The sequence below is a fragment of the Tamandua tetradactyla genome, chromosome 7 (genome assembly GCF_023851605.1).
Source record: "Tamandua tetradactyla isolate mTamTet1 chromosome 7, mTamTet1.pri, whole genome shotgun sequence".
In the NCBI taxonomy this organism is placed as follows: Eukaryota; Metazoa; Chordata; class Mammalia; order Pilosa; family Myrmecophagidae; genus Tamandua; species Tamandua tetradactyla.
This window is the reverse complement of record NC_135333.1, coordinates 101,303,005-101,447,183: the sequence shown is the minus strand read 5'-3', so window position 1 is coordinate 101,447,183 and position 144,179 is coordinate 101,303,005. Positions and strand designations below refer to the sequence as shown.

General features: G+C 38.1%; 1 long non-coding RNA gene across 2 annotated transcripts; it reads left to right on the top strand.

Annotated features, from left to right (window-relative positions):
* The first annotated feature begins 46,267 nt into the window (after window positions 1–46,267).
* On the top strand, window positions 46,268–96,502 carry LOC143689899 (uncharacterized). Of its 2 annotated transcripts, XR_013178960.1 has the most exons (6): window positions 46,268–46,346; window positions 48,144–48,231; window positions 61,342–61,436; window positions 90,664–90,755; window positions 95,347–95,435; window positions 96,372–96,502. It is a non-coding gene; the product is annotated as an uncharacterized LOC143689899 (long non-coding RNA). The 2 variants fall into 2 exon arrangements; XR_013178961.1 differs by lacking the exons at window positions 46,268–46,346; window positions 48,144–48,231 and adding an exon at window positions 61,129–61,227.
* Window positions 96,503–144,179: the final 47,677 nt, after the last annotated feature.

Here is a 144,179-nt window from a genome sequence, read left to right as displayed (position 1 = left end):
TGCTTTTCAGTATCAGTTTTATTTGTTGATGAAAGTTCACAATGTTAATTTTCCTGTGTTATTTTTTAATATTAAAAAAATCGGTGGGCTGAACATTCTAGAGTCTTTGGGAGTATTATGATGTACCCACATTGGCTGGCAGACTGTCCAGGGCAATCTCTAAGAAAAGACAGTAAGCGTTAGGGATTCTTTCAAGTTTTCATTGTAGAGGTTGCCATTATGAAAAGCCCAAAGCTTCCCCTGAGGAAGGTTCAGTAGAAGTTGTTCACTAACTCAGGCTCTCAACCACTCAGAAGACACACACATACTCACACTCACACACATGTCTAAACTTTCTTTTCAAACATGAAAAGCATGCTTTGTGGCTCTTCTATAAAAAATGGACAGTAGCTACACCCTGTTGTTCTAGGAAATAAATTTTTTTTGTGGAAAAAGTCAGAAAGCTAAATGAAGCACATTTTTCTCTGACCCACTAAAAAGCTGTTGGCCAAATATTTTGCTCTCTGCGTCAAGGAACTTGTGGTATTTGTATCAAGGAAATGTACTGATTTGAGTCGTTGCATCCTTACCTGTTCCTCATATATTAGTGGAGAAAAATATTGTACTTAAATCTGTCTAAGGTAAGTATGAAGATATATGTACATGCGCCCTAAAGGCATACATTTCTTTAGGGATGGTAACACATCTTTGTAAAATCTGAAAATTCTGTGCAGTTATGACATCTGTTAGGCCTGGTGAATGATGTTTGAGATCCAGAAGTAGCAGAGGGAGAAAGATACCCAGAGCATGTTGTCTTACCTCACGTGGGAGAGGGGATGCTCCACCGGGTGGGAATGCACTGTCCTCTTCTTCCTGCTCCTAATGCTACTTTTCAAGGTAAAAATAAAAACCTCTTTTTTTGTTTGTTTTGAGCCGATAATCTCAAAAGATTGCAATCACAGGGATTACAGCTCTCCTTTACCTCCTTGTGCACTCTGTTTCATCTATGAAGTTAGGGAGTGGATGGAGAGGAATTAGTGTTCTCCTGTCCTCCACCAAGCTTCTCTCCAGTCATGCCAAAGACAGATTTTGTGTTTGTTTCTTTCTTTCTTTAGATAATAGTAAGACCTTTTATTCTAGGTAGACAGCTTCAGAGACAACGGATTGTTGTCAAAATGCGGAGATCATCCCTGTCCTAATGACCATTTCTCTGCTAGGAGTACATGTTTAAAAACAACAACAACAAACTAAAACACATGAATTACAGTCGAATCTTGAAGACATCATGTTGGGTGAAATAAGCCAGACATTAAAGGATAAATATTGTATGATTTTCATTGATAGGAAGTAGTTAGAAAATGCAACTTTACAGAGTCAGAAACAAGAATGCAGTTGCCAAGGGCGGGGCTGAGGTTAGGGGTGGGGAGTGAATGGTGACTTGGTATGGAGTTTCTGTTTGGACGGATGGAAAAGTTTTGGTCATGGATGGTGATGATGGTGGCATAACTTTGCGAATGTAATTAACACCACTAATTATATGTTTGAAAGTGCTTAAAATGGGAAAGTTTAGGTTGTATTTATGTTCCAGAATAAAAATGTTTTAAAAAGCATAGATCTGTAGAACTCAAACGTGAACTCGAATGTAAACTATGGACTACAGCTAATGATATAATTATAGTAATATTGTTTCATCAATTGTAGCAATTACCATTCTAATGCAAAGTGTTAATAATAGAGGGGAGGTATATTGGAATTCTGAATTTTCTGCATGATTTTACTGTAAACCTACAACTTCTGTAATGAAAAAATACACGAATTAAGCTTTCCTCCTTTTCAGTACTTATAACTTTTTGAGACTAACTGTATTATTTTTGAAGTGATAATATATGCTTATTGTAAAAACTTCAAACAGTAGAGGAAATTAAAAAAGAATAAAGGAAAACTCATTAGATATTTCACCACCCAAAGATAGCCATGTTGATAATTTTATTTCCTTTTTGTCAAGTACATCAAACTGTAATTATTCTTTTTACTTGCTTTCTTGTCTGTCTTATCCACTAGACTGATATTCATGAAAGCAAAGGTGAAATGTCTGTGGTTTGCCTATCTGTCTAATCATACCTCTATACATGTATACACGGAGATAGACAGAGAGCTATAGAATGGAAGATCCAGGGGAATCAATCTTTCAGTATGTTTTGTGTCACTTATATCTTCCAATTGTCTAAAACTAGGGTGGGCAATTAACAGCCATGAGCCAACTCTGTCCAGCAACCTCTTTTATGTAAATGAAGTTTGCTGGAACTGTCACAGCCTTTTATTTATGTATCCCTTGTGGGTGCTTTCAGACTACATTGGCAGAGTTGAGTAGTTGGGGTATAGACTGTATGGCCTGAAAAACTTAAAATACTTCCTAGGTGGACTTTTATAGATAAAGTTTGCTAACCCCTGATATTAGAACAATGCCTGTTAGTAAGTGTTCAGTGAGTTTTTGTTGATGAATGAATTTTATGTGAATTGTATATGCTGAAGATGTTCCTTATTTAAGTTTTACGAATTCTAGTCAATCTATATAGATTTACACAATTATTTTGAGTAGTTGAGTCATATTTTATTTGCATACCATAATATATTTGACTAGTTGCCTTTTATTGTACATTAGGATTCGCTCTTTCTCTCTTTGCTGTTGTAAAAACATGCATCTTTTCCTAAGAGTGCAATTATCTCAGGGTAAATTTACAGAAGTGAGATTTCTGGGTCAAAGGACATTCACATTTTTATATTTTGGCACCTAGAAAGATAGTACTTATTTACACTTTTAACAAAACAATTCCCCATAACCATATTGATACTTTATTAGGATCAGGATTTTTTATCTAGGCAAGACACATACATGGGCAAAAAAACAAAAAACAAAAAATGCAGTTGGCAATTAGACTTCCTCCAAGCTTCTTTTGGTAATAAAACTGACTTGTCCTGCTACAATGATGGTAGATATAAATTGTTTTTACTTGTCAAATTAAAAGCATAGTGGTGCTCTTGATTACATTTACATTTCTCGCTAATTCCCTGAGCTCCAGAACACAGGGGAAAGAATCATTATGATAACGAAGGCAGCTATTTTTAAACAAATGTATGCATATACATTTTGGGAATAGAAATGTTACATTCTTCTTTAGAGAGTGAAAAATGCCTACCTATAATCCATTTGTTCAAGACAAAATTTAATATCTACAATGAAATGTAACTAAAAAAATTTTTTTAAAGGCTCATTTCACCTTTTGCAAAGAATGAGATGGCAATTCAATTTCTGGGCTCTTCGATGGCAGGCTAAAGGTGTGTACTGACAGTGATATATTTGGAAATTACCCTGATTCAGGAGTTCATGCAGACCGGAGCCAGGTTGCCTGCCTTTTGCCACAAAGAGCTTCCTCATTAGTCTTGTTTGGAGATGTATAAAATGCCTCACTATACAGGGAGGTGGAGTGAGGGGTGAGGGGAGAGAAACCATTCTGTCCTCATCAGCTTTTTTGAAAAGCCAGCTGGAAACTGAAATCGAGCTCCATTAGGAGTGTACTGTGAGGGCATGGAGGGCTAGGTTCCTAGAACTGAACACTAAGCTTCTTATGTTTTAAATCTTCTGTCAAGAAGATTACTGACCTTCCCTTTGATGCACTGCAAAAGTTAGCAGGTTGAGTAGTAAAATTTCAGACCTCTTAGTCACAGATGAAACCAGTTATTCAGAAGGAAGAAAAGCTTGCCTGTGTGCTGAACTGAGTGAATGGATAACTTTATTGTGCAGCAAAGGCTGCTCCTTTCCTCCTGTTTAACGATTAAAGCAGTGGATGCAAATAGCAAAATAGCATGTAATGGAATTTAGGTAACTGTGAAGCAGTTGGGGACCGTGAAGAAGTCAAAGGGAACGGAAGCATAATGCCTCGCTGGCTTTGGGCACCCAGCTATGCTGTCCTCCACTGGAACGACTCAGCACAAAATGAAATGGCGGGATGGAAATTAGCTGGTGAAAAAGGTGATGAGGAAATGCCTACAAGGCTCCTCAGGGCAGGAAGTCATGTGGACCAATGTCACAGCTCAGAAGTCCCTGATGGATGCTGGTTCTCTGTTATTTGTGATGTGAAGGCTGAGATGCTTTGTAAGAGAGCTGATAGCTCCCTAGAAAAGTACAAATAATGCACAGAAAGAGTATTTTTCTTGTGCTTGTTCTTTCCAGCCCACTTTCTTAGTCTTACCCTGTAGGTATTTCAATCACTTCAGCTCTTAAGGGAGGAGGAAATGATGATTTAAAAGAAGAAACTGATTATACCTCTGTTGATAACTGAATTCGGGAGGCAATTGTGGCTATCACTGAACAGAGTTCTTTGCAGATCTGGTATCAGAGAGTGTTTCCGTTTCAGTTTTACTTGTGAGCAGATCTGGTATCAGAGAATGTTTCTGTTTCAGTTTTACTTGTGATTTTACATGTAAAACAATGTTAGCAATTGTCTAGAAATTTTAACAATGTAAACACAATGTATTCAGAAACATATCCGACGTGTGCAGCCATATAGGAAACCCAGTTAGCTGGATAATTGGCATCTTTGTTCCAACTTCCTCCTGGTTTCTTTTACAAATTACAGTTGACAGCTAGGGCTTTACCAGAAAAGAAAATCCATGTGATTGCTGATTAGATCACTTAGGAATAGGGAGTATTTATTTGTTAAATGACTTTTAAAGGCTATTTTCTGAGAGACAGCTGCTAAACTGGAACTTTTATGTCAGAGTTATTGACTAGAAGTCTTGGGCTCAGTCCATTAGAAATACGTTAGAATTAAAAACTAATAGATTATTCTTTCAGTGATTAAATAGACGATGGATATAAGGAAATATCCCATTTTAATGAAACACAGGTCCTGGGCAATCATTCAGTTACTTTGTTAACTCCTCAAATAGTTTATCATGGAGAGTATACCTGAAAGTGGCAAAGAGTAAAGTTAATTATTCTCTAGGTGTTTTATTGTGATTGATTTTTTTTTTTTTTTTGGCAACATCTGCCTTTTCAGTTTCCATCTTTTCCGGACTAAAATCGTAGTGACCTTTCTTCAAGCAGAATATTTTTACTTCAGTGCATGCATTTATGCAAGAGAGCAGATTGATAATTATTTCAAAGGAGAATTTTGTTAGTGCCACCAAATACTCCTTTAACTCACCGTGAAGTTAAAGTGAAATTTTCTTTCTGTGCTCGTCAGGCTTTTCACTTTCACCTAAGAATGTTAATCCTATCCTTACCCAACTGTCTATTTATGTTTAAGGACCTTTACACAGTTGAGAGCATAAAATAGTTGTAGTTTAGTTGTTTTTCGAGGAATGCAATGTTAAACTCATTGCATATGGTCTCTCAAAAGTTCAGCTGGGTTCAACAATATTCCTGGAGGATTGTGTGAAGGCTAGACAGCTTTAACAGTTCTCTAGATAAACTAAAATGGTCCTGGATTAAACCGGACTAGCAGAAACCTGTGTACCTCGGCTGATTCATATTGGTCACTCAAGCTTACTTTTTATAGACTTGATCTTGAAGTGACTGTCACTAGAGTGACCAACCAAGCAGGTTTGTCTGGACTATCCTAATTTTGGAACTGACGCTCCCTGATCCTGGGCACACCTGAATGGTTTATCATTCTACCAGTAAGTGCATCAGATACATCCCTGTGAAACTCACCTGTGTATAGAATGTAAAGTGGTGAAGATTCTTATGTGAACCCTCATTGACCTTGTTTTTTTTCCTGAGCAATTGTGTATTTAACAACAATCTCGAGGTGAGGTTGTATAACTGAACAGTTTACTTTTTTTTTTTAACATTGGCAAAAAGAGCCACATTTATGTCCCAGCTAAGGATTCATTTTTGTATTAACCACAGGCCTGACTCCATTTTATGTCCCTACCCTTGCTTTTCTTTATTTTTTATTTCTTTATTCTGTCTCTGCTAATGTAACCTGCCAACTTGATGTATTTGACATATTCATGAAAACTGCCTTTTATCCTTTTCTTGTAAGAGAAGGCATAAAAATGTTGCAGGTTAGATTTCCTAAGAAGCAGACAGTGACAAGTAAATTTGCATGCAGGAAGTTTATTAAGGAGTCCTTGGGATCCGGATCATGGGGTAAGGAAGGAAGCAGGAGGCAGCAGAAGTTGGACTGCCTTGCAGTCATGACATAGCTTCAGCCAACCCCGGGGGAGCTCCGGAGCTGGGATGGCCCTTCAGGTTGTCCTAATTTTAGGAAAGGAGGCCAGTCCCTACACTCCCACTCCCCACTGATGAGTCATGGCAATGGGCTGTCACTAGGTAGAGGTGTATTCTTGGGTGAGAGTCAGTTGAGGGAAAGTTTCAGAAAGGATGAAAGTGAGGGCTGTCAGCCAGCAGCAAGCTCAGCAGTTCTGAGAATTAAGTCTTCGAGCATCATAGCATCCAGCTCTCCACAATGATTCACTTGACTGAATGGTTGTGTGGTGTCATAAAAGGAGCAGACGTTGCTGGGGGTCCCCAAGACCATTCTCAGGTTCTAAGATCACTAAAAGGGTTCACAGAATTCACAAAAGCTGTTATGGTTTTAGTTATGGCTTATTATGGTGAAAGGATACGGATTAAAATCAGCAAAGGAAAAAGGTGTCTAAGGCAGAGTGGAAGAGAAACCAAGCAAGAGCTTCCAGACGTCACTTCTCAGTGCAGTTACACTGGAATGCACTTAATACCCCCAGAAATGGAGTGTGGCAACATGTAGAAAGTATTGCTAATCTGGGAAGCTCACTTGAGCCTCTGTATCCAGGGTTTTTATTGGGGTTAGTTATGTGGGCATGAAATTATTGGATGAGGGACTTTAGCTGCTCCATTGCCAGCCTCCCCAGAAGTCAAACTGATACAGCTTGGGACCAGGGCCTTGGTGAACAGACACAGGCACTCACCATAAATTACATTGTTAGCATAAATTATCTTTCAAAGCCAAGATCCCAGGTAACAAAGACATTTTAAAGGCTGAATATTCTAAGGGCTCAGAGGTTACCTCCCAGAGGGCAGTCAAAGGCCAGTCTTCTCTTTGGAATATTGCAGGTAGATAATTTGAAAGTCCCCCTATTATGGGATTATTTGTTGAGTTTCTTGAGTCTTTAGTATAAGGAATTAGGTAAGGCCAGAAGAGCAGGTATAAACTTGGCTGGGCAGCTTTGATTCTTCCCCAGTGGTAATATGGATTCTTTCCATTTGAGCAATCCAATGGCCTACCTTTTGTCAGCTACTGTGAAAGCAAATGGGCAAAAATAGAAAAACAAGAGATGAACATAAGGATGGTAAAGCAGAATGAAAGAATTTAAAGAAAGTGAGATGAAGCTAAAAATTTAAAAAATAAGGGAACGATCCATAGGGATACATTCTTTTTTGAGATACATTTTTTTCTCTCTCTTTTTTTCAACCTTTTTATTATGTAATATAACATATATACAAAGAAAAGAAATAAAAATGTAATAGTTTTCAAAGCACTCTTCGACAAGTAATTACAGGACAGATCCCAGAGTTTGTCATGGGCTATCATACCATTCTCTCAGATTTTTCCTTCTAGCTGCTCTAGAATATAGGAGGCTAGAAGGAATAAGAATTCTTTTTATCATCTAGGAGGTTTAGAAGGAATAAGTATTTTTTTTATCATCACAATCGAGTTTTTTTCCCTTAGAGATACATTTTTAAATAAAATATTTTTAAAGAGGCCAGATTAAAAAAATTTCAAGGGAAACTAAACCCATGAGGTAAAAACGAAACACAAAACAATAAAATAATGAGTTAAAAATAAAATAGAAGATTAAATTTTAAGTAGGATAAACTAGCTCCATATTCGGAATTCTTTTTAACAGCTACAAATATAATATTGCATTAATGTGTAACCGTAAGAATTATTTTATAATCTAAGGTCAAAGGCATAAAAATTTAAGACCCAAACTTCTCTATTAAATTCAACCCCGTAAAGAAATCTTTTAAATATGTTTTATTAAATAATTAAATAATTCCAAATAGCTTGAAACAAAGAAATGTCTGATCTTTTGAGGATTCATTTAATACCATTTACCTAGAAAAGGGAATGAAGAGAAACCAAATATCCTCAGAGTAACATTATGTTCAATTCACTTAAAAGACTGATGAGAAGGCATTTAGAAAATATCACTCGTCTCCACACCCTTAATCTCTCTCTCTGTCTCACACACATACACCCACACAGAGTCAGAGCAGCAAAAGTTTTAGGTGATGTGCAGATCAGTCACTTCAGATGTTTGTCAAAAGCTCCATATTCTTCGATTTTTCTCCAATCTCCCAAATCAGCATTGCTGAAGCTTTGGCCTGGGACTATGCATTTTTAACATGTCAGGAAATTCTGTTGCTCACTCAAGTTTGAGAACCACTGTTCCAAATGATGGGACTAATAACTGTAGTCTGGGGAGGAGAGAACTCTGGTGGCACCCCATGTCACACAGGACAGTTGAAAGACAGTGAAAGATCTTTAACCCTTGTATTTGAAAAATCAGCTATTTCCAAGCTGAAATTGACATAAGAAAGAGAAAATCATTTAAGCGATGCTTATCAAAATGTGGACAACTCAATAGAAAGAAGGGTTGACATGATAGGTAATAGCATTAAAACTCAAAAGGGTCATGACAAGCTGTGAAATAGGATTGAAATTAAGACATTGAAATGTAACTGGGATACATGTAGATTGCTATATTTAGGTTGACAAAAAAAATCCATTGCACGAGGTCAAGATGGGAGAAAGCAACTTAGTAAGAATTAATAAGTGAGGGCACAGGAGATTTTGTTGAACATGAACATGATAGAAGCCACCAGAGTGCAGAGGCTGCGGGTGAAGCCATGATAGTGGGGCTGGTGTAGGAGAGACACAGACTGGAGTCTCTTCATGTGGGTTAGGGTTGTGCCCCTTCCTGGATGAAATGTTTCAAGGAGAAATATTGATGATCAACAGCTGAAGTGCCCTGGAGAAGAGTATCTCATAATTAGGCTATATGAAGGAAAATGGAGATTTAATGCAGAAAAGGCAGGGTTTTCAAATATTTGAAGGTATCTATTATTTACAACAGGTAACAACTAAAGAGTATATAAGATAATGAGAACTTCAGAACACTAAATGCTGGAGTGTGGAAGGGTTGAACAGAACCAAATAGAGCAAAGAATTCTAAGAGAATGAAGACTGAAGAAAGGAGATTAGATTTAGTACACAGAAAGTTCAGTTGAGTGGTGGATGCGGAAGATTAATTGATTGGAGATGGGAGAGGAAGCAAGCAGTGGGAACATAGAAACTGCGTGTGTAAACAACTGATTCTCGAATTTTGGCAGGGAAGAAAGTGGAAGAAATTGGATGAGTTCCTAGAAAGGACACCACACTTAATTGTAGTTTTTTCTTTTCTTTTCTTTTCTTTTTTTTTTTAAGATAGGGAAGTTGTGTGGGTATTTGATGGCATGACTGGGTCCAAGTTTGCAGATTTATGACTGCTGTCCCAGCGTATCATTAATATAGTGCACCCTTTCACCCTGAGAAGTAGACTGAGATGGACAATCAATCTCATGGTGCCACGGTATTGAAGGCCGAAGCTGAGGCAGTGGAGAGAACATGAGATGGGAGATGAGACTGAACATGCATAATGAAGGAATAAGTCCTGCCAGGTCCTGATTGGGCAGCAATAGACCCTGGGCTGGCCAGGAAGCTGAGCTGGGAGTGTGGCTGGGAGGAGACGCTCTGGCAGGGACTGTGAATCCAGTGGCTGGAGGCCAAGCTCAGAACTCAGCAGGACCCAACAGGGCTCAGGCTGTGACACAGTGATGAAAACTTTTGCATTTTAATAGAGGATTTTCCAGAAACTGCCTTCAGTGCTCCAAAGGATGCAGCCCGTGGACATACTCTGGGCAGCGTCTGCCTGGAGCCTCTAACCAGATCTATATAACAGCTTCAATCTTGGGTGGTTTTCAAAGGTGTGCTGCCAGGAGCTCAGTGAGAGCCTCTGTTCTGCTGGGATTTGTCTCTCCTGAGTGAAGTGGGGAAGAGCAATTGGCAAAAAGTAGAAACCTGTTAAACCAGAGTGAGCAGTCTAAGTCTTAATCTCCAAACCATGATAAACATACCATCAACAGGGGCTGCAGTCATTGGTACTTTTCTGTGAGGCACATTTAATTGGGCTGGTAGATGAGCATGTGCTGCAGAATTCCCACTTACGTAAAGCAGACATAGTGCCCTGGGCTTTTCAAATGCAAGGGAACTCTGTACTGCCAGGCATCCTTTTAACTGTTCTTCTATTAGCCTCTTTGGGGCTGTATTTCTTTCTTTAACATGCAGGAGAGAAGAGGACATTGCAGCCTGGTGATAAAGAGCCTGGCCTTGCAGTTAGAGGTGTCTGATTGGAAGCTCATGTCTGTCATTTACTCACTTGTAATGCATGCAAAGGACGTTGCTATTCAGGAAGAGCTTTTTGCTCTGTACTATTCTTTTGGGTACTGTCCATGCATTTTGTGTGAATCAGTCTTTTTCCTCATGACAAGGCCTTGGATGCATTTGTTAATAAGAACAATAACCACAGCAAATACCACCTTAAAATTGTGTAGCGCAGGGCAACAAACAACCTATCTCAGTGTGGATCATGTGGACCGTGCCTTGTGGTTAACCAGTGTCTTCAAACAAGTATTTGTGTGCACTCACGTGTGCAGAGGTCACTCTAGCAGCCACATTCTTGTGGGGAGGGCAGATGTTATTTCCCCCATTCTTTTGGTAGTACTCACTAGGTTTGTATAATTGTATAATTGCTTTTTTTTGCATCAGCAGGCACTGGGAATCGAACTCGGGTCTCAGGCATGGCAGGCGAGAACTCTGCCTGCTGAGCCACTGTGGCTCGCCTTGTATAATTGCTTTTGAAAAAGAATGTGCATTTAGCGGCTTTCAGGAGACTAGGCAGGATTATACTATAGTTTATAATTGTTAATGCTTTATTTTTTTGAGACAATTGTGTTCAAACTTGGTGGGAAATTTAATCTATGCTACATGTCAGCACTGCAGATTAATTAAAAACTATCAAGTTCTTCAATGTTGGAGTCACTTCTGAGTACTTTTCTTAGGGTTAGAAGTGATGTCAGTACTGACAGCCTTAGAAATACAGCCTCTTCTTCCTCCCTCCCTCCTTCCCTCCCTCCCTCGGCTTCTTTTGTGTGCAACAAAGGTTGGAATGTATAGCTTTTAAAGTATATTTTCAATCTAAAATATTTTTGCTTTCAGCCACGTGTCTTTCCAGCTAGCCTGATTTCTGTTTCTCCACGGGTTTGGTTTGTGGGTCTGGAACTAATTTACATAACTGATTAAAACCAGCCTAGATAGTTTGTGAACCATTTTTTTTTTTGTTAGAAGTTTTTCTCTCCCTCATCTACTAGCAGAGTAATTAAGATCATTTACACTAGCCTGGCTAATAGTTTTCAGATTTGAATTTCAGGAAACTGAAGGCATGAAGCTTTCAGAAACTGAGTCGCTGCATCTGAGTTCTCTCGTCTGTGAAATGATAGCATTAGTGTTCGACTGAAATATGTGAATTGAAATGGACTTTGTTATTCTTGGTTGGTGGCTTTGTAGGCCCAAACCTTAGCCTATCCAATTCTCTTTCAAAGTAATGACTGACTCGATAACAAAGCTCTCTAGGTCCTCTTATGGACATTCCCTTAGTAATGGAGATGGTGGTAGTGATGGCAAATAACTGCGGTTCTTTGGCATTACAGTTTGAGATAATAATGGAAGTGTCGTTTCAAGTTACTCCAGCATTTGTTAAGAAGAAGTAAATGATGCACTCAAAATACAGATTAAGATCACCATAGGTGTTTTTGAGCCATTAGTTACAGGGGCATTTTCACTTTACTTAGGTGCAGAGGTGACCTTGTCACTAACCCCCCCATGGCTGCTGTGTTGTGTCCTGTTGCTATACACACTGCACGTTTTGCATGGGGGCATGGCAGAGCAAACAGCATGGACTCTGGAATCAGCCACACTAGGGTTCAAATCTAGGGTATTTACTTGGAAATTGGTTGCATATTGACCTGCTCTGAGTCTGCTTTTTAAAATGTAAAAATGAAGGTAATGATACCTTCCTCATGGTGGTCGTGAAGATTAAATGTAATAATGCATGGAAGTGCCTGGCACATAAAAATAGGGAACATCTATGGACTGCCTACTGTGTACTGTGTACTGTGTGTGTGTGTGTGTGTGTGTGTGTGTATTACTCCTACTCAACCTGTTAATGTTACATAGTAAGAAGTTGAGCTGGGCTTCCAATCTGGGTCCCCCATCTCCATTATCCTGTTCCCTCCCACGTGGTAGGTACTTGTATTAGATTCCTAGGGCTGCCACAGCAAAACACCACAAGCTGGGTGGTTGAAAAGAACAGAACTTTGTCTCACAGTGTTTCAGAAGTCTGAAATCAAGGTGGTTGATCCTTGCCTGCTTCTTCCAGCCTGTGGTAGCCCCAGGCATTTCTTGGCTGTTGGAAACATAACTTCAATCTCTGCATCTGTCTTCACATGTCCATCTTCCCTTTGTGTCCGTGTGTCTGAGTCTCGTTTCCTCCTCTTATAAGGTCATCAGTCATATTGCATCAGGGCCCACTCTAATTCATTGTGGCCTCATTTTAACTTGAGTACAAGGTTAAGACCCTGTTTGCAAATAAGTCTCCTTCACAGGTGTCAAGGGTTAGGACTTCAACAGGTTTTTTTTTAGGGGGTGGGGGGTGGGGAATGGGGTAAATCCAGCCCATAACTGTACTCAACAATGGTAGTTCTTCTGTCCCTTCCATGGAGGTTTTTGACCTAGGATTTGAAAGAAATAATTTCTTTTTATTAAGTGTGTATATATATAATTTTCAGTTAAATAAAAATATGTAACCATTTATACTGGTGATCTATAAATTCAAGCTAGGGATTCTGGGTCACATAATCCATAGGGCACAGCTCAGAATTGAAGGTCTCGTTACATTGTTAAAATATTGCTTTTCCGCTGTGGAGGACAGTCTGGCGTTTCCTCAGAAAACTGAATATCGAGTCGCCCTATGACCCAGCAATACCACTAGTCGGTATATACTCAGAAGAGCTGAAAGCAGTGACACAAACAGACATTTGCACACTGATGTTCACAGCAACACTATTCACAATTGCCAAAAGATGGAAACATTCCAAGTGCCTAGCAACAGACGAGTGGATAAACAAAATGTGGTATGTACATTTGGTGGAATATATGCAGCAGTAAGATGATATGATATCCTGAAGCATACGATAACATGGATAAAACTTGAGGACATAATACTGCATGAAATAAGCCAGACACGAAAGGATGGAAACTGCTAATATTACCCTGGTAAAGGTAAATTCAGAGTCTTATAATGTAGTATATAGGGGACCCAGAGATACACAGAAGCTAAAGGTAGGTGAATGGTTACCTAATGAGGTTAACTTAAATGTATGGGAATAGGTAGAAATGATGGTAGTTCATTAGTGGGTTTATAAGTAATATTTTCATACTGAAGGTAAATATGATTGAAAGGGGTTGTATAGAGCCAATATCTCACTGAAAATATAAGTACATTTTTGCATGAACCACTTCAAAGATATGAATCTTATACAAAGAGTCAATAATAGAGGGGTATAGGGGGGAAAACTACTATTGTAGTACTGTTGATCAATAATACCACAATAATACTAGGGGTGAATAATTGTGTGTGTGGGGCGGGGAAAGGATAAGAGTTAAGGGAAGGTTGGATTTTGTTTTTGGTGAGGGTGTGTTTGTTATTTTCCTCTCTGGAGCAATGAAAATTATCTAAAATTGAGAGTGATGATGGCAGCATAACTAAGTGAGGATATTGTGAGACATGGATTGTTTATTTTGGACATTATCCATCACACCCAATGGATAGAGAATGCTGAAATGTATGCTGCCTGAGAAGCAGAAAGGCGAACTGTGCTGAATACATATAATGAAATATGGTGTGGCTACAGAAAGGAACGAACTTGTGAGGCATGCAACAAGTTGAATGAACCTTGATGACACTATGTTGTGCAAAATAAGCCAGAAACAAAAGGACAAATATTGTATGGTCACTTATAAGGAAACTGGGAACTAGATTGTAAGTTCTTACAGCAGTCGCATTTATTTCTGAGCTTTAAGTGTTATTTCTAGATTCTGAGATGTTGTGCTTTATGTGTCTAAACTGGTATTTCCTTGGACCTTTGGGTACCCCTGTGGCACCTGAGACTCAGAGCTGGAGTTCTGCAGATCTGAAAGCCAGTACTGCTACATACAACAACTGTTAAAGAAACCAAAAAAGATCAGGTTTCAATTAGAGATAAGAATGTAGCCAATCTGGTTGGGACAAAGGTAAATCAGAATACAGAGTAAGGGATAACAGTATCTGTATTTCAGAACTTCACCTACTAAATGAGACCAAACGCAGAGAGGTTTATTTTGTCTAAAACCTAAATTTTCTGTAGCCCACAGTATAACACAACCTATCTGGATAGTTCATTTAAACAACCCAAACACATGGAGCCCAGAATGGAATGAGGCCTTATAAAACAGCGTTGCTTAATCTAATACCAGGATACATCACTAAGTGTGTTGGGCAGATAATTAAAAAGTATTGGCAAAGTCCTTGAGGGATTAGAGAAATAATATGAAACTATTAAACTCTCCCACTTGGGACACCCCTGATACTCTCTCAAACGAGGGACTCCAAAGTTAATAGGCCAAGCCCTAGATCTTGAGGCTTACTCTTATGAAACTTATTAGTGGAGAAGCTAAGATTAACTATACTTATGCCTAAGAGTCACCTCCAGAGAACCTCTTTTGTTGCTCCAATGTGGCGTCTCTCGCTCTAAGCCTAACTCTGCAAGGAAAATCATTCTCCTCCCCTCTATGTGGGACATGACTCCCAGGGATGAGCCTGGGCCTGGTACTGAGGGATCAACAAGGCTTTCCTGACCAAAAGGGGGAGAAGAAACGTAACACAATAAGGTGTCAGTGGCTAAGAGAGTTCAAATAGAGAGTAGTTGTCACGTCTGGAGCTGTCTTCACCCTTTATTTTGTGATTCTTGACCCTGATATTTGAACAGTACAGGCCATTTTATTTTGTTTCATATCCCTTAAATTTGGCTTGTCTGATGTTTCCTCATTATCAGGTTTGGGTTATACATTTTTGACAGGAAAGCCATAGTAGTAATGTGTCCTTCTCAGTGCACTGTATTAGGATATATTATAGGATATTATATATTATTTTATATAACATATTGACTTGTCCCAATATTGGTGATGCTGGCTTTCATCATTTGATTAAGGTGGTCTCTGCCCCATTTCTCTACTGAAAAGTTACTATTTTTTTCTTTACAATTAAAACATGATTTGTGGGGAAATACTTTTGAGAATTTTCAATATAGCTTCCTCTTAATCAAATGCTCATTGACAAGTTTTAGCATTCACTGATGATTTTCTAACTTACGTTATTCTTTTTATATGTATTAGCTGACATTCTACCATAAGAAAGAGCTTTCCCTTGTCCTCCAATTATTGAATTAATTATTTTTTTAGTATGGGCTAGTGGATTCTTATTTAATACAATGAGCCATAATTCTATCACAATTTTGATGCTTAAATTGTCCCACATTTAGTCAGTGGAAACTTCTTAAGCTAGCTCCCTGTGTCATTTTGGCACAGCCACATCATTCTTTGAGCACTTCTTTACTAATTGGCACCAGATGTCCCAAATTCATCATATGCTTTCTCTGCCCTAACCCTGGAATCAATCTTTTTTACAAGGGGCTTTGGTTTCTTTTAGTCAAAAATGCTACATAGAAACCGAAATCTGGACATTAATTGCTACCAGAGTGCTAGGACCTCTGAGTGTATGCAGCAAATAACTACACACTCACACTAACACACAAACACACATGCATGTGTACTCACACACACATATACATGTATTTCTATCCTGTCTATTCATCTATGTATTAAAGATTAGGAGTTACTCCTGATATATCCAGTTCTAATTCAGCAGTGCAGCATTTATTCTAGCCCTCCCTTTTCCATATTTGCAATGTCCTTCTCCAACAGTGGGAGGCTCTCACTGTCTCATTTGCTCAATCTTAAAGTAAAACCCTTTAAGTCTTTATCAGTATGATTAAGTTCTTCAACTTGCATGATTGATTTAATTAGACTGCTTTGCTCCAAAATGAGGCAACATGAGGGAACGAAAGCAGATAAAAGCAGAGCCACCTTCATCAATGTGCAAATGCTGCCACACATAAGGCCCCATGTTTGGCTTAGTGCTCAACTGTTGCCATTTTGAAGTTCTTAGTGTTCGAACAAGAGGACCCGCTTTCATTTGACACTGGGCAGCCCTGCCAATTGTGGAGCTGATCCTGGGTATGGGACGAAGGTGTTATAAGAATAACAGGTGCCTTGGGCAAAGAAGAAAGAGAATACAAGGCAGCCAAGCCATCTCTGAGGCAGCAATACTTATATATTGTTCTCCAGGGCATTTCATTTATGTGTTGTGCATAGAAAGGCTTTAGTAGTTGAATAAAGTTCAGAACTCTGTGAAAGGAATTTAAATAGGTTTTCTTAGGATGGAACTTCTGAGTCTTTAGAAGTAATGACCAGCATTGTCACTACTCAAAGTGGGGTGTTGTCTGCAGTCTTTCAAAAACTCATTTAATCACGCTGCTGGCCTGTAGGTACTCATGTTTCTTGGATTATAGTTTTGGAGTACAGTAGGTCAAATCGGGGTTATAGTCCCAGATTCCCAGGGTGAGGAGACCTACCCCCAATCAAAGCTTTGGGAAATAGGTTTAGGGATAGTTTAGTAGAGGGAGAAGAAAGGGTCATTTTTCTCTCCTGATAAGCCAAAGACATTCTTAAATGCATGGGTCCCGGTTGGCTTTATCCCCAGCCTAACCCCAAATACCTCCTGAGTCATGTCTTTCTTTCCTTTTTTTCTCTTACGATTGCTTTTCGACTCCCATCTTAGTCAATTTTTATCTCTGGAATAGATTAGAGAATACATGCCTTTAAAATCACATATATTAGTTACAATATGCATGTCTTCTGTGGAAACTTTGGAGGAAAATTCTCTGAGGGATGAAAAAAAGGAAAGGAATTGACCTCTGGACTCTAGATGCACAAAACATTTGTTACTAAATGGCTAAATGCAGTGATCAGAGTCTTTGTCTCTTCCTCTTTGGGGAACCCTGTGAACAGCATGCTCTGCATAGCCCATCACACCAGCCTGCCTGGGAGCTGTAGAAATAGCCCCATAAGTGATCCTATATGACTTTAATGTAACCATCAGCCTTTCTCTATAAATCACCTGGAAAATGAGCATGCACTTAAGGAGCTGGTACCCAGCACACAGGAGACCACTGAGAAGTGTTTTAGTGAAGAGGGGGAGGAGTGCTGAGAGTCTGCACCCGGAGCCATGTGGGAGTTGGCACAATGTGGTGGGTAGATTGCCAAACAATGAGTGTTATGTGCTCATTGTTCGCAGAACATATTTAATTACCAATGATGTTATGGTTTCTACCCATGGTTCTCAATTTTGACTCAATTACACATGAAAATTTTAAAAATAATAAGATAAAAATTACCTTACTTTTCTAAGATTTTGATCCATTGGATATGGGGGGCACCCAATAATCGGAATTTTCAACAAATATTTCCAATGATTCTAATGCAGGAAGTTAAGGAGTAAACATTGAAGAGCTTTTTTGATAGGAAATAGAGTAAATTTCAGGCAAAAGGCACTAAAAGCACATGTCAAAGTCATGGTGTCTGACCTGCAAAGCAGTAGATGTGAATATAATCTGAAAAAAATCTTTGCATTCTCGTTTTTAATTACAGTGTCTGAAAGAATATAGACTAGAATAGAAATATCCCCATTCCCTGAAGTTCTCAGAATCCTGATCAAAATGACAAGATTTAGATTAATCTAGAGCAGCTAATGCTGTCTCAAAGTGTCAGCGGCGGTGGTGGTGCAGACTTTGGATGTGCCCTCCTATGTACATCTGTGAAGTCAAGTTTTTGTGGCTTGTATTTCGGGGATTTTTCACGAAAAAAAAATTGCCAGTAAACTATGATCTGTCCTGCTTCACATTCCAGTTAATGAAGGTTCTTCCATGTATTTCCTGGTGAAATACGGGCTCAAAGTGAAGTCAGAAAAATATCGCCCAAGCTAAAGCTCACAGCAGAGGTGTGCTCTTCTGTTGGATTCGCCTCACATACCGCCTTAGCCCCTGAAGCTGGATTTCATACTTTTTGACTGATAAAATTCATCAGACGTTTTTTCACTATTATAGACCTCAGAAAGGAGATCCAAATGTGTTTTCACAGTAAAAACCAAGGTTTAGGAGTCACTGGCCCAAAACAACAATGCAACAACAAATAACAGAGAACAAGATAAAAAACAATCCACCAAAAAGAAAACTAAACCAGACAAACTCCGATGGCAGCTTCTGGAGCAGCAGACTTCGAAATGGGATGTGGCCACACTTGGTAAGCGCTTACTCACTAGACCACAGAAATAAGATATTAGAACTTTCATTTCTATTTCTATTTATTTTAAACTTTATTTTATATTTTTGGTATGTTTATAAACGGCATGACATGACATTGAACCAAGACCCTACTGTTTGCAAGAGACACCAGTAAGAAAGAAAAAATGCTTGCCAAATTATGTTGTACCATTAATTTTAACAAGCATTCTAATGTCATAAATGCTAATGTGAGAGAGTATATGTATCTTAGAACTGATGAAAACTGATATTTATCAGAAGTACAGGTTATAACTTATAAATAAATAAATATACATATATGAATTGTGTGTTCAATATTTTAATTTGTGGGAAAAGTTGGAGATCAAAAACTTTGGAGAACTTGGATGATATTATGGAAACAGTAAACAAGTTGGGTAGAGAGGAAATGACCTTACTAGTCTGTTTTTTTCTAAACATTACTTTTTATTATGAAAATCTTAAACATACAGCATAGTTGAAAGACAATTAATGAACATTCTGGCATCCTAGATTCAATAATTATAATATTTATTTTATCTGAGAAAATTAACAATTTTATTTAATAATACTGTTTAATGTCTCATTCACATTAAATTTTCTTCACTTGTTTCAAGAATGTCTTTTGTGATTTATAATTAATTTTTTGAATGAGAATCCAATCTAGTTTCAAGTATTGCATTTGGTTCCTAGGTCTCTAATTCTAGGTTAGAACGAGCCCCTTACCGTTGTCGTCATTATTATTATTTTCATAACTCTGACTTTTGAAGCAGCTAGGATGGATGTCTTGTAGAATGTCCCATGGTCTGGACTTATTTAGTCATTTAACTCTTCTCCTGCTTCCCCTGCATTTCCTGTGTATTGGAAGTTAGGCCCACAGGTGTGATTAGGTTCAGTTAAATGTTTTTTTGAGAAGAACCCTTCATGGGTGATGTTATATAGTTCATATTGGCACACAGCAGGAGGCATATCATGTCAGGTTGTCCCACATTTAATGAGTCTGTTTGCTCCCTTGGGTTATCACCCCCTGGTTTCTTGGCTGGGACTGGTACTCTGTATATTACATTTTCCAGACCCCTTAGCCATGTGGTTTCTCAGCTCATAATAATGTCTGCCAAAGAGACCTTAGGGGAGAGCAGAAGGTGGAAACAGAGCAGAAGAGACGTCCTTCCTTTCCCCATCTCCTGCTGGCGTTGTCTGAACAGTGGCCTGGAGCTCCAGCAGGGCAAGTTGGCTCATGGCACCAGGCAGTGACAGCAGCAGCAGCAGTGATTAGCTGCAGTCTCCTTCTAGCTGCTGTTGGTGATTGTGAGTTATTGGACAGAAGCAGCTGCATATAAGCCTGGAGGTGGCTTGGTTCTTCCTGTGTCAAAGAATGAGGGAAAGAAGCAGAGTCCTTTTATCTAATGTCTGACAAGAGTGAATTTCCTGGAGGAATTAGATGGGAAGCTTTGAAATCTTGTACTTTATTAAAAAAAAAAAAAAAAAACTCGGGTGAATTTCTACTTTCTATTTCTCTTGGCTTTGACAAGAAAAGATAATTTAAAAATTGCTTGGCATCTGTGGTAAACTTCATTTTGATGAAAGATTGCACTGGTGTTTTACCATCAGGTGAAAAAAGATGAGTAACATTGAAAGATTAAAGTTTTAAAATAAAATAAAGAGAGAAACATGCTTATATCAGGCTTTTTTTTTTTAATGGAATCTTTTCTCCAGATCCTTAATACAAAAATCTTGTATTATAACTTTTTCTTTTTTTTTGGAAGTGCACGGCCGGGAATCGAACCCAGGCCTTCTGCACGGCAGGCAAGAATTCTATCACTGAATTATTGTTGTACCTCATATTATAGTTTTTAAAGCCATACATTTGAGTTCTAAACTGTGGACTTAAAAGCAGGCTTGGAAAATAATATATACCCATGTACATAAGACATGCCTAATGAGTTTACTGTCAAGACAATTAAAAAGTTATTTTTGAGTTAAATTTCTTTTCCCTCCCCCTAAATTTCCCAGTAAAGTGGATCCTCCTGGAGGAAGCACCATGTTCACTCACACTGTGGCTCTGCCCTCGGGAGATACGTGCTCATTTGTATTTCTCATACGAATGACAGGAGTGAATTTCCTGGAGGTATTGGATGGGAAGCTTTGTCCACAGAGTGATCAAGGATTTATGATTGTGTTTGTCACATCACATTTTTTCATTTGACAGAATTCATCATGCTTTCATTAGCAAATCATCATACTCTGCACTAATAATATGATCAAGGATGGATTATTATCTACCTACAAGCTTTCCTTTACTGTACTAAGCCCTTTAAGTGCATGACCCCATTTTATCCTTCTGCAATTCTTATGCATCATCTCCTCATTTTAGATATGAGGAAATTGATATTTGAGGAAGTGAAGTAGTAGCTTGTTTGGGTCACAGAATTTTGCATGTTGTGAGAGGGGACTCCATCCCAGGCAGTCTGACTCTGAAGCCAACACTCTGCATTGTTAGGAAAAGGAAAGTAATCCCCTCTCATCTCATTATGCCAAATATGAAAGTGGGAGATATTTGTTAATATGGGAGTGAAAGTAAGGAGTGAAAGCAAGTGATGGAAATGGTGGACATAGGAAACGTTTGATTTTATAATTTCCAGTGATTCTTTTATACAACCTTTGTTTCCTGAACCTCAAGTTTTTCCTCTATTCCATATTATGAGAGCACCAGAGAGTTTGCATGCTTGTGTCTAAGTGGATATTCTGTGGGATTCAGGGCTGTGTGATCTACTGCTACTAGCACTGATTTCTACATTGTCCTGTCTCAAAGCTCACCATTGAGAGGCGTGCCCAAGGACACAGGTTCTATTATTTATGACTTGGAGAGGATGGTGAGGCCTCCTAAAAAGAGTTGCTCTTTTTATTGCAAGGTCTTCCATTTAGATCTAACTGAGGATGCTTCTGTGGGAAATATGTTAAGCTTAATAATTAATATTTATTTGTTTAAATTGTTTATAGTCATGCATTAAAAGGCACTGCTAAGTAGAGAAGGATATCAACTTTGTTTAACATTAAGATTTATTTTTCCAAGAAGTTTCAAACATATTGATTAGAATGAGGCTATGGTACTTGACTCATCTTCATACTTTCAAAATCTTCTTGTTTAAAAACGTACCATAAATCCCTACTGAATACCATGTCAGATTCATGCACTCTGCTAGACATTCTAAACTTCCCATGATCTGGTGCTATTCTAGTAATCCAACCTTTTGTTCCCATCATGCCCCCAAAGCCAGTTTGTATTCTAATGGGGCCAGTCTCTTCACTGTTATAATACATTTGGATTTTGCTATCTCCATCCTCATGTTAGTCCCCAACGCCTTCTCTAGGTTTATTCAGAACAAGCCATTCTAGCTCTAATCCCACCTCCTCTTTGCACTCTTCCCTGATAGTATAGTAGTTAAGAATGCAAACTCTGGATTTAGACACACCCGTGTTCAAAATCTGTTTACCTTTTAATTGGCAATTTATTTTACCTTTTAATTTTCATCTGATATGTTTTTGGTAATAAGGTTATGCAGCAATACATGACTAATATTAGTAACTCCTCATGCTGGTTTGAAAGTGTTGTGTACCCTGGAAAAGCCATGTCCTTTAATCCTGATTCAATATTTTAGGGTTAGATTAGATTATCTCCAGGGAGTTGTAACACTCCCAGTTGTGGATGTGACCTTTACATGAGATTATTTCCAGGAAGATGTGGTATGCCCAATTGTGGATGTGAACTTTTGGTTAGGTGGAGATGTGACTTGATTGGTCCTTTAAAAGAGGAAACATTTTGGAGAAAGAGCTGAACAGGTGCAGATGCTTGGAGAATAGTTGCTTCAGAGCTGACAAAGAGAACACGAGACCCAGACATTTAGAGATGCAGGGCCCAGCAGAGTTGTCATGTGCCTTCTCAGGAGATTCTAAGCAAGCCAGAACGCAGAATTGTGCCCCAGAGGAACTAAGTGAAGGCCACAGATGCTAAGGGAGGAACTTCCATAGGAACCAGAGGCTGAAAGCAATGGAGCCCAGGAGCAAAGGACCAGCAGATGCCAGCCACATGCCTTCTCAGCTGACAGAGGTATTCCGGATGGCATCAGTTTTCCTTGAGTGAAGGTAACGTTAAATTGGACATGTTCTCAGCTTGAGAACTATAAACTTGTAACTTATTAAATTCCCATTTTAAAAGCCATTCCATTTCTGGTATATTGCTTTCCAGCAGCTTAACAAACTAATACACTACTATATAAGATTGTTGTGAGAATTAAATGAAATAAAGCATGTAAAGGCTTATATAGTTCCTGGCACATAATAGATACTAGAAAAGTAAAATCTCTGTCCTCTGCCTTCCACCCTCAGTTCTCACTGATCTACCAATGGCTGAACTTCTGTAACATTCACCATTGTTGGAAGAGCCTTTAAGCTTATTTAGTCTTACCTTCCAGCTGGTATTTATATTCCTCCACAAATTTCTGTTTCTTCTAGTCTCTGATTAAATAGCTCCAGTGACATGCCATTCACTCTTGAGGGTCCTACTTTCACAAAAGTTACACCCCCCAGCATCTTCTGCTAATCAGGATTTAGGTAGATGCTCTGAGGCCCACAGGACCAGCAGATCTGGACTCTGATCTTTTGAAACCTTAGTCCTTCTTGATAATATCTGTTGGAGCTCTTTACAGAAAAGTAGAGTTAAATGGCCAACAAGAATATAAACAAATCTTGAGCATCACTGGTCATTAGGAAAATGGTCATTAGGAAAGGGTTAACCAATAAGGCTGAAATTAAAAAGACTGAAAATAGCCCATGTTGGCAAGTATGTGGGGCATCTGGGACTCCATTTCTGATAAGAGTGTAATTTGGTACAACCCCTTGAAAAGACATGTACAAGAATGTTCCTATTTTCATGTTAGTCCAAAACTAGTGGCGTGGGAGAGTACTCACATATGTATCAAAGGAGAATGAGTGAAATAAGCCAGACACCAGAGAGTAAAATAGTCTCTGACCTCATGTATATGAAATTCAACCATCAGCAAAACTGAATCTGTGGTGGTAGAAGTCAGAATGGTGGTTACCTTTGGGGCAGAATTGATTGGGGGAGCCTTCTGGAGTGCTAGAAATTTCTGTATTTTGATCTGTGTGGGAGTTACATGTAAACAAAAATCCACTGAGCTTGCCATTAAGGTATCAAGTATAAAGCGTGTTAGTTATACTTCAATAAAAACTTTTTTATTGTAAGCATCAGCTGGGTGCTAAGCATCTGGATTTTCTATCCAGCAATCCAGAGACTAACAGATTATCATTAAAGGAAGGATACCTAACTCTGCAAAATAAATGAATTCGCTTTTAGTATGCAGGTCTTTAGCTTTCATAAAGTCTCTTGTATGTTTCTAGCTGGCCCATACATATTATCCTTTCTACACCATTAACAAGTCAGACAGCAGGTGCAAAATATTCGTAGAACCCTAAGCTCGGAGCAGGACAAGTACCCACAGCCAGTGAGGGCAGCTCTATCTGTGAGGGGTGTGCTGGTTTGAATCTGTGGTGGACCCCAGAAAAGCCATGTCCTTTAATCTTCATTCGGTACTGCTGGCTGGGAGCTTTTGTATCGTTCCCGTGCAGATGTGACCCACCCGGTTGTGGGTATTAACTTTTGATTAGAGGGAGATGTGACTCCACCCATTCCACGTGGGCCTCGACTGGAATCCTTTAAAAACAGGAAACCTTTTGAAGAGAGTCTCTTTTAGAGCCATGGAAGAGCCACGAGAACTGCGGAGTCCACCATCCTCCGACTTTTGGAGATGAAGAGTAAGAACGCTCCCAGGGGAGTGTCATGAAATAAGAAGCCTGGAGAGAAAGCTAGCAGACTTGGCCATGTTTGCCATGGTCCTTTTCAGTTGAGGGAGAAATCCTGAACTTCACTGGCCTTTCTTGAGTGAAGGTAACCTCTTGTTGGTGTCTTAATTAGGACATTTTTATAGACTTGCTTTGATTGGGACATTTTCATGGCCTTAGAACTGTAAAGTAGCAACTTAATAAATTCCCCTTTTAAAAAGCTGTTCCATTTCTGGTGTGTCGCATTCCAGCAGCTGGCAAACTAGAACAAGGAGTCATACTAAGGGAAGGCAAATCATGACTTGGCTTATCAACATTCTGTTGTTCAGTAATCATCTTGTGGTATATAGGCGTTTTTCTCCCTCTCTGAAAGCATTTGTCATTTTTTGAGAGGGGGTATGATTTTTCCATGAAACTGATTTGACATGAAGCCAAGTTCTGTCTATTTAATCCTCTCATGGGCCTGCCTGACCATCATACTGTTCATTTAAATGTCACCAGAGAGACTGGAGATAATAGGTAAACTCAAATTTCTTTTAAGGCAACTTGGAAAATGTTACCTTGAAGCCTTCTCAGAAACAAATGTAGGTGGAGCAAAAAATGAAACAAAACAAAGAAAATGCTAGGTCAGTTCTCAGGTTAAGACCCCGTATCTTTCTATTCTTGGACATTGTGACTTTTTAAAAATTTTGTTTGCTTGTTTGCTTCTTCAGAGCACAGCCTTCATATGGGAGCCATAACTATCACCCAAAGGGCACATGTGATGGGTAACTGCGACAGAAGCTTCTAGTCCTGCTTGGCCCCCTTAGCAAACACATGAACTGGGATTTGCACGTCTATCCTTGCTGAGAAGGTTTCTGTTTAACAGGGAAATAATTTCCATATCTCGAAGGTAGGAGAAACTCCACCAGGGACTCCTTGAGGATAATATGAAGCTTTGAATTTATTTCCTTGCAATCTTCAATTACTACAACAGTAGTGTCTAATGGATAAAGGGCTTTCTCTCTTTTTAACTGAGAAGGAGGGAGGGCAGACGCCCTCTGGGCTCCTGAGGGATGGAATTCCTCTTCTGGCTGTTACTGTTGGCTTTTGGATGCCCTGATTTACTGCCTGTGTGGATACAGATGCCTCCGGTGCCTGTTGTCACTATTCCATTAGCATGTTTTGCACATTTTATTGCTAAGCAACAATTAACAGTGTGAATCCTGCCTTCTGTGATTTCAATTTGGGTTTCACACATAGAATTTTGCCTTCATCGTTTCAACACAGCAACAGTATTCACTGTTGAGCTAAAGCTGTTTGGGGAGAACCTGAGAGAAAAGATTGAGAAACTAACAGCAGGTTTTCAGCCATTTGAAAGTGGGGCTTTGAAATGCTATTTTTGAAAGAACATTCTCTAATTAGATACCCAATAATATGAAAGTAATATTAAAGATTGGAGACAAACGGAAAGTGATTCAATTTGGCCCTGAGGGGGGAACCAATAACTGTAAAATAATTATGAAAACCCTAAAATAGAGCAAATGAAAATTCCACGGGAAAAAGAAAGTATCTTTTACCAAAAAATTTCCCATGATAATAAAGAAAGGAAATGCATTCTTTCTAACCTCAATACCACATAGAATTCTTTTCATTGAGTTAAAAGTATATTAGAAAAATTTAATGAGCATATGGATCGAGAGAAGAGGTAAGTAAAAGAGTAGAGCAAACAGGGAAAAGTGTCCATTAAGTTCATTATAAATTGGTTCTTTTCTAACCCATTAGAGAAGAAAAATGACCATGTTTCATTTTAAATATCACTTTTATGAAGTGCAGTTTCTGAAAAACTCTAAATTACAAAAATGAAATATCAATTTAAGAATTTGATAAGCCTTAAAAGTATGCTTAGTTTTCATGTACATATTATAAGAATAATGCTAATGAATTCTAATGGGTAAATGCGTTTACCCTCTTCCATTGAAGAGGAAACTGTGGTTAAAGCATTTAAGGAAAATAGGATCTAGATGTTTTACTCTTTCATAAAGAAAAATCTATTTTCTATTCTCTTCCTAGAATCTTGGCAAAAGAATCAGGGTGATCATAAGGGAGAAGAGCCAAATTGAAGAAGGAAAGAATATTAGATTTTTGTACTTTCTTGTAACTCTTGGAAAAGTGCAAAAAAAGGTTTTAACTGGAACAAGGATTTATAGGAGATTAACATTTTGGAGTTAAGAGATATTATTGGTCATGGATGAGCCAAATTCCCTCACTATGTAAGAAACCGTTTGACTAAAAACCTTTGACTAAAAACCTTTAACTTTAATGACAGTTAATTCATGAGCTTTTGGTTCTATTTTGGACAGTGATTGCTTGGACTGTGGCTTTGTTCAACAACATTTGCCTTCCTTTAACTTCACTTCCATTCAGTTCGACAAACTTTTATTTAAGACTGTGCTGGTTTGAAATGATGTATGTACCCTAGAAAAGCCATGTTTTAATCCTATCCCATTTTGTAAAGGCAGCCATTTCTTCTTATCCCTATTCAATACTGTATGTTTGAAACTGTAATCAGCTCATCTCCCTGGAGATGTGATTTAATCAAGGGTGGTTGTTAAGCTGGATTGGGTAATGACATGTCTCCACCCATTCGGGTGGGTCTTGATAAGTTTCTGGAGTCCTATAAAAGAGGAAACATTTTGGAGAATGAGAGAGATTCAGAGAGAGCAGAGCAGAACGACATAGCCACAAGAAGCAGAGTCCACCACCCAGCGACCTTTGGAGATGAAGAAGGAAAATGCCTCCTGGGGAGCTTCATGAAACGGGAAGCCAGGAGAAGCTAGCAGATGATGCCGTGTTAGCCATGTGCCCTTCCAGATGAAAGAGAAACTCTGACTGTGTTTGCTGTGTGCCTTCTCACTTGAGAGAGAGACCCTACACCTCATCTGCCTTCTTGAACCAAGGTATCTTTCTCTGGATGCCTCTGATTGGACATTTCTATAGACTTGTTTTAATTGGGATATTTTCTCAGCCTTAGAACTGTAAAGTAGCAACTCATTTAATTCCCCTATTTAAAAGCTACTCTGTTTCTGGCATATTGCATTCTGGCAGCTGGCAAACTAGAACGAACACTTACTATGTAGTCTCCATGGTGGGTACAAAGATAAAGAGAAGGTTTCTTGTCCTCCAACAGCACATAGTCTTATGGGCAAGATAGCCAAGTAAATGGTAAATTTATATATTGTGTTCAAGTACAGGGATAGAAAATGATACTGAATGCTATGAGGGTACAAGAGACACTTCCTTAACTCATTTTGGACACAAAAGTTAAGAAAGGACTCTTGGAGGTCATGGCATTTGATGGTTCTGGGTTTTTATGTGAAGCTGCAAATAACGATTCCGTTAGTGGATACAGCTGGAGCTATTAACTTACATTACTCTATATGGGTGAGTAGGAGAGGGAAGAGGGTTAAATAGAGACTAGCATGCTTCATTGCATGTCCTCCTGTATACTTAGAATATGTTACAGTGAGAATATATTCCTACTTGATAAAAAAGTACACAAAAGGACTAAAAAAGAAGAGAGAATTTTTTTTTCTTAGAACAGCCCTTCAAATATTTGAAGATGGTATATCCTGCTCCAGATTAAACCCTAACTCCCAGAATGGAAATGCCCTTAGAGTTTTTCTCCGAGGTCCTATCCTCGTTCTCCCTGTCCCGTTCTGGTGCCTCGTCTTTCCCTCAGGTCAGCCTTTAGGTTTTTAAGGCTCTTTTCAGAACTGAATCTGAATCTATTTGTTCTGGACATCAATGGATTAGATTTGATTACTGAAAAAAGTGCAGTGATACAATCAGTTGAATAGAGCTAAATATAAAATTTGCCCCAGGGTAAGATAATTGCCAAAACAGAGAGTTCCCAAAAGTCAGTGGCTTGAAGAATGAGGTTTATTTCTCTCATGTAATAATCTGAGGTGAGCCTTCCGGATCGGCAGGCAGTGCTGTTCCACATGTTTATTCAGGGCTCCAGGTTCCTTCTGGTATACCGGTCTGCTGCCCCCTAAAGCCTAATATTATCTTCTTGGTTCAAGCTGAGTAGCAGCCTTGTGTGGGTTCTAGCCAGAGAGAAAGGAGAAGACAGTGTGGAGAAGGCAGGCCCGTTATGGGCTCAGAAGTGGCACATATCGTTTCAGTTAGGTTCTATTGGCAAGAACTCAGTCACATGGCTGCATCTATCGCAAAGGAAGCTGGGAAAGTGTAGTGTAGTGGGGCAGTCTTATGACTTACTATAGTTCAATTACAGTGGAGGAAGGAAAGGACAGATATTATTAGACAGCTGGCAGTTTCTGCCATATACCTCAACGTTGCATCAGCCTTAAATAAAACCTTTCATTGTGTTTATCAGTTCACATTGAATTTATAGTTGTTAAATATTATAAAGTTTTTTTTGGTCTTGCATTTTTTTGCTATAGTTTATTCCCTCAAAGTTAATATTCACTTAATTTTACATAAAATGATTACAATGGACATAAAATCAATTTACATCACTTCAAAATAGCTCCCAATTCTAATAAAATAAATATTTCTATGTTGTAGTCATTCTGGTGTATGTATTCTTCTTTCTCACTTAACACTCTTTCATGCACACGTTTTCTTCTAATTTTATAGTCCATATAGTTGCTTTTAATGCCATATATTAATACTCCATTGTCTTTATGGCAAAGATCCCAATAGCCCAAGGGCGCCCTGGAGCAGCAGAGCCGCTGGGTCTGCCTTGGCCACGTGGGCTTGGCAGCAGACATCCGGGCGGGAGGCCCACCCCAGTCCTTGTTACCATGTAGGATTCCTGAATCTCTCTGGGGCGTGAGGAATCCTCAGAAATTTCTGCCTGGTCGGAAGATTAGGGTCTCAAAGTCAGAAGTTAAACTGAGTTATAGGAAATAGCCATTTCCTGCACATGTAAGTTTGGTAACAACATTCCTTTCTGTTACGGAGTGTGGTTCGCTTAATCGTTCTTTGGCTGTGTCTAGGCTTTTCTTAGAAACTAACAAAAAAATGGGAGTCCCATTCAAAATTTATATTATCGAAGTTATATAAAGTTTTGTTATTCAGTTTTAGAACTTACAGTCAAACTTTATATTAAATCTGGCAAAACTTACTTTTGTTGTTTGACTCATTATTTCCATCTATTGAAATCATTTTGAAGCTGACTTTGTCATCTGAAAAATTCTCTCTCTCTCTCTCCCAGTTGAGTGTTATCAACAGAAGCGATCAACATTAAATTCATTGAAATTGTTGAAATGTCTGCTGGAAATGTTGAACAGGCTGGAAACAGGGACAGAGATGTGTGTCATGCTACTGCGGACCTCTCTCCAGATTTAACATCCATTAATCATTCCTTTTTCAGTTTTATTCTTCATTCAGTTTTGATTCTACATAACTGAACTCTTATCCAACCTATAGTTTTTTTTCTTGATCATAAAAGTATTATGAATAATGCCATTTATTGCTTTGGTGATAAATATCTGTTTATCTTTCATCTGTTAATATTAAGCAAAGCACGAATGTTTGTTGTACTAGTGGTGAGAATAGGAGGGGTGAAGTGAGTAAACAATGGACCAAAGTAATGACAATATTCTGGGGAGAGGTGATTCATATTCTCACGCACACTCAAATTCATGAAATCAGCCACGTCTGATGTGTTTTGATACTGCCCAATAAACTTTTGCTTTCTATGAGCCCATTAGAAAACTGCTGAAAATGATTTTCTCTGGGAGAGGTAGTGTAGGATTATGGAAGATTTTTTACTTTATATACTATATATTTTTGAAATGTTCGAACGTTATTCTTGAGTTTTGTTTATTCATTCACTTATTTATTAATTAAAAAATATAATGAAGTATTATATGGGCTAGCACTTGTGATGCAATGGTGAGCAAACTCAGATATGATTCATTCCCTCATGAAACTTAGTGTCTAGTTCAAGACAATGTAGCCTAGTGGCTAAGAGTAAGGGTTTTGGAATCAGTTCATTCAAATTCTAATCTGCCACTTAGTTATGTAACCCTGGTCAAGCTTCCCAACCAATCTATGCCTCAGTTTCTTCATATATAATATGGGAGTAATTGTTGAACCTCCTCACTTCCATATTTAACTGTGAGGATTAAAAGGAAAAATATATGTGAAATATTTAACATAGTTTGTGGAACATAGTAATTTATTTTGTATTGGTATTAATGGGGGAGATAGACATCCATTATCTCCTCACACAAATGCACATAAAATGGTTTGTGATCGGTACTGCATGGAGAGGTGCTTGGTACAAGCAAGGGTGCAAGGGACTACAGATGGGAATCTGATCTGCCGGGGAGGAGTTCCTCAAGTGATGACAGAGCTGAGCTAATTATCAGAAAAAGCAATGAAGATGTTAAGAACCCTTCTAAAAAAATCCCTGGAAAAGAAAGGTAGAGAACAAGGCTGGATGCCAGGTAGAATGATTGCCTCTGTCGTAAGAGAAAGCTTCATCATAAGAGAAATGTATATAAATATGGTGAAATTTAATCACGTGTCTTTATTGTAGGCATTTTCAAAAATTTTAATATGCTAATGGAGCTTATGGGGCTTATGAAGCTCCTAAAGGGGAGTTTCTCAAATTTTTTGTTTTTTGCATGGGCAGGAACTGGGAATCAAACCTGGGTGTCCGGCATGGCTGGTGAGAACTGTGCCAGCTGAGCCACCATGGCCCACCCTGTTTCTCAAATTTTAACTCATCAATCCCTTTGGCCATGGAGTGTCATGGACTATCCTGCAGGCCTAGTTATGAGGAGCACACTTTGGGAAATATCCTAATAGGTTCTCAGGCCTGAGTCTCAGAGGCCCATGGTCAAATAGGACTACAAAAGAGAGCAAGTGGAAGGAATGGACAGAAGGGTCGGGGCAGAGAAGACCCGTGCTGAAACTGGAAAAGGCCAGCAGAGGGAGATGTAGAATGCTGAGAAGGCAGTGAGGAATAAGCATCTGGAAGAAAAAGTTGGATCCAGGAAAAAGAGAACCTATGTCTCAACCCTCAGGTGCCTTCAATATAAGTAGATTGCATTGGGAGCCATGGACCACAGTGCCAGCAAGAGGGAAGCTGCATCCTGTTTCTTCCAAGTTTTGGTGATAGTCACAAGCAAGCTCACACCGGAATTATGGGCAGAATAAAGTTTAACCCAGAAAGTCAGCCTGTACCTTTTCTATTACCTTTTCCAGGTTTTCAAAGCTATCAAATCAAGAGTTTTCCTGAGGCTTTTGTGCCGAAAGATTCAAGATTCCCTTTCTTTGAAGATCAGAGCTTTTTGCTCTCTTAATGTTTATGAGTCCCCAGGGATTACTGACACTGATTCCCACATTGCAACTCCTGGTTCCAGAATCTTGTTCTCATTTAGTACTGGCTTGAAGCTGCCTTACAGTAGCCTCAAGTATCTTGGGCTCCAATTTTTACTTTTCTTTCAGTTTTCTACTTCTCTTTTCTGATTATAAAAACTCTCATTGTTTGAAGTTTATGACAGTATAAAAACAGCAACAAAAACCCTGATAATCTTACCAGTACTATTCTGACATATTTCCATTTGGTATTTTTTGCTCTGATTTTATTGTGTCATAAATTGAGGTGATTTGAGAGTACAATTTTGTATCCTGACCCTGCCCCCACCTCCATTTAATGTTATGGCATGTTTTTCCATATCATTAAAAACTCATCAAAAACATAATTTTTAGTAGCTGCCTAGTATGCTAAAGATAGAAGCACTGTAATTTACCCAACTGTTTAATTCCCTCTTAACTCATTTGTTCTTATCTTTCCAACCGGGATGTCCTTTTTGGTGAAGCAGAGGTTATCAAAGACCTGCGTCCTCTTCTTTCTCAGGTCGTATATTACTATTACACAGTCTTTCTCCAGATGTGGGCTTATTTCTCGTGGTTTCATTGATTTATCTGAATATAGTTAACCTTTGTGTTGTCTTAACATTTTTTTCCCTAAGCTTTAGCTCACTGTGCTATTTAACTTCCTGTCCTAATCTTACAGGAGCTATTCTCGTGCCTTTCTTTCTATCTTTGGTACATGACCTTTCAAAACATGAATCCATTAAAGATTTCCCTAACAGCCACTTTAGATGGTTCCAGGTGGTGCTGAGAAATGAACTGCCTTGAACAGTTCTGCCTAACTGGATAAAACTTTCAGCCATTTGCCTTGCTATACTCTTTCATCCATAGAAATGGTAAGCTACTAGACAAATAATCATAAGGAAAGCCTGGATTTGCAAAGCTTGAGTAATTTTGTTCCCTCAAGAATAAAAATATATAAATTTCAACAAAGAGAGGAAACACAATTTTGATGCTCTGCAGCCTTTTTATGTTGCTCTATGTCACGAAAAGCTTACTTGCTCGCTTCTTGAGGTATTTTTGTTAGAGAAAGAATAATCTCGTTTCTGACTGCCCCCAAGTAGAAAGATACAGTTATCACTGTCAATCATCTCAAGAACAAAACCAACCCTAACCATCACCTTAACACATCTAAAGAGCTTGATCATGGGTGAGCGACTTTTCCTTCACTCTTCCTTAGTGGGAAAGACGACAGTCATTTTAAATGCTTAGATATATGAAATGTTTTAAGAAAAACCACAGTAGAGAGCTGAGAAAACAATGTGGGTTATCTAGAATATTCATTTAGTCAACAAATGTTTATTGAGGGCCTATGATGTGACAAAGGCAAGTTCCTGGTGCTCAGGTTACAGAGGTGATCAAAATTCCTGCCCTCTCTGGGTCAACAGCCTAGTGAGGCAACAAAATAAACAAAAAATGTATAACATGTAAGTTGATAAGCACTATAAACAGCAAGGTAAGTGCCATTTAAGATAAGGAAGGTCCTGCCCAAGGAGATGTCATTTAGGAAAGGACCTAATGAATGAAGGGAGGGAGCTGAGCAGATGTCTTAGGAAGGGTGGTCCAGGGAGATGAGCTTGTTGATAAAATATTTTTGATACTTGTCTCTTAGAAATTGTCTTAGTTTCTAGGGCTGCTGTGATAAAGTACCACAAACTGGATGGCTTAAAATAACAGAAATGCCTTGTCTCTCAGTTCTGGAGGCTGAAAGTCCCAAATCAAGATGTCGGCAGGGCTGAGCTTCCTCTGACACTGTGGGGTTCTGGCGGTGGCTTGCTGGCAATTCATGGTATTCTTTGACTGTCACATAACTCAGTCTCTGCCTCTGTCACATGCAGTCTTCTCTCTCTGTCCCTCTGTGTCCAAATTTCCTCTCTATATAAGGATGCCATTCATAACTGGTTTAGGGACCATCCTAACCCAGTTTGGCCTCTTCTTAACTAATATCATCGTCACAGCTATATAAATAGAATATTTGATTACGTTTTGAATGGTCCTAGATCTTTGAGCAAGAATTTTCCCCAAACAACATCCTCCATGAGATTTCCGATAATGTCATGAGCTCCATACACTGTCTTCTGAGGTCTAAAGCCTAGGTGTTTGCAAAGCAAAACAAATTTTAATTTAATTATCCATTTTTTATACAGTGTTAGCTCTGAAGAAAGTTTGTATCCCCCCTCCCGAAACTCTAAACAGGTATTTAACAGCAAAATATGAAACTGTGTTTGTTGAGATGATCCCCCCTAGAAAGCATCCTGTGATAAAGCAGATTAGGAAACACTGTATACTTCATCTATCTTCATCATCGCAGTGCATGGTGGCACAGTAATAGCTCTGAGAAGTCTTTTACTCATGTATTCAATTTGCTTTAATATTTTCCAAACATTGGCTATGGAACCCCTTCCCCCACAGATAAAATAGATTCTTTAATTAGTGTTTGGAATTTCTGCTCTAAAGAGATATAATACTATTACTATTCTGGTTAAATAGAAATGTAACGTCTCTTAAAACATTTTTATTTCTATTTGGCTGCAAAATAGTGATCAGTGATGTTTTAGTTTCCAAGGCTCCTCAAGGCAATACCATGAAATGGGGTAGCTTAAACAGTGGAAATTTATTTACTAATGGGTGTGGCTGGGAAAATGTCCAAAACAAGGCATTATCAAGGTGATGCTTTCTTCTCGAAGAATGGCTGCCGGCGATCCTTGGCTCTAGCATGTGGTAGCATCTGCTGGTCTCTCCCTTCTCTCCTTGGATTCACTGATTTCAGCTTCTTGGTTCAGCTTGCTTTCATGGCTTTCTCTGTATTCATCCCATTTATAAAGGACTACAAATAAGACTAGCTAAAATAACTTCATCAAAAGGTCATGCTTAGGAGGCAGACAGGGCAAGATGGTGGCATACTGAGGTGTGAAATTTAGTTCATTCTCCAAAACAGCTACTAAATAGGAGCAGTATAGAAAAACTGCAGGGGGAACATCAGTGATGGCACACACAGCGTGCAGCAGTCTGGACAAGGTGGAAAGGCTGAGATTCCACACAGAACTCTCATTACACAAAACTGCAGGCACTCTCAGGCTCCAGCACTGCCCAGGAAAGGGTGGAATTAAGCATGTCTGAGAGACAAAGTAACTAGTCAGGTGAAAGGGGTTAATTCCCTAAAGGGTATCTCTTCCCCAAGAAAATGTGGGGGGGAGGGGGCAGCTCAAGTGGAATCCCTCCTTCCGAGAATTCAGGCCCCAGGGGCTGGAAAACAGAAGCAGTCAAAGCCATTCTATTAACTCACCTCTGTCTCAACCATGCCCTGGCAGGGAGAGTTTGCTGAAATTAATGGCACCCCATCACTTTAAGCTGGTGGGAAGCTGTGGGAAGACAAGTGGCACATGCCGAGCAGGACAGGAAAAGCACAGAGTCTAGAGACTTCATAGGAAAGGCTTCAACCTGCTGGATCTCAACCACAGGGAAAACGGATGCTAGCTACTCTTTCCTCCTGAGATGTAGACCTGTCTTGTCTGGGAAAATCTGACTGGGGTCTTTAATATCTGAGAAGACCCTCCTCCTCAAAAAAGAAAAAGAGGCTCCATATAGTCAGGGCAAGAAACAGATAAACAAAAATGGAAAAATTCTGATTAGTTAAACAGAACCTATGCTAGAGAACTAGAATATGTTGAAGTTAATGTCAAAGAACAGACATAGAACAAAGCCATCCAGCAAGAAAACCCTAGAAGAGTGAAAACAGCCTCCAGAATAAACTAAGGAAATCAAATGTCTAGATGCTAGCAAAAAATAACAAGTTATACTGGGAAAATTGAAGATATGGTCCAATCAAAAGAACAAACCAAGACTTGAAATGACATAAAGGAGCTGAAAAAACTAACTCAGGATGTTTGAACAGACATGCAAAATCTCATAAAAAATCAACAAGTTGAGGGAAGATATAAAGAAGACACTGGGCAAAAAAAAAAAAAAAGAACTTGAAAGTTTGAAAAACAAATCACAGAACTTATGGAAATGAAAGGCATAATAGAAGAAATGAAAAAAAAACAATGAAAATCTACAACAATAAATTTGAAGTCAGAAGGAAGGATTAGTGAACAAGTGGACTGGACATCTGAAATCTGATATACAAAAGAAAATATAGGGAAAAGAATGGGAAAATATGAGCAGGGTCTCAGGGAATTGAAGGACAACAAGAAGTACATGAATATACATGTTATGGGTATCCCAGAAGGAGAAGAAAAGAGAAAAGGAAGAAAAAGACTAATGGAGAAAATAACCACAGGGATTTCCCATCTCTTATGAAAGACATAAAATTACTGATCCAAGAAGTGCAATGTACCCCTAGTAGAACAGTTCCAAATAGGCATACTCCAAACACTTACTGATCACACTGTCAAATGTCAAAGACAAAGAGAAAATTTTAAAAGCAGTGAGAGAAAACAACCTATGACAAACAAGGGAAGCCCAATAAAACTATGTATGATTTCTAAGCAGAAACCATGGAGGTAAGAAAGCAGTGGTAATGTATATTTAAGACACTATAGTAGAAGAACTGCCAACTAATAATTCTATGCTCAGCAAACTGTCCTCCAAAAATGAGGGGGAGACTAAAATATTTTCAGACAAACAATCACTGAGAGAATTTGTGACTAAGAGACTGGCTCCACAAGAAATACTAAAGGGAGCATAACAGGCAGATAGGAAAAGGCAGGAGAAAGAGGTCTGAAGAAGAGAGTAGAAATTAAGAATATCAGTAAAGGTAAAAAAAGAGAGAAAAAAATGATATGACATATAAAATCCCAAAGATAAAATGGTTGAAAAAAGGACTGCCTTTATGGTAATAACATTAAATGTTAATGGATTAAACTCCTCAATCAAAAGACATAGATTGGCAGAATGGATTAAAAACTAGGACCCATCTATATGCTGTCTATAGAAGACTTATTTTAGACCCAATGACAAAAATAGGTTGAAAGTGAAAAGTTGGGAAAGATATTTCATGCAAATAACACTCAAGAAAGAGCAGGAGTAGCTATACTAATATCTGACAAATCAGACTTCAAATGAAAAACAATTAAAAGAGACAAAGAAAGACACTATGTATTAAGAAAGGGAAAAATTCCTTTGGAAGGAAGGAAGAAGACATAACAATCATAATTATTTATGCACTGAGCCAGAGTGTTCCAAGATACATGAGGCAAACACTGACAACACTGAAATGAAAAGTAGACACCTCTACCATAATAGGTGGAGACTTCAATTCCCGCTCTCATAAATGGATAGAACATCTAGACAGAGTACAATATAAAAAGTTTAGGAATTAACTGTTCACTTGGAAGAACTAGAGAAAGAACAGCAAACTAACCCCAAGGAAAACAAAGGGAAAGAAATAATGAAGATTAGAGCAGAAATAAATGAAATTGAGCACATAAAAACAACCAAGAAAATCAAGAAAAGCAGAAGTTTGTTCTTTGAGAAAATCAGTGAAATCAATGGTCCTTTAGCTAGGTTGATAGAGAGAGAGAGGGGGGGGGGATGCAAATAAAATCAGAAATGGAAGAGGAGACATAACCACTGACTGTACAGAAATAAAGGAGGTAATGTGAGGATACTATGAACAGTTTATTTATGTTAATAAACTAGACAATGTAGATGAAATGTACAACTTCCTAGAAAGGCATGAACAACTAACATTGACTTAAGAAATAGATGACTTGAATAAACCAATCACAAGTAAAGAGATTGAATCAGTCATTAAGAAGTTCCCCCCAAAGAAAAGTTCAGGATCAGATGACTACCCATGTGAATACTACCAAGAATTCAAGAAAATCATGCTCAACTCTTCAAAAAAATTGAAGAGGATTATTCCTGGTGCCTGCCCATGAAAAAAATATTCAGGAGGAGGGAAAGCTACCTAATTCATTCTTTGAAGCCAACATTACCCTAATACCAAAGCCAGACAAAGATACTACAAGAAAAGAAAATTACAGACCAATCACTTTAATGAATATGGATGCAAAAATCCGCAACAAAATACTTTAAATCAAATCCAGTATCACACTGAGAGAATTATACACCATGACCAAGTGAGATTTATTCTAGGTATGCATGGCTGGTTGAACATAAGAAAATCAATTAATGTAATATACTATATCAACAAATCAAAGTGGAAAAATGACATGATCATCTTGATTGATGCAGAAAAGTCATTTGACAAAATTCAACATCCTTTCTTGATGAAAACACTTCAAAGGATAGGAATAGAAGGGAACTTCCTCAACATGATAAAGCGAATATATGAAAAACCCATAGCTAACATCATCCTCAATGGGGAAAGGCTGAAAGCTTTCCAATTAAGATCAGGAACAAGACAAGGATGTCCAATGTCACCACTGTTATTCAACATTGTGCTGGAAGTTCTAGCCAGGGTAATTAGACAAGAAAAAGAAATAAAACACATCCAAATCGGAAAGAAAGAAGTAAAGTCTCACTGCTTGCAGATGACATTATACTATATGTTAAAAATCCTGAAAATTCTACAGCAAAGCTACTAGGGCAAAAAAAATGAGTATAGTAAAGAGGCAGGGTAAAGATTATCACCCCAAAACAAGTAGTGCTTCTACACACTAGTGATCGGCACTCTGAGGAGGAAATCAAGGAAAATTTCCATTTACAATAGCAACCAAAAGAATCAAATATTTAGGATACATTTAACTAAGGATACAAAAGACCTATACACAGAAAAAGAAAAGAAATTGCTAAAAAAAATCATGGAAGACTTAAGTGGAAGTGCATACTGTGTTCATAAATTAGAAGACTAAATATAGTTAAGATGTCAATCTACCCAAATTGATATATAGATTCAATGCAATACCAATTAAAATCCCCCCAATAGAAAAACCAATAACCAAATTTATTTGGAAGGGCAGGGTGCCCTGAATAACTAAAAATATCTTGAGAAAGAAACATGAAGTGGGGTGGTGGTGGTGGTGTGTGTCTCAAACCACATGACTTTAAAGGCTATTATGAAGTGTCAGAGGTCAAAACAGCATGGTAGTTGCATAAAGATAGATACAATGAATAATGGAATCGAACTGAGTGTTCAGAAATAGACTCTCTCATCTATGGACAACTGATCTTTGATAAGGCAGTCAAGCCAACCCACCTGGGACAGAGCAGCCTCTTCAATAAATGGTATTTGGAGAACTGGATATCCATATGCAAAGGAATGAAAGAAGATCCATATCTTACATCCTACACAAAATTAACTCAAAATGGATCAAAGACCTAGACATTAGAATTAAGACAATAAAACTTCTTGAAGAAAATGTAGGTTAATATCTTATAAATCTTGTGATAGGAGGCCATTTCCTAGACCTTACACCCAAAGCATGAGCAATGAAAACAGAAACAGATAAATGGACTCTCCTCCAAATTAAACACTTTCGTCTATTAAAGAGCCTTGTCAGGTAAGTTAAAAGGCAGCCAGTGGGAAACAATATTTGGAAACCACATATCAGATAAGGGTTTAATATCAAGGATATATAAAGAGATTCTACAACTCAACAACAAAAAGACAGACAATTTAAAAAAAATGGGTAAAAGACATTCAGACTATGAGGAGCTCTGACGGTTTTCTTTTACTTTTCCAAAACGGAGCCTTTTATATTAGTTAGGAAAAAATTCTGCTATGAGTAGCCAAGATATGAAAAATAACGGCTTAAAACAAGATACATGTCTCTTGTGCAAAAAAATTCTAGATGTGGGTGGTCCGGGACCGGGAAGGTGCTTCCATGTTGTCAGAGATCAAGGCTCCTTCTCTTGTTCTGCAGAATGTTGTTTCCATTCTCAAGTTACTTCAAGGTTCTGGTCATATCTGCAATCCAAGCATTAGGAAAGAGTGAATTGGGCGTAAAGGGAGAAAAATGGTGCCCATGCCCAGAAAAATGGTGCTCCCTCCCAGAAAAACTGTACAACATTTCCACTCGTATCCCTTTCACTGGAACATAATCACATGGCAACCTCTAACCCAAAGGAGGGTGTTTATCATGCTGTCCTGGTTGTCTAGGAATGTGTGCAACTAAAATATTATTAGTATTATTTTTTATCAAGGAAGAAGGTATGAATGGGTTTTGGAAAGCAACTGGCAGTCATTGTCACAATTTCATTTTTCTAATTCTGAAAATTATATATGCTTATACTATAAATATTCAGAAAATATAGAAAAGTAAAAAGAGGAAAGTACTCAAAGAGATAGGCTCTCAACATTTTGACATAGTCTTCCAGTCTTTCCTTCTCTCTTTCTTCACCTTACCTTCACAACTTCAACTTTTATAGACCTGCGAGAAAAACTGGATCATATATATAGTTTTTAAAACACACATAACCAAAGCAGGCTACTACTTTATAGTGTTGTTTCTTCACAATTAAAATTTTATATTTGCTCTACTACATCTCTTTCTACCTATCCATCTTTCTACCCACCCATCAATCCATCTTATTTTTTTGAAGTGTTCTGAAAGTGCAGGTATTAATGACTTAAGCCATAAGCACTCCACCATGCACATCATAAACCAGAGTTCAATATTGTTCTTTGGGTTCCTTCTTGAGGTAAAATTTGTATACAGTGAAAAACACAGCTTTTAAATATACCATTCAATGGGTTTTTACTTGCTTTTTATTAAGTGAAGATATTTTTTATTGCAATTAGCATGTGAGATCTTTACATATTAATAGTATGGATAAAAATAATTATTTTAATGATTTGCATATTCATTTAAACTAATACCTTATTGTTGGACATTTTTTTTCGCTCTGCTCGTCATGGTGTGGCGCCTGAAACCCCCCGGGCCCGACGGGATTGTTGGACATTTTTGTTGTCTGTCAGTTTTCAGTATGTTAAACAACATTGTGTTAAACAAGTTTATACATATATTTTAAATATACCTGTGTGGGAGATTGAACTATGTGCCCCAGAAAAAAAATCTTCTTAATCTTAATCCCATTCCTGTGGGTGTGAACCCATTATGGATATAACCTTTCAAAGATGTTAATTTTGTTAAGGCGTGGCCAACTGAATCAGGGATGGGTCTCAATCCTATTATGGTAGGTCTTATAAAGAGAAAGCCATAAGGACGGCCCAAAAGCCGGATGTCAGCTAGAACCTGGAAGAGAAAGGAGAGGACATAGGCATTTGGCAGGAAAGTCAAGGAACCTTAAGGATTCCAGGAGGAAACAAGCTTCTAGCTTCTGAAACTGTGAGACAATAAATTCCTGTTGCTTAAGGTAACCCATTGTGCAGTATTTGTCGTAGCAGCCTGGGAAACTCATTATTTCCTTAGGCTAAATTCCTCAAAGTAGAATTTCTGTTTCAAAGAATATGAAGATGTTAAGAGCAGTTTACCTATTTTGCCAAATTACATTCCAGAATCTTGGTAAAATTGGACTGTCCCACCAGCAGGGTACTTGAGTTGATTACCTCTAACTCTTTTAATCTAGAGCTTTGAGGTCATCCAGAGAATTCCAGACAAGAACCAATCTTATTATTTTTACAAGCCTTCATGCTTGTTAGCAGTTTCTAAAATACTGCGTATTTTCATAGCCAATTTTTATTTTATTTTTTGCTAGACAATTCATATTCTTTCTTCCCTGTCAATATTCTTTATGCTTTAAAACTCAAACTATTGGCAGATGTAGATTTTTTTTTGTTCTTTTTTCTATTGTATAACATAAGAAAGAAAAAAGCAATAGTTTCCAGAGCATTCTTCAACAATGCATTCTTCAACTCTGGACAGATCCCAGAGTTTGTCATGGGCTACCATACCATCCTCTCAGGTTTTTTCTTCTAGCTGCTCCAGAACATTGGAAGCTAGAAGGAATAATTTTTTTTTTATCATCACAATCGACTTTTTCTTTTTTTGTGAAAAATAACATATATACCAAAAAGCAATAAATTCCAAAGCACAGCGTAACGATTAGTTGAACAGATTTCAGTTTGGTATGGGTTACAATTCCATAATTTTAGGTTTTTACTCCTAGCTGCTCTAAGATACTGGAGACTAAAAGAATATCAATTTAATGATTCCGCAATCATATTCGTTTGTTAAACTCTACCTTCTCTGTATAATTCCACCATCACCTTTGATCTTGTTATCCCACTCTTTAAGGATATTTGGGCTATGCCCACTGTAACTTTTTCATGTTGGAAGGTGCTGTCAATAATATGGGGTAGGGAGATGGAACTAACTGATGTTCTGAAGAGGCTGGTTCCTCTAGGTTTCAGGACTCATCTGATGCAAGGACCCATCTGGAGGCTGTAGGGTTCTAGAAAGTTACCCTAGTGCCTTTGTAGAATTTTATATATTTCCCTAGGTGTTCTTTAGGATTGGCTGGAATGGTTTTGGTTGGGGTGCAGATATAGATTTTGACTTACCCTCATGCAAAGTAAAATCTTCACTAAGTATTTGGTTTTTGTTAAATAAAATGCCAGTGAATATTTCAGAGGTTACATATTTGTGTTTCTGTTTGCTAAAGATACTTTTATCTTTAAGTACTAGCTACTGCAAAAAGGCTGTATTTTGTAAAAATTTTACGTCAATTTTTTTTCCCTAAACGTAATAATGGCTTAGATAGAATCCTTTTGTTATTAGAAAACTGGTACTTTTATTTTATGTAAAGAATTTGCTTTACTAGATCTAAAACCCTAAATTGTTTCCACAGTAAAATTATTTTCCTTCCTTTCAAAGTAGCACATTTTTGGAATCGCTCCATGTTTTCTTTATCATAGGCTTAATATTATGCACTCTTACATCAGTGGAGTTAAGATTATCTGGCCCAACAGCTCATTTTAGAGATGAGAAACTGAAACCCAGACCGGGTAACATTTAGTCAGGATAACTCTTATCGATTGTTAAACATGCTCAGGAAGGGGTCAGGAAGACTTTAAAATCTGATCACCTGATGGACTGATTAGCCTCAGAAAATGAGCACTAAAATAAGTTTCATTTGGTTTAATTTCTCAACCTCCCAGAAAAAAGCAGACTCCCCAATACATGGTTTAAACCAACATAAGGGAAAACAACTGGGAAACATTTCTGCTTTAGAATATGGAAGGGAGACAAGAGGATTTTGGTTTGACACATATTAAAAGACAAAAACTATTTTAACTTTTGCTCAGCTATACTTCAAGACTCTAATGAATGGAATACAATGGTTCAGTGATGAACATGAGTCTGCTTTTATGAAACTTATTTACTTGTGGGGTGTGGGAGTTGGGTTCAGGTGTCAACTTGGCCAGGTGAAGATGCCTAGTTCTATTGCTGTGGACATGTACAATGAATGATATTTGATTTAACTGGCTGGAAGCTTAAATGAGAGAGCTCAAGGAAGCGCAGCCCAAGCAGCTCAACATACCTCATCTCAACACTCGCAGCTCAGCCCAGGTCTTTGGAGATGCAGAAAGGAATAACCCCGGGGAAAGTTGTTGGAACCCAGAGGCCTGGAGAGAAAGCCAGCAGAGATTGCCCTGTGCCTTCCCATGTAAGAAAGAACCTCGGTTGAAAGTTAGCTGCCTTTCCTCTGAAGAACTATATGCTTTTAATGAAAAAAAAATCCCCTTTTATTAAAAGCCAATCCATCTCTGATGTGTGGCATTCTGACAGCTAGCAAACTAGAACATGGGGAGATAAACAGCAAATAATCACACGAATACAAGCTAAGATGTGCTCTGAAGGAGAGGAACCCAATTTATAAGAGCTTCCACTCATGAACCAGGTTTGAGGCAGGGGGGCATCAGGAAAGGCCTCCCAAGAAAATGATGAGAGAGCTGAGAGAGAAGAAAGTGCCCATAGAGCTTTGGGACTGGTTACATAATTTGTGCTGCCTAGTGCAAAATGAAAATGTGGAGTCCCTTGTTAAAAATATTAAGAATTTCAAGATGGTGACAGTAGACACTTAAATGACCAAGTGGGGCCCTTTGAAGTGCAGGGCCCTGACAACTGCACAGTTCCCTCATCTCTACCCCCCCATGGAACAGTCCTGTCTAGCATTTTCCTTGTGCCAAGCACTGTTCTAGATGTTTTACATTTATCAACTCATTTAAGTATCACAACAACCCGGAGAGAGAGGTACCATGACTAGCACCGCTTCTTTTTTTTTGATTGTGGGTCACGTTTTTCTGATTGTGTCATTTTAAAAATGTATATGCTGGAGAGACCATAGATAATGCTTGCCCAAAAGAGTGCCACCCCTAATTCTGTCCCAACAGGATGAATGGTAATCTCTTTGGTGTGCTTCAGAATTGAAATGGGTAGGGCTGGGTTGTACTTTAGTTTTAGTTCACCAGTGGATACAAAGTTTAGTGGGCAGGCTCTGGTTTCTGCCTCCACTAGGGCTTGAGATCTAAGCATGCAGGAAACTGTGGAACTTTCCCTCACTTTCCAGCTCTGTTCCCTGCTTTCTGTGCCTCTGGAGGTGTCTTCTGCCCAGCGGCATGTTTCCCAGGGTTCCTCACTGTGCACCTGGTGAAAGGCTGTAGGAGTTATGGGTGGGTGGCAAGGACCCTCTTGAGTTCCTCCTAGTTTCAATGGAAATGCCAGCTCAGTCAGTTTCTCATTATCCTCACTAGGTACCCCTACTCCTAGGGATGAAAGCAGCTGCTTCCTTCTCAGGCTTATCCCTGTCTATTTTGTGACCTTCCTGGAGCCTAATTGAAAGGAGAACTATCTCCTTACTTCTCAATCCTCATTTCTCTACACCCTTGGCCTTACACTTTGTGTTCTAATAAAGGATCTCAGTTGACAGTCTCGTCTCTGGTCCCCTCTTCCCTTCCCAGTTCTAGGTTGGACCCCTCCTCTGTAATCCAAAGACGTCCAGGCAACTTAACACAGTACACAGATATTATTGTCTGTTTCGCTAATGAAACGTAAGCTTCTCAAGGGCAAGGGTGCACCCAGCATAGTTCCCGATACATTTAAAGTAGCTGCTCAATAAATACATGTTAAATGGACTAAGCTGTATATTCTTTAAATTACCCTTTCATCATTCATTCTTTTATAATTATTTAATCAATTCATTCATTATTCATGCATCATAGGGTACCTACTCTCCCAGGAATTAGGGAGAATACCAATATAAAGGGCTCCAGCTACAAAAACACGGTCCCTGCTTTTAAGGACTAGCAGTATGTCTCTCTGTGTGTATGTATGTGTGTGTGCATGTTTTTCTTTTCTATTGACAAAGCTTGGCTGAAACTATTCTAACAGAGGCCTCCCCGCCCCAGAATCTTACCTGCTGCAAATGCCAGAGTAGGCGGGTAGCAGCAAGGTGCCAAGTGCTCAATAAGCTCCAGTGAGTGGATGCCAAAAAAGGTTCCTAGGCTGAGGGGGCCCTTTGGATCATGAATGTTCCCTGTCTAAGCTGCTTATACTTTCTCTTTCCCTAGATAAAAGCAGTATTTCTTAATAAATCATAGACGGGGGTAAAAAGCGTGCCCTTCCAAAACCTCAGCTAGTGATTTCAAAAATCAATTCTGCATATTATGTTTTCGCTTTCTAGGCATGCATCCCTTGTCAGGTGATTTCTCTCCCACTCCCCCACCCCTCACCCCGCATCGTATACAAGTGTTGAAAATGTGCCAGACAAATAACAATAAGCCTCTGCCTGAGGGTCCGCAAAAGCACAAAGCGCAAAGGAGCCCACGCACGGAAAAGAGGGAAAAATGTAAGGGAAAGGAGGGAACAATGTAAACAGGCTATGTGGAGTCGCTGGTTCCTGAGGAGCCTTTAAAATGTATGGATGTTGAGGAAATGGGTCTGGGTGGGCTGGTCTGGGCGAAGGTGCGGCCCTGGGGATGCCAGGTGGGGGTGATGTCGGCAAGAAGACCATAATGGTTGGCGTCAACTTGGGGAGGTGATGAAGGCTAATTAAAGAGCACTTACACTTGGAAAATAGGAAGCAGAAGGCCGCGGTGAGAGCCTGGCTGGGCCAGGCAGGGCGCCAGGGAGGCGGGGGCTGCGGGCTGGTCCGCGGCTGCGCGAGCGCCTGTGCGCACCGGGTCCCGGCTCCCTGCGCTGGCGCGCCCAGGCGGCGGGCGGGGTGGACACGCGGCGACTCTTGAAGCCCGCGCAGGGCCGCGTTCTCACTGATCCTCAACTCATTTCAGATTTTGTTACACCGCAGGGCTCGTTCCGTTGATAAACGAAAGTCCGCCCCTCATTGGGGAGAGGTTGGGATCGCAGTGTTCCAATGTTCAGCCAAGGCTTTTCCATTCACTTTGAAATGAAATAAAAGGTATGACGGGGAAGGGAATATGAAGTGGTCGTGGGGACTCACAAAATTCTAACACCTCAACTCTGAGAGTTTGGTTAAAATACCATCTTTTTTTTAAGAGCCTGAGGTGTGTAGATGCGGGCGTCCCGTTTCCAGTGGCCGCTTAGGGATTTAGTGTGCTGCGTTGTGAACTGCGAGGCAAGGGTGATGCTTTCTTGCTTGGGTACGTTGGAAAACCCTCTCGCTTACTGCTGTGTAATCGGGAGATCTACTTTACAAAATCCTTTCTACAAGGCTTCATTGAGTGGAGCATATTCTTGTTTTTTAGGAATGTACTAGTGAATTTTCAGTTAATCTTTGTCAGACCAAAGTATATGAACATGCATTTATGAACTACCGACTACATTTCTTTAATCAAATTCTGAAGTTAAATATAAGCAACCCTTGATTTTCCATTGGAAAAGCAGTTTGGCTATTCATCATTTTCATGCATGTAACATTGTGTTGGATCTCAGACAAGGGGATTTAACACTGATCTGCCCTCAGAAATCTCATAATATTAAAAATGTTGTAAAGTAGGTACAGAGATGATCATTATAACCATCAAGCAAATACACAACTTCAGAAAGTAAAATTAAACAAATACACAAATTCAGAAAGTAAAGTGTAACTAAACTATGAGCAGACTGTTAATAAGCATATATTTAAATAAACTACCTGAGGGCAGGGGCTTTTGTTCATCACCTTGCCTCCTGAAGCCCTAGTGGAACAGGGCTGGAACAGCGCCTGGAACAGCGCCTGGAACAGTACCTGGCACACAGGGGGTCTTCAATAAGCGTTTGTTGAATAAGTGAATGGAATATGCTTTGGTCTCCAAAGTAGTTATTTAAGATTCAAAACACTTATTTCGATAATGCTGTCATGGCTCAAACTTTTTTTTTATTATTATTTTTAAGAAAAACAGTTTTTATTCACAAACCATACAATCCATCCTAAGCATACAATCAATGGCTCTTGTACAATCACATAGTTATGCATTCACCACTACAGTCAATATGAGAATATTTTCATTTCTTCCTAAAAGATATTCCATACCTCTTTTATCCCCCTTTAACTGTTATTTAGCTTTAGTATAGTGAGTGCCTTCGTTAAAATTAATGAACGAATATAACAATTCAAGCTAGTTTTTGAAAATTACTTTTGTTGGGAATTTCCTTTAAGGCTACTCTCATCCCTTTACAACTATACTTCAATTTTTGGACGAAATCAATATACTCCCAATGAGTGATACCTAGGTTATTTATCAGGCAAGGATCCAAATAACTTTCTGAGTTCAATCTCAAAGGTTGAATTTACCATCTTTGAGGTTATTAAAAGAATGCCATAGGTTCTGAAAGCAGTTCTCCAAGAGGCATGCCAAAAGGTTTGCATTAATAATCCTTCATTGGAAAAAGTATCTAACTGCCTGAGATGAATTTCTTGAACAGAATAGAACACATCTGATTTATTTTTGTGTGTTTGATAAAAAAATCAATTCCATTACTCATGTTTACATTATATTCCTGGAAAAGACTTAAGTGCTTTTGTGTGAGTAAAGAAAGGAATAAAAATTGTTTGTTCTTTACCGCTACTCTTCCAAAGATTTTAAGCTGGCTGAGAATAGGAGTTATTTCTTCCTTATTGATTAAACTTCCATTTTTTAAAATGAGTCTGTTTGCCTCTATTCACTTCAAGGAATCCCAGAATCTTTCATTTCTCCATGTATTATGTTACTATTTTAACAAAATAATACATGATTATTTAAAAAATTCAAATAGCGTAGAACTGCACAGAGTAAAATATTATAGTTCGTTTGGTATAAAGACTTGATTCAACACATAGAAGATTCCTAAATTCTGCTACAGTGAAAATAGAGGATTTTTTCCCAAGAGTTTCTGTTTTGAAATATGCCTTACTTACAAAAAGTTATGTAAAACAAATGTAAAAACTTAATGAATTGTTATTTTTAAATGCCATGTAGGTATTACCTAAATCAACAAGTGAACAATTTCCAGTACCTGGTGCCCATTCCTGATTAAAACCCCTTTGCTTTTCACTGAAGATAACAGGTATGTTTTGTGTGTGTGTGTTGATCACTTCCCTTCCTTGTTTTCTCTGTGCTTTTCCATCTAAGTAGGCATCTGTAAACACCATGGATTAGTTTTGATTATTTTAAAATAAAGTTTGCCATTTTAACCATTTTCTAATGTTTATAACTACATTTTTTGTTTTGGGTTATGAGTGATCTTTTTTTTTTTTTATTGGAGAAGTTGTAGGTTTTCAGAAAGATCATGCAGAAAATACAGAGTCCCCATTTACCTGATCCCATTTTTAACATTTTATATTAGTAAGGTACATTTGTTAGAATTGATGAGAAAATAATAATAATATAATTATGCTATTAACCATAGTCTGTAGTTTGCGTTAGGGTTCACTGTTTGTGTTGTACAGTCCTTTGGTTGTTTTTTGTTTTTAATTTTTGTTTTAGCAACATATATGCCAGCTAAAATGCCTCTTTTAACCACAGTGAGATACATAATCCAGTAGTGTCAGTTACATTCACAGTGTTGTCTTACCATCTATTCCATTTATCTATTCTGCTAATGAAAATTTGGGTTGTTTCTGAATAGTTCCAAATCGTTATAGTTTGGTGAGACTATGAGTAGTGCTGCTGTGAACTTCCTCATATATGCACATAATCCTGTTGGCATATAGGCAGGAGGGGAATTGCTAGGTTGTAGGGTTTGCAAGTTATACTCACAACAATACCACAAGAGCCTTTCTGTTACCTGTCTTTGTCAATAGGGGGTATTTTCAATTTTTAAAGCTTTTGTATTCTGTTGGGTGTATAGTTGTGTCTTATTGACGTGGTTTTAATTTCCCTAATTTTTAATGAGCTTAACTTTGACCACATTTTCATTTATTTAAGGTGAATAACTTGTTCAAGTATCTTGCCCATTTTTCTCTTGGGTTGTCTGTCTGTCTTTCTTTGTTCATAGGGGCTCTGTGTTTTCCTGGAGATAAGATTTTTGTGGTCTCTGTGTTACTAACATCCTCTCTATCCTGTCTTTTAACTTTTGAAATGGCAGGTTTTCCATAGACATAGGTCTTAATTTTAATATGGTCAGACTGATCAGTGCCTATTTAATCTTCTGTGCTTGAGGTCATAAAGATGTTCTCCTATGTTATCTTCTAAAGGAGCTTTTGTTTTCTCCTTCACATTTACTTTCTTTCACATGGAATTGGTTTTTGTGTATGGTGAGGTAGAGGTCAAATTTTTCTTTTTTCCATATCTATATACAATTGTCCAGAACCATTTGTTGAAATCATTTTACTATGACTCTATTGTGCCACTTCTGTCATAAGTCAAATGTTCAGCTATGTGAGAGTCTGTCCATTAATCTTTGTCTATCCTTGTGAGAATAGCGTACTGACTTCAACACTGCGGCTTTATCAAGAGTAATGTTCTAGTTTGCTAGCTGCTGGAATGCAACATACCAGGAATGGAATGGCTTTTAAAAAGGGGAATTTAGTAAGTTGCAAAATTAACAGTTTTTAGGCCATGGAAGTGTCCCAATTAAAGTAACGCTATAGAAATGTCCGATCTAAGGCATCCAGGGAAAGATACCTTGATTCATGAAGTCCCATGAAGTTCAGGGTTTCTCTCTCCAGTCGAAAGGCACATGGTGAACACGGTCATGGTTTCTCTCTCAGCTGGAAGGGTGCATGACGGACATGGCGTCATCTGCTAGCTTCCTCTCCAGCTCCCCAGGAGACATTTTCTTTCTTCATCTCCAGCAGTTGCTGGCTGGTGGACTCTGGTTGGTGGTTCTTCAGCGTTGTCTGTTGTGGCTGTCTTGTGGCCCTGTCATTCTTCTCTGCTCTCTCTGAATCTCTAAAATGTTTTCTATTTTATAGGACTTCAGTCAACTATTCAAAAATCACTGAATAGGTGGAGATATGTTTCCACCTAATCCAGTTTAACAACCACTCCTGATTGATTCACGTCTCCAGGGAGGTGATCTAATTACAGTTTCAAGCATACAGTACTGAATAGGGATTAGAAGCAACAGCTGCCTTTACAAAATGGGATTAGGATTAAAACGTGGCTTTTGTAGGATACATACATCCTTTCAAACTGGCACAAGTGATTAGTTTTGCCATTCAGTAGATTAAGCCCTCCCACTTTGTTCAAGAGTCTTGGCTATTCTCTATTTCCTCTGATCTATATAACCTACTGGTCAAGTCACACAAAGGCAGGCATACACACATATGCACATACATTCAAGTACCTGTTGTAATTGTTTTGGGGGATTGCATTAATCAATTGAAAATTTGGGGAGGATTATCATCTATAAAATCTGAGAATTCCGATCCATGAACATGCCATTTCTTTCCATTTATTTAAATTTTCTAAAATTTCTTTCAAAATATGATTTGCAGTTTTCTGTGTCAAGTTTGTACACATATTGTTTAGATTTATTCTTACATATATGATATTTTTTCTGAGGTATAATTAATACACACTCAACTGCACATATTAAAAGCATACAATTTGATGTTTTAACATATGTATACACTCATGAAACAATCCCCACAATTCAGATAGAGAACATATCCATTACTCCCCAAAGATTCCTTGTGCCCCTTTGTAGTTCATCCCTATCAACTTCCTCCTTCCCTCATCCCATCCCCATATAATCGCTATCTGCTTTTTGTCACTTGGATTAGTTTGCATTGTCTAGAATTTTATACAAATGAATTAATATAGTACATACTGGTTTTTTTGGGGGGGGATCTGGCTTTTTTTACTCAACATGATTATTTTGAGATTTATCTGTATTGTTACATTTATCAATAGTTCATTCATTTTTGTTGTTGAGTAATATTCCATTGTATGTATATACAATAATTTGTTTATCCCTTCACCTGTTGATGGACTTTTGGGTTGTTTCCCAGTGTATGGCTATTATAAGTGAAACCACTATGAACATTTGCCTATAAGTCTTTGTAAGTTTTTATATGCTCTCTTTTTTATTGGGTAGTAACTTAGGAGTGGAATGGCTGTATCAATGGTAGGCATATGTTTAAACTTTTCAGAAGCTGCTACACAGTTTCTAAAAATCATCGTGCCATTTTACATCCCAACCAGCGGTGCATGCCATTTCCTTTACATCTTGCCAAAAATTAGTATTATCAATCTTTTTACATTTAGGTATTCTATTAGATATATGATAGTTTCTCATTGTGATTTTAATTTAGATTTCCATAGTCATTATTTAGGTTGAGGATTTTTTTTTGTATGCCTATTGCAATTTGCATATTTTCTTTGGATAAGTGTCTGCTCATTTTTTATTGGATGGTTCATTATTTTTTATTATTGAGCTTGAGAATTTATTATATATTCTGGAGAAAAGTTCTTTATCAGATTTATGCTTTGCAAATTTTTTGTACCTGTTTTTGGCTTTTCATTTTCATGTTATTGTTTCTCAGAGCAGAAATTTTTTATGTTGATGAAGTCCAATTTATCATTTTATGGATTGTGCTTTGGGTGTCATAGCTAAGAAACCTTTGTTTAACTTAGTCACAAAGATTTTTCTCCTATGTTTGCTTCAAGAAATTTTTTTTTTTTTTACATGGGCAGGCACTGGGAATCGAACCCAGGTCCTTGGGCATGGCAGGCAAGCACTCTTACCTGCTGAGCCACCGTGGCCCGCCCTCAAGAAATGTTTTAGGTTTCACAGGCAATCTGTTTTGAGTTAAATCTTGTAGGGCAAGGTATGGATCCAAGTGATTTTTGTTGTGGTGGTATGGTTGGGGTGGTGGTGGTGTTTGTTCTGGCTTACAGGGATCCAACTATTACAACATAATGTTTTTTAAAGACTACTCTTTCTCTAGTGAATTGCCTTTGTACCTTGGCGGAATACAACTGTACCTTTACACAGCTGTACATTTAAGGGAGCGTCTGTTTCTTATTCTGAATTCTGATCCATTAATCTATTTGCCTATTTTGATGTTGATACCACACTATCTTGATTATTGTAGCTTTAAAATAAGTCCTGAAATCAAGTAGTGTTCTTCCTTTCCAAAGTTATTTTCATTCTTCTAGGTCCTTTGCATTTCTGAGTTTTAGAATCTGTTGGTCAGTTTCTACAAAGGTATGCTGCTGGGATTTTGATTGTGAATGCATTGAATTTATAGATAATTTTGGGGAGAATTAGCATCTATCATTGTCATATTTTTTCTTCCTAACAATGCATTATTTTTGTTTAGTCAATTAGAAAAAAATTCTTATTACTGTTTTTATTGACATACAATTCATATGCTATAAAACTCACCATTTTAAAGTGTACAATTCAGTGGTTTTTAGTATTTTCACAAGATTGTGCACTCATCACCACTATCTAACTTCAGAGAATTTTCAACACCCCCAAAAGAAACCTCATACCTGTTAGTAGTCACCAGTGATCTTTTGAAAATATATGAATGGTGAAAATGTTATATATTTACTAATATAAATGACATTTTCAGTGTTCTTCATTTATGTAAATCCGTATTTCCATCTGGCATCATTTTCCTTCTGTCTGAATCACATTTTAAAGCATTTCTTTCAATGTCAATCTGCTTGAGATAAATTCATCCCCTTATTCTATGTCTGAAAAAGTCTATTTCTTTCATTTTTGAAAGAAGTTTTCACTAAATTTACCATTCCAAGTTGATATATATATATTTTCTTTTGGCATGTAACAGATGCTGCTTCATTTTCTTAAAACTTGCATTGTTTCTAAAAGAAACCCGTGGTCTTCCTTATCTTTGCTCCTTTCTATATACAAGTGCTTTCTCTGCTGGCTTTTTAAAGATGTTCTATCACTGGTTTTAAGCATTTGATTGCTATGTGCTTTGGCATAGTTTCCTTCATGTTTGTTGTACTTGTGTTTCTTTGAGTTTCTTGGATCTGTGGGTTTATAGTTATCATCAAATTTAGAAAATATTTGGCTATTATTTCTTCAAGTTTTTTTTCTCTGCCTTTTCTCTCTCATTTTCTTCTGCGACTCCAGTCATAAGTTTATCAGACTACTTGAAGTCATCCCACAGTACACTGAAGCTCTTTTTTTGTTTTGTTTTGTTTTGTTTTTAATCTTCTTTCTCGCTGTTTCACTTTGGAATGTTTCTGTTGTGATGTGTTCAAGTTGACCATTTTTCTATGACATGCATTTGCAGTTGATCACATCCATTGGATTTTCCGCCCTAAGTTTGACTTGGGTTGTTTGAATAAACTCCCTGTATGTCCTTAACTTTTAAAAAATATGGAACAGAATTATAATAACTGTTTTAAGGTGCTTGTTCACTAACTCTAATTTCTGTATCAGTTCTGAGTTGATTTTGTTAGATTTCTGCCTTTATTATGGGTCATAATTTCTTTCTTCTTTCCATATCTGGTAATATTTGATTGGATGCTAGCTGTAAATTTCACTTTGTTGGGTACTGGATATTGTTGTATTCTTATAAATATTCTTGTGCTTTGTTATAGGATGCAATAACTTACTGGAAACAAGTTGATCCTTTCACACTTTTAAGATTTGGAAGACAGGGCCAGAGCAGCATTTAGCATTTAGTCCAGGACTAATTACTTTCCAACACCAAGGCAAGCCCCTTCTGAGTATCCCACCCAATGCATTGTGCCGCCCTGTGTGTTGTAAGATTTTTCAGCCTGACTATGGGAATAGGCACTATTCCCGGCCCTGTGTTAGTACTGGTACTGTTTCCTCTAAATCTTTTGGATGAGTCTTTCCTCTCATACATATGCTGAACTGTACTCTGCAGATCTCTGCACTTCTCTTTATTCAGCAATCTCCTCTCTTAGATTCTGTCCTGTGAACTCTATGTGCTTTGTTTTCTCTGAACTCTTGTCTCTATCTGTTCAACTCAGAGAGTTTTCTGGGTTCTGCTTGGGCTCTTTCTCTCTCCTCCATGGCCTAGAAACTCTCTCACAGAAGTAAGCTGGGGCACTCATAGGACATTCTTTTCTATTCCCCAGGGGTCACCCTCCTTTGCCAGATGTAAACTTTCTTTTAAGCCCCCTTTTCATATATTTTGTCTATTTTTTGTTGTTGCTGTTATAATTAATCTTTTCATTCCTTTGGATGTCCTATAAACATATTCATATTGTATGTGAAAAATAAAAGCTGATATTTTCCTTTGCAATGATAGATTTTATCTCTTTTTCTTGCCCTATTGCACTGTAGTATCTCCTGTATATTGTTTAATAAAAATGGTTGGAATAGGTATCCTGGTCTCATTTGTATCTTTTTTTTTTAAACTTTTTTTATTAATTAAAAAAAATTAACAAACAAAACATTAAGATATCATTCCATTCTGCATATACAATCAGTAATTCTTAATATCATCACATAGTTGCATATTCATCATTTCTTAGAACATTTGCATCCATTTAGAAAAAGAAATAAAAAGACAACAGAAAAAGAAATAAAACGATAACAGAGAAAAAAAAAGATTATACATACCATACCCCTTACCCCTCGCTTTCATTTACCACTAGCATTTCAAACTAAATTTATTTTAACATTTGTTCCCCCTATTATTTATTTTTATTCTATGTGTTCTACTCTTCTGTTGATATAGTAGCTAAAAGGAGCATCAGAGACAAGGTTTTCACATTCACAGAGTCTCATTGTGAAAGCTATATCATTGTTCAATCATCATCAAGAAACATGGCTACTGGAACACAGCTCTACATTTTCAGGCAGTTCCCTCCAGCCTCTCCGCTACATCTTGAACAACAAGGTGATATCTACTTAATGCCTAAGAATAACCTCCAGGATAACCTCGCAGCTCTGTTTGGAATCTCTCAGCCATTGACACTTTGTCTCATTTTACTCTTCCCCCTTTTGGTCAAGAAGGTTCTCTCTGTCTCTTGATGTTAATTCTCAGCTCATTCTAGGGTTTTTCTCAGTCCCTTGATGCTGAGTCTCAGCTCATTCCAGGATCTCTGTCCCACGTTGCCAGGAAGGTCCACACCCGTGGGAGTCATGTCCCACGCAGAGAGGGGGAGGGTGGTGAGACTGCTTGTCATGTTGGCTGGAGAGAGAGGCCACATCTGAGCAACAAAAGAGGCTCTCTTGGGGGTGACTCTTAGGCCTAAATTTTAAGTAGACTTGACCTATTCTTTGTGGGGTTTAGTTTCATATGAACAAACCCCAAGACTGGGGTCTCAGCCTATAGCTTTAGTTGTCCACACTGCTTGTGAGAATATCAAAAATTCAACTTGGGGAAGTTGAATTTCTCCCCACTCTCACCATTCCCAGAAGGGGGCTTGCAAGTACTTTTCCAGTCACTGATCAAATCACTCTGGGATTCATCGGGGCATCACTCTGGACAAACCAACAAAATCTCATTTCCTACCTGAGATTCCAAGTACTTATGACATTCAATCAAACTATGTACATGAGTTATATTAGGAAATGCTCTAGTCAAAATATAAATTTTCTAACAAATAAACATTTTTTGCTTTAGTCTCACACATAAGGTGACATTTTAAAGTATTAATTATCATCTATTTTCAGCACCCTACAATAATGACATTCCTTTGTTCTTCCTCATGCAAAAAACATTTTTAAAATTTATACATTGTACATTTCACTATTATTATACACTCTAGGCATTCCTAGATTGTACCATCTTGATCTTTACCATCTATCTTTCTTTCTGATTTCATTTATGTCCCCAGCCCTCCTCCCTGTATCATTCTCACATGCAGCTTCATTCAGTGTTTTAACATAATTATATTATAGTTAGGTAGTATTGTGCTGTCCATTTCTGAGTTTTTATATTCAGTCCTGTTGCACAATCTGTATCCCTTCAGCTCCAATTACCCAATATCTCACCCTATTTCTATCTCCTGATGGTCTCTGTTACCAAGAAAATATTCCAAGTTTATTCACTAATGTCAGTTCATATCACTGAGACCATACAGTATTTGTCCTTTTGTTTCTGGCTAATCACACTCAGCATATTGTCCTTAAGGTCCATTCATGTTGTTACATACTTCATAACTTTATTCTGTCTTACAGCTGCATAATATTCCATCTTATGTAAATGTCACAGTTTGTTTAGTCAACTGTCTGTTGATGGACATTTTGGCTGTTTCCATCTCTTGGTAATTGTTAACAATGCTGCTATAAACATTGGTGTGTAAATGTCCATTTGTGTCCTTGCCCTCATGTCCTTTGAGTAGAGACAGCATATAGATGGGTCCTATTTTTTAATCCATTCTGCCAGACTATGTCTTTTGATTGGAGAGTTTAATCCATTAACATTCAGTGTTATTACTGCATGGGTAGTACTTTCTTCTACTATTTTGCCTTCTGGATTTTATATGTCATATCTAACTTTTCTTCTTTTTACCTTTACTCAAAAGTCTTCCTTTCTACACTCTTCTCCACACCTATCTCTTCTGTCTTTGTATCTGTCTCTAGTGTTCCCTTTAGTATTTCTTGCAGAGCTGGTCTCTTGGTCACAAATCTCTCAGTGATTTTTTGTCTGAAAATGTTTTAATTTCTCCCTCATTTTTGAAGGACAATTTTGCTGGATATAGAATTCTTGGTTGGCAGTTTTTCTCTTTTAATAATTTAAATATATCATCCCACTGTCTTCTTGCCTCCATGGTTTCTGCTGAGAGATCTGTGTATAGTCTTATTGGGCTTCCCTTGTATTTGATGGATTGCTTTTCTCTTGCTGCTTTCAAGGTTCTCTCTTTCTCTTTGACCTCTGACATTCTGATTAGCAAATGTCTTGGAGTATGTCTATTGGAATCTATTCTCTTTGGGGCACGCTGCACTTCTTGGATCTGTAATTTTAAGTCTTTCATAAGAGTTGGGAAATTTTCAGTGATAATTTCCTCCATTAGTTTTTCTCCACCTTTTCCCTTCTCTTCTCCTTCTGAGACACCCACAACATGTATATTTGTGTGCTTCATACTGTCTTTCAATTCCCTGAGTCCCTGCCATATTTTTCCTTTTTTTTTCCCTATAGTTTCTGTTTCTTGTCGGATTTCAGATGTTCCATCCTCCAGTTTTGAAATCCTATGTTCTGTCTCTCGAAATCTACCATTGTAGGTTTCCATTGTTTTATTCATCTCTTCTACTGTGTCTTTCATTCCCATAAGTTCTGTGATTTGTTTTTTCAGACTTTCAATTTCTTCTTTTTGTTCTTTCCTTGCCTTCTTTATATCCTCCCTCAATTCATTGATTTGGTTTTTGATGAGGTTTTCCATGTCTGTTCGTATATTCTGAATTAATTGTTTCAGCTCCTGTACATCATTTGAATTGTTGGTTTGTTCCTTTGACTGGGCCATATCTTCAATTTTCCTAGTGTGATTTGTTTTTTTTGCTGGTGTCTAGGCATTTAATTACCTGAATTAGTTTATTCTGGAGATTGCTTTCACTTCTTTTATCTAGGGTTTTCTTGCTGGATGAATTTGTTGTCTATCTGTTCTTTGACATTCCGTTCAGCTTTATCTGGACCTTTAGCTTAAGTTTTGTTTAACAGAGGAGAATTTTTCAGTTCTTGTTTTCTTGTTTCTTGCCCAGCTTGTATGGTGCCTTCCCCCCATCCCACATTTAGGAGTGTCTACTTAGATATTATATACCCCAGCCAGATTTTCCCAGACCAAACTGGCCTCCTGTCAGGAGGAAAGAGTCACCTGCGTTGGTTTTCCCTGAGGGTGAGACCCAGCAGGTTTAAAGACTTTCCTGTGAAGTCTCTGGACTCTGTTTTTCTTATCCTGCCCTGTGTGTGGTGCTTTTCTGACTGCAAGTCCCACCAGCATAGGATGATGTGGTACCTTTAACTTTAGCAGACTCTCCCTGCTGGGGGCATGGTGGAGACAGAGGAGAAGTTGTAGGCTGGTTTTAATGGCTTCAAATTACCAAGCCCTGGTGTCTGAATTCCTTGAGGGAGGGATTCCACCTGAGGTGGGCTTCACCCCTCCCCTGGGGAAGGCACAGGCTCCAGACAAGCCCCCAAAAGAGCTCACTTCTGCCTATGCCTGGGGAAGTTGCAGCCTGAAAAGGCCTGCCGCTGTATCCAGAGGCAGTCAAGCCTTTGTAGATACACAGCCACAAAAACCTCTGTTTCCTTCTTTTTTTTCCCCCCTTTTCTGTCAGTCCTGCCCCCTTGGTGCCGGGGCAAAAATGAGCAACCTCCGCTTTGATCAGGTTCACCTAAGCTGGGGGCCTATTTTTAGTAGTCAGAATTTGTTAATTAGTTCCACAATTGGCGTTTGATTGTGCCCAGTCCCTGCTGCTGGTAAAGTCCTTTCCTTTCCCCTCTGGGAAGTGGCCTGTGGGGGAGGGGCGCTGGCCGCCACAGCTTTGGGAACTCACGGTTCAGTGGGGTGCTTGCAGCCGGTCCAGCTGGTCCAGACTGGGGTACGCTGTGTGTCTGGTCACTGACGTGGCCCCAGGAGCTGTTCTGTATTGTTTTTGGTTATTTAGTAGTTGTTCTGGAGGACGAACTAAAATGTGCACATTGTTAAGCCGCCATCTTGACCCGGAAACTCATTTGTATCTTGAAAGTAATATTTTCAGTACTTTACCATTTAGTATGGTGCATGTTGTTGGCCTTTTTGTAAGTACACTCAATAAGATTAAGAAAATGTCCTTATCTACCAAGTTTGCTAAGAGGTGTTTTTTTTTGTAAATCATGACTAGATGTTGAATATAGTCAAATTCTTTAATGCATCTACTAAGAGGATGAAGTGATATTTCTCCTTTATTATGTTCATGTGGTAAATGATATTGATTGATTTCTAAAAAATGTTATATTCCTTATATTTCTAGGGTAAATACAACTTGGTTGTGTTGCAGTTTTTTTTCCTTTATAAAATGTTTTCGATTTGGTTTAGCTAATACATTACTTGAGATTTTCATTTATGAATGAAATTGGCCTGTCATTTTCCTTTCTCACAAAGTCTGTCAGTTTTTAAAAAAAAATTTAATGTTTAATTTTTATTTTACTTAGTTTATTTTTGGTCAGTTTTGGCAGTATGTTTATTTCATATCCTTTTACTTTCACCCTTACTGTAGCCTTAGATTTTGATATGTCTGGTATATAACATCATTTTCTTTTCAAGTCTGATCATCTTCATCTTTTAATTAGGGAATTGAGTCCATTGATACTGAATGCAATTATTGATATACTTTGGTTAAAAAATACCACCTTATCATGTGCTATCTCTTTGTCCCACTTCTTTGGTATGCCTTTTTCCCTTTTTCCTTGCCTTCCTTTAGATTCATATTCTCTCTTTAGTTTGGAAACTATTTTTATTTTTTTACATATTCTTTTAGTGCTTAATATACTCAGAACATACAAACTGGGATTATAAAAGTCTAATGTAATTGTTTTTACATTTTACTCAGACAACACAAGAAATGTAGGACACCTACTGCATTTAGCTCTCCTGACTTAGAAGCTATTGCTATTATATATTAATGGTGCATATATTTTAAACTGTAGAAGATATCCTTATTGTTTTAGAATAATTGTTTTTATAGCCAATGTTTACTTAGGTTTACGCATCTGTTTATTATTTTTTCCAGTCTGCTATTTGTATTTAAAATTTTTTGTAATTTTTAAATTCTAGAAATGCTAAATTTTGTTGTCATTGAACCTCAACCATTTTGAAAGGCCTTCTAGATTCTGTTTAGGAAAGCCTTTCAACCCCAAGTTTATAAAAATATTTTCTGATTGTTTTACCTGTGTTGTTTTAAATTTGATTTTGAAAGTGTTTATATTCTTAATTCATCCAGATTTGTTGTTCTGTATTATGTGAAACTAAGGATATAACTTAATTTTTTTCCAAGGAGTTAGCCCATTAATTCACCACTACTTGTTGAGTATCAGTCCTTTTCCTGATTTGAAGTACAACTCACTTATATAATAGTTTCCTTTATAGACCTAGATCTGTTTTAGAAATGTTATTTTCCGATGACATATTTTCTTGCAACAATACCCCAAATGTTTTCATTACTGTAATATGCAATAATTCTTCTGGGACTGGAGTGTGATAAAACATCGTCTTATACTCTGTAATCGTAAGTCATTGCAATTGGATAGGAATCTGATGTGTCTTGGTCTTTTAGTCACTAAACATATAAGCTGATAGATCTAAGCAGCATGTTCTCTGGACAAAACTGTGATGGAGGTGAAAAAGCTGGTCTTTTCTCCTTTCTCCTGCACATTATTTCCAGATTACTGGGGTTCCGTGACCTTCATGCAACCCCAAGCCACACAGGGCTCTCCTCCAGGCCTGCTGTCTTGGGACAGTATCTGTTTCTCTGCATTTATTTTTTAACCATCTCCACCAAATTCTATTCTCACCTGATCTACATTGGAAATATGGAGAAAATAATTTATACTAAGGGGCATATGACTAGTAAAGGTTTTACTGTCATCATGGCAAATGTGTGGCATAATACCAATATGTATTCTCCTGCACCTACAGCTACACAGTCACGGTATACTTTTGTGCTAATCCTAGGCTTGACCTCAAAGTCCTCGATACAGCACTTCAGGGAGTCACTTAACACCTCATCAATATTGGCATGTGGATTGGAATTGTATTACTCCCTTAGGATAACACTTTACTTTTTTGAGAGAAAGGGGCATTGAAGAAAGGGACTCATCATGGTGGCACTGAAAGTTGTAGGTGGAAACCTATTGTGTAAGAGCGGCTCTGCCAGGGTCAACCAATCCTGTGCTAAAAATATAATATTGCCTCATGGTGAAGGGTATTGAAGGATAGTCGTTATTAGTAGTGTAACTAGAGAGATTCCGGGCTGAAAACCACAATCCAAATAAAACCCTTCACAATTTCCTGAGGATTTAACTGGATTATACCAGCTTTGTTCTTATTTAGCTTCATTTTAAAGAGATTTTGCAGCAATGTGTATGTCTCACTAAATTTTTCCCATGTCTTTTTACTGTAGACACAACAATGCAAATAAGGTTGAGCTTGGAACACACTGACATTTTTTCTGGAACAGGTGCTCTTTTTCTTTCTTTTGTTTGTTTTTAATGAACTTGGAAAGTTTCTGAGCTTATGAAGGGAAAAAAAATCCAATTCTGCTGTATTGACTTTTTGGTATCACAAATTATAGGTCAACTGAAATTTATGAGCCCAGGCTAGACATGCTTTACGTGTGATCTGAGGTCACCTGTGGGAAATGGACAGCGACAGGAAGCAAATTATAAGGTAAGGAGTAGTATTCTTTAGGTGTTTGTGAGGTGTTTTGTTTTTTTTTGGTCACCAGATTGGTGATTCATGGTTAAGGAAAGAACTTATTAGACTGTGCTTTATGAGAGATTCGTTCCTTATTGCTAATATGAAATAGGCATAATCTAATTTTATCATTAGTGCAGAATAAATGTACTAAGTCTTGAAAAGTATGTTCTACCTGGAAAGGTGGAAAACTTGTTCTTGAAGCTGAATTACTCTGATATTATTTGGGAACATATTCCAGGAACTTGTTATACACCTGCATGGTGCTGTCCACCTCCTTTTGTTTCTTTATTATTTAAAAATAATTTCAATATTATTTCTTTATCAAGGAAATCATGACAGAAAGGCTACTCTGTACTAGCCACAAAGCACAATTAGAGTTATAATAATGGCACATGCTTACTGCACTTTCATTATATGCTAACACTTTGTCAAGGGCTTTGCATGGGTCATTTTATTTAACCCTCAAAATTGACATCTGATGTAGATACTATTATTATCCCAATTTATAGAGAAGCTAAGAATGTTTACTAAGGGCACAATTAGTTGTGGATTTTGGTGCAGTTCTTTACCTGCAACAGCACGTTGATGTCTCTTGTTTTGTAGACTGCTATGCATTTAGCTTAAAAAGTTGTTTAGTTGTAGCAGATTGGGAGACTCGAGGACATAGTAGTAGGGCTCCTTCTGTGCTCTCTTGAGGTATGTTCTTAATCTGGCTGAACCTCAGGATTCCCATCTATAAAATGAGGGCAATAATACCTCTTGTGGTGCTGTGAAGACTAAATCAGATTATTGTGAAGTGCCAGTCCCCAAATAAATTTTGCAACAAAACTTAGTTCCATTGCCTTTTTCTCGAATTCCCTATTTTCAACATGATTATGTGATCTAATTTATATCATATTAAAGTGAAACAGTCCCAGTTGAAGGAAAAGTCGATTAGATGATTCACTTTTCTCTACTACAACTCTGTAGAAGAGGGAACTATTAAAATTGTTCAGGTTCAGCATTTTAAATAAAGCCACCTCTTCGCAGGAGAGACATTAGTATAAGGTATGCTAGGAAAAGGGAACCAAGTATTCAAAAAGCAAATACTCAGGCACAGGGCTATTTTTCTGGGGAGTTATGTTAGGTTTTTTAAGTAATTTGGAATGGAAGGGGCTCTCATATCATTTTCTTCTCTTTCTTACCTTAATCTGTGTATAATTCAGAAGGGTCATATATTGTCCTTTCTGACTCTTGCTGCACTATTAAAGAGAAATTGCTAAGTATGACCCTGTTTGCCAAACTTAAGATAGACAGTATAACAGGAAAAACACCATTTTCTATGCCATAATTGAATTAAAGATGAATTTCCTATTATGTACATTTAACTATTTGTGCTTCTGTTTGAACTCATTTTAAATTGACGGTGGGAAGGTTTTTTAGAAAAATCTAAATTTCCTAGTGCTCCTAGTATTTTTTGAAGCCATCTATTTTGAAACAAATTATTTTATTATAATTAAGCATACCAAGCTGGGTACAGTCTTAAAAACAAACATAGCATGGATTGCAATTTTTGTTTTAACACTACCGAAATTAACAGATTGCTTTATGTATGGCTGTCATGTAGTCTTCTGTGTTTTCCCCCCCTGCAGAGTTGTTATGTATGCATACTCACCAGTTTCATTGTTTGACTCACAAATATCTATCTTTGGTTTCACAGTGTGTGTGTAAGCATCGCTGGGTGGTGCTGACCATCTGTACTTTTCTTCATTTCTTAATAAAGCAATGGCACTGAATGGCCAACAATTAATTGCTTAGCAACATAGGGTGTTCAAGCAAGCTGTTGCTTTTCAGGATCAGGGAAAAGAAAACCTCTCTATTGCTTGGTTGGTCTATGACTGGGACAGGAACTTTGTACCCACAGCTCTTCTTAAAAGCAATGGATGCCAGCAGGTTTATGGCTCTGTCCCTAGAGTTATTACCCCAAGAAATAATATTTCAATTGCAGCTATCTCTGTGAGATAACTCCATAAAGATTCTCTTTTACTTTGTGCTTCGAAACATATACTGCCAGTGTTCCAAATCTCCTTACAACCAATGGTGTCAGTGATATAAATGGCAGAAGGGTAGGCATGGCAGTTATTTTTAAATTGAAATGTTGAGTGATGACAGTGAGGTCTACTGGAAACCAATGCGCAAACGTTTTCCAGTATCTGTATACTGCCAGAAAATAAGAACTTTTTTGATAATCTAGAGTACCTTTAGGTTTGACAGTGATTTTTCCACCCAACGACAGTAATACAATGTCATAGAGTCTTTAAGTCAGCCTGAGGATCTATGAAAGTCTTAACTTAGGCATGCCATACAAATAAGCACTATGTTCTCAAACATATATTGCTCCAGAAGTGCATTCTAAGAAAATGTGGTGCAAACTGACACATTGGCATAAGTCTGGGGAAACAATAAATATAGCAGAATTAAAGCTTTACGCTGTTCACCAGATTGTTTATAATTTTCGTTGACGTTATCTTCAGCAATTAACCTCTGGCACTTCTTAAAAAGATCCAGTATTCTGAATCTTATTTTGGGTGACCTGGAGTTTTAGGTTATTGTCCCAACACATAGAAATACTGCTGTTCTTCTCAGGCTGGTCCAAAGAAGGGCTGATTTTCCCAATTTCTAATGCAGCAGCAGTGATAGCAATATTTAGCACTTACGAGGCTCCACTTCTCAGTTTCAAAGCACTTTACAAATATCAATTAATTGCTTTGAATGGGAAGCTCTGCAGCTGCTGGGGGAAAAAAGGAGCACACAATGATTGGCTCATTATCATTTACAGCTGTTGAAAAATGGTTTTCAAAGAAATAATTACAGATTTTCATATATATTTAAGGAAAAAAGGAGGAGAAAGAAGGCTGCTAAGGGTCTTCTTTAACAAACAACTCTCATCGTTTCATTCTTTCTTGAAAGCAGCAGCTTTATTGCAAACAATTATCATCCCCTGGACAAAAAGACCAAAACGGCTACAATACCCCCTCTCCAGGAAAATGCACGATAGTAAATCCTCTTTCTTGAAAATAATCTCCTTCTCACCGCTTTCCAATTTCTGGGCTGCTTAGAATTTTTGTTTATCAGTAGTAGGACTGCTGCTGGACTTTGTCCAATGCAGGCTTATTTAATGCCTGATCCAGTGTTGGCTTTGTCCAGCTTTAATTATGCATGAAAACAGAACAAGTAGACAATAATTGATAGTACTTCTGGCATTGTTTTCGACAGCGCTTTATCACCACAGGGGGGCCAAAAGAAACTATCCAAATGTCTTGCTGTCACTGGGAAGAAATGCAGGCATCCCTGGCCATAGAAAAATATTTCTTTCTTTCTCTTTTCTTTCTCTCTCTTTTTTCCCTCTCTCTTTTTTCATAATGTGAATCTCCTGCTTGGGCAGATAAGCTGCTAATTCTATTAATTTTCTTATCAAAATCAGCAAGGTAACCAAAGCCTCCAATTTAGTGATTTATTATCCTCTGCAAGCTGTGCAGAGTGAGCCTTTCATATTCTGTAATTGGCACTAGAGGGGAAGAGACTTTCAAGGGAGATGCACTCAGCTAACCGTTTCCATTTCAATTGACTATTGAGCAAACAAATGGAGTGTTCTTTCATTGGCTTAAATCATTTAAAATGATAAAGCTAGCAACTCTGCATTTGAATATGTGCCAGTGGATATCTGTGTGTGAGATACTGACCTCTGAGACATTAAAATATGAGCACAATAACATCTTTCTAAAAGATTTGCTATCAATAAGATATCCAAATGCGATATGTTAATTGACATGCAAAAGGCCAAAATTGATCACATATGAAATCTGACCCTTATTATTACATCACCCCCAAAATTCCTGGAAATAAACATCTTTCCTTTGCACAGTGAGTGCTGGATTCTTTTGTATGGGAAGGGTGGCTGCATATGCAGTGGACCCCAGAATTTAAGTACTGAAATAAAAACCAGTATCAAAAGCAGAAAGATCATTAGTTGGAAAGGAAAGTGGTGAGGATTTGGACGAGGGGTGGGTGAAACTGATTCAGATAAAGATATGGAAAGGAGATTAGATAATTAAAGCAGACCAGGCTTTAGAGGGGAAAAGTAACTATTAGCTGTTTGGTGCCACTTGAGAAGCTCCGAAAGTGTCTTTGTCCCCAATATTACTCTCAGTAAAAGAAAAACTCAATTTGTAGGCATCCCTTTATTTATGACCACAATCTTCCTTTAGAAAGTAAATTTTATATAATTGCTATCAACTGGTTTACTGATTGCAAATAACACTGCATTTATTGTTCTACTAAAATCTAAGAACAAGATGCTAACACCCCTATTTCACAGATAATTCTTGGAGAGGCTTGAGAGGTTAAGTAACTAGTTTGATTTCACTAGTCCTAATTAGTTAATGCCAGTTAAAAAGTGTTCAAACTGGGATTTGAACTCAGAACCATGGGGTACAAAACTCTGTTTTCTAACCTCGATATTCTTCCTCTAGAGTCATATCTCTGGAAGAAATAAAACTCCTGGTTCGTAAATCTTCAGTACAAATCACATCTTGAATTACATCCTATGCAAACCCTTGAATTAATCTTTTAAAAGCTTAAAAGTTTTTAGTACTTAAAACTTCAAAGAAAACTCCTATTAAAAATGGAATAATTTGTTCACATGAAATATAGCTTTGACAGTTTGGAACATCCCTCTGGGATTTTTCTTTTCTTTTTTCCTTATATTTTCTGGGAGGAGCGGGCCAGGAAACTCTTGTCCCCTGTGGGCGGCTCTGCCTGGAGCCTGTGGCGGCAAATGTACTGCAGGAGCGTGGGCGATGATTTAGACATTTGCTTGGGCTTTTAATCTTTTCTCATCTACACGCAGCACCAAAATAAAATCGGAGAAGTATGTACCCTATAAATCTGCTTGTTCTCTCACTCCTCAGAAATATTTCAGAAAGAATTTGACACTTGTAATCAGAACTGGGCTTAGATGCTGTCTCCTTGTGATCCAGAGGTCCTACCCCATCCTTTTCCATTTTAAACAGCATGAAAGTAATAAGGACGTAAAAGTAATAGTGCATGTGCTGGGGCAATGCTGCTGTAGGCAAGAGGTAAATTCCACCAATGTAAGATGAATGTTCACCTGACTTCAGGTGTGAAGTTTACTGAGTGAAGAGAAGGACAAATTGAGAAGGCACATAGTAGGTGTTCTAGATTCTAGGTGGGGAGAAGCCAGTGGATCTCACCTGTGCACAGCAAAAGGCAGATGCATGATGGCAGTGATACAATGCAAATGCCCTTTGAGAATATAGTTGCCGAAGACTTTTGGAGATAATATATGAACAGAAGAGGCCTGATAATATGTAGTAAGATATGGGTCTAAAGAAAGACTATGTGGGACCTTGTTAAGAAAAAAGAGGAAAAGTAAATAACAACTATTCTGGGGATAATAATTCTCTGGGATGCCAGGAGGTGAGCAACATGAGAGTGTAAGAAAGAATACCTGATCTGGTGAAGGGAAATATGGAAAACTGGACTAAAGGAAGGTGGTGGGGGAGACAGGCTGTGTTTATCATAATTGGATAATTCTTACTATTTATGAAACACTACGTACCATGTGCTGTGCTTTGTGCTCTCCATCTGCTATTTCAGAATTATCATCATTTCCATTTTATAGATGAAGTAGTTATTTAGTCCTCATTCCATGCTTCAAATTGTTCTGCAAGAACATAACCATGCGATGAACCTGAGACTTTTTAAATTAGTGGAATATAAGCTATAAAAGCATGTATACTGCAGCTTAAACAGAAAAAGAATCTACCCAGGGAAAAGGGAATTTTGAGAATAGGCAATTCAGGTTTGTTCTGAACCCTGATTATTGGTAGTATAATTTCAGGCAGGTCACAGGAATTCTCTGGTCTTCAGTGTGCGATGGAATAAAATATCTGTTGTTATCTACTCTATCAAAATATTTTGAAAATAAATAAAAATAGGCGTATTAGAGCAAAGCCAAATTATGAAGAAAAGGATTTCATAAGACAAGCTATTTGTCAGTTTATATTTACCATATATATTTTTCAAGGATACGTGATGCTTCATAAAACTAGTTAGGATAAAGGTAGCCCTCTATCTACTGCGTTTGCTTCCAAGTTTCTCTCTGTATCTTCTGTGTACAAAGGTGACTTTGACTTCAAAGGGCAATGAGAATTGGATCTGCTATGAAAATGGGACTAGGAAATATATGGCCTTTCAGGAAAAGGTCATTACATACTGTACAGAAGCTCAACTTTTATTTTGATTAAATACTTTTTTCAGGAGGATTTACTAGCTAATTACTTCCTCAGCTTTGTGGCTTTGTGAGCCTTATGTGATCTATAATGTCTACCAAAGGACTAAGAAGCCTCAAGGTTTGTGTGCTTTTATGTAAAATTATTAATATTAATAATAATTAACCATAAATGGTAACTAGGGTGGGCCAGATGGCCTTGCCTTCTTTCAAAAACTTCTTTATGTTCCTATTTTCAAAAAGGTAGAGATGATAAAGCAAAGCCATAGGTGACATTTTAAATTAAATTATTGATCTTGGAGTCAAGTTTAAATAATTTACTGAACAAGGGGACTGACTGCCTTTACTTGTATCAAATTGGAAGCACTAAATACCATCTGCTTATGTCTCAGGCAAACTTTTTGTCGGCGGTCTTGCTGGGTTTGAGGCTCCTGGTGGCCTCATTTTTAAGACTTCCGTCCATTAATCTTACTAGGTATGATTTGGTTTCACTGGTAATTAGTCTTTTAAGTTGCAACCAGATGGTATGTATAAATTATTAGAAGTTTCCTGCCAGGCACAAGTGTAGATAATTCATAGACCTATGGAACTTTCCTCTGCTCTGTCCCTGGTAAGAAGATACGCAGAAAATGCAGTTGGAAAAACTAAACTTCTTCCCGCTTTCTCTTTATTTTAACAATTGCTAGCTGTTATTTCTGATATATCTGGAAACATAACAGGTTGAGTTCCTTTAAAAATTTTTTTTTTCATTCTTTAGTTAACCCCACTTCTTTTGATTCCTTCTTCTACTCCTCTTCTTTAAATCAGGAGTGCCTCACTCCAGAAACAGTCTTGTCCACAGTGAACTAGTGTTGCCAGGAATATCCTTGCCTTGGCCAGTGGTAGGAGTGGGGGTGGGGGTGGGTGATGGGTAGGAGGGGTGATTAGAATTTTCTCAATGGGAACTTAATGTTGAATATCTGTGTCACCCCACTGCAATCCTAATCTTAGGCATATGAGGTATGGAATATGGGTTAAATGAAAGACATTTAGTCGTGAGGCTTGTACAGACTCTCTTGTCCCCTTTTCTTATTGTTGCACTTTACTAGCAAAACCTTTCTGGCAAAGCTCCTTGGATAAACTTGGTAGCCACCTGCTTTCCCCATGCCCACCGTCCATCAGTAAAGAGAAAACAAAAGAGAGGTTGATTGGACTATAAAGTTATAATTACTATGTAGATATAGTATTGTATATAGATATAGATATGTAATTTATAAATTTATAATTATTTTGTAGACAATGTATACGTTAGACAGAAATCCAAACAGTTCAGCCGACATGGAAAGCAAATTAGCAGCTCCTCTACAAGTTAAACATAGAATTACCAAATGATGAGGCAATTCCACTTCCAGGTATATGTCTCAAAGAAGTGAAAACATGGACTCAAACAGATATCTGAACACAAATGTTCATAGCGGCATTATTCACAATAGCCAAAAGGGGAAGACAATTAAATGACCACCGACAGATGGAATGTTATTTAGACATAAAAAGGAATAGCATTTTGATGCATGCTGCAACATGGGTGAACCATGGCAACATTCTGTTAAGTGAAATGAGCAATAAGCCTAAGGATAAATATTGTATGATTCCACTTATAAGAGGTATCTAGAGTAGGTAAATTCATGGAGACAGAAAGAAGAATGAAGGTTTCTAAGGGCTGGTGGGGTGATGGAGAGTTACTGCTTAATGAATACAGAGATCCTATGATGAAAAAGTTCTGGAAATAGTGGTGAAGGTAATGCAATATTGTGAATGTTTTTTAACGCCATTGGATGCACTCTCAAAAATGGTTAAACTGGTAAATTTTAAGTTGTATGTATTTTATCACAATAAAAAAGGAAATTTATTGGCTTATGTAAGTAGAAAGCTAAAGGGGTGGTCCTGCTTTAGTTATGGCTGGTTTTAGACATCACTCAGTGTCATCAGAGCTCTATCTTTTTCTCCAGCTTGAGGTTCATGATGACAAGATGACATCTAGAAGCCTTAGCTAAGGTTACATTGCCTTTGCATTTTTAATAGTAGTGAAAAGGAAAGAACAGCCTTCCTAATAATGCAAGTGAATGCTTTAGGCTGGACTCTGATTGACCTAGCCTGGCTCACATGCCCCTATCCTTGGACCAGTAACTCAAGTCTCCGTCATATGTTTACCCGTAGGGTCACGGTCCAGGCTGGATCCACTTAAATCTCATGGACTGAGCAGCCTTACAAGAGTAAGAGTGGTGGAGGGGAATATCCACTCAGTGACCAGCTCACACCTGTTCTCAAAACTGCTTGGCACCCTTACTATAATCTTCTTGTGAATTGCATTTCTGCTCTTGAAAACAAACATTTTATACCATCTTCTCTGCTAAAAACCACAGCTCCCCACCCTATCTCATTCCATTTTTTTTCTGATACTCAGTGAAAGATCTTTCCTTTTATTGTACAAAGAAAATAAAAGTCAACAGATGGAAAGCTCCTCCATCAGTTTCCTGCTACCCAACCCATACCTGTACCTGTTTAATTAAACATGATCTTTTTTTTCTTGATAGATGGTTTATTTTTCAGCCTTTAAAAATTTATAATTTGATATGACTTATTTTCGTGTTGTAGATAATGTTCACTTTTGTACCCAATTTTGTATTTGTAATTTTGTAATTTTTTGCTAAAGAGGTCCCTGCAATTACACAAGCTTCTGACCCCACATAAACTGGATATGCCCCTGGATGTGATAGAGGTAGGCACAGCGTACTAGGGGAGTTTGCAGGAAGGCCATGTAACCCAATTTTTTTTTTTTTTATAACGTGGGCAGGCACTGGGAGTCAAACCTGTGTCTCGGGCATGGCAGGCGAGAACTCTGCCACTGAGCCACTATGGCCTGCCCCGTAACCCAGTTTTTGATGGAGGTAGTAGGTGAAAGGGAGTGATTCAAACTTCTCTAAAGAGGGAACAGTTGCACTGAGGTCTGGCGGGGGAGTCGAGTTTCTCCAGATAAATTCCCCAGATTTCAGAAGGGCCTACATAAATCATGTAAAGTCTTTTATTAAAATTCGGGTCCATTTAGTTTACTTCTTCAGGAGGTTTGCTCCCATTCTTATGCATGAGCATCTGGCTGTAGAGTGATGAAGTTTGGTATAAAAAAGGATGGTGGATGTGCAATGATGTGTGTTCCCCCAGGGTCCCAAGGACTGATGCTGAGCCTGCTATAGAGAAGGGTGGTTAGGGCCAGTAGCTGGTGGGCACCCAACCGTGTTTGGTACTCTAGGCAGAGGCAGAACTGTTTCAGAGCTTGGATGACTATCTGCTGGCCTCTGCATGGAACCCAGCTTCATTCTTCATTCAGCCCTGTTGGCATGGATAGTGGCATAGCCTTGATGGTGGGTGGTAGTCTGGAAACTTCTGTTAATGCCTGGGCAGCTGCAGAGGTCTATAAGTGGGATCCAGTGCTAGAGAAAAAGGACAGGTGGCTCTCTAATCTTATGGTGACTTCAGCTGGCAGACTGGTTCATGGGCTCATTCACAAATTCAATAAATATTTACTGACTGCCTACTATGTGCCAGATTCTATTCTAGGCTCTGGGAATACAGCAGTGAACAGAATATCCAAAACCCCAGGCATTCATGGGCATGTGGGAGATAGCTATTGAGAATGCCCAGAAATAACAGAAGCAACTTTATAGCAGGAGGAGGTTGGAGAGGGAGTTGAGGTTATGTTACCACTAAAATACGGGGGCACTAAGACAGTGGATGCTGAGGTTTTCAGTGTATAATTAAGCTTTATGTGAAATTTGCACTGTACTCCCTTATACAACTGTGCTTATTTTCATTTTAAAGTCAAGTTTGCTCCACCATGTTTTTGAGAAAAACTGAGTCCAGAAATATGTGCTGTGTATAGCACGAACTTCTTGGTATACAATCCCCCAGCATGAGCTTTACAGTTAGTTGATGGAAACAATTGAAGGTTTTCAAACAAGGGAACGAGAGGGTCAGATTTGTGTTTACGTAGATCATACCTACTTTACTATGGGGCATGAAGGAGGAGGGCAGGGAGACTCATTAGTAGACTAAGGCAACACTCCAGACTAGGGATGATGAGGAACTGAGCCAGAGCTGGGGATCCTGGAAGGAAGGAGAAGGGATAGATTCAGTAGTAATTACAAAATAAAATTAGTAGAAATCGGAAACTAATTGCCTGGGAGTAGAGGCATCAGATGGAGAAGCTGAAGATGAGTCCTAGGATTTTTAGGGTAGGTGGTGAAGCCCTAGAGATAAAATATAAAGGAGGAGGAATATTTTAGAGCTAAAATGACTTCAGTTTGAGATGTGACGAGTTCGACGTGTCTGTGAATGTCTGATGAAATGCTCGTTAGAAAGTTTGATTTTCTGGTCCATTGAGGGAAATGCTGTGGGTTAGAAATAGATATTGGCAGTTAGTGGCATACAGGTGGTACTTGGAGCAGAGAGAATGGGTGAGCGTGCTGCAGTGGCTTGGGAGATTGAGAAAAGCAGCAGCCCAAGAAAGGTCCACTGTGGCAGATGGGGGCCTTCAAAGGAGACCCTGAGCTCCTCCGCTATTCTCCCATGGACCGAGCACATGTGGAGTTGCCAAGCCTCATTTATTTATTCAAGAAGTATTTATTAAATATCCCCGGATATGTTGCAACATTTTCCACTAATTACATGGTGACTAGTGTCAGATGCCCAGCTGGCTGTATTGTTGAAAACACATGTGATTAACTCCTTGGGGACAAGAAATGGCTCTGCATAAGCTCCCATGCTCCATAGCAGTGAAGCCTAAGACACTGAGCATGAAGTCCGCAAAGCTGCTATGACGAACAGCCAGATGGGGCTGGGGATGAGGGAGAACAGGCCGGCTTGAGGGAACCCCGTGTGTTGGGCACTGGAGGCCGGCTGTGTGGCTTCTGTCACTGAACCGCCAGCGTGGCTGGTGCATTGCTGGCAAGACTTGGCCCTGAGCCCCAGTGCCGGGATCCCTCCTTAAGCCATGAGGCTGGGACTCGCTGGTTTCTTCTCCCAGAGCAGCCTTTGCAATCTGTCAGTGCTGTCTCTGTGCTTGGGAGGAGGTGCGGGAACCATCTGTGGCGGCATGGAAGGGAGAGAAGGATTAATATCTTACTTTTGGAAAATGATGAAGAAGGGAAATAATCTTCATCATTTTAGAAGTAGACCTTAATTCACATACTAGGTAAGAGGATACCTAACCACTGGCAATAGTGATTAATGAAATCCATCAAATAGGTTCAAAGAGATTCTAAGGTTGATAGAATCCTCAAACAGAAAATGTTAAAGGAGCTCAGAAAATTCTAATGGCCTTAGATATAGTGCCTAAACAATTTAAACTAGTCTCAAAGGAATATGGAACATGAGAGAAAAGTTATAGACATTTTCATATTTTAAGGAAGGAATATTTAAGACAGAAATGGCCTTTGAATTTGATTTTCCTTTAAAAAGTTGTGTTGATTTAAATTCTCCCTCCCATTCCTGTTTCCTGCACTGGACCTCTTTTACAAACTTTATAGAGCAAGTGACCAGGTGTTAGCTGGTCATCATATGATCCTCAAATGCTTGTGATATAGGTATTATTATTTCTCTTTACAAATGAGAAAATGGAAGTTCACAGAGGTGATGTATCATGCATTTTTCACAAAGCCCCAGAGTGGCAGACCTGGCTTCTGACCCCACATGGAAGGAAATGACCTCCACATGCCTCTGCTGCAGCACAGGTGCACTTCCTAGTGCCCCCCGCTTCCTGTACTAGAGATACTGAATGGCTTTTTTTTTTTTTTTTGGATTTGGGGGTCATGCCTCTGAATCAACTCTTTCACATCTGTTTCTTTTCTTCAGGACCCTCAGTGACAATTAATAAATAGCTATATTTATTAATTTATTATTAAACAGCAATAATAACTGACACTTGTTGGATGCTTCCTTTCTACTGGACACTATTCTTAGTGCTTTACATGTATTAACTATTGAATTCTCACAAAACCCTATGAGGGAGAAGTACTATTTTAGTTATAAGGAACTTAGGCGGAGAGAGATGACATCTTGTTCTGGGTTGCACAGCGAATGAATGGTAGAACCGGATTAGGATGGCTCTGCCATGTCACGTGAAGTGATATGTGTTGGGGAGGAAATGTGGCAACAAATTCCAGGTCTCTGGATTGGTCTGATGCACCTGGAGTTTTGGACCCTCAAGCAGCATGGGCTTGAGGGAAATCCAAGAAGATCCAGGAAACCTGGGCTCAGCAAGGGTCAAAGCAACATGTGGAATCCACAGTACAACAAATATTTATTAAGCAAAGTCCTTGACCTTAGGTAGGCAAAGATAAATAAGATCCTGTTCCTGATTTAAATGTAAACCATCAGTACACCAGGTGACATGGGAACACAAATTTGGGGCATTTTTTCCCATACTTGACCCCGCTTGGTATGTTTTGGGGAGGGCTTCTTAGTAGAGAGGATGCTTGTAGGGGTGAGGGGGAGGGAAGGGCATTCTAGGCAGAGGGCCTGCCATGTGAAATGGCACAGCGTCAGCCAAGAACAAATAGCAGTTGGACATTAGTGAAGGTGCCCTGCAGGCAGTGGCACAGATGAAGCTGGAGAGGTCAGTGGGGAGCAGGGCATGGGACATCATGCTAAGCATTTGTGGGTGACTGGCATGCTTTTCAGAAGGGTTGTAACAGGACCAGATGGTGGAGAATGGATTTGAGGGCTGTAAGATAGGAAGAAGGGCAACTGGTCAGGAACTCTGATTCCTAGGATGAGCTCTACAGTAGTGCATTGGTTTTAGTGACAGAGGGAAAAATAGGAAATGAAATGTGAAGCTGACAGATCTCAGCAACAGAATCATGTGGGAGCAAGGGAGGGAGGAGGAAGTAAAGCAGGCGGTCAAGGAGGAAGAGCCAAAGCAGTCAGCACATACACTTCAGAGCCAGCTCTCAGGTCAGTTGGGCCCAAGGCGAGAGGTGTGGTCTTGAAGGAACCAGCCCTCCTTGTGGGGGCCTGCACCACCTCCATTTAGCACTTTCCCCTTTCCTCTGCTCCCCTCATCCTTCTGTCACCAGCTGCTGGTACGTGTGACACCTGTTACCTCCTCTACAGCTACATGATATCAGCTGCATTCTCTCTCCATTAGCCAATGGCTGTGACCACCTCTTGGTGTCCTCTGCTGAGTCTCTGCTGCAACCCTTGTGCCTTTGCACCCCCTCGTCGACCACCTCTTAAAAAATTATTAGAGCAGATGTAGGTTTATAGAAAAATCATAGGTTTTCCTATTATTAACACTAATTTGCATTACTGTGGTACCTTTGTTACAATAGAAGAAAGAATGTTACTATAATTATATTAACTATAGTCCCCAGTTTACACTAGAGCCCACTCTTTGTGTTGGTTTTTCAAAAATATTTATTCTGGTAACATTTATTCAACCTAAAATTTCCCATTTTAACCCTTTTCATATATGCCATCCAGTGGTGTTAGTTACATACGCAATGTTGTGCTCCCATGATCACACTCCATTGCCAAGACTTCATCATCGCCCCAAACCGGAACTCGGTGCCAATTAAGCATTAATTCTTCCACTCCTACCCTCACCCCAGCTCCTGGTAACTTGTAGTCTAATTTCTGACTCTATGAATTTGCATATCCCTAATTATTTCACATAAGCAAGATCCTAAATTTATCCTTTGATCATCTTTTTTTCTGGATTGTTTTGTCCCTCTTTTCCTCAGTTATACACTAAGCTATATTGGATTGAGAAGGAGCAGGTTGACCCAGCAGTGTGAATGGTCTTCAGCAGTAGAAGGGAGCTCTTAATAGGATTCTTCAGGGCAAAATTCCTCATCTCCTCCCCAGAAGAGAAGAGATGATTCCTTTGATCAGGAATCCTGGGTCATTGATATGTCACAAGACAGTGTGGTTTGAATGCTCCAGAGTCTTGCCTGCTGCCTCTGCCAGTGGGAGGAGAGAGAGCCTCCAGTTTATAGTTCTTCTCCACTCTTGTTTCTCTTCACCATTAAAGGTCCGCCACCAGAGATGGTGAGTAGGGGGTGGACTTGGTGACTAGGCCTATCAAGGGGTGGGATGGGTAAGATGAGAAAGAGGAGCCCAGTTGGGGACCTTAGGGTAAAATAGGTGGAGGCTTGTTTTTAGCCTTCAGAGAATGTTGGAAGGCAAAACCAGAAGCTGTAAATTGGCGTGCACTTTTATTTAAGCAGACAACTTAAGTTCAGCTTGCTCCCATTGGAAAATAGAGCTTTCCTGACAGCTTACATTGTATTGCTAATTGAATTCCATCATCTGCTTCCCTATTAATGGCAGCTGTAGGTGGAGAGCGCTGGTATTGGGGGATTTCTCCAAGTTGATTGATCTTTGATTTTCTTACTGTCTTGTCCTTTCTTTTTTCACCATTAATACAGGGATGCAAATTATGTGTGGAGCCTAGGCCTCTCCTCACTTTCTGATAGAGATAGAGCATGAAACCATAAATAAGCTTATGAGCTAGCTATGGGTAGCTATTTTTTTTTTTTACTTAATTATAAAAACCTAAAAGTAAATTCTGCTGATTAGTGAGCATCCAGTTTAGAAAGTCCTTTTAGAAGTCATCACTGACATCTTCAAGATGCACAATAATTGTTTGCCATGTTAAGCTTGTTTCACAGATTCCCTATTGCCATACAGAATTTACCTTCCTAAAAGTTATTTCCCCTAATGGAGTCACAATGCATTCTAAGTGAATACACAGTCTTCATCTCACTCTTTTTGTTCTAGTTATAACCATTTAGATGCTTAAAAAATGTGGTCTGGTAATTTTTTTTTTCCTTTTGTTTCTATTTGCAAGACTGAATATGTAAAGTGCTTTGCAAATCTGATGGCAAGGGATTGGCTGGTTTCCATACTCATTTAAAATCACTATTGGTGCCTCTGCTGGAGGGGTTTTCAATTCACCATCTCTAATCTGCCCTCCTGAAAGATTTAGTGGCCAGATGTCCAGGATCAGTGAGGAAGATTTTGCCTGCCAGAGTCAATATCTTTTTCCCTAACATCCTGCTGGTCCAGGGAGTTGAAAATCCTCATTAAAGGTAGCTAGCTGTGGATGATTCTAGTAGTGGTGTTTGCCCACTTCTAGGGTATTAGACTAACCCAGTTAGAATATTGTCAAAACTCTTTCCTACATTTTCATCTTTACTATTTGTTCTTTTTATCAGCTTTCTTTTCTGAAAATATTTTTCTCTTCTTTCATTTCATCTTCAAATTTGCCCATACCTCTTCTCATCTTTGACCTTATTTTCTCCCATCCACTGAGATCATTCTACCATGATTCCATGTACTCTTGCTTCCTCTACTTGCCTGGTCTAATCTTGGGGCCCTGGCCCACCACTATAATTATTGTTGGGGAGCTTGTTAGGATCTCAGGGCTCACTCTAGACCTACTGAATCAGGAGCTGTGGTTTCACAAGCTCCCCAGTTGATCTCCATATACGTCAAAGTCCGAGAAGCTCTGCTCTAATAGTCGACCTTGCTAACGCAATGCTTCTTAGCAACCTGAATGTGTCATTGACGTCCTGGGATAACTGGTGACACTTGTGATTGCAGAATGGACAGCTAAAGGAAAACGTTGCTCAGCTGGTTTGGGACCATGTTCCCAAGGCACCTGGTTCTGTCATGGATAGGTTGGTTTTCTGTTCATTTTCACTGTCTACTCCAAACTGGTACTCCCTTTTGCAGCTCAACCCTCACACGTGCTCCACAAGGAAAGGGAGCCATTGCAGTATAAAGGTACATTTCAAATAGGAGAAAAAAGGGTCACTTTAGAGCAAGAGTCCCCAGAATGAGAGGGAGACAAACAGATATCTCTGTTTCAACTGCATGTATGAAGTGACACATTTCACAAGGCAACCAGCTGTCTGCAGCTCATCTGTTTAAAAGTTATGCCCCATGAGATGGATAAGTGGGCGAGCGAGCACCACCGCTCGGTGCCTCAATGTGACAACCTGATCACAGGAAGCACAGGATTCATAATTGTTTCTTCCAGCTTAACATAACGATTTCATCAGTTAAATATCCACATTTTCATCAACTGTGGAAGTTTGACAGAAATTTAGTATGGCGGTGTTTCTTAAACTTCATCATGAAGTTCACAGGCTTGTGAATATCCTGCAGATATTGGTAAAAGGCAGATTCTGAGTCCTTAGGTCAAAGGTAGGGTCTGAAATTCTGCATTCCGCACAAGCTCCGAGGTGACACTGATGCTGCCCTTTGAATCCCAAGGAACTTCCCTGGTAGCCCTGGCCTATTCCTCCCCAAACAGGAATGTCAGACTGAGTAGCCATCAGCATTTTCAAGTGCAATGACATTTGGGCTACTTTTGCATTTCAAAATGAGTTTAGGAAGTTTCTTAAGATTTAGGAGAATAATTGTAGTGGTGCTTTTTCTTTCTCTAAATTAAACTTCATATCTCTTGCGACCACAGATTCATCTAGAACATAAAGCCAAAATTCATCAGCCTTCAGACCCTTTTGCCTCCAGTCCATCCAGCAAACTGTCACCAGCATAATCTTCCTGAAACGCCGCTTTCACCATGTCACTTCCCTGCTCAAGAATTTACTATCGCTCCCCATTTCCTATTGGATCAAGTCTAAATTCATCTGCCAGGCCTTCAAGGACTCTCATAACTTGGCTTCACTCTATGTATTCAATCTTATTTTTCTCCTCCCCTCAGCTGGAACTCTCCCTGTCACTCAGGCCCGCCTTCCTGCCGTCCCCCTTCCACCAGGCAGCTTTCTGGCCGACTGAATCGTGTTCGGTTTCCATAGAAGTCAAGGGCCCACTGTGACGCTGTCTCTCATTTTTCCACATCACAAGTCACATCTTCCTCAGAATTTCTCTGGCTAAACAATTCAGCGTATAAATGTGACATTGCTTTCTGGGGTGGGTTGAATAGCATCCCCCCCCCCCCAAAATTCATGTCCACCTGGAACCTCAGAATGTGACCTTATTTGGAGATAGGGTCTTTGCCAATGTAACTAAAATGAGATCACACTGGATTACAGTGCATCCTAAATCCAATCACCAGTGTCCTTATAAAAAGAGGAGAGGACACACAGAGATGTGACAAGGGAGGCAGGGATTGGAGTTTATGCTGCCGCAAGCTGAAGGACACCAGTAGCCACCAGAAGCTGGGAGAGGCCAGGATGGATCCTTCCCAACAGCATTAGGAGGGACCCTGGCCCTGCCAACAGCCTGATTTCAAACTTCTAGCCTTCAGGATCATGAGACTATAAATTTCTGTTGTTTTAAGCCACCAAGTTTGTGGCCCTAGGAAAACTAATACTCCTTATATTATCTTTTATTTAATGTAAGCATGTTACATGCCTAGGAAAACTAATACTCCTTATATTATCTTTTGTTTAATGTAAGCATGTTAGTCTTGGCTCATTAACTATACCTTAAGTCTTTAGAGAATAGGGTCTCCTTATGCTCTTCTATTATGCTTTATAGTGTGTTGCATGGGACTAAAACAGGAAGGCAAAATTATCAGTTGCTTTTACTTTTTTAAAATTGAAATATATCACACCTACCATAAAGTGCAAAAATCTTAATGGTACAGCCTGATGACTTTTTTGCAAAGTAAATATATTCCTGGAATCACTACCCTGATTAGAGTCCATTAGCAGAACTGCAGAAGCTTCCCTCGTATCTCCTCCCAGTTAGAACTACAATTCAAGTGCAATTGTCACAAGTTAGTCTTTCCTAATTTTTGAACTTCTATTTAAATATAAACAGAGGCCTTTTTCCATCAACAATTGCTGTAAGTCTCATTTATATTATTGTATGTAGCAGCTGCTTCTTTTTCATTAAATTAATATACCACCAATATTCATTTATTCTTTTTTCTTTGTGTATATATTTTTAAATTTTTTAACTTTTTAAAAAATACCAAAAAACACCAAACGCGAACATTCTTAACTTTTTTTTTTTAAGTCGGTGTTATTTATTTATTTATTTTTTTACATGGGCAGGCACCAGGAATCGAACCCAGGTCCTCTGGCATGGCAGGCAAGCATTCTTGTCAGCTGAGCCACTGTGGCCAGCCCAACATTATTAACTTTTGATCATTCTGTTCTACATATGTAATCAGTAATTCACAATATCATCACGTAGTTGCATATTCATCATCATGATCATTTCTTGGAACGTATTCATTTATTCTTGAAGTTCATTTGGGTTGATGTCAGTTTTTGGCTCTTACGGTACTTTCGCTATGAACATTCCTGTTCTCTCAGTGCACATATTAATACAAAGATACATACTGTTGGGTGTATAATTACAAGTAGAATTGTTGAGTCATGTTCAGCTATTATAGACATTGCCCAACAGTTTCCGAATGGCTGTATAAATTTGCACTGCTCCCCACAGTGTACAAGAACTCTGGCTCACCTGGATCCTCCCCAAAACTTGGTACTGTCAGTTAAAAAACAAAACAAAACTGAAGCACAGAAAGATTATATACATGTCCTAAAGTCCCATAGCTAGTGAGTCGCATAGCCAATATTCAAAATCAGATAGCTTCAGTTCTCAAGTATTGAAGGGGTATTCAGTTATGAAAAGCTACACCATGATTGTGGATTTTTCTAAAGCACCTCATATTTCTGCTATTTCGTCTAACATTTTTTTGAAGCTTTGTCATTAGACACCCATGTTTAGAATTGTTATAACTTCCTGTTTAATTAAACCTCTACCAATATATAATAATCTTTTAATCTAGTTAGAAAAACAGAATTGTCATAACTGAATTCATATGATACCAATAGACATACACCAACTTTCCCTAGTGCAATATTTGGCTTGGGTGTCTTTTCCCGTGTTTTACTTTTAACGTTTCTGTGTCCTAATTTTTTAGGTTATCTGAAAACTCTAGATTTTTTCCTGCTAGTCTGACAATTATTGTCTTTTAACTGAAAAATGCAACCCCCCCCCCCCCCCCACTTGTTAAAATGTAAGCCCTGGGCTACTTGAAATCAACAGATTCCAGATTCCAGGGCTGCTTCTCGGTCCAGGACCTTATTTCTTCCCTGGATTCGTGCTTTTGCTTTACTTTAGCCTCTGGTATTTCAGTATTTAGTTAGTTTTTTTTTTTTTTGATTAGTCTAACATTTTTGAGAATTTTATTAGAAGGAGGATTTTTCACAGTATCTTGTCACATTTTTGGATGTGCGTTTCTGATTATGGTTTAAAGACTGGATTGCAGAGGTGATACCAGTTGCTCTCTTTCTCTTGAATTGCTAATTTCTCTTTCACAATTTAGGTCCTCCCCATCAGTGAGAACCAGTTTATGCTACTTCCCATATTAAAATAAATTCCATTGTCCCCTGTAGTGAATGCTGCTTTTCCTTTCCTGGATCCATCCCCCAGATACTCCGTTGGTTAGTTAGTAATAGCTCACAGCTGCCCCTTCCTTCAGAGAATTGCCCTTGACCAAGTGGGCACAGGTTGCACAGCTTCAACCAGGTTGTGCAGCTTCAACCAGGGACGTCTTGCCACTCCTGACCAATTTAACGTGGAAGTACAAAAGCCCAGCCCTTCGCTTCAAGGTGGGACCAACTTTGTGTCACAATTCATATCCACAGTGCCCTGGGGAGCCAATCTGCAGCAGACTCCAGCTGAGAGCACAACCGTGATTCACTCCTTCCCCTCCTTCTGCTTCGTTCACTTCTTCCTGAGACACTCTCTATAAATCACACGAACCCAAATCTTTGTATCAGTCTCTGCTTTGAAGAAACTCTACTTAACATTCCCTCTAGCTACACCTCTTCTCTGTTACAGCAAAATTCCTTGAAATAGTCATCTAAATTTGCTGACTCAGACTCCTCTACTTGTATTCCCTCTTGAACCTACTCCATTCAAATTTTCATGCCCACCACTCCAGCAAATAGCTCTTGAGGACCAGTGATCTCCACATTCCTTATTCTAAATGTCAGTACTCAGTATACATCTGATTCAAACTGGTAGCTATACTTGACATGATCAATTACTCCCTTCTTAGAATGCTGTCTTCTCTTTGTTTCCAGGACACCACACTCTCTGAGTTCTCTTCTCTCTCACTTCTCCTTTACCTCTTTTGCTACTTTCTTCTCGGCTCTTTGATCTCTAAATTTTAACATTCCCTTAGGAATCTCTTCCACAAATCTGTCCACAGTTACTTCCTGGGTAGTATTTTCCAGTCTCATGCTTGATGCTCCTTAATGTACACCACTAACCCTGAATTTTCTCCCAAATTCCAGAATCATGTATCCATTGCCTATTCATCATCTCCATTTGGATGTCTATAAGCATCTCAAATTTCACACAGCCAAAGCCAAATCCCAATTCCTACTCCACACCCCTGCCCATATATGTTTCTTTTCCCATGTTCCAAACTTTCTTGTCTCAATAAATGTCAATTCTACTCTTCCAGTTGCTTAGGCCATAAACCTCAGAGCCACTCTTGATTTCTCTCTTTCTCCTATATTCTACACATAGAATCTGTCAAGAGATCCAATAAGTTCTTCCTTCAAAGTATATTCCAAATCAACACATCCCCAACATCTACCCTATCACACTAGTCCAAGCCACTATCATTTTTACTGATGTCTTATTTTAAATTGCCTTAATGACTGAAATAGAATCCTTGACTCTATTTTTTCTTATAGAGTCTATTCTGCAAAAAGCATCCAGAGTGAGCTTTTAAAAAGTCAGTTCACATCATTTCTATGCTAGATTCTCCCATGGGATAATGTAGTGGCTCTAGGAAGCTTTGGATCTAATGCCAGCTCCCTCACAGTGCCCCCATGCCTCAGTTTTCTTATCTGTAAAATTGGTATAATGATAGGTATTCTAATATTAACAGGAAATACGTAGGAAACTCTGACCACTCACTGTTGTTGTTAGGATTAAGTGAGCTTATATTCAGATAGCACTTAGGACAGAACCTGGCGTCATATGATTATATGATAAATAAAATAATGTCCTAACTTGCCCAGAACAAAAACTTCCTTTCAGGTCTCTGCTCAAAACTCACCTTACTCAGTGAGGTTTTCACTGAGCATTAATAAAATAGTAACCCATGTACCCTGACATTTCTTCTTCAACTGTTGCTTTATTTCCTCCATATTGCTTATCCTTTTCTAACATATTATCTTTTTTATTGCCTTTCCCTCCTTCACTCTAGCATAAGCTATTTATTGATGAATTTTTTTGCTCTGTTTTGTTCATGGTTATATCTGAAGGCCTAGGATAGTGCTTGCTACATAATAGGGATTCCATAAAGATTTATGGAAGGAAGGAAGGAAGGAATGAAGGAAGGAAGGAAAGAAGGAAGGAAGGAAGAAGGGGCAGTAAGAAAGTTCTTAAAATATTTCACATGAGATGAAGCAGCCATGAATATGATTTGGGAAAGTGCAAGTGGGAATTGAAAGGATGAAATGACTAAATAGAATCAACAATGTGGAGTATAAGAAGAAATTTTGTGAAATGATTTTGAAATGCTAGTCCACGAGAAATATGGGATAGGTTGGTAGAACTCGAAAGCTGTATAGGAAACACAAAAGAAGGAATCAGTTTGAGGGAGCAAAACAAACCTCTTATAAGTAATAGTTAAACATCTATGTGGTCCTATTCAGCAGACATTTGGAAATTCAGCTTTGTTAAGAAGAGATCAGAACTGTAACTGTTATCTTGAAAGTCACCAGCATAAACCGTCATTCAAAGCCATAGGATTGCATGAGCTTGTCCAAGAAAAGAGGGAATGATTAAGTAAAAGGGAAGAAGAATGATCCTAGGGAACATCTGTATATTATAAGTGTACAGATGGAGACGCTAGAAAAACAAAAGGTAGGAAGGAATGAAATAAGGACAATGTCTTGAAACATACTGAAATATATGTATGAGGACAGAAACTTTTGAAATTATATAAATTTTATCAATTGGAAACTTTTTCAAACCTGTTAGTTATCACTAAAATAAAAGTGGTGGGACACAGGATTTTCATACCTCCTGAAAAGATTGCACATGTGTGCCACTTTTGGCTGCCAGTGTAGAAATAGGGAGATCTTGTGGACTCTTTTCTTATCTTCTATATAAATTCAGGCTCAATGCATTTAAAAAATATTTTTATTGAGACATCTTCATGCATATATAGTCCATACATGGTCAAATGCGTTTTTAAGACCCACAGGACTTCTGTACATTTAGTATAGCAAGTTATACTTTCACTATCTTATCACCCTTTGCTTTGGCTTTCAAGACTTCTAGCTTCACTAATCATGTTCTTACAGGTTGTATAAGGTCACTTATTTCACCCACCCTTCGTGCTTCTAGAAATGTAATTATTTTGTGGTCACTACTTTGCCACAGTCTTAGCCAAAACCTTTTGTTCTTTGTGTTTTATCAGCATCTTCAGGATGGAATGCTTCTTTCTACCTCTATCACCTTTTAGCATAAGAAATTATCCCCTTCCCTCTAAGGCTTCCAACAGTAAGTAATTCGTGATTTCCAACTACCCACATATTTTGTACCTAACAAGCTATCTTAAGCAGTGGTAGAAATGATAATTATTTACTCCGGGGAGCCCTGTCAAGGTCACTGTTAAATCACTGCTAGGCTATTGACTTGGACTAGGAAGTGCCTCCCTTTCCCACTATTGATCTCATGGGTGAATTACCACCTCCCCTCCCCAAAAAAAAAACTTTCCAATGTGCTATTGCCAGTGCAATATATATTAAGTTGAATGTGCATAGTATGCATCTTATTTGTAATACATTTTAGATGCACAAATTTGAAATTTATGGCAATCTTCTCAAGCAATGTAATGTGGATCAAAAAATACAATTTCCAATGTAATAATATTCAGTGTTCATAAATATGCCATCTTGGAAATTACAACAAGCAATGTACAAAGTAAGGAAATCGATAGTCTGGGCACTAACAGTATTTCTAAGGGCAAGAGCTATCTCGTGTGGCCATGACTGTACCTCTGTTCTAACAACGAAAATTGTGGGACGAGTTAAAAATAACTACACCATTTACAAGCACTAGATTTTAATCCCCTGGTTGTCAGGGGTACAAAGTGGGAGACGGGGCTTCATAACCATTAATCCACATGTTGTCACACCGAGATGGGAATTGTTAGCGTGGTGGCAGTTTGGTGTAGGAAGTAGTGAAGGGCCTGGGGGACATATTCCTGCCAATGCTGTACTCTCAGTGAACAAAACACGAAGATCATTTAACACTCTGATATTGATTTTCTTAAATTATGTACATTCATGTTCTGTATATACGTGATTAAATTTGGATGGGAAATGACAGCGTCAGTCATTCATTCCACGTACATTCATTGGGCACTTCCATGTACTTGTCACCATGACAGAGTCTGGGAATCCAGGAAACGAGACTGACATAGGCTGTGATGGCACAGTTTGCAATCTACTCAGAATGAGCAAGGAGACAGACTGAGCAAGTAACCATCGCTTTGAATACAAGCCATACAAGAACTGGAGAATTGAAGCAGGAGCATTTGAACATTCATTTATTTTTTTCAGCAAGTACCATCTGGTTCATGTGCAACCTGTATTTAAGGCTATTTATGGTGCAAAAGAAGTAAAACATCCAGTCCTTGTCTCTTGATTTAAAATGTATTAGAGCAGGGAAATATTGTTCAATGGACCCAGGATGATCTGTTCACCAGTGTATTAGGAAAATTTGGGGGGAAAAAAGCAAAAGTAGCATTTTACATAGCTACTTTTTTTATACATAGCTACATTTTTATACATAGCATAATATGTATGCTATGTATAAAAATGAACTACAGATGAGCTAAAAAGCTGAATAAGAAAGAAATTATAAAAATATTTGGATACTGTGCTGGAGCTCATTTTTATAAAATTGAAAGTGGGAAAATAAAAACAAGAAATAAATACTGAATCTATAAAAGGAAAGGATCAATAAGTGTAATCTCATAAAAAGCATGATAAAGTTAAAATACAAATAGCATATTGAGAAAAATATTTACTGCATATTTAATGGATGACTGATTATTCTGTAAGAATGGCTTCTATAAGTCATTAAAAAGTACAAATATGGGTAAAGACTATAAACAAATAATTTATAGAAGAAATACAAAAGGCCAATAAACTATTAAAAAGACACTCATCAACATTTACCCAAGTAAATATGAATAAAAATATCAATAAGGAAAATATTGGTGGGCATACTGAAAAAAAAGCCCTCTTTTCTACATAAACAGCCTCTTTTCTTAGTGAAACCTTTTGGAAGGCAATTTGGCGTTGATTTATCCAAATAAAAGATACAATTTGGTGGGCATCAAGACCAACAATTGTGATTTCGGTTTTGGGATCAAAATACTTCTAGATAAGTGGGCTCCACCTGTAGCTTCAGGGGAACCACATATGACTTGAGTCAGGACGTTCCATCTGCCCACTGTGAAGGGAGGGTGCGGTGGGAGACACATCAGTATAAGCCAGTTAACTGAGAGGAAGTCACAGGAGCTTTGCTCAGCTGAGCTCAGCCTAAGGTACTGATTTGCATCATGAATGGTTGTTTTGAAACTGCTAAATTTTGGGGGTAGTTTGCAGCAAAAGCTAACTTCTGCTTGGGAGATAAGAGGAGCTTAACAATATTTTGTTGACTAAATTAATGTAAACTGTTCCAAGGACATATACATATCTAAAAGATACGTTTAAGTACCTTAGAATGGATAGCTTTGTGGGGCGGGAGAGCATGGGAGAAGGGGAGAGGGCCTACAGGAAAAGGACTCCAAGGTTAGAGGGTCTATTTACAGAAAAGGGAAGACTCAAAGATTTGGAGGGAAGATGATTGCATTCTGTACGAGTTGAACTTGAAGTTGGTAGACAATCTAGGTGGAGAACAAGGTACAAAATTATTTGCAATGTTTATTAGAATGCATTTTTTAAGTCTATAACTTAAATTGATTGGAATAGGAAAATAAGAACAGAGTAACTCTAACATTTGTTTCTTGCCGATTGTAAAACTACATTAACCAATAGTATTCAGTCCCAGGCTGCTCAGTTACAAACATGAAAATCCATGTTTGTGGACAAAGATTTGCAGCCACTGAAAAAATTCAAAGACCATCCTACAGGTTGGCATATATATAAATATTCCATTCAGCATACATATTCATCACTGGTTAAGTACTAAACTGTGACTGCTTGGAAGGAGATTTAATAATCGTATAATCATTCAAATATATAAATCCTGGTATGTCTTTTGAAATGAAGATCTGGCTCATTACTTAAGATCAGTGGAAAGAACCATGGACTCTGGGTTCAAATTGGAGACTGAACTCTCCAGCCTCCCAATGTCTCCCTTAAAATGGGGATGGTAATAATACCTGTCTTAACAGCTCCTAGATTTGTTCTGAGAATTTTATAGGATAATAGAGCAAGTGATTTGTAAAATGTGAAGCTCACAGGATATACTGATGAGCTGAAAAGTTGTTTTGATTCATTTTATATACCTTACACATAAAGGCATATAATGCTTTGTTCTAAACACAGGAATGTAGGTTGGCTTTTCTCTTCATATAATTACTGTTTTAGCTATGCTGAACTCTTTGGGACATAGCAGGTCTTTGAAAATGCTTCTGTTTTTATTTGTTGTAACTGTCAGGTGCAGTCATGTAGTAACTTACCCCATTACAGAACATCTTCCAATTTGGTAAGGAATTTAAATGATGTAAGAGGGAAATAATGAATACAGCAACTGGTGAACAAAATTAAATCTTTTACTCAGGTCCTTGGCTTGCCCTAGCTAATGCCCTTATATTTAAACTGGTAGTTGTAAGAAAGTCTCTTGTGATTAGGGAATATTGAAGAATACTTGTTTCACAAAACAGATGACTAATAGATGGGTGCCCAGGCCTGCATTCCCTGTGGGTAGAAATGCTCTGCGAGGCAGAGTCCTTGGAGAGAGTCACTGTTTGGTGATGATATATCAAAAGCTAGCTCTTTATTCATAACGGTAAAAATATATATTAGGATTGCTTTACGTTTAAAGTTAGTTGCTTTAGCTCTTCTGTTACTTCGCCAGTGTTTTTAACTTGAAAGGACAGGTCGAGCTTCTTACCCCTCCACTTTGAGTGGAAAACCTTTTAGCAATATCCCTGCTGGGCTTCATGTAACGTCACATTACGATTCCCTTAATGGAAGCCTCATCGCTTTCAGAAGCAGTTTCTGAGGACGCATTCTCTTTGACAGTTGTTCAAATAAAGTAGACCTACTTGTTCCCGTTGGTCTTAATTTTGCCCTCTGGGCCAACACACAATGTACTTACTTTCTCTCTTTGCCTCAAATGTAGGTTGACTGAAGAGCAGATATTGTTTGTGGGTATTTCACCCTCCTCTCTGGCCACCTCTCCTTCCTCCCTTGTCTGCTCCCCTGATGATAATCACAGATCAAAATGATTCAACCATGTTTTACTTCTCCTAATCTTCCTAAGTTCCTCTCTGCTCCCTGCCATTTTTCTTCACAGGACTCCCATGGTTACCACCCGCAGTTGGGAAAAGGTGATCATCTTGGCCTAACAGCTGAATACTATTTCCACTTCCTCTTTCTGCAAGTTTCTCTAGAATCTTCAAACCTGCCCAGTGCATTCAGGATGCATGTTGAATAGATTCTGAATTTTTCTGAAAAAGGAGCAAATGATAAGCATTTACACATTTTTTTTATTATTAAGACTGATAAGATATTAGTATTATTCTAAGGGTGCTATCCTGAAGGAGAGCGAATTAGCTCTTACAACAAATAAAGATATTAAAGTCCTGTTCAAATCACCATCTCCATTCATCATTATTTCATAAAGGAATGGAACATTTTTGGATTAAAAAGTTTCAAGCATGTAATTTTTTTTTTTTGATTTTCCAATACTTTATTTTAGAATTTCACAGTTATTTAGGGAACTGGCAATTATTCCTTAATAGATTATTTAACCAAACTGTGTATTGCTGGCAGTGTGATTTCACTTCCAAATAAAGAATTCACATTCTATTAAATACAAATTAAGATTTTTAAAAAACTTTTTTATTGTATAGTATAACATATATACAAAACAAAAAAATTAAAAAGCGATAGTTTTCAAAGCACTTTTCAAAATATGGTTACAGGACAGATTCCAGAGTTTATCGTGGGCTACCATATGATCCTCTCATATTTTTCCTTCTAGCTGCTCTAGAATAGAGGCAGCCAGAGGGCTTAAATACTTTTTTATCATCACAATAGAATTTTTTTCCTTCTTTTTTTGTGAACAGTAATATATATACAAAAAAGCTATAAATTTCCAAGCACAGTACCACAATTAGTTGTAGATTTATTTCAGACTTTGACATGGGTTACAATGCACAATTTTAGGTTTTTACTTCTAGGTACTCTAAAATACTGGAGACTAAAAGAGATATCGATTTAATGATTCAGCATTCATATTCATTTAAGTCTTATTTCTATGTATAATTCCACCATCACCTTTGATCTTTCTGTACCTCTCTTTAGGGTTGTGTAGGCTATGGCAATTCTAAATTTTTGATATTGGAAGGATCTGTCACTAATATGGGGTGGAGATGTAACTATCTGATGTTCTGGAGAGGCTGGGCTAGGTTTCAGGACTTACCTGGACCAGGGACCCATCTAGAAGTTATAGGTTTCTGTAAAGTTTATCTAGTGCCTGGAACCCTTGTGGAATCTTATAAATTGTCCTAGGTGTTCTTTAGGATTGGCTAGAATGGTCCTGGTTGGGGGTTAGCAGGTTATGATAGGTAGCAAGGTCTACCTGAAGCTTGCATAAGAGCAACCTCTAGTAGCCTCTCGACTCTATATGAACTCTCTCTGACACTGATACTTTATTACTTACAGTTCTTTTCCCCCATTTGGTCAGGATGTAATTGTTGAGCCCATGATTCCAGGTCTGGATTCATCCCTGGGAGTCATCTCTCACTTCACTAGGGATACTTTCACCCCTGAATGTCATGTCCCACATAGAGGGGAGGGCAATGATTTCACTTGCAGAGTTGGGCTTAAGAGACTGAGGCCACATCTGAGCAACAATAGAGGTCCTCCAGAAGTAATCTCAGGCATACCTATAGGTAGTCTAAGCTTCTCCACTACCTACATAAGCTTCACAAGAGTAAGCCTCATGATCAAGGGCATGGCCTATTGATTTGAGGGTCCCTAAAGTTTGACACAGTAACAGGGGATTCCCTGGTGTTAAGGTTTAATAGTTCCATAGTCTTTCTCCCCTCCCTCAGGGGACTTTGCTAATACTTTTTGATTATCTTGTTAATATACTCTAGGATGTTTCCAGGTATTACAATAACCTATGCAGGATTAAAGGAACTCTTTCTCATTCTGTGCTCTCTGTGTTTCAGTTGTTCAAATGAGCTATACAGATAGATTGAATTAGATTATGCACTACAGAAAATTTCAGTTCCAAACCAAATAAACCTTTCTTCCAATGGTCTCAAAGAGTATGTGTGGTTCTAAAATATAGACACTGTCTTCCTTACCCCTATATGCTGAATTACTTTCACCCCAACCTGTTCAGCTTTGTTCTTATCTCTAAATATCAGGTTATACATATAAAACAATCCCTCAAAGTCCAGAAATAATAATCATACTCTGGGCTTAATGTGTCCACTCTAAAAGCTTACAATCTAGGCCCTTGTTTCTTATAAGCATTTTCTAAAGGTGACCATACCATTGTTGTTTTTTTGTTTCTGGCTTATTTTGTCTCACCAAATGTCCCACATGTTCATTCACATTGTTGCATGCCTCATGACAATGTTCCTTTTTGTAGCAGCACAACCTCCGTTCCTAAGTATGCACCATCGTTCACCAATCTACTTCTCCATCAGTGCATCCATCAGCCACCTGCATTCATCAGGCAAGGTATGTAATTATTTTAAGCAAAGGCCACTTTTTAAAAGGATAAATTCAGCTTTAAAGAAAATCTTACTGCTATTTGTACTTTTTATTTTACTGCAGCAAATTATTTGACATTGACTAGGAAATACATGACAGCCAGTCCTGTGGAAAACTGGATGGTTGGAAGGCATAGCAGTGTCAGGAAGGTTATCTGAGGCAGGAAGCAGGGCGTTCTGAGGCTCATGGGACATGACTTGGATGGGACTGTGGCTAGTCAGCCAGCCAGATAAGCTAACAGGGAATTAATTGTGCATATTTTCTGATTTGATGAATTACTGTTTATAAGGAAGACTCAGAATAAATTGTTTTCATGTTTTGACTATAATCCAGGTTAAGGTTCTTGGATGTAAACAACAGAAACCAATTTGGTTCACTTGCTCAAATAATAACTTTTTTAAAATTGACTTTGGGTAGAGCACAGAAATGACAGGAAGTCTAAAGAACCAGGCTTGGAAGCAGAACTGGAATGCAGAAGGCTGGGAAAGCAGCACCACACATCCATGAAAAGGTTGCTGGGAAACTTGCCTGCTCAGTGGTATCATGGGCTGCTTCTTACCTCTTCTAGAATGAACTTTCCCTGCCTTGCTGCTTTGTGTCATCAGATTCAGAGTTACAGCTAGGGAAAGTCAAATCAGTTGTGGTTACTGCAGTCTGGCACCCGAGTTTTAAGAATAAGGAAGGCATATATCTGGGCTTGATATCTTAGGAATTCTTCAAACATTGAAAATGGGATCAGACTGCCGAGAAGGCAAATATTCAAGGTGAATACAGAAAAAGGACATACTTCAAATTATGCCCAAATCCATAGAGTACAAGTCCCCATTCTGTTTATCTGCAAGAAACCAAGCCATTTACCAAAATCTTCAATCCCTAGAGCATATGTCAATCCTCAGATCTTTCTGGTTATTCTTTGCCTTTTCAGGCCATGGTCTGTCTCTTAGTTGCTTATTTCTTCAAAAGACCACCATTTCCACAATGATGGTCAATATGAGACTTCAAAATTAAAGAGATTTTACTGAATACTTGAGATTAATCAAAGTGTATCATAATTGAGAAAATCTAAGTGGATATCAGACAGGAAGGGTGGTTGAACCAAGCTCTGTCCATGGTGCTGCTATCTAAAACTCTGTCCTTAACCCTAGACTGATGCCCTGTTGCAAATGTCTCCTTATTTCTCTGCACTTGAGATTGTTTTTGCCTTCTTTTCTAAATCAAGCTAATCTCTGGGATGAATCTTGACCTGCAGTGAATTAACAAGCTAGAGCATATGTGGTATGTGGGGCATATCACTGCCATCCAGCTCTGTTCTAAATTATGTGTGAACACATATAATCCGTTCATCCCAGGAGGAGGACTGTTACCCAGTTTTAAAGATGAGAAAACTGAGGCACAATGAAATTTGTAAATTGTATGAAATCATATAGCAAATAAATAGAAGAAGCTAAAATTGGAACCTAGGCAGTATGACTCCATGGTCTAAATGTATACCTGCTAAAGTATGCGTCTTCCTATTATAAAGATACCGGTCACAATGACCAGCTAGAACACTTTACCAGCACATATTCTGTACTTCAATTCTAGAATATGATCTTTGATTTATTGTTACATAGCAAAAAGTTCATTTGAAAGAATTTTCTCAAGGCTTTTGAGCAGTTTGCCTCCAAAGAAGAATTTTAAACCTTCTTCTCCAGAAAAGCCAAAAAATTGCTTGCAGATTTAAAAAGAACAGCTTCCCCTGCCTTCAGCCAACAAAACTTCACATAAAAGTATTGTGGGCACCATTTGTAGTTGAACCATCTAATTAAACAAAATGGGCTTTTCTCAAAACTTAACTGCAACAATCTAGAAGGTGGACTGCAGCCATTAGAAACAAACAAGCAAGCAAAAAAATCAAGACAGAAATACGATATGGCCTCTCTCACTGAAATTCTATTATTTATTTGAAGGACAAAAATTCTGTCCCCAATCTTTTCCTTGTGTGTAGTGTTGATTGCTGGAAGTTTTACACTAAAGCTCACTCATGCTCTTGCATTACAATTTTGCCTGCTTTAGTGATTTAATGCATTCAGGTACTAATGCATGCATATGATTTATCAATTTGAAATCACCATGCTGTCTTTAGAGAGTGACACATAGCTCCATTGCTAAAAGTACCATTAATAAAAATGGCCTTTGAGTTGTATGAAGAAAGCCTAGGAACCCGGATGGGCAGACCTCTCTTTTAACCTTTTCATCCTTATCCTTTGGTTAATAAACACTGAGTTGCCTGGGAGGCTAAGATTCAGTATCCTGCTTACATTTTTGAGAGCAGCATTTACATTCGTTTTTAAAAGTCTTTCTCTCCTGGATGGGTTTCTTGCATCGACTCTTGCTTTAGTGTGAATAGTGGTCCTGGACTCTTTGAAATCCTTTGATCATGTTAATATTCGAGTGGACCGATACATGAAAGGATTTCAGAAGGGATGGTGGCTTCTCATTAATCCCACATGGCATTCGTCCCATCTCAACCATCAGAGACAATTCATGGAGGGAGCCTGGTATTAAGAGGAGAAATGAGCACAGTTCTCACACTTGATAAAGATCTGTATTACTGTGTAAAAAATGTGCTGGGCACCATGGTGACTGTGCTGACAATGTAGCAGCAATACAATGGATGATTAAAAATGAAGAAGACTGGAGCCCTTGAAGCAGTTTAATAATTGGGAGCAGAGCTCTTAACCTTTATGATCATATACGTATTTGTCATTATTTGATGGTGTTTTGATAGCCCTTGGGATTTGAGCAATAATTCTATGCTCAGAGCTGGGCTCAATACATTGTTAATGTTCAATAAATGTTTACCATTATTGCAATTATTTAGAGGACTGTGAAGTCCTATTGAGTCCTCTGGTTCCATGTTTCTAGGTTCTTTTTAGGTGGGGGCAGGAGTAAAATGGCAGCTCTGAAATATCCCTTTGGGTCTTCATTAAAAATTGCTCAGGACTCCTGCTTATTGCCTCACTTTGTTAGAGCTGTGTCCTCTCCTTTCTCAGAACCTCTTGGTTATTTATTTGTTATTCATTTTGCTTATATTCATTCAATAAATATTGAGTGGGTGCATTTTCTAAATCAGGCGCTGTGCTGGGAGTTGACCATTTAGTGACGAACAGAACAGACATAATGTCTTGCCTTTATGGAACTTACATTTTATCCTATATCTAAGTCAGAACCAAGCAGGGTTACCATTATTATTTTAAAAATGTTTTTATTGAGAAATCTTCATACATATACAGTCCATCCATAGTATATGATCAATGGCTCATAATATCATCACATAATTTTGTATTCATCACTATGATTGTTTTTAGAACATTTGCCTCTCTCTAGAAAAAAAATAAAAGGCAAAAAGAAAAAAAAACAACTCATACATCCCGTGTTCCTTTCCCCTCCTTCTCATTGACCACTTGTATTTCAATCTACCCAATTTGTTTTTTTACCCCTTATTGCTTTCATTATTCATTTATTTTTATCCATATGTTTTTACTCACCTGTCCATACTCTGGATAAAAGGAACATCAGACACAAGATTTTCACTATCACACAGTCACATTGAAAATGCTATATCATTAAATAATCATCTTCAAGAGTAAAGACTACTGGAACACAACTCAACAGTTTCAGCTACTTTCCTCCAGCCACTCCAATACACTATAAACTAAAAAGGAATATGTTTATAATCCGTAAGAATAACATCCAGGATAGCCTCTCGACTCTGTTTGTGATCTCTCAGCTACTGAAACTTAATTTTGTCTTATTTCTCTCTTCCCCTGTTTGGTCAAGAAGCAAGTAGTGTTATTTAATCAACTACACCTTGGAATTGGGTTGATTGAACGGCATTTGAGCCTGCAGTGCTGTCTCATATTTAGATATGTTAATAGAGATGATTTAGAAGATAACAGGGCTTCCTAAACATCTTTAATTTTTAGGTAAATAGACCATGTAAATCAAGAATCCACAGATAACAGATTTTAGGAAGAAGAGTAGATCCCTTTTGGTTGGTATTGGCCTCAAACTCAAGTTCATCAAAGACAACCAGGGTATTTACTAAAAGGGAGTGGAGAATAATTGCACTATGATAAATGATATGTTAATTTTCAGGCTGATAAATTTATATACCTTAATGCTGTGCCCAGCATTCAAGCTCTTGGGGATGGGGTAGGTGGAGGCAGAAACTCAAAAGTCAGACTGTATCTCTTTCTTACTTACTAGAATTCTGCCAGTTTGAGAAAAGCAATTGATAGTATTATTAGGAACTCTCAAATTAAGAAACAGTACTTACTTGGAACCATCTGGTGGGCAGAAAGAAGTTCTCTGCCTCTTTCTACCCCATCATTTGGATTTTACTCTTGTGTGGAAAGATTACTGAAAACATCCCAGCAGAAAGAACACAGGGAAATTCCTAAAAGAGTATTTCAAAAGCCTAGGAAGGAAGTGTCCTGTTGCCTGTCCCAGTTCTTTCTAAAGGAAAGTTCCTCTTCTCTTATATAACCTTGGGCTTATCCATTTGATCCCTTAGGACATCCTGCTCACTAGACCGAGTCCTAATTCCATGTCTTGGAATTAGTTCTATCCAGAGAATGATCTACTTCTTTGCAGAGGAAAAGGGTAAGAATGATAGGGCAGGAGACTCAGTCTTTCCCTAGAGGCCAATAAACGAAGTCATCTAAACTAACAGTGGGTAAGAATAATTACTGATTATTAACACAATTTCTGAGAATTTCTCACCTGGTTTGGCCCAGGGATTTTGAAACTGTAGGATGCAACCTATTTGTGGGATCAAGAAATCAATTTAGTGGGTTACAACTAGAATTCACAAATAAAATATAAAACCTTGGGTTCAACATATAAAATAAGTCTTCTGCTGTGGGTTATGGTAAAAAAAAGCTTGAAAAGCATAGTTCTGGTCTATGTGGGCAACTGGTAAAGATGAGGGACTTCAAGCAAGAGTTAGAGTAGGTGAAATAATTCTGGCATTCTGCTTCCATCTCTTCCTCTCTTTCTTCTTAGGTATAAATGCCATTTGGTTATCTATGGAGCTACTTAAATTGTTATTGACAAAAGGAAAATGGAAACTTCTGATGTTGGTCTGGGGCCAATATTTCCAACACAGCCATTATCTGGAATCGTTTCCACTTGACTTTTTCTTGTTGTGTTGATAGCCTGGAAGAAAACTCCCATCAGCCATGGTCCAGTACCTTATTGAATCCCCCAAAGACCATTGGCATGATAAATCAATTGTAGAGCTCACTGGTGCCATCATCAACTGAAAAACAACATAAAAGCCAACATCCTCCCCATGCTTCACTATCTTAGTTGGTACTAAGATTTGGGTATTGGGGCTCATTCAAATTGAATAGCAGAATACATAGTTACATAGTTCCTGCCTTCTAGGCACTTACTCTCTAAAAATGTCAAATTAGAGTTTAGAAATGTTAGAAGAATTTTTTATGAATCAAGTTTTATCAAGACAGTAGATAGAATGATTAATTTCTAGTTTTATACAATCTTTTCTTTTTCATTCTTAATTTCCTCCTTTTGTAGGTGAGAAAACTGAGAGTCAGACGGAATGACAAAGGATTTTTTCCAGCTCTGGCTGATCAAAGTAGAGAAGACTGGCAGAGAACTTCACCTGAAGTGTACAGGCATGGGCACCAAGGTGGCAGGCTTCCTGGGATGAAGACTTGGAAAGAAAAGTTTAGTTCCTAAAGTGAATGTAGATATAGCCATAGTGTTCTTATGTCAATCATGCTTAATTGTTTTCTAACAAAAATAATTTCCTAAATGTAGATAGTTGACACAGCATTCGTACATTGTCCTACCACAGTGGTTGATAAAAGTTCAATCAGACTCAGGAGACACAATATGCTTTAACATAATATTACATTACTTAGTATTGGAGAAGGGCCCAGGGCAAGAGATTCAGCAGAAGATTGTCTTCAATTCAAAAGAGGCCTGGCACCTGCCAGGTACACTGCTTCTTTTGTCCCCTCACTCACATGGGATGTGTATGTATGTTATGGGTGGGAGCCAGGGAGTGTGTGGGCCACCTTGACACAGAGAAGCTGCAGTTCTGTTTTCCCACCATTCTTTTATACCAATCTAAGTATGTAAGTCTAAGGCCTGCAAGTCAACTCACAGCAACCCCAGCCCAGGTGCTGCCCCGGATCAGGGTTTACACTGCATACAACTTACATTTCTAACTCTGCAGCTTCCAAACAAATAAGCAAAAGACCCAATATTCTAATAAGACTGCTCAGAGGTCGTTTTCCCAATCAGCCTGGCTCATACCTGCCTGTGATATAAAAGAGCTGGGTCATTTTACTGAGAAGTATCAGTTGCCTGGGAATCCTTGCTTTTCTTGATTACCCTACTGTGCATAGCGGAGCACGTTCTGCTTGGGCTCCTGAGGTGACCTGCCCATTAGAAGGGAAGGAAAGTAGACAGGGGCCGTGTTAGATCTATTTTTGTTGTTACCAAAGAAAATCTCACCAATTTAGAAGAAAGCAACTGAATAGGGGAAAAATAATTCTTAGAGCAAGGCAAACAAGGAAAGGAAGAATCAGGTAGAATTGTTTAGGTGGCCGTACAGATATGAGATGAAATGGTAGAAAATTGACAGGATTCCTAGGAAAGACTTATTGACATGTTCTCAGAGGTTGGGAGCAATCACTCTTCTAGTGCCAACAGCTGCCTTTGCTAAACTGTTGTCAAGACCATTGTTTTATCCCAGTCTGTAAAAATCTAATCTCTAATATTCTGTTAGTGTTTTCCTCATGCTCACTGAATTGCTGCCATAATTCCAAAAACTGCATCCCAAGCAGGTGTTGGGGGGAAGTTGGAAGAAGATGCCATGAAGGAAGGAAAGGACTCAGAATTGGGAGATTGTTCATGCAAAAAAAATGCTCCCAACTTTCTGTCTCTTGAAAATAGAGCTAGCTGTGCCTGCAGCTAGTAGCCTGCCCATGCACACGAACCAAACACAACCTACAATACAAAGTTGGAAAAGAGAGGCAGGCTTGTGGATGCTCTCCACGTAGTACTTTACATAGCAATACCAAAACATCTATTTTATTGGTGATTTATATGTCTGGTCTCTTTTGCCAGATTGTGTACTTCTTATGTCTAAGGATTGAAATTTGGTTACCTTTATAGCCCCTGACACATGGTGGGTTCTCTTGTGTTCCTTTGAAGGAGAGAGTAGACTTCTGCTCAACTGCCAAATTCTGGTCTCTGCCTTGTCCTGCCCTCTGCTGAGAAGACTGAGAAGCAGCAACCCAATTTATTTGTCTTTCAATGAAAGAGGTTTCATTCTTTTTCAGATTAAATTTAACAGGATAAACCTGTATTAATCTGAGCAGATTTTAAATAGTCTTAACACAGTGTTGCATTTAAAAAATATTGGTTTACCACCCAAAATATCCTCATTAGAAACTCATAACTCTTTCCTGAGCCTCTTAATGAGGCTCCAAATGAAGATTCCTATACATACAACACAAGTGCCTAAAAACTTATTTTTTTTCATCTCCCTTCTGTACCATGCATATCACCCTGTGGCTAATCTTTTCCTTTTCTCTTCCTCAGAATTCTTTAAAAGCTCAGCTTGTGCTGACTCCTATCTCCCTTTTCCTCAGGGTTTTTAAAACAAACAAAACTCTGTTGTTTGCCCATTTTTATATAAACATAGTCTCTCTGAGATTCTTTCAGATTATCTGACAAACACAACCCAAAAAACAAATGATCCTTTCTGTCTTAAATCATAAAAGGATACTCTTTTAAAAATATTTTTATTGAGATATCTTCATATACATACAGTCCATTCAAAGTAAACAATTAGTGGCTCACAATATCATCACATGGTTGTGTATTCCTCACCATGATCAGTTTTAGATCATTTGCATCACTCCAGCAAAAGAAATAACAAGAAAAAAGAAAAAAAAAAGCTCAAACATCCCCATATCCCTCCCTCTTATTGACCACTAGGATTGTAATGTACCCATTTATTTTTACCCTTTATCCCCCCCATTAGTTATTTATTGTTTGTCCTTATTTTTTTACTCATCTGTCTATATGCTGGATATAGGGAGCATCAGCCACTAGGTTTTCAGAATCACATGATCACATTGTAAGAGTAATATAGTAATACAATCATCCTAAAGGATCAAGGTTGTTGTTCAACAGTTTCAGGTACTTCCTTCCAACCACTCCAATATACCATAAACTAAAAAGGATATCTATGTAATGCATATGAATAACCTCCTGGATAACTTCTTGACTTTGAAATCTCTCAGTCTCTGAAACTTTACTTTCTTTCATTTCTCTCTTCCCCCTTTTGGTCAAGAAGGCGTTCTTAATCCCATTGTGCCAGGTCCCAGGTCATCCCAAGGAGTCATGTCCCACATAGTGGGGACGGCAGGGAGTTCACCTGCTGAGTTGGCTTAGAGAGAGAGGCCACATCTGAGCAACAAAAGAGATTCTCTGGGGGTGATACTTAGGTATAATTATGAGTAGACTTAGCTTCTTCTTTGCAGGAATAACTTTCATAGGGGCAAGCCCAAGATCAAGGGCTCAGCCTATTGAATTGATTGTCCCTACTGCTTGCAAGAATACCAGAGATTCCCTAGATAGGGAAATTTAATATTTCCTCCTTTCTCCCCAATACTTCAAGAGGACTTTGCAAATACTTTTTGCAAAATTACTCTGGGATGTATCAGGGCATTACGCTAATCTGTACAAACCAGTGAGATCTCACTCTCGATGCAAGATTCCATGTAATTATGGGGTTTGGAGAAGCTGATCATACAAATTGAATTAGATAATGTGCTACCCAAAATATACGTTTTGCAGCAAATAATAAACGCCTTTGGTTTCACTCGGAAGTTGAAGTTTTAAAATATAAACCATATCATTCTTTACCGTGTATTCTGATGTACCTTAGTTTTATACAGATCAGCTTTATTCATATCTCTAGTTGAAGACTCATCACTTTTTCAACAGTTGCTGTATGGGAACTGTTATATACAGCTATAAACTGTATAGCTTCACTGCTCTAACTCTGAGTCTCAGGTGTCATACAAATACCCAAAGTTTCAGGGAAAAACCGGATTATACACAAATAGCTCACTATCTCAGAATTTAGAGATAACAGTTACAAATCCAGAATAGATGTGACTTCTATGAGAGCTTGCAGTCTAGGACCCTTTATAATAGGCTCCAACCTGATAACCTGTGCTCTCAACTTCAATTCTCCAAGTTTGTATATTATAGTAGTCCATATGAGTGAGGCATGATAATATTTGTCTTCTTGTTTCTGACACTTCTTTCAACATACTGTCCTCAAGGTTTATTCACCTAGTTGTATGCCTTACAACTCCATTTCTTCTTGCAGCCATTTTATATATACATCACAGTTCCTGCTTCCATTACTCAGTTGTTGTATACTTCGGCCACCTCCATCCATTGTGAATTGTGAACAGTGGCACCATAAACAGCAATGTGCAAATGCCCAATGTCTCAGTTCCTCCAGGTATATACCTTGTGGCAACCCCATCTGTAGCATCTTGGGGAACTACCATGCTGACCTCCTGAAGGTCTGCACCTCTCAGCTTCCCCAACAACAATGAATAGGTGCATCTTTTATTCCAAATTTTCTCTGGTGCTTTTATCTCTCTGTTCATTTTTAAACAGTTTTATTCACACATCATACAATCCAACCTAAGTAAATAGCCATGCCTTTGCCACCATAATTGATATGAAGACATTTCTTTTCTTCTGCGAAGTATCTATACTCCTCCCCCATACATCCTGCTTGTTGACATTTAGTTTTGGCATAATGCCTTTGTTACATTCGGTAGAAGCATAATACAATGTTACTGTTGACTATAGACCCTAGCTTGCATTGATTGTACTTTTTCCTGTATAGCATCCCATTTTCAACACCTTGCAATTTGACATTCATTTGTTCTCCCTCATGCAAAAATGTTTTTTTTTTTGGTACATTTAATCTCCATAATTGTCCACTCTAGGCATTCTTAAGTTATACCATCTCTGTCTTTATCCACCACCTTTCCTTCTGGTGTCATACGTACCCCCCAGCCCTTTTTCCTCAACTCACATTGTTTCATTCAGTGTACTTATATTGTTGTGCTACCATCAGATATATTGTGCTATCCACTTCAGAATTTTTACAATCAGTCCTGTTGCACATTCTGAATTCCTTCAGCACCGAATGCCCAATCTCTACCCTCTTTCTATGTCCTGATAACCTATGTTCTTAACTTTAACTCTCAAAGTTCACTCATTAATGTTAGTTCATATTTGAGACCTAGCAGTATTTGTCCTTTTGTTTCAGGCTAATTTCACTCAGCATAATGTCCTTAAGATTCATGCATGTCGTTAAATGCTTCATGACTTTATTCTGTCTTACAGGTGCATAATGTTTCATCCTATGTATATACCACAGCTTGTTTAGCCACTTCATCAGTTGATGGACATTTGGGCTGTTTCCAACTCTTGGCAATCATAAATAATGCTGCTATAAACTTTGGTGTACAAATATCTATATGTGTCCTTGTCTTCAGTGCCTCTGAATATATATTTAGTAATGGGATTGCTGGATTGTATGGCAGTTCTATACATAGCTTCCTGAGGAACTGTCAAAATACTATCCAGAGAGGTTGTATCATTTTACATATCAGTTTTTGTCAGTGGTGGGTAAGTGTACCTCTTTCTCCTAATCCTCTACAGCACTTGTCGTTTTCTGTTTTTTTGATGATGGCCATTATAGTACGTTTGTGTCTCCTTAATAGTGAGTGAAGTTGAGCATCTTTTCATGTGCCTTTTAGCCATTTGTATTTCCTTTTCTGAAAAGTGTCTGTTCATGTCATTTGCCCATTTTTAAAATTGGGTTGTCTTTTTTGTTGTTGAGTTGTAGAATCTTTTTTATATATTCTGGATTTGTGATTTCCAAATACTGTCTCCCATAGTGTAGGCTGCCTTTTTACATTCCTGACAAAGTTCTTTGATACACAAAAGTGTTTAATTTAGAGGAGATCCCATTTATCTATTTTTTTTTTCATTCTTTGTGCTTGGGGTGTAAGGTCTAGGAAACCACCTCCTATCACAAGATTTATAAGATTTTTCCCTACATTTTTTTCTAAAAGTTTTATAGTCTAAACCCTAATGTTTAGGACTTTGATCCATTTTGAGTTAATTTTTGTATAGGGTATGAGATATGGATCCTTTTTCATTCTTTAGCATATGGATATCCTGTTCCCCAAACACCATTTATTGAAAAGGCTGCTCTGTCCCGGGTGGGTTAGCTTGACTGCCTTATTTAAGATCAATTGTCTATAGATTGAGAGGGTCTATATCTAGAACACTCTATTGGATTCTATTGTCAATATATCTATTTTTAAGCCACTGCCATTCTGTTTTGACCACTGTAGCCTTGTAATATGCTTTATATCAGGCAGTGTAAGACCTCCTCCATTTTCTTTCTCAAGATATTTTTAGCTATTTTGGGTACTCTACCCTTCCAAATATATTTGGTTATTGTTTTTTCTATTTCTGCAAAGTAAGTTGGGATTTTAAGTGGTATTGCATTAAACATATAGATCAATTTGGGTAGAATTGACATCCTAACTATATTTTATCTTCCAATCCATGAACATGGTATGCCCTCCATTTATTTAGGTCTTCCATGATTTCGTTTAGCATTTTCAACTTGATTTCTGTGGATAGGTTTTTTTGTATCCTTATTTAAGTTTATGCCTAAATATTTGATTCTTTTGGTTGTTTTTGTAAATGGAATTTTTTTCTTGATTTCCTCCTCAGATTGCTCATCTCTAGTGTATAGCAATACTACTGAATTTTGGGTGCTGATCTTGTTACCCTGCTACTTTGCTACATTCATTTATTAGCTCTAGTAGCTTTGCTGTAGAATTTTCAGGATTTTTGACATATAGTATTATGTCATACACAAATAGTGAGAGTTTTATGTCTTCCTTTTCAGTTTGGATGCCTTTTATTTCTTTTTCTTGTTTAATTGCTCTAGCTAGAACTTCCACACAATACTGAATAACAGTGGTGATGGTGAGCATCCTTGTCTTGTTCTTGATCTTAGAGAGAAAGTTTTAAATCTTTCCTCATTGAGTATGATGTTAGCTGTAGGTGTTTCAGATATTCTCTTTATCATGTTGAGGAAGTTCCCTTCTATTCCTATCCTTTGAAGTGTTTTCATTAAGAAAGGACGTTGAATTTTGTCAAATGCCTTTTCTGCATCCATCAAGATGATCATGTGGTTTTTCTGCTTTGATTTGTTGATATGGTATATCACATTAATTGATTTACTTGTTTTGAACCAGCCTTGCATATGTGGAATAAATTCCACTTGGTCATGGTGAATTTTCTTCTAATATGCCTCTGGATTTGATTTGCAGGTATTTTATTGAGGATTTTTGCATCTATGTTCATTAAGATGATTAATCTGTAATTTCCTTTTCTTGTAGTATCTTTGTCTGGCTTTGGTATTAGGGTGATGTTAGCTTCATAGAAGGAGTTAGGTAGCTTCCCTTCCTCTTCAATTTTTTTGAAGGGTTTGAGCAATGTTGGTACTAATTTTCTCTTGACTACTTGGTAGAATTCACATGTAATGCCACCTGGTCCTGGAGTTTTCTTTTTGGGGAGCTTCTGGATGACTGATTCAATCTGTTTACTTGTGATTGGTTTGTTGAGGTCGTCTATTCCTTCTCAAGTCAATGTTGGTTGTTTATACTTTTCTAGGAAATTGTTCATTTCATCTACATTGTCTGGTTTATTAGCATATAGGTGTTCATAATAAACTCTCATTACCTCCTTTATTTCTGCAGGGTCAATGGTTATGTCCAATCATCTATTTCTGATTTTATTTATTTGCATCCTCCTTTTTTTCAGCCTAGCTAAGGGTCCACTGATTTTATTGATTTTTTCAGAGAACCAACTTCTGTTTTTTCCCTATTGTTTTCATATTCTCAATTTCATTTATTTCTACTCTAATCTTCTTCTTTTTTTTTTTTTTTTTTTTTTTACTTTTCTTTGCCTTGGGGTTAGTCTGCTGTTCTTTCTATAGTTCTTCCAGGTGAGCAGCTAATTCCTCAAATTTTACCCTTTCCTCTTTTTTAATATAGGCATTTAGGACAATAAATTTCCCTCTCAGCACTGTCTTTCCTGCATCCCATAAATTTTGATATGTTGTGTTTTCATTTCCATTTGCCTTGAGATATTCACTGATTTCTCTGGTAATTTCTTCCTTGACTCACTGGGTTTTAAGAGTGTGTTATTTAGCCTCCATATATTTGTGAATTTTCCAGGCCTCTATCTGTTATTGATTTCCTACTTCATTCCATTAAGATCCAAGAAAGTGTTTTGTATAATTGCAATCCTTTTAAATTTATTGAGACTTGCTTTGTGACCCAGCATATGGTCTATATTTGAGAATGATCCATGAACACTTGAGAAAAATGTGTACCCTGCTGTTGTGAAGTATAACGTTCTGTAAATGTCTTTTAAGTCTAGTTCATTTATTGCATTATTTAAAATCTCTGTTTCCTTATTGATCCTCAATCTATATGTTCTATTCTTTGATGAGAGCAGCGAATTGAATTCTCCAACTATTATTGCAGAGGTGTCTACTTCTCCCTTCGGTGTTGTCAGTGTTTGCCTCATGCATTTTGGAACACTTTGGTTTAGTGCATAAATATTTATGATTGTTATGTCTTTTTATTGAATTGTTCCTTTTATTAATACAGTGTCTTTCAATGTCTCTTTTGGGTTTACACTTGAATTCTAATTTCTTGGATATTATTATAGCTATCCCTACTGTTTTCTGGTTATTGTTTGCATGAAATATCTTTTTACAACTTTTCACTTTCAATCTGTTTTTGTCCTTGGGTCTGTAGACAGCATATAAACATGGGTCCTATTTTTTAATCCACTCTGCCAGTCTATATCTTTTGATTGGGGGGTTTAATCCATTGACATTTATGTTATAACTGAAAAGGCAGTATTTTCTTCTACCATTTTGTCTATGTCATATCTTATTTTTTTCTCTTTTTACCTTACAGTGCTTTGAAAAGGTTTATGTGCCCTAGAAAAGCCATATTTTAATCCTAATCAACCTTGTGGGTGCAATGGTTTCATCTAATCCCTTTTTAGTACTGTATGTTGGAAACTTCAATTAGCTTATCTCCATGGAGATGTGACACAATCAAGTGTGGGTATTAAACTTGATTAGGTGGAGAAGTGTCACCACTCATTCCAGGTGCTTTACTGGAATCTTTTAAAAGAAGAAGCACTTTGGAAAATGTGAGAAAACAACAAGAGAGAAAGCCATGAGATTCTAAGAGAGCAAAGAACACTACAGAACCACAAAGCAGAGAGTCTACCAGACAGTGACGTTTGAGATGAAGAAGGAAAATGCCTTCCAGAGAGCTTCATGAAACAAGAGATATGGAGAGAAAGCCAGCAGATACTGCCATGTTCACCACATGCCCTTCCAGCTGAGAGAGAAACACTGAACCTTGGCCTTCTTGAACCAAAGTATCATTCCCTGGATGCCTCAGATTGGACATTCAATAGACTTATTTTAATTGGGACATTTTCTCAGCCTTAGAATTGTAAAGTAGCAACTTATTAAATTCCTCTTTTTAAAAGCCATTCTGTTTCTGGTATATTGCATTCCAGCCCTAGCAAACTAGAACACTTACTGATAGTCTTCATTTCTACACCATTCTCCAGACCTCTTTCTCCTGTCTTTTCCTATCTGCCTGTAGTGCTCCCTTTAGTATTTCTTGTAGAGCCAGTCTTTAGTCACAAATTCTGTCAGTGACTGTTTGAAAATATTTTAATTTCCCCCTCATTTTTGAAGGACAGTTTTTCTGGTATAGAATTCCTGGTTAGCAAGGTTTCTCTTTTAGAATCTTAAATATATTATAACATTGCCTTCTTGCCCCCCATGGTTTCTGCTGAGAAATCTACACATAATTTTATTATACTTAACTTGTATGTGATGGATTGCTTTTCCCTTGTTGCTTTCAAAATTCTCTCTTTGACATTTGACAATCTTATAAGTGTTTCAGAGTAGATCTATTTGAATCTGTCCTTTCTGGGCATGCTGCACTTCTTGGATCTGCAATTTTGTGTCTTTCATAAGAGATAGGAATTTTTCAGTGATTATTTCTTCCATTATTCTTTCTGAGCTTTTGCACTTCTCTTCTCCTCTGGGACACCCGTAAAATGTATATGCATGCATTTCATGTTGTCATTCAATTCCTTGAGACCCTGCTCATATTTTTTCCCATTCTTTTCCCTATCTGTTTTTTTGTGTGTCAGATTTCAGATGTCCAGTCCTCTAGTTCAGTAATCCTTTCCTCTGCCTCTTCAAATCTATTGTTGTAGATTTCCATTGTTTTTTTCATCTCTTCTATTGTGTCTTTCATTCCCATAAGTTCTGTGATCTGTTTTTCAAACTTTCACGTTTGTTGTGTTCTCCAGATATCTTCATCTCCTTAATTTCTGTTGCTATATCTTCCCTCAACTCATTGACTTGACTTTTGATGCAATTTTGGATGTCTGTTCGAACATCCTTAATTAGTTGTTTCAACTCCTGTATCTCATTAGAAATTTTGACTGGGCCGTATCTTCGATTTTCCTAGTATGACTCTTTTTTTTTTTTTTTTTGGCTGGTGTTTAGATATTTGATTTCCTTAATTAGTTCATTCAGGAGGTTGTTTTCACTCTTTTACCTAGGATTTTCTTGGTGGCTGGCTTTGTTCTCTATCTGTTCTTAGCATTCAGTTCACCTTATTCTAGACCTCTAGCATAGGTTCTGTTTAACTGATCAAAATTTTTCAGCTCTTGTTTTCTTAGTTCTTGCCCTGCCTACATGGAACCTTTTTTTGAGGAGGGTCTCCTCAGATATGATCAATCCCAGTCAGATTTTTCCTAAACCAGACAGGCCCACATCTCAGTAGGAGAGAGTTGCCAGTATCAAGTTTCCCTGAGGGTGAGACCCTGGAGGTTGTCAGACTTTCCTGTGACACCTCTAGACCCTGTGCTTTTCTTATCCTGCCCAGCATATGGCATTTGTCCTCCCATGCATAAATTGATGCAGCACCTTTAAATTCAACAGCCTCTCTCTGCCAGTGGTGTAGTTGAGATAGTGTCTGAGGGAGTGGGTGGGCTTAGATCTGCTTTCCAGTTTCTGAGGCTTGAATTCACTGAAGGAAGGCTGTCACTTGAGCTGGTCCCCACCCCTCTTTTCTCAGGGAAGATGCACCCTTTAGGTAATTGTCCCTATTCACCTGACTATTTACTTTGCCTCTCAGATGTGTGTTAATTCCATCTTTGCCTGGGGAACTGCTGAATCCTGAAATTACTCATGGTTCTATCTAACAAGCAGTTAGGAAGTAAAAGCAAAAAAAGGGAAAAGTGCCTTTTCAGAGCCCAACTCTATCTCCCTGGGCTTGCCAATCAAGAGCTGGAGTTGGTATGTGACTCTGCATGTCCCCAGGCTCTATATGTCCTCTTTTCTTGGGGTCTAGACTTTTCCCAGTATTTTATACTGTCCAACTCAAAGTCTCCATTTTTTTTTTCCTGTCAGCCCCACTCCCTCTCTGCCACAGGTTGGGATGGGTTGGGAGTTGGGGAACTCCAGATTCCTTTATTGCTTACTCCAGTTTTATCTGTGCTGGGAGCCCATGTTCAACACTTTGAATTTGTTAATTAACTTTGCAACTGGAGCTTGGTTGAGTTAACTTCCTAGCTACTAGTAAAGTCTGTTTCCTTTCCCCTTGGGGAACCAGCCTGCTGTGCCCCTGGGGGAGGGACACTGGTCTTTTCAGCTTGGGAGACTTACAGTTCTGTGTGGTATCTTAGCCATTTCACCCATTTCAGACTGGTGTATGATGTGTGCCCAGTCACTGATGTCCCCTCAACAGTTGTTGCATACAGTTCCTGCCTATTTACTAGCTGCTCTGGAGGATGAACTAAATTCCACACCTCACTATGCTGCCATCTTGCCCCACCTCCAGAAATATTCTTACATTAATAATTTTGGTCTTCATAGCAGTGGGAAAAGACACAAGATGAAGAAACATTCTTGACAATGTACTTCCTAATAATCTGGAAAAGGAATTGCAGCAACTATTCCTGACCAGAGTTTGGCAAACTACAGCCTCCTGACAACATCCAACCACTGCCTGTTTTTATAAATAAGGTTTATTGGAACACTGCCATGCCTATTGTTTACCTGTTGTCTATGGTTGCTTTCATGCTAAAATGGCAGAATTCAGCAGTTGGGGCACAGTATTCTACATTTTCTATAGATATTGGGAAAACAAAAGTTGAGGCTGGGTGATTTGGCCATCTTCATCAGCAGATCCCTGGCTGAGAGGTGCAGAATGGGATTGAGACAATACGTTTATGGTACGATTCTTTTCCACTTTAAAGGTGGCCTAAAACATCCTAGGCAAATGGATTTTATGAAGCATTTTACACACAATGATCATTTCCAAGTACTGGGAGCACCCTTATGTGCTGATTCTAGACTTTCAAAATCATCTCATTAGATGGCATATAGTTGCCAAAAAATGTGCTCACTGAATAAAATTCATATAAATATAGAGAATAAAATAAAAATCACCTTTGATCTTATCACCTGGAGTACTACTGTTAAAATGTTAGTATTGGTCCTTAAAGCCTTTTTTTTCTATGTGCAGCCCATTTGTGATTTCCTAATGGTGGGAGCAAAACTTTATTCATTGGCTGTGCTCCAACATAGAAAAGCATAACTGGTTTCCTAGCCTAACTCTCACATATTATTTGCTGTCTCCTGACATTCAGCCATTGCCCATACACTCCTATATATTTGTCTGTCTCTTACCTCACTTTCTCAATCTGGCTTCTAGGGAATCCTTTGTCGTTAAATTAACTTTGGATCTTTAAATTGTTTTATTATTCTTTCAACACAAGTTGTGTTCTGTCTTCCTAGCTCCCTTGCTAGGATCCTTGTAGTTTAGATCACCACCACTGGTTTTTTCACCAATGCTGGTTTCTATTATGTTTTTCCTGTTCAGAACAGCTGACAATAGATGTTTAAAGTTTTTCTGGACTTCTCAGCAAAGAAGTTAGGAGGTCAGGGGGAGCAGATGCTGGGATTTTCTCTTAATATCGGGGAAGGGAGCTTTCTCTGTCAAAGTAGGAAAGATTATGGTGTTGCAGGCATAACAGGACCCTTACAATTTGAATTTGCTGTCACACAGTTTTGAGTGTTTTATCAAGCTTGTTTTCTGCCTTATGGTGTTCATATGGTATGTTGTCCTACTTAGGGGGATATTTAAGGGAAATGTTCATAGGAGTTGGAGATCACCTCAGTTGTAGCACTTATTTGGTTGCAAGTCTCAGAAAATGATTCTGAATATTTTAAGCAAAAATGGAATTCTTGAGAAAGAGATGGACAGGAGGAATGAAGAACCAGACCTGGGAGGTGCCGGCTTAGGCAGCTCCTTTGGGTTTCCTTAGTGGGATCTGTTCAGCTATCTTCCTGTTTGGTGGTTGGAATTAATGAATTCTTGTGGTTTCTTTAGTGTTTTGAAGCCCTTTGGTAATTCAGAGCCTTGGAAGTGAGATGTTGACTGAGTTGAGCTTTGCTCATGGCTATCTCTTGACTGTACTGAAAGGAAAAACTCAGGAGGAAGGACCATTTTGGGGATCCTGCTTTCAGTAACAAAATAGCCAGCATGCTGTTGTAGAGGAGCATTATAGCATGCTCCTTTATAACAATAGATAAAATGAAAAATATTGACTTGGATGTGGCCCCTTAAATGAAGCAGCCTCTTGTGGTGTAAATACCCCCATGATAATGTCGCAATAGCTGCTAAAACCACAGATATTGGAGTGGGAAAAAACTGGTGAGCATCCAGCTCTATCACCTGTGAATTGTGTTCTAAGGCAAGTTATTTAACCCATCTGAGCCTTAGTTTCTTCATTTCTAAGAGTAGAAATTAATATCCACCTCATGGATTTGCAGTGAAGATTACATGAAATAATGTATATAAAGCACTTAGCCAAGAGCCCAGTGGACCCTCCATGAGTACCAACAATTATTATTAAAACTTCGTTGGATTATCAGCTATGAAATTTACTGCTGTTTCTCATTGTTTCTTTCCTCATCTGTAAAATGAACAGGATGCACAATAAGCTCTCCAAGATTTTCCCCAGTTGACATTGTATATGTGGACACACTTGTTTTTAGAAATGCTTCACTAATGACCTCTCTGTGTCATTTTAGGAAGCACATTAGCACACAGCACTCCTTGAATGAGCACCTCAAGGCCTCTCACAGAAACTCACAGCCTGTGGCCATGGCATAACTTTCTGAAGGTTGGAAACTATCCACATGCCTCAGAATGGAAATGAAGAGAGGGTTTTGGGGCACATCACAGAACTATGTGAATGGAAATTATAATGAAGATAATTGTAATCAGCTTCCTGCCTAAGCACATTAGAATCTGTTATAGCTTAGTTTAGTATTACACGTTAAGACAAACAACCATTTAAATCATATCCCTTGATATTGAGCAACAACACGTGGTGAAACCTTGTTAGAACGTTGCAATGCCTTTCTTTTTTTTTTTTTAGTGTAAATGATTCTATTTATTATATTGAATCACCTATGTTATTCTTTTTTTTAATTTATTTTGTTTATTGACTGAGTTTCTGACTTCTCGTTTCTATTTCAGGCAATTTCAAGCACAGAACCAGATTTTCTTTATTTCTATTTATGACAAATATCCAAGTATTTTCAGTGGTGATAGAATACATTCCATTCATTCATTTATTCCTTCAGTCAACATTTTAAAGCTCCTACCATGTTCTGGTGCACTAGAACTGGGGTGCTGGGGATACAAAGGAGACTAGACTATAGCCTCTTCCTCTTGGGAGTGCATAGATTGGTGGGGTAACAGATATGGAAAAATCATATGGTGATGTGTAAGCGTTGTAAAGGAGTTATGTGTAATGTCTTATGGGAACAGAGAGAAGGAATCACTTATTTCTGTTCGGAGAGAACAGAGGAGGCTTGCAGGCTAGGTCAACGACAATGACAATAAAAGGACTTTCTAGACAGAGGAGATAGAGGGTGTAAAAATAAAACAAACAAACAAAAACAGCAGGGTGCATTCAGGGATCCTCAGGAGTAAGCCCTGACTGGAGTGTGGGGAAGTGAGACAGGGCAAGGGCTGGATTCTAAATGGGTATCCGCATCTGCTGATGATTGGTGGGGTGTGTGCTGGGGTAAGGAAGAGGCCTTTACTGTATCTGTGTTATTTTATTTCTTAAAAAATTCCCAGTGCTCTGAAACAAATATAGTGAAATGATAAACTATATTAAAATTGAATGTTGGGTACATGGGTGCTGTTTTGCTAATCTCTATTCTTTTTTTTTTTTTAATCAAGGAAGCTGGAGATTTACAGAAAAATCATGCAGAATATACAAAGTTCCTATGTACATACACACTCCCTACGTACAGTTTTCCCTATTATTAACATTTATCATTAGTGTGGTACATTTCTAATAGTTGATGAAGCAATAGTACTATAATTATACTATTAGCTATAGTCCATAGTTTTTATTAGGATTACTGTTTGCATTGTACAGTTCTTTAGTTTAAAACATTTTTTGTTCTAGTAACATATATACCATCTAAAATTTCTCACTTTAACTACTTTCAAATATACAATTCAGTAGTGTTAGTTGTGTTCACAATGTTGTGTTACCATCACCAGCATCTGTTACTCAAACTTTCCCATCATCCCAAATAGAAACTCTGTGCCAATTAAACATTATGTCTTCATCCCTACCCACACCCTGGCCCCTGGTAACTAGTATTCTAGTTTTTGACTCTGTGAATTTGCTTTGTTCTAATTATTTCATATCAGTGAGATCATATAAAGCTTGTCCTTTTGTGTCTGGCTTATTTCATTCAACATAATGTCTTCCAGGTTAACTTACATAGTGGCATGTATCAGAACTTCAGTCCTTTTTTTTTTTTTTTTTTTTTAATTTTTTTTATTAATCAAAAAAAAGAAAAGAAATTAACACAACATTTAGAAATCATTCCATTCTACACATGCACTCAGTAATTCTTAGTATCATCACATAGATGTATGATCATCATTTCTTAGTACATTTGCATCGATTTAGGAAAAGAACTAACAAAACAGCAGAAAAAGATATAGAATGTTAATATAGAGAAGAGAATTAAAATAATAATACTAATAAAATATATATATATATATATAAAGGAAGAAGAAAAAAAACAAAAACAAAAGATACAAACACACAAACAAACAAACAAAAAACCATATTTCAGGTGCAGCTTCATTCAGTGTTCCAACCTAGTTACATTACACTTAGGTATTATTGTGCTGTCCACTTTTGAGTTTTTGTATCTAGTCCTGTTGCACAGTCTGTATCCCTTCAGCTCCAATTACCCATTATCTTACCCTGTTTCTAACTCCTGCTGGTCTCTGTTACCAATGATATGTTCCAAGCTGATTCTCGAATGTCGGTTCACATCAGTGGGACCATACAGTATTTGTCCTTTAGTTTTGGGCTAGACTCACTCAGCATAATGTTCTCTAGGTCCATCCATGTTATTACATGCTTTATAAGTTTAGTCTGTCTTAAAGCTGCACAATATTCCATTGTAGGTATACGCCACAGTTTGTTTAGCCACTCGTCTGTTGATGGACATTTTGGCTGTTTCCATCTCTTTGCAATTGTAGATAATGCTGCTATAAACACTGGTGTGCAAATGTCCGTCTGTGTCTTTGCCCTTAAGTCCTTTGAGTAGATACCTAGCAGTGGTATTGCTGGGTCATAATCCATTCTGCCATTCTATGTCTTTTGATTGGGAAATTCAGTCCATTAACTTTTAGTGTTATTACTGTTTGGATAATATTTTCCTCTACCATTTTGGCTTTTGTATTATATATATCATATCTGATTTTCCTTCTTTCTACACTTTACTCCATACCTCTCTCTTCTGTCTTTTCGTATCTGACTCTAGTGCTCCCTTTAGTATTTCTTGCAGAGCTGGTCTCTTGGTCACAAATTCTCTCAGTGACTTTTTGTCTATAAATGTTTTAATTTCTCCTTCATTTTTGAAGGACAATTTTGCTGGATATAGGAGTCTTGGTTGGCAGTTTTTCTCTTTTAGTAATTTAAATATATCATCCCACTGTCTTCTAGCTTCCATGGTTTCTGCTGAGAAATCTACACATAGCCTTATTGGGTTTCCCTTGTATGTGACAGATTGTTTTTCTCTTGCTGCTTTCAAGATCCTCTCTTTCTCTTTGACCTCTGACATTCTAACTAGTAAATGTCTTGGAGAACGCCTATTTGGGTCTATTCTCTTTGGGGTGCGCTGCACTTCTTGGATCTGTATATTTAGGTCTTTCATAAGAGTTGGGAAATTTTCAGTGATAATTTCTTCCATTAGTTTTTCTCCTCCTTTTCCCTTCTCTTCTCCTTCTGGGACACCCACAACACGTATATTTGTGCGCTTCATATTGTCATTCAGTTCCCTGATCCCCTGCTCAAGTTTTTCCATTCTTTTCCCTATAGTTTCTGTTTCTTTTTGGAATTCAGATGTTCCATCCTCCAGTTCACTAATTGTAGCTTCTGTCTCTTTAGATCTACCATTGTAGGTATCCATTGTTTTTTCCATTTTTTCTTCTTTGTCCTTCACTCCCACAAGTTCTGTGATTTGTTTTTTCACTGTTTCTATTTCTTCTTTTTGTTCAGCCCATGTCTTCTTCATGTCCTCCCTCAATTTATTGATTTGGTTTTTGAAGAGTTTTTCCATTTCTGTTCGTATATTCAGCATTAGTTGTCTCAGCTCCTGCATCTCATTTGAACTATTGGTTTGTTCCTTTGACTGGGCCATATCTTCAATTTTCCGAGCGTCATCCATTATTTTCTGCTGGTGTCTGGGCATTTGATCAGATTTCCCTGGGTGTGGGACCCAGCTGGTTGAAAGGTTTTTCTGTGGAATCTCTGGGCTCTGTTTTTCTTTTCCTGCCCAGTAGGTGGCGCTAGTGGCGCTCATCTGTCTGCGGGGCAGTCGGCCCAGGAAACCGCGCATGGAGGCGGGGGTTGCTGGCTGCCGCGGCTTGGGGGAGTGCCGGTCCAAATTGCCCAGCTGGCCCGAGACGCCAAGCGTGACGGGAGGGCCCCAGTATCCAATGTTCCCAGTCAGACTGGGGAGCCACGTGCGTGGAGGGGACCCCAGTCGCCAGCCGCCCCGGCCGGGAAAACGTGCGCCCCTCGGGTATCTCACCGCAGCGGATTCTCCCTGCCCGTTCAGCTGTTCCAGAATGGGGTATGCTGTCTTTTTGGTCTCTGTCGTGACTCCGGGAGCTGTTTCGTATTGTTTCTGTTTCTTTAGTTGCTTTTCTGGAGGAGGAACTAAGACCCGCGCGTCTTACTAAGCCGCCATCTTCTCCGGAAGTCCTCAGTCCTTTTTAATGACTGAATAGTATTCCATTGCACATATCTACCACATTTTGTTTATCTATTCATCTGTCAATAGGCACTTGGGTTGCTTTCATCTTTTGGCACTTGTGGATAATACCACTATTAACATTGGGTGCAAATATTTGTTCAAGTGCCTGCTTTCAATTCTTTGGGGTGTATACCTGAAAGTGGGATTGCTGGGTTGTATGGTAATTCTATACTTAACTTTTTCAGGGACCACCAAACTATTTTCTGATTTTCACAGTGGCTACGCCATTTTACATTTCTACCAGTGATGAACAGGTATTCCTATTTCTCTACATCCTCTCCAAAACTTGTTATTTTCCTTTTTTTTTTAATAGTAGCCATTCTAGTGGGTGTAAAATTGTGTGTCATTGTGATTTTGATACTAACAGCTAAGAATGTTAAGCATCTTTTCACAGGTTTATTGTATCTCTTTGGAGAAATATCTATTCGAGTCTTCTGCCCATTTTTAAAATTGGGTTGTTTGTCTTTTGGTTCTTCAGTTGTAGGTGTTCTTTATGTATTCTGGACTTTAAATATTTATTGGATATGTGGTTTCTAAATATTTTCTCCCATTGCATAGGTTGTCTTTTTACTTTCATGATAAATTTCTTAGATGCACTAAAATTTTAAATTTTGTTGAAGTCCTCTTTGTCATTTTTTTTCTTTTGTTCCTCATGCTTTTGGTGTAAAGTCTAAGAAAATATTGCATAACACAATGTTCTGAAGATGCCTTCCTATGTTCTCCTCTAGGAATTTTCTGGTTTTGAATCTTACATTTTGGTATTTGATCCATTTTGAGTTAATTTTTTATGTGGTGTGAGGCGGGGTCCACTTTCATTCTTTCACAATTGTCCCTGCACCATCTGTTGATGATGCTATTTTTTGCCTATTGAATGGATTTGGCATTCTTGTCAAAAGTCAGTTGTGGGGGGTGCAAGGCTAGTTCAGTGGTAGAATTCTCACCTGCCGCGCGGAGACTTGGGTTCAATTCCTGGTCCATACACTTCCCCCCAAAAAACAAACAAGCAAAAATTCAACAAACTGTGCTGCAATAACGGGATACTCACATGGAAAAGTAATGAAATGTCGTACAGCATACAAAACAAAAACAAAACTCAATTGTTTATAGATGTGGGGGTTTATTTCTGAGGTCTCCGTTCAATTTCATTAATCTACATATTTGCCCTTGTGCCAGTTTGTGCTGTTCTGATTACTGTGGCTTTGTAATAACTTTAAAAATCAGGATGTTTGGGTCCTCCAGTTTTGTTCTTCTTTTTCAAGGTGGCTTTGCCTATTTGGGGGCCTTGCCCATCCGTATAAATTTGATGCTTGGCTTTTCCAATTCTGTAGAGATGGCTATTTGGAATTTTGATTGGGGTTGTGTTGAATCTGTAAATCAGTCAGGGTGGAATTGATATCATAACTATATTTAGTCTTCCAATACATGAACTAGGAATGTCTTTCTATTTATTTAGGTCTTTGATTTCTTTTAACAGTGCTTTGCCCTTTTCCATGTATAAGTCCTTTACATCCTTGGTAAAATTTATTCCTTGATATTTGATTATTTTAGTTGCTATATTTAGTGGAAATTTTTTCTTATTTCCTCTTCAAATTATTCCTCACTAGTGTATAGAAACACTAGTGATTTTGCTTGTTGGTCTTGTACTCCAACACTTTTCTGAATTCATTTATTAGCTTTGGTAGCTTTGTTATGGATTTTTTAGGAGTTTCTATAAATAGAAGTTTTACTTCCTTTCTAAGTTGGATGCTTTTGAGGTTGCTCCTGATTTACCCTGGCTAGAATTTCCAGGACAATATTGAATAACAATGATGACAATAGGCATCCTTGTCTTGTTCCCGATCTTAGAGGGAAAACTTTCAGTCTGTCACCATTGAGTACGATGTTAGTGGTGGGTTTTTCATATATCTATCATGTTGAAGTTTTCTTCTATTTCTAGCTTTTTGAGTGTTTCATCAAGAAAAGTGTTAGGTTTTGTCAAATGCCTCTTCTGCATCAATTGAGATGATATGTATATTTTTTCCTTTGTTTTATTAATGTGGTATATTGCATTAATTGATTTTCCTATGTTGAACCACCTTTGCATTTCTGGGAGAAATTATGGTGTATAATAGTAATTATGGTGTACTATTGTTTTTCTATGTTTACACATTTTCACACTAAAAGGAGAACAGGGCATTAATGTACTAATTCAATTCCTTTGAATTCTAAATATATTAAATTCCAGTTATGCACGTGGAATAATGGAATCAGAGCTAAAGTTTAAAAACCAAGTTCTGCCTTTGAATTTATGGGCAGTGTCTGATTCTTGGTCATTTCAAGGGTGATTGCTTTCAGGAATAGTGAGTGAAATTTATTTAAGTCTTTTACCAGCATTGGCCTCTGGTGGTTGCGTAACTACTCTATAATAGCTGTTTCGGGACAGAAAATAGCTCAGAATCAACAAGATAGGCTCCTGGGTTCAAGTTTTACCACTTTTATTTGCTTCTCTGTTACAGACCTGTTAGTTTCTCATCAATTATAACTACTTGCAAATGCAAGGAATTTTTTTAGGTGTAATGAGTTCCTCAGGCGTAAAATAAAAGGCATGATGATAATAGCTAATGCTTAGTGAATGCTTATTGCATGCCAGGCATTGGTCTCAGTTAATCCTTGCAACATGAATTGCACCGTGAGTTCTGTTACCATTCCCATTTCATAGATGGGGTACAGAGTGGTTAACTACCTTCAGCTGGGTCTCATGGCTGGGAAGTCGCAGAGTTAAGATTTGAACCAGTGGTTTGGCTCTGTAGCCTACAGTTTGTTTTTTTTAACATGGGCAGGCACCGGGAATTGAACCCGGGTCCGCTGGCCTGGCAGGCAAGCATTCTTGCCTGTTGAACCACCATGGCCCTCCCTGAAGCCTACAGTTTTAACTAACATTGTCTGCATTTTTTGTGTGTGTGATTAAAAGCAATACCAGGTGTGTAGTTCAAAAAAATAAATTGCATCTATAAAAAGATCCTAAAAAGATAAGCCAAATTCTCCTTTCCTACCCTTCCCCATCTCCATCTCTATTTTTCAGAAGTAACTTCTTTAATCATTTTTGTTTTTATTTTTATATCTTGATCCAGAACATTTAAAGTGTCCAAATCTCACAAGGAAAAATGATGAGGAAATTGGCATGCCCACATTTTCCTTCCCCTCGCAAGTGGTTCTTCATTGTCTACCTTCTTTCAGATCGAGTAATTCTTTTATATTATTAATGGTTATGCCACTTACATTCTGTTTTGTAACTACAATTACATTTTTCATGCTTTGTTAATAAGTCATTCTAAAACTAGAAAATAAATTATGAGCATTACATTAGTGTGATTATGTAAATATTATTCAGCATACAATGAAGAAGATGACTGGCACCATAGAGAAGGAAATGTATTTCACTAAACCTGGGCAGCTAAAAGACTGTTAATACAAGAAAGCAAATAAGTTCCCTTATGTTATATCAAGGCTCGAAAATTATACCACATTTTAGTGTGCTTCATATTTGGATCATGAATTTCTCCTATAGTTTTAGATTTTCTGATTTTTCTACTTATCTTTCTTTTTGTAAAACAAAGAAGCAAGCAAATGACTTCAACTTATCACCAATACCAACCAACTTTTAACTATATTATGTTTGACTGTATGATACAGTTAGTTCTCTTTTTTTCTTTATGCTTTTCCCCTTGGCATCCCTCTATCTCCTGGTTTGATTTAGACTAGCCACCTTCCATGCCTGCTGCAAAGGTATTAGCCTGACATTATTTTATATAGCACTATGTGTTATATACAATTTATTAGTTCTTTGACTAAGAGAGACTGTATATTCTTCTTTTGGTTGGAGCACACCATCAAGTTTTAGAAAGAATATCCAAGAAGTAAAAATGTCTGAGTCTTTGAATGTCTTTATTTTGCCCATCATTTGAGGCATAATGTATCTGAGTTTAGTTTTTCCCAAACTAGCAAAGACATTGATTTGAATGGATTGATTTGAAGGTCTCATTATCATCTAATATCCATTGTTAATGAGAATTCTGAAGCCAATATGATTTTATTTCTTTCCAGATAATCTGTTTATATCTTTGGGAACTTTTGGGGGTATTTCTCTATGGTGTTCTGAAATTTCATAAGCGTATGTCTAGGGGCAGGTCCTTTTGCATTCATCGTTGTTAGAATTAGGTAGATTTTCTGTCTGAAGAAGGATTTCTTTCTGTAGCTTTAGGAATGTTCTCAATTTCTAACCCTCCATTTTTCTCTATTTTTTAAAACCCCAATATTAGGTATTCTGGATTAAACATTTATATTTCTCCTTTTCTCTTACCCTTTATTTCTTTTACTTATGATTATTTTTAGTCTAGGGGATTTCCTTGACCTTTTATACTAGTCCTATTGCATTTAAAATTTTGTCATTTATTCTTATTTTGTATTCTTATTTCACATTTAATTCTTGTTTTCTGATTTCCCTCTCCATAGCTACCTGTTTTTGTTTTAAGTATGCAAAGTGTTTTCAAATATCTCTGAGGATGTTCAACACATTTTTTAAGTTCTTAGTGGCTGTTTCCTCTGAAATATAGTGATGTTTAGAATTATCTTTTAAAAAAGTCATGAAGTCCTCCCAGGGTAAGGTACGCTGGTAAACTATAGTCTTAGTCCTGGTTGTCGGTCTCATACCACCTCACTTCCCAAGCACACAAACTTTTGAGGAGTTAATAAAAACCTGTTTTTCCTTTCATGATTTTATTTTTACTTTTTCTGCTGCACAAAGATTTCCTGAGACTGGTGATATTCGTCAGTTTTCCTTAACAAGAGCAATAGTCTACAGCTCATCCAACAGTGTTATCAGTTGATTAGTGTTGGGGGTTGCATCATGTCCCTCACAAGACATGTGTAAGCTCTAACTCTTGGTCCTGTGGACTCACTTGTAAATAGGCTCTTTGAAGATCCTGGGAAGATGAGACCAAATTGAATTAAGGTAGGGCTTAGTCCGATATGACTGGAGTCTTTATAAGGAAAGGAAAGTTGGAAACAGTAGTAGAAGCAGCAGGAGAAGACTGAAAGAGACAGCTCGTTATGTGATGCAGGCAAAGACTGATTGCCAGAAAGCACCACCAGAGAGCTAGAGACTGCCGAGAAAGCATGGCCTGGCAAGACCTTGATTATGGACTTCCAGCCTCCAAAATTGTGAGACAATAAATTCTTGTTTTTTTTAAGCTGTGTTATTTGTCATAGCAGACCTGGAAAACTAAGATAATGAGGAAACAAAGTGATGAGAAAGAGAGTTAAGAACACATTCATCTTTTTTCACTTTGGAAAACTGCAGGAGTGCTTTCCTACCAAATCTCTTAGTATAGCATTATGATCGCTTCAATGAAGATGTCAAATAATGGACAGTCTGCATTGAACTTACTCAGTTTAGCTAAAGTAAGACTCATAGGGTATAATTAAAAACCTAACTCTTTTCCCCAGTTGCCCAAGCCCCGCTGCCAGTGGGACTAATTTTTATTCCTGACCCAGGTGAAAAGGGAGATGGTGGCTTATATACCTACTCTGAGGTAAGAGAAAGAATTCCAATAACTTGAATCACCAAAAAATGCCTTTTTATTTTGGTTATTAAAATATCTGGTGCCCCTCCCCAACAAAATTTTGGTTCTATGTTAATCAGAAACTCTGAACTGTATTTAAAGTTCAAGCATCTTCCCTCCCCCAGCTCAGACCCCTTGTAGCTGACAACCTGTATTTTGGGAAAGGGAGTATATCTGCTTCACTTTTTTTTTCTCTGCCAGTTCCTTTCCTAGCTCCAACCTCCCCCCATTTGCAAACTGCAGCATCTGTCCATCTCTAGCCTTGGTGCTTGAGGAGGGAGAAGAAATATGGGGGCGGAGAAAGTAATACTTGGCTAGTGCCACTATAATGTGGCTGTCTTCACCTCTGGCTCTGACTGACTCCTTTTCTTGGGGTAACATTTATGGGTTCTTTGCAGTTTTCTAGTGCGAACACTAGAGTGTATTTCCTGTGAGTCAGAGATGCATTATTCTCTGACAAATTGTCTTTTCTATCTTAGCTCCCTATGGATGCCACTTCATTCTTTCAGGCTGATTTTTTCTGGTAGGATGTAACATGGCTCCACACATGTGTTCTTTCTCCATGGTCCACACTCAGTGTGTGAGAAACACTTCCACATCCTTGTTCAGTCACCAGGGAAAGAGTAGCTGCCTGCCTCCCACTGAGCCTGGCCTCGCTCTTTCTGTCTAGCCTCCAGGCCAACATGCACACCTTCTTACCTTTAGGTTATTTTGTTCAGTGTGTCTCTCCACCATCCCTCCCAAATCCATGGGATGAATATAAAGAACTCCAAAGTCCCAAGTCCTTTCTCATCCTTGCCAACACATTTATAGCCTGCATGTGGATGGTCAGTCAAGGGTCATAAAACATTTCTTGACCACTTCCTGTACGTGGTCTAGCAGTTCATTTTGGAATATGGCAGTAATTGACATCTATTGTCTTGGGACCTCAGTTCAGAGTAAGGTAGAAAGATATTTCTGATCTCCTATAACTCAGGAATAGAGTCCTAGGTTAAGAATAGACTGATTAGAGTTGCAATAGTTTGATGTAATCCTTGACATAGTTCTCATTAAGGTAGTCAATTAACAGCATCTATAATACATCTATTTACTGAAAAGCCCATTTGCTCTTCATATACTAGAGTGGCTTGAGGCACTGGGTTAGAAATTGTTCAAGGAAGAAACCAGTGCACATTTGAATGGAATGTTTTGTTCTTTGCCCTCTGTTCCCCTTACCAAGAAAAGGTTAGGCCCAGTTTGTGGAAAGGTAACCATTTTTAATTTTTAAAATGGGACAAATTTCATCCTGTCCAACAGACTAGACCATGTTTGAAGGGTTAATAAAGTGATCAGAGATAGAGTTCACTGTACAGAGGGCTTTAAACATTTCAGAAGGCTAAGTGTCTTCACTGGATGTTTATTCGGCTTTTTAGGATAAGTATATGGGTTGAGGGTGTTATGAAGATATTCATGAAGCAGGTAAACTTTTCTTGTTTCAATTAGGCTTGAAGACTCTGCAATTTCAGGTATTTTGTGCCTCAGGTAACTATTCCTCTATCTGTACTAGCAGATCTTATAATCAGACTTTTGTCTCATCATACAGTTTTATTAGAGGTAGGGGTTTTCTTTGAAGAAATGAGAAATGTGTAAGGTTTATATTTTACTATACCACCAAAATATGAGGATTAAGGCAATGATGTTGATATCTCAGGAAAAGGCCCCAGCACCAACACTTACTGTCTGCATCAGTTTGGACAAACTTGTCTAGCCTCTCTCTGTTTCTATCTACTCATTTATAAGAGAGAAAATGAAAACATGCATATCGTAAAGATGTTGGGGAGAGTAAATGAGAAAGTAAAATTTTAGAATAGTGATAGCTCTTAATAAAAGTTAGTTATTATTATGGCTTAGACTAAGTTTGGCTAAAATATCTAGTCCTGTGATATATCGCAGATAACCACAATTGAACCAACTCACAAAGAAATGTTTAGACTACTCCTACTCAATCCCCTCACAGGTGAGCTTCTCTTGGCCTGAGTCCTCTACTCCTCTTATGGGCCACTGCCCACTCTCTTTTTTCCCTTGCATTTGTGAATCCTTGCTCTATAACTCTCTTGTAGCTGCACATGCTTATTTACCTTTCTGCCATTTTGTCTATCTCTGGCATGGAAGTTGGCACTGGGAATCTTACGCTCCCATCCTTCACTATTGTGTGTATGTGGCTTGTATTATTTGTAAGCTTTTGCATAGGTTGGGTTTCTTAGCTTGTAGCCCTTTCAGCAACATCAAGTAAAATATATAGACTGAGATGTATAACTTCTGCACAAAATTCAGGATTCTCCAAATGTAGTTTCCATACTTGTTTATCTTCCTGGAACCTGATAAGCCTCGGGTAAACTGAGGGCCTATGATGTACCAGTAAAGGCCAAACTTGGGTAGCCTGAGGGCACTCCTCTATGTGGAAAGCCAGTTGATAGATCTCTCCGGTTTTAATTAAAATAACAATTTCACAATCACAAGCTGTTTCCTGACAACAGCTGAACTGTTGTTTCATATTGCATGTAAACTTTAATTTCTACAGCTCCATCAAAAACATGTAAACCTTACTATAGGCTAGAGAATATTTTGGAGATTCATAAGTGACTAAAATACAATGGTAGGGCAGTGCGACGGCGGCTCAGTGGCAGAATTCTTGCTGGCCATGCCTGGGGTTCTATTCCTGGCACCTTCCCAAGCCAAAAATTGCCTAATTTCAAGGTTATTTAATTTTATTTCTCTGTTTCGATTTCCTACCATTTTTAGAAAGTTCTTCAATGGTAATATATCCTATTCAGGTCCTGTCACAGTATAACACCCTGCCTATAGTAAATATTCTATAAGTAACTTTTTTTGTCAATAACTCAGATAGCTGTAAGATGTGTTGTTTATATTTTTATCATGAATTCCAGTCTTAAATATGAGTTTCTTAAATAATATAGATCATTAGAGGTTAAAAGTCTTCTTTTAACTTTATGGGTATTGTATGCTTACAGGATCATAAATTATTCAAGGCCTGGTGTATTAGTTTCCTATTGCTATTGTAGTAAATAATCACAAACTTTGCGACTTGAAGCAAGACAAATTTATTATCTAACAGTTCTGGAAATCACAGGTCTAAAATCAGTTTCACTAGACTAAAGTTAAAGTACAGACAGAACTGAATGCTATGAGTGGAGAATTAATTTCCTCGCTTTTTCAGCATGTAGTGGTTGCTTGCATTCTTAGGTTTGCGGCCCCTTCCTCCATCTTTGGCTGGTGGCCCCATCTTCACAGTTTTAATCTCTGCTTCTGTATTTTGCTTTATTTTCCTGCCCTGACCTTGGCTTTAGTTAAGCTCCCTAAACCTGGTTACTTTACTCTTGTAATCTGAGTTCTGAACCAAGCATGATCCTGATGTTAGCTTGTAATTGATTTCTTGGTTTATAGTCCTTGCAGCAACATCATTAAAATATACAGACTCAGATGCGCATCGCCATCTCTTCTTTTGTCGTAGTGTATCTTTCTACCTCTCTCTTATAAGGACGCTTGTGATTATGTCTTTGGGTCCACCTAGATAATCCAGAGTAATCTCTCCATCCCAAGGCACTTAATCACACCTGCAAAGGGTCTTTTGCCATGTAAGGTAGCATAGTCACAGGGTCTGGAATTTAGACGAGGCCATCTTAGGTTGTCTGGCATTACTCAGTCTATAATACCTGACTAATCCTTAGGTCAAACAAACAGAGAAAACTGAAAGAAAAATAACTTGAGAACACAGACTCACTCAACTGTGCAGTACTCTGAAGGACAAACGAATCTGTATATGAGCAAATATGGGGGAAACCATGAGGGCTGAAGAAAACTCATCTGTTTGGTGGTCACTGGAGCTTGGTGATGTATGATGATTAATTACAATCCACAAAGGCTGTCCCAGGTGTAAAGACCTCATAAAGTTAGAGACGGCATCAACGGTTTATTAGTTTCCATAATGGAGGCATCTTAAATGGATGTGATCTAATTGTCCATTTTTCATCGTCTTGAGTTTAATGAGTGTGGATGTAAATGTGAATGTTTGCATGTATATTGGCAAACCTCTCCTTATGCAAGAGATATTTTTCTGGAAAAGTTGTGTGTACATTACTTTTTTTAAATAAACCAAATCTTCACTTAAATGAACTCTCTTAACTCCATCTTTATAAGAACCCTAAGGCAAATATTTTTAAAAAGTTGGTCATCAAGATTACCTAAGGAGGACTCATGGTGTGCTCTGAATTAAAGATAAATTCATAAAAATCAATTTCTTTATTCAGATTAGAAGCTAGAATTTTCTATGTAGTACACTCAATGGCAGCCAAGTTTGTGGCAGGCAGTGCCCTGTGTGATTGAACTTGTCACGTACTCAGGCTTTTATAAACTGGATATTCCCCAAGTGTCTGACATGATGCAGGAAACTCTATAAATATGCCATTTTTGATGAGTAAGGATCCTCTCCCATTTAGAGGGCAAATACTCCAGAGGCAAAACACATTCAGTTACTACTGCCCTGAAGGAGAGGGTTATTTAGGTTGCTTTCTCCTCTGAATTAAAGGTCTGAGCATTGACAGAATCTTGAGACCCAAGAGGAGAAAAGTGCTACAGAGGCTGAGTGGAAGTCTAGGAAACTGGGGACTATACTGGGGACACTGAGAACTCACCTCACCTACTGGATAGGCCCAGAGTAGATGGCTACCTGATGCCATGGCTAGGGAAGGGATAGGGACCACGGAGCTTCCCCATTTCTCCTAAGATCTGGCAAGTCTGTATTACCTTAAATTCAAGTTCTCAGTGGAATCCTCCCTGTCCCCTACCCTGCCAGAGTAATGTATTTATTTATATCCAGCTGGTAAATAAGACTGAAAATAAATCTCTCTATAAAGCTCAAACACATTACTTACTGAAACTCCTATGGATGAATGATCCATGCAATTCTTTCTTTTCTTCGTTCTTCCTCATCGCTCTGTCAGAAAGCTTATTAATGTATGTATATTCCTGGCTTTTTGGCTATATGAATGATTCAGAAACAAATTGAAATGTCAAGTTCTCTATGGCTTCCTGGTTATATTGAAATCTACCAGCTCCTATTAAATTTCCATCAAATTGTATTATCCAGGGACAAAAAATCAATTAATCCCTGTTCTTCTCCTCCTGGTAAAGCACTGATCACAGGAAGCCATGCTGTGCAAGCTCTTTAACCAATAGAGTCAATGGAGCAATGGAACATGGGGGAAAATGAGATCCAGGCATGCAAACTTGTGCTATGCCCCCTTTATTAATGCCACATTTTGTATGAGAAAGGGAAGTTCAGAAGATGTGATTGATAATCACTCAAGTATGCCATTTCATAAGGAAGAAAAAGTTACTTTCAGATTTGAATGAACAGCTTTGGAAAAATATCTGACTTTATTTTAAGCGACATAAGCTAACTTTATAGAACGAATAACCACCCCTTTTATAACAGGACTAGTACAAAAGAAAAAGACTTTTACATCATTCCTTCCAACTACTCCCTTGGCACTTTTACAAGGAGAGCTGGGCAGTTATTGTTTCCGTCTCAAGATAAACGTGACGAGAAATATCAATAAAAAACTAATTATCATAATAATAATTATAATAACCCAAACCGAAATAATAACAATGGATGTAATAATCATAAAAAACATTATTACATCTTTCTTCTTTAGGTCTTTCAACCACTGAATCTTTTTAATGTGTAGTAGGAGCTGTGGGTTTTCCTCTATTTCGCCTTAAGCAGTAATTGCATTTGATTCAGGCTGCACAATTTTACCCATAATATTAGAAATGGGAGAGAGTCGTGGTGCGGTGTGCTTATTATTGGTTGTTATTAAAGATGGGGATCAGTCCGTTATCATGGGGAGTCATCAGAGTGTCACAAACAACTTCCTTTCACTCACTTTCAGACTGCTGTTATATTCAATCTATTTTCTGATTTAAACCTAGCGTCTGGCTATTTTAACTGAGAAAACCACTTACTGGTCTCTACTTCTTAGGTTCTGATTTTAGCTGCTTTTGTGACTTATTCTGTTCATTTTACCCCCTGCATTCGGTCATTGTCATAATCGGAGTAGAAACCATGCCGCAGCCAGAGAGAAATGTATCTTTGTAATAGATATTGTTAATTTTCCCTTCTCTAGATTGGCCCTGATTGCAAGGGTGTCGGTGTTTCGGGATAGGCTGTCCTGCTGTGGACTTTTAAGAAGGTAGAGACCCCTCTCTGGCTGTGGGAGCCACAGGCGCTCTGGGTGGCCACGGTCTCTACAAGGGGGAGGAAGCCAGTCTCCAGAAGTGAAGGAGCAGGAACGAAAGACGTAGCCAAGGCCGGTAAAGGCAGTATTCACCTTGTGTCTGAGCCCCGGGTTTTCTCTGTGCTGCCTGCGTTCATATGAGATTCACACTATACTTTTCAATAATTTCCCTTTCATGCCCAACTTAGTTTGATTTGGGCTTTTGTCATTTGTAAGCTAACGAGGTTTCATGAATTGAGTCTTATTCAGATAGTGGTTCTTACTGTCCCTGGTCTGTGACTTCCTCAGTTTCCACAACAACCACTGGTGAAATGGGTTGTAAGTACTGCTTTATTAATGAGGCACTAAAATTTGTACATGTTTTACTATTTTAATAGATTATAGCACTGTCAAGTAATGTCTATAATTAATCATCGTTTTTACTTTCTTGTATTCCTACGTGCTTTATTGAGTGGGAGAGGAGGGGTGGAGTTGTAATAGATGCTCTGAGAATTGTGTGGATTCGATATATTCATGGGAAGGTGTGATGCATCAGGAAGTCGTGGCCTTGTAGAAAGAGGTTGACATCCACCGCCACAAGGTTACTGAGTACTGTGGTCTCTTCTGGGCCCCAGGATCTTCATCTTTCTTGTCTATTGGATCCACCTGGTTCTGCCATTTACCTTTAGAGATGCATGAAGTGTTCTTTAAGCTCTGGGTTTTACAGAGCCAACAGCATATGTGCTGGTTTGAAGCTGTCATGTACCCCAGAAAAGCCATGTTCTTTACTCCTCATTCAGTATTGTTGGGTGGGAGTTTTAAATTGTTTCCATGGAGATGTGTCCCACTGAACTGTGGGAGGTAACTTTGGTTAGATGGTTGTTTTAGTTTGTAAGTTGCCGGCATGCAATATACCAGAAATGGAATGACTTTAAAAAGGGAATTTATTAAGTTGAAAGTTTATAGTTCTAAACCATGAAAATGTCCAAATTGAGGCATCCAGAGAAAGATCCCTAAACTCCATGAAAAGGACCAGTGAAGTTTGGGTTTTCTCTCTCAGCTGGGACATCTCCATGGAAACCATTGCACTGAATTGAAACTGTCATGTACCCCAGAAAAACCATGTTCTTTAATCCTCATTCAATATTGCTGGATGGGATCTTTTTAATCATTTCCATGGAGATGTGACCCACCCAATAATGGGTGGCAACTTTTGATTAGATGGTTTCCATGGAGATGTTACTCCACCATTCAAGGTGGGGTTGCTTACTGGAGTCCTTTAAGAGGGAGCCATTTTGGAAAAAGCTTCAGTACTGACAACGCCTACACAGCTAGAGACCTTGGGAGACGCAGAAGGAAAATGCCCCTAGAGAAGCTTTATGAAATGAGGAGAGAAAGCTAGCAGACATTGCCATGTGCCTTCCTAGCTGAGAGAAGTATCCAGCAGCCAGAGACCCCAGCCGATGCCAACCACATGCCTTCCCAGGGACAGAGGTTTTCTGAATGGCATCGACCTTTTTTGAGTGAAGATAACCTCTTGTTTGTGCCTTAATTTGGACATTTTCATGGCCTTAGAATTGTAAACTTGAAACTTAATAAATTATCCTTTTAAAAACTGTTCCATTACTGGTATATTACATTCTGGCAGCTTTAACAAACTATAACAGTATATAATGACATACAGTCATGTTTGGGGGAGTTCCTGCTTGAGTATGAAAGTGTGGTCATTTTTGGAAATCAAGCATGTCTAGTTGTATCTTTGGAGTGGCAAGTTTTCCAGGAGTGTGCTTGCAACAGGGATTTTTCCTAAGGAAAGGAAAAATCAGTCTGGGCCTATTAACAAGTGTCAGTCATCTGAGAGGCAGGTGTCCCAGTCCCTGTGGACTCTTGTACTAGAGAGGGTACAAGAAAAAGGAGAAAAGATAATAAAACCAAAGTCACCCAAACACACCAAGTCTAAAAGAGTCATGTTTCAAAAAATTCCATAAGGTATTGTTATGAAGGATAGGTTTCCTTGTTTCCCTTCTAAAATCCAAAAGGGGAAGTGAGGTGCTATCCTTTCTTTCTCATGAAAGACAGTGAGCTGTGGTATTTGAGGATTCCAAAGGAGAATGATTTGGCAGTTGGAGTTCCTGTGTTTGCGAACCCTGTGTCTCAGGGGTGATGGGACCCAGTGCATGGCAACAAATCCCAGATGTCCTCTGGGAACTACAAAAAATAACTGGGAAGGCTTTGAGGAAGAATGGAGGTCTCCCCAAAGTGGGTTGGTTAGTAGCCAGGAGGGGAAATACAGCTAACCCCTTCTTGAGTGCTTCCTATTTTCTCAAGCACTTTACTTGTTTAATTTCCCACCCCCTAAAAATGCAAATTCAGATACTAGGAGTTGATATTTATCTCCTGTTCTCTGCCCAGCCCATGTTTTCAAACAACGGTGGACTAAAGTTCTTTTCTTCAAGAACAGTGGAGAAATGGAAGAGAGTGTGAGGCTAAGTTAGGAAATGGAGACACTCTTGGCTCAGGAAGCAGGAAAGTAGAGATTCTTGTTTTCTTCCAGTTCAGTCTCTCCCAATGTAGGACAAATGGGCACCAGTTAACTTTTTGTCTTGGAAATTCTGACAATCCATAGAACCAGAGCTATCCCCATTAGTATTTAATCCAGAGCAGACATTTACCACCAACTACTGACAAACTACAGCAAGGGTCGAGCTAGATTTGGATTTCATACCTGGAATCCTAGAAGTCCCTGCTGGTTAGTTACACAGGCTTACCTTGTCATTTAATTATTGCTCTATAGTATTTGATTGTTTGAATATACTCTATTTGTTCATTGTACTATTGATGGGTAGCTTACAGTTTTGGCTATTATGGTTAGTACTGCTATGAATATTCTAGAATGTGTCTTTAGGGTAAATGTATTTATATACTTCTGTTGGGTTTTTACATAGTAGTGGAATTTCTGTATCATAAATTGATACATTTTCATTTTCAGTAGATATTGTTAATTAATTTTCCAAAATGGTTGAATCGATTTACTCTCTGACCAATACTTTATTAGAGTTACAGTTGATGTTCTTGTCCGTATTTGGTATTTTCTGTCTGTTTCAGTTTTGCCATTTTGGTGGGTGTGTAGGGATAGCATACTGTGGTTGGTTTTAATTTTCTTTTCTTGTACATTTCCCGGTGTTTATTTTTTATTTGCATAGCCTCCTTTGTGAAGAGTCTGTTCAAGTCTTTTACCCATTTTTCTGTTGGGTTATCTGTCTTTTCATTATTGATCTTCAGGTGTTCTTTATATATTCTGGCTATGAATCCTTTGGATATGTATTGTGAATATATTCTCTTTTTGTATTGACTTTCATTCCCTAATGGTGTCTTACAGAGATACCATGAAGAATAGAAACATTTTAAACTTTATAATAATTCAATTTACCAGTTATTTTCTTTTATGGCTGGTATTTTTTGCATTCTCTTTTAGAAATCTTTGCCTACCCCAAGATTATGGAGGTATTTCCGCATGTTTTCTCCCAAAGCCTTTCACTTTTTGATTTGTAATCTATGTGGACTTGGTTTGAATGTATGGTAAAAAGTTGAGGACAAAATATATTTTTTTCCTTACAGATATCCAACTGATCTGACAACTGATTTACTGAAAAGATCATATTTTCCCCCCATGGCACTGCAGCATCAAATTTGTCATACTACATATTAGTGATATTTGTGTGAGCTTGCTTCTGAGCTCTCTATTCTATTTCATTGGCCAGGTAACCTTTTGGCTACAGCCTGCTATTTTAAACACTATTCATTAATAGGAACTGACTTGTATTCCCCAGGTTTGTGTGACCAGGGTAAATATGGGTTTAATAATAGTATATTAAATATTATTTTATAGACTGGTTCATACATAAAGTAAAAAGAATATGCATTGTACATATCATTTTTTAATTAATTTCAATCAGTTTTCACTAAATAATTAGGCACAAACTTTCCCACATTTAACAGATGTATCTGTATTCTGTTTCTCCCTGAGTTTCCTCTTTTTTTCTTTTTCAGAGTTTTCAATCATCAGCTAATTATCTCCTCTCTTTTCATGCTGGTTCAAATATCACCTATTCCTGGATTGCAGTGGACCCAGAATTTTCAGAAACTTTATATTTATATGTTGAAAATCCATATTTTAATTATAGGGAACTTATTAACTTTATTTCTGATATTCCCAATTTGTTTACTGTGCAGGTCTATACAACACTGAAATACTGAAGTCTTTGCTTCAATAACCTTTTGGAATAATCACTGATACAGATTCCCTGAAATATGCGTCAGGCTGAAAATAATTTCTCATTTTTTTCTGTGATCTCTATGTGGGATAGGATATACACAACATTCTTTGCTTTGGGCTGGATGTGGAAAACTTCCAGTCTGACTGTTAACTGAAAACGTCTTCTGTTTTGCAGACACCATTGACTCACTGATGCATTATTAAAACTTCTCTTTCCTCCAATGTCCAGCCATAGGAGTCTGTAATATTGCCAATGGACTACTTATATTATACCTATTTGGATATCACCCTTGGAAAAATACTCCATATAATATGAAAAGAAAAATAATGTTGCTCATTAGACTTTATGGTCTAAGTATAAGTAATATTACGAAGGTGGTAAGATGTGAGCAAACCTAAAATGAGCTTCACCATCTCTCACTTTCTGTCTGACCACTGCAGATTGTCTGGAAAAGGGCAAAATGAGTCCTTATTCTGCTCTTTTCACACTATAAAGGTTACTGAGAGAAGGATACCCTGCGGATTTAACTTGGATCAAAGTTAAAAAATAATAAATCAAGGCTTCTACCAGGCTTAGGTGTAACTTAAAAATGGCCATCAGAAGAAATTGTTCTACTTTTAGGCAAGGCATTAGTGGTGGGCCCTATTTTTATCAGGGGCCTCTGGGTATACTGATGTAAAACATGATTTTTCTATGGCCAGAGAATTCTATGTTCATTATATCGCAATAAGAAAAAGTTTCTCAACCCATGGCAAATACTGATGGTTTCTTATCAATTATCCACTCTCTTTTTTCTTTCAAATGAACAGATATCCAGTCTTTTACTGCATGTTTCTACCCAGCTAACATCTTACCTTTGCAAGCCTTCTTTGCAGCTAGATATGATCATGTGACAAAGTTTTGGCCAATAACATATAAGCGGCAGAGTAAAGTGAGACTTCATAGAGATCTCCTTTCAGACGGAAGGTCTGTCTCCATCCTATGGCCAGGATCTTAGATGTGATGGCTGCAGCTCAAGTGGCCATCTTGTTACCATGAGGATGAAGGGCAGTTCTTGGGGCAGTAGAATGGAGAATTAGGAAGAGCCTGGGCCCAGCTGAACCAGTTCAGGATTGCCTGCATCAAGATTTCTTTACTGTGGTACAGAAATAACCTCTACTTTGTCTAAATCACTTCTCACGTTTGTATTTAGCTGAATCTTATCATAATGCATATGCTACTTTAATATATGGATCTACACTGTACTCTCTCTGGCAATTATTTTTCTTTAGGAGGTGTGTGTTTGTGTGTGTGTGTTCTTGGTCCAATATTTACCTAATCCAAGGAATGAGGATGAATATAAGTATATCTCACTGGCAGAGGATTCTTGAAAAGTGCTAGAGTTGGGGTAACAAATCTCACTTGGACTGTTTAGCTGAAGTCTTTCATGATGTTATTCTCATTTAATTAACTTAGGCTTGGGGAACGGTATCGATGACTCTTGCTTTAGAAGCCCTCTAGGGAGAGAGGTAGATACTAAAGTATGACTATCCCTTTGAGTAGGAGATTGGATTTTCCAAATGCAGCAATGGATGGATATTTGCACTGGGGAAAATGAAGAATGGAACTGTTTGAGAGAGAAGGAAAGGAGATTGATTCTTGAGATAGGGGTGCAAGTGTGTCCAGTTTGGCGCTTTGGGAAGGCTCTGATTTCCCCCTAGATTATTTTGAATTTTCCTTGGATTTTGATGATAATACAGTTTTAAGGTTTTTCCTTCTGCTTTCAATTTCTTCTGGTTATCCATAGCTTCTCAGTACATAAAATCCATTTTACAAACAAAGACTTATATTGCTGCAGCTGAAGGAATTAGGCTATAAAGCAGAGTGTGGAACTTTCCCATGTCAGCACTTCAGCAGGGCCAGCACCACTAAGGACAGGAGTAATTTGAGGGTCAAAGCATTATCATCATAACGCTAGCAGAAACCCAAGGACAGGTTGAGGAGGATGGGATGGAGCAGCTGCTTTAGTCAGGGATTTGGGTGGATATAAGACAAAACCCATTCTCCCACAGATTTGCCCAAGCAGTGGACTTCCTTTCCTCCAATACAAAAAAAAAAAACAACACAAAAGACAAATCTCTCACCCATTCATATTTGACTATGATAGATTTCCTTGGTGCCATGCCCCAGGCTATATAAACTTTTAGGTCACCAAACAAAGGAATAATTTTGAAATATAGGTGTTGAAAAAGTGGATAAATCTAATAGATGACAATACAACTTTTTATAAATCAGTTGGTATCTAATTCTTTGCTTTAAAAGGCATTGAAATCTCAGCCAGTAATCATTAAAAAACATTTTGGATGATAAATCACTGTGTTATTTATGGCTAATATCCAGAAAAGAATTTAAAATGTCAAGTAAAATCGCTGTAAAAGAACTTCCATTCCCTTCTACTTATTTTTATGAATATTTTAACCTGAGTCCTCAGGAAGACAGAGCCTAGGTGCTAACTTTTTATTGGGGGTGGATGGATGGGTGAATCCCCAGTTAGTAGGGATGGGGGAGTAAGAGAAATTAGGCAAGAAAGGAAAGAAAACAAATGCAAGATAGTTGTGCTGGCTATACCCTCACCAGGAATCCAGCTGGTTGCTCATTTACATGGGGCATTTCTGGAGAGATTGTTTGGAGCCGCTGTGTCTTGGAACAGCCTGCTAGAAAGAGTAATGTCAAGGAGTTTTTCTATGGATTACTATATCCTGCTTCTCACTGGTCAAAGTGTGCCCCACAGAACCTCAACCCCCACACTTCTCGGTTATGTACTAACCTCTTTGGGAGCTGCTGGGAAATCCAGAGCCCCTGGGAGCTATGGGATTGGAGTTGCAGCTGCTGCCCTGGGCTTTATGAAGTCAGGATTGAAATGCTGGCCCTGGCCTTGGGAAACTTGAGGCATCAGTGTATTAATTGGCATGTTGGGGGTGTCACTTGGGACTCTCCACTGAGAAATTGCTAGCATTCATGTTGCTTTTTGTAAAGGGTAATGGGGGAAGACAGGTCCAGTAGCATTTTCCATGAATGAGATTTCTCAGCAGGTACATCTGTCTTAGTTTCCCAGGGATGCTGTAACAAAGTACCACAGACAGTTGCCTTAAATACCTGGAATTTATTAGAAGTGCAAAAATAAGGTGTTGGCAAGATCATGCTTTCTCTGAAGTCAGTAGATTTCATGGTAGCTTGCTGGCAATTTGAAACTCAATCTCCTCCTCTGTTGCATAGCCATCTCTCTCTCCATCTGTCTCCCCCTACTATGTCCAAATTTCCTGTACTTATAAAACTCCAGTCATATTGAGTCAAGGCACATCCTGATGCGGTTTGACCTCATGTTGACTAATAACAACTTCAAAGATTTTATTTATAAATGGTTCACAGTTTCAGAGGACTAGGGGTTGGGACTTGAACATGTCTTTGACGGAGGCATGAATCAATCCATAACAACATCTATAATTTTTTTAAAAAGTATAAAATACTGACTGAGGAGTAGATTGGCTAACAATGTTGTATACACATGACCAAATATTGTACTGCTACAAAAAGGAATGAGGTTGTGAGGCATGCAACATTGTGAATGAAACTGTAGGATATTGTGACAAAAATAAGCCAAAAAGAAAACAAATTATTGTATGGTCTCATTTAGAAAATACTTATAAGAAAACTGGGGCCTGGATTGTAAGCTCTTATAGCAGCCACATTTAGTCTGGAATGGAAATTGTTATTTCTGGATTTTGAGAGGCTGTTTTGTATATGTATAACCTGGTATTTAGAGATGAGAATGAAGCCAATCAGGTCAAAATTAAGGCAATTCAGAATACAGGGGGTAAGGAAGACATTGTCTGTTTTTTAGAATCTCATCTACTCTTTGAGATCAAAGGAAGAAAGGTTTATTTTGTCCAGAACCTAATTTTTCTGTAGCACACAATCTAACTTAGCCTGTCTGGATAAATCATTTAAACCATCCAAACCCAGGGAGCCCAGAATAAGAATGATGGCCTTTAATCCTGTATAGCTTAATGTAGTGTCTGAATAAATCCCAGAGTATATCAAGCAGATAACCAAAAAGCATTGGCAAAGTCCTTTGAGGGATGGGAGAAAAAATATGGAACTATTAAATTTTACCACCAGGGAAAATCCTAATGCCAAACATTAGGCACACCCAAATCAATAGACCAAGCCCTTGATTTTGAGGCTTGCTCTTGTGAAGCTTAAGTATGTAGTGGAGAAGCTTAGCCTGCCTATAGAAATGCCTAAGAGTTATTTCCAGAGGTCCTCTTTTGTTGCTCAGATGTAACCTCTCTTTCTCTAAGTCCAACCCTGCAAGTGAAATCATTGCCCTCCCCCCCTACATGAGACATGACATTCAGGAGTGAAAGTCTCCCTGGTGCCATGGGAGATGATATTCCCCAGGGATGAGTCTGGTCCTGGCACTGTGGGATCAGCAATGCGATCTTGATCGAAAGGGGGAAAAGAAGTGTAACAGATAAGGTATCAGTGGCTGAGAGAATTCAAATAGAGTCAAGGGGCTACTCTGGAGGTCACTCTTGCACGCTTCAGTTAGACATCACTACCTATCATAACTTGCCAAACCCCAATCAAAACCGTTCCTGCCAATCCTAAAGAACACCTTAGGGCATTATATAAGATTCTACAAATGTTTGATGCACTAGGGTAACTTTCTAGAAACTTACAACCTCCAGATGGGTCCCTGGACCAGATAAGTCTTTAAATTCAGAGGGGCCAGCCTCTCCAGACATCAACTAGTTCTATCCCCGTATCCAATATTATGGATAGTCCATTCCAGCCTGAAAAAGTTAGAATGGGCATAGCCCAAATACCCTTAAGGAGTGGGAGAAAGATCAAAGGTGATGGTGGAGTTATACAGAGAAGGTAGGGTTTAACAAATGAATATGATTGTTGAATCATCATATTGATATTTCTTTTTGTCTCCAGTATCTTAGAGAAGCTAGAAGTAAAAATCTAAAATTGTGGAATTGTAACTCATACAAACTCTGAAATCTGTTCTACCACTAATTGTTGTGGTGTGCTTTGAAATGTATTGTTTCTTTGTATATATGCTATTTTTCACAAAATGGAAAAAAAATTATTCTAGCCTCCAGTGTTTTGGAGCAGCTAGAAGAAAAAATCTGAAATAGAGGATGGTAACCCATAACAAAGTCTGAAATCTGTTCTGTAACTACTTGTTGAAGTGTACTTTGAAAATCTTTGCTTTTTCTTTCTTTTATTTGTATATATATATTATATTAACAATAAAAACATTTTAAAAGTGTAGAATATTCATCCACATATATATGACCAATTGGAAAAATAAAGAACTTTTCTTGTTTAATATTTATAAAATGCATAATACATTCATGTTATTTTGATCAACTGTGTACTAATGTTGAATGATAACTTAATCCAGAAGAAATTTAGTTTAGATCTTTAATAACAGGAACTTTATATTTTAATTTATATTCATTTTTGTGGAGAATTATGATAGAGTAAGTGATGGTTTGAAGCTGTATGTTATGCCAGAAAAATATGTTCTTAAAGCTAATCCACTCTTGTGGGTATGGACACATTGTAAGTAGGAGCTTTTGATGAGGTTTCTTCAGTTAAGGTGTGGCCCAGCACAATTAGTAGGTCTTAATCCTATTACTGGAGTCCTTTGTAACTTGAATGAATTCAGACTTGGGAAAGAAAAAGCCACAGGAAGTAAGAAGCTAAAATGGAACCTGAGAGAAAAGGAGAGCAAAAGACACCGCCGTGTGCCTTGCCACACAAGGAACCCAGTATCGCTGGCATCAAAAATGTCAACGTCTTCAGAGAGAAAGCATTGCCTTGATGATGCCTTGAGCTGGACATTTTCCCAGCCTCAAAACCGTGAGTGAATAAATTCCCATTCTTTAAGCCAAACCACTGCACATATTTTCTTGAGCGGCCTAGGAGACTAAAATAGGAAAATTATGATAGGATAACCAGTAAAAGATTTTAAACATAAATACTTTTCCATTAGGTTAAAATGCTTGTAGGGGAAATGGAATGGAAACAACTGGTAAAAGAAGAGTTTGCTCATGCAATTTAAAAAAAAAAAGATGTCAGTGGGTATTAAGTCATTATAATTTCGTATTTTATTAAAAGATGCCACTGATAGCTGTAGGGACTATGACTTTCCTATATCAAGTTAGAGAAAACCGTGTAACTTAAACTGACAAAATGCTTTCTTGTCACTTAGAATTTTTAATTTTATATATATTGAAAGAGATCTTTTGGAGTTATTTGGCTTGTCATCATAAATTATTCTTCAGCATAAGCGGAAATATGAACCAAACAAATTGGTTCAGGTACTACTAACACTAATATCATTCACAGTCTCATTGTTTGGATGCACTTTGGCTCAGTTGTTGATGCCTGGGTTTTTCCCACACTCTATTTTCCTCTGAGCCATCAACAGCATTGACTTTTTTTTGTTTTTGGGTGCATGGTCTGGGAATCGAACCCGGGTCTCCTGCATGAAAGGTGAGGATTCTACCACTGAACCACTCGTGCACCCAAAAATATTTTGACTCTTTCCTCCCTTTTTTGGGGGGGATGGGCTGGCACTGGGAATTGAACCCGGGTTTCTGACATGGCAGACAAGAACTCTACTTGCTGAGCCACCATGGCCTGCCCAGCATTGACATTTTTATATTTTCTCTAGAATTTTCTTGCAAGTCACTGGCACCTGCAAACATACTTGACACCTGACCAGAGCAATAATAAGATTCATCCCAATTTCAGAGTTGTTAAAATATGAAAAACACGACAGTACTTAGAATCCATTGGCTATATATAAAAGATTATGGTAACTGTCTTATCTAAAAATACTGTTTTTAACCTAGGAATTAGACACTTTTCACCATGAAAAGTTACATGAAAACATTGGTTTCAACTAAATAAATGGGTGAGAAGGGACATAGTGTTTTCAAAATTCTTAAAGGATAAATGGGTAAAAAAATGTGTAAAGCACTCTCATAGATGAGACTGCTGAAGTGAGGAAAGACTAAATACTGGGCTACAGAGATTTTGTTTAAATAATTACATATTTTGGTTGTTTTTTACTGGGGATTGTAGTTTAAGATGAATTATCAGTTGGTAGGTCACATGAAGAGAATTCAGGCAAATCTACACCAAAGAAATTCTGATATTCAATCAGGTATTTCTTTTCCTTCCCTCCTTCATTCCTCTCAAACGTCTCACTTTCTATGGTATTTTTGCCAACTTTTATTTGCGTTTCTGTTCTGTTCTAACACTAGCTTGAGCCTCCCCATTTTTCAACATCATTGGCAATTACTCCAGAATGAAAGTTCTAACTTTTCTTGAGATTGAGTGACATGCAAGTCAAGTCAGCAAACGAGCCACTGCATTTAAAGCTCATTTGCAAAATAGAAAATGCAGAACCCTAGCTATGGATAATACTTCACATTACCAGTTCACTATTGGAAAGACTGACAAGCATTTATTTGAAGATATTTTCTGCTGATTTTGCAGACTGGGCTTTTGTTATCCTTGGGGTATAATTATCAGGGACTAATATAGATGTGAGGATGTACAGAGATCTTTATTAAAGGGAATTTAAACAAGTGAAACATTCTAGTTTAATATTGGGTGACCTTTGAGTAAAGTTAAACGTCCACAAGTTTTGATTTTTAATACGGTCATCGTCTTTGTACTTCCAAGGATCTTGTATTGCACTATGGCTTTGCTCGACTTTTCAGAATTCTTACAGCTCAGGAAATAAGATTTCACTAGTATGATCTTTTAAAGTAATGTAACAATTGAATTTTAAAGATCATACACTCAGGTATATTGGGTAATAAAATAATTTTCATTGCTGAGTTCACATGGAGGATGTATTTATTGAGTGTCTTTCCTTAAAACTTGCAAGAAACATAGAAATCTCTTTTCTTTAGCAATGAAATCATATTTAGAACCCAGATTCTGGATATTTGTACACCTTTATGAAGAAGAAGGAAAACCTGATTTTTATGTGTAAGCATGATAGTAGGTAATATTTTTATAATTCATATTGACCTTTTATGATTGAGGGAAATAAAAATTTATCCATGATTGGAATTAGAATTGATGCAATGTGGAAGTATATAGTGACAGGTAAAAAGCCCACTTTGTTCTCCCTCCCTCCATCAACTATGGCTGTTTGGACTACTTGGGACTTGATGCTTCAGAGAGGGGACTTTGTAAGAGTTTGGGCATTGTCCCCACATCTCAGTTTGCCAGGCTGCTATGACAAATACCACACAATGGTTTGGCTTAAACAACAAGAATTAATTGGCTCATGATTTTAGAGGCTAGAAGTTAAGAATCAAGGCATTGGTTAGACCATGCTTTCTCCCTGAAGTCCGTAGCATTCTGGTGCAGGCTTGCCTCAATGCCTGGGGTTCCTCGGCTTGTATCTCTACCTTACTGTCACTTGTGCCTGCTCTTTCCACCGACTTCCGGCTTCTTCCTGTGTGACCTCTGACTTCTGGTTTCTTCTCTTTATAAGGCCTCTAGTCATGGATTAAGATGTACCCTGATTCATCCAGCCACACCTTAACTAATTTATCTTCAAACGGTCCTGTTTACAAATAAATCCACACCTGCAAGGATGCAGATTAATATTAAGTACATGCCTTTTGTCAGGGTACATAATTTAATCTCCACATCCCTTTTGTGCATAATTGCTAGCCTCTTTGTGTTCCTGACTACTTGTATAAAGTTGATGACTGAGAATGTTGCTTTGAGGCAGGATGATGATTAGGCTCTAACTTTGGAAAGTTTGACCTTTACTATTTATTATCAGTAACCGTAATCCTAACTATCACCTCAGGAAGTACTAAGAGGTACTCCAGAGAATCCCTTTGAGTCTCAGACATAGTCTACCTGACCCCAAATGTGGAGCAGTGATCCGGTTTCCCCTTGCTAATAAATACAGATCAAGTGCCCAGCCAGTACAGTGGCCCCCTTCTTTAAATCTTGGTTTAGTAGCATGGAGAAGCCATAATGGATAAGTGGTAGTGTTAAATCCTAGTCCAGAGGGACCATTTTGTATTCCCTGTTGGAAGCTTCCTTATTTGGGGACTAAGACTTATAATAAAACATAGCTTAAAATTATGGGGATAGAAATAAAATATTTAATTTTCTGATGTATCTGCAATTTAAGCAGGGCTCACTAGGGAAAGCTCATCTCTGCTCCACTTTGAGAACCATCTGGGGTGACTCAAAGGCTGGACCCTGAAATTTCCTGAAGGCTACTCACATACCTGTCTGGAAGTTGAGGCTGGCCGTTAGCTGGGGGAACTAAAATAGCTGAGGCTGTGGCTGTCACATGGCTTTCTCATGTGGTTGCTTGGCTTTTTCATAGAATGCTGGCTGGGGAGCTTCCGTAAAGAAGAGCAGGAGCCAGCCAGAGGCTAGTATCTCTGTGACCTAGCTTTGGAAGTCACAAATTTATCAGTCCGCATACTCATGAGGTTGCAACCCGAGTCAGGGAAAGGAAACATTTGCCCCTCTCAGAAGGAGGGGCAGTCGCATTGTATTACTTTACTTAATACTGTTCTTATTGTATTATTATTATTATAGAGGTTTTAGATGGCCAGATCTCAAAATATCTTGCTGCATTCCCAAATTGCCAGATTGCTTTTAAAAGTCTCTCTTTTGGTGCATGGTGAAGACCAAAGAACATTCTCAGTCATCAACTTTATACCAGTAGTCAGGAACACAAAGAGGCTAGCAATTATGTACAAAAGGGCTGTGGGAGTTTGAATTATGTACCCCGACAAAAGGCATGTACTTAATATCAATCTGCACCCTTGCAGGTGTGGATGAATTCGTTGGGTCCTTTCATGTCCTCCAGCAGGATACAATAGTTCCTGACTCTACATTTTTGCTAGTGACATTTCAGGCCTTTGTATTTTCTCTAATTTGATAGTGAAATGATATTTGTCTTAATTTGCATGCCTCTGATTACTAATGAGAATACTCATTTCTTTATATGGTTTTCAATCTTCTGAATTGTTTGTTGCCCACTTTCCTAGAGAAGTCAGTATTTTCTAATTTCTTGCTAAGAGTTTCTTAAAATTAAACCATTAGTCCTTTATCAGTTTGTTTTTTCCCCCAAATATTTCCCCAGGGTTTTTTTTTTTTTATTAATTAATGGAAAAAAAGAAATTAACCCAACATTTAGAAATCATACCATTCTACATATGCATTCAGTAATTCTTAACATTATCACATAGATGCATGATCATCGTTTCTTAGTACATTTGCATCAGTTTAGAAGAACTAGCAACACAACAGAAAAAGATATAGAATGTTAATATAGAGAAAAAAATAAAAGTAATAATAATAGTAAAAAAAACAAACAAACAAAAAAACAAAACAAAAACCTATAGCTCAGATGCAGCTTCATTCAGTGTTTTAACATGATTACTTTACAATTAGGTATTATTGTGCTGTCCATTTTTGAGTTTTTGTATCTAGTCCTGTTGCACAGTCTGTATCCCTTCAGCTCCAATTACCCATTATCTTACCCTGTTTCTAATTCCTGCTGGACTCTGTTACCAATGACATATTCCAAGTTTATTCCCCAGGGTTTTTAAATTTTGTTTTTAATTTAACTTATGTAGTTTGGCTATGAACAAAGGTTTCCAGTTTTTCTTTTGTAGTGTTATCTATTGGTCTTTTTTACTCAAGAAACTTTTCACATTGATCTTTTAATTCATTTGTTAATTTTTTCTAGTGTTGAATTTAATTTTCAATTATTTTATTGCGGTTTTAAATTGGCAGCCTTTCTTCATTTTGGATTGTCCTCTTTTATCTAGTTTCATGGAGAAAATATCGTCTCGGTCATTGTAGACGACATCCCTCACCTATTTAATAAAACAGCCTTATGCCTTAATATTAATTCTGAGCTAAGAAGGTTTTTAAATTCTTTTTAAGAAGGGTGGTTCTCTTCCATTCACTCCTGTTCTTTTTTATTTTCTAGAATCTGTACACGTATCCCATGATTTTTATTTAGCTTATATTTTCAGAGGGGGTTGAGGTTTTCCGGTATTGCTTCATCATTTGTAAAATGCGCTAAGCAGCAGACTGTGATGTTAGCCAAATATTACCCTCCAGATCCAGAGTGAAGGAGAAATAAGAACAAATTACAATGAGGACAATGACCACTATGGCAAAAGCTACCACCAAAATCCCTGCTGTAATTCCATTCTCCTGGGGGAACTGGAAGGAGCCAGGGACAAGGGGTTTACCTCTAGACTACCATTAAGAAACAAATAACCCTCCCCACTCCCTACACTTCCCACCCCACCCAGACCTCTCCTAAACTGGGTCTGTTTTTATGTTGGGTCTGGCCCTTTGCTCCAAGAGCATGCTACAGGGGCTACCCCTACTATTGGAGAGACAGTGTTGCTAACCTGGAAAAAAAAATTGACCTAGATGAAATTGGGTAAACTTCAGAAAATAATGACTCCAAGCAGGCTTGGACTTTAAAAGACAAAGGCGACAGAAATACTGGGCTGTAAAATAGTGAGAGGAGCTGTGAATCACACTTTACGATATTGCATGTAAAGCGCATAGCAAACTCCTCTGCATATGGACAGTACCAGAAGCATATCTTCAAATGTGAAGGACACGATTGATAAATATATAGGAAAAGACATATGGAGACAGAGAAATATTTATAGTTGTAAAAAATGAGCCAGTGATATTCTCAGCCAATTCTACTCATACTTACTTATTATTCAAAGCTTAGCATAAAAGTGTGAAAATTTTTACAAAGCTTAAAAATCGTTATATATCACTTATTCAAGTAATAATCCCCTCAGAATTGGTTATCACCACTATTAATGACTTGCTAGTTAGAGTGTTAATGGCCCATAGCAAAAACTGCTGGTAATGACTGATCTCAAAGGGATTATTGCTTAATTAATGGCACTGCACCTATCCTGAGTCATTTTGTAAGTATTACTTTTATTGCCTATTTCAGGACCCTGAATCTCAGTTTATTACATTTGAAAGAATGTTACTAAAGCAGATAAAATAGATAATAATTTTCTGATTGTGGTTAGCTTTGCAATGTGTGGACATTTCATTAAATCATTTCAATATCTCTTTGCCCCTTGCTGATAAAATGTCACTTGTGACTTATGGGTGAATCAAATAAAATTAAAAAAAATTGGACACACTAGTGTTTAGGTGAAAAAAAGTAAAATATATTTGAGTTACTAGACACATTTTTGCACATCTCCAAGTTGGCTTAAGTAGTAGATGGGAAATGCAAAGCTGAGATAAGATGAGAACTTTCTTAGTCTGTGCAGAGAACTCTGGGCAGGGTGTTATGTGACTTGGATTTTGGCCCCAGCTCATCCGTTAGGTTAAGGTTTTAGGTTGCGCAAAATTGCTTTCCTAATTTCCACTTTTATCATTTGTAAAATGATGTGGGTTGAACTAGTTAGTTCCTGTTACCTATTAAAGTGTTTAATCATAAATCACAGTTTAAAAAGAGAAAATGGATATGAATATGTACATTAAAACTGAACAAAACCTTTTTTCAGTAAACCTCATGGGATATCCAAATTATTCCTTATATTTAAAAAAAAGTCCTTTTGGATATTACTTGAAGTAAATGGGCCACCATCTAGGGTTTGGGAAAAGAAAATATTTTTGTTTTGATAATATCAAGTTGTGTGGGCTTTGACCCACCTCAGTTTCTTACTGGCTGTGTGATCTGGGGCAAATTCTAGACCCTAAAGTGGCCCAACTTCATAAATTGTCTCATAGTAATGTGAGGGGATGAAATGCAACATTAATCAAAATATCTGATATCAACAAAGAACATTGCTCACAATTCATTTTTCCATGAAAACAGTTTGAATAGCTGAGATTACTAAATTCCCAAACTAATATTTCCTGTTGCTGAATTTGGAAACAAATAACTCTGAAAGAATTTTGGCTCATTGCCTACATCAGTGCTTCTCAAGATGTGATCTGGGGACTCTGGGGGCCTCCAGACTTTTTATGGGGTCCTTGAAGTCAAAACTGCTTTTATAATAATACTAAGGTATTATTTGCTGTTTTCTACTCTCCTTCTCTCACAAGTATACAGTAGAGTTTTCCAGAGGCTTCATGGAATATGATGATATGGTATAATGAAAAATGTTAAATTTGGAAGATCTGCACAAGTTAATGAACCAATGTTTTCCAAATAACCAGTATATGATGTTACAAAATTATGCTTGGATAAAGGATGCTTTCAAAATGCAGGACAGAACAATGGTTTTAATGTAGCAGAGTATGAAAAGTTTATTGGTATGGCTTCAGATTTTACTTTTTGGCTAACCATTAAGAAACTACAGTTTGTCAAGTTTTGGTGAACTATCAAAGAAGAATATAAAAATTTCCTGGAAAGACTTTAAAAATGCTCCTCCCTTTCCAGCTGCATAGATTGAGAGTCTGGATTTTCTTCGTACACCTCAATCAAAGTGACATTTTTTGCACGGAGTCGAGAGGTCCCT